Below are 144179 nucleotides of genomic sequence, written 5' to 3'. Positions count from 1 at the left end.
TTGCTCCCACCAATTTCCCTCCTGGGCGCGAGCGGCCGGGCTCCAGGTTGCAAGCGTATTGTCTGAAGTTCATCGAGGCGCTGACACATACTGAATGATATCGGCAACGGTGGCGGGGTTCTGAACCACGAGAGCATTGAATGCCACTGGACCGATGCCTTTGAACAGGTGGCACACACGGTCATTCTCCGCCATTGAGTTATTGACGCGGCGGCAGAGGGCGAGGACGTCTTCTATGTAGGAAGTGTAGGACTCGCCGGTGTGCTGAACATGCTCAGCAAGCTGCTTGTTTGCGATATCTGAGTGGACAGAAGCGTTCGCAAAAATCTCCCGTAGTTGACCTGTAAACGAGGTCCAAGTGGGAAAATCTGTCTCATGGTTAAAGAACCAAGTCTTTGCGACACCCGTGCGATAGAATGCGACGTGGGTAAGTTTTAAAGAATCGTCCCATCAAATTACGGCATTCACACGGTCGTACTGTTCCACCCATTCCTCAACGTCGTCTGCGCGATGTCCAGCGAACACCGGGGGGTCCTTTTGAGGGTAGGTGACCGTCCAAGCAGGGATAGCAGTCGGGGTTGCTACGGGTGCTGCCACGTTGGGCTGCTGATATTGCGACATCCCCAAGTGCTGTTGGTATAGGCGGCGACCCGAACGGAGCTCCAGGGAGGTGTTCTAGGTGAAGTTAGGCAATAACCGGTAGAATGAGAGGACTGAAGGACCGGACAGCACTCTCCACCAGTTCGCAAGTCTTGGCTTTTTTATCCGGAGCCAAAGACGATGGTCTCAAGCCGTGATGATGAGTATGTACAGATGCGAAGATGAAGCGTAAATATGCTCACAATATATATATATATATATATATATATATATATATATATTGGACTGTTTGGACGCGAACCTTCTCTGCCTCTCGATACTCTACTTCCTGTCAGCTCAACCACCACGTACGTTCGCGACGCCATAGCGCGCGCCGACACAGCTCGCCAGATCGCTCGTGAACGGCTCACAGTGTCTCAGACTTCCCAAAAACCCTGTATGATAGTCGCCACAGAGATGTTTCTTACTCCCCAGGCGCCCTCGTGCTACTGTGGTCTCCGTCCCGCCGCATCGGTCTCTCCGAAAAGATATTGTCCCGCTACGATGGTCCTTACAGGGTGCTACGCCAAGTCACCGACGTTACGTATGAGATCGAGCCAGTCACCGCGCCGTCTACGCCCCCGCCCTCTGCTATCGTGCACGTTGCGAGACTTAAGCCGTACGTAACTGGACCCTCTGGTCCGTCGTAGCAAGCACCGGGTCGGCGCTCTCGCCCCCCCCCCCCCCGGGGGGGGGGGGGGTAGTGCAACGAGACAGTGAAGGCGCTGCTACTGTCGGTCGGACGAAGACGACGGCGACGAAGTGGCCAGAGGCGCGCGACAGCCTTGCATCGGTCGCCGCTGCTTGCCCAAACCTTGGATATAGCAATACTCCCTAAATAAACGTTATCCCCGTAACAATATATATATATATATATATATATATATATATATATCAATTGAGGCTATTTTGGATTTCGTGTAATTACATAATTAGTTGTGAACATTGTCGACCAGCTTGAAAAACGTCTAATCCAGCTTGCTGTTGCTCAGCACGTGTTACAAAAGACATTTTTGCGAAGCCGGAATGCAGCCCGCAAAAGCACGAACATTAATATATATTTTGCGGGCTTTCGTTCAAACTTCGAAAAGTGTTGATGTTGCACGTATTGAGCAACAGAAAGCTGGATCAGGAAGGTTTCTGTACGGTCTACAATTTTTTTATTGACACTCTTTCTCAGAATAATTAAAATGAATGAAATTGATTGTTAATAACTAATGGCAAATACAAAAAAGATGGTTCCAAGCAACGGCAAACAACATTACCTTGGTTCTATCCAGCTACGTGGTACTTCCATATATGTTTTTTCTATTTGGCACAAGTTATGGAGGACACATGGTATAGGCACGTGTCAAGGTCACCCTCAAGGCCACATAAGCGGCCCGACAGAAACATAAATCCTAGCCATAAAGTGGCAGAATAGAGAAAGAAAGCTGTCCCTAAAACAAGTGAAGGTTATGACATCCACAATTATGCCGTCATCGTGTGCGCACTTATTTTGTCCTGTCCTCCTGCCTCTTTGTAAACACGCCGAATTCAGGGCCGAATTCACAAAACTTTTCTTTCGTAAGCGCTCTTTTTACACTGGCTGGCCGTTTTCACTAATGAAATACCAAGCATTAGGATTGGCTATAGTTGGCTCTTACGAACATTATTATGCGTAAGAGCTTTTTGTGAATACAAGCCCCTATTCCTAAAACTGTAGACGGGTGCGCGTTTACTCGATGGCCACAGATCGAAACACGAGATGCACGATAAGGCAGGACTTGGCAGCCTGCCAATTTATGCTATATTGCACAACACAATGCGTAAACATGACAGTAATAAATAGAAAAAAATTAAAACGAAAAGACAAGCTCCGGGGAAAGAGAGAGATCTATGTTTGTGTAGAAGTCGCCGTGAGTATTTATTAATATTTCACGCACATGTAGTCACACTCCTGAGCGAAAGGACTTATAAATGTTGCGTCGGGGAAACGATTAGATGATCACTTCGCAAGGGGGGGGGGGGGGATTCCGGTACGCAGAAGGCAATTTATTTACTTCTTTCTAATGTGATCGAGACTTGCCTTAGGGCCTAATGCTTTGTACGTAATATGCTACGTTGCTTGTGGTGATCCTTAGATTGTTTGTGGCGCAATAGCGAGGCCTATCTCCTTTACATCTGTGCACGAGAGTTTCCCATCATATGTGACGCCTCTTAGTCAAACAGAATAAGGCAAACATAAGCGGGCTCCAAAAAACAAAAATATAGAATAAATAAACTGCAAGTAAATGTCGGATGGCGCCCACGCATGCATTGCTCACACAAAGTTCAAGTGAGCACATTGTACATCGCAACAACATAGCAAGAAATCACCGCAAGCTTCAATAAAGGCACTGCATGCCACAACAAGCAATTATAGCACCGTACGTAATGACAGTTTTGGAGGAGGGAAATGAAAGTAAAGTTTGAGCACAGTGAGTGTCAATTAACATTAGGTTCAAGTAAGCGCAATTTCAGCGTGGTAGCGGGCCGTAATAATGGTCCATGAGGAACTTATACTTCAAAGCAAAAAGCGACGTTTTATTAAGAAAGTAACTGAAACGCCAATGCATTTCACCGCAAAGTTCGGGAAATAATATATCGAAACTGGTGTCATCCTGAGAATTCGTTTGCAGTGAATCCATCCTTGCGAACTCCATGGCTAGAATTTGTAAATTGCAATATGGACCATAAAGTAATTAGTTATAAACCTAATTACTGAATTTTTGTAAATTAGGCAGTTATACATTTCAATCTTTTGCAAGTAATGTGCGCCTCTTCGAGTAGACCAGCTCATGAACTAGAATTGCGCTATCTGCCACAGGCTACCTTAAAACACTTTTGAGAATATTCGCTGAAACACCTTGTATGTCCAAAATCAGGATTCTGTCGAATTTTCCCTGATGAATATTTCTAGCGTAAAACATTTTTGCGAATAAGTGGCCCGACACGCACTCGGATTGACACTTGCTGAAGCGGAAGCACAGATTTCGGTACCACTTTTCACTCGCGCCCGCACTAACCTGAAGGAATGAGCTCGCTCCCGCTAGGTGCTTGCACAAAGCGCTTTCGCGTCGGTTGAACTACCACCTTTTAATAACTGCGCAAAATAAAATTAAGAATAAGAAACAAGATTCACGGAAACAAGAAAGTACACACGTACACGCAAAGCGCTAATTAACAAAGGTTTCTTCCCAGAGGGGATTCGTAAGTGGTTAAACAGTTCAGCCAGGAACGTATAGAAGGACTCTGGTTTATCGTTTTAGCTTGAAACCTCAGACGATTTTTCAAGTATACGCGGCTCCGGCATGTTGACGCAACGCAGTGCTCAAGGCACCACTGCTTGGCAGAAGGAACAAAGACCTGGCAGCTACGAGGTGTCTCCCCGCTTTGGCCTGATGGGTGCCACCAGTTATTTAACGTGATAGCGTTACGGGCCCCGTGTCGCACAAAATCCGGCGTCGGCGTCGGTGTCGGCGTAAGCATCGGCGACGGTGACATCCGTGGCAGAGAAATTCATCCCCAACCACCTCGACCACACTGGCCCTCCGCATGGCGCAAGGAGTTAGTGAAAAAAATTGAATTTCTCAAAGTAAAATTCGTCAAAAAAAGTAAAGTACGATTAAGTACAACTATAGAGACATGATAGCATCGGATTGTGATTTGAATATACAAGGAAAGAACCTGATAAGCAGCCAGGGATCTTTGAATGCTATCACGTTGCACTCTTAAAGGCGAAGATTAAGCGTCCTCCAATTCTGATGGTGCGCGACTCAAGAAAGCAACGCTCACTCACCAATGTTGTCGTTCCGCGTGGGTTTTGTTGCAAGCGTCGTGCCTGGATGGTAAGTGCAAGGATGCGGAAATTACTCTGCTATAATTTGTACCACCTGAGGTTCTTTAACGTACGCCCAATGCACGGTACACGGGTGTTTTTGCATTTCAATATCATCCAAATGCGGTCGCCGCAGCCGGGATTCAATCTCACCCCCTCGGACTTAGGTGCACAACGAGAAAGCCACTACGTCACCCCGCTGGGTAATAAGACCACGAAAGCCAGATAAATGTAAATATGCATGAGCTTATTTTATTCCTTCTATGAATACTGCGGATTGCTTCTGTGGTCAGTGATGCCCACATTGTAGACCACCCTCTCCGCATCCTCAATGTCACGGGTTGCCGGTAAGCTGTATCGAGGATTTTCATGACAGAGGAGAATTTCGCAGAGCGAAACTTTCCTTTTATGCAGCCTTCTTGCTCTGCATTGCATCTCCAGAAAGAACATTTAAGACCTGGGAAGCAATGCAAGCGAGAATAATGTGGGTATATATTGTCCTCAAGAGGATCTGTGCGATTCGTTACCCTCTAAAGGATACAAAGACTACCATAACAAAGAAAAAACGATCGTCAAGTCGTCCGGTCAGTGCGCTGCTATTGTAATGAAGAATAAAGAAGATTCTAAAGAGCATATCAACATGAAGACCATGATAGCGACTGATGGTTCCTTCTATGAAGAGATTACAGGTGTGGGAACTATATCACCATATCTGAATTGCTATATCTGAATTGCCATTTTTCCATTCGACGACCTTGCTTCACGCCTATCTTTCAGACTGAATTATTCACAATTGTTCTAGATTTACGTAATTTACCACCATCTCTGCCATCAGCCGTAATATTAACCAGTTCTCTTACTGCCTGTTCTTCGCTAACCGCACCAAATTTGTAAAATGCCTGAGAAACTGTTTATTCTTTCATACCAATACATTTACGACTAGTTCGTTTAGTGTGACTGCAAGACCACAAAAATGTTTATCCTTAAAAGGCTACGCAGATACACTCGCAGTAGCATCCTCGATAGTCCTTTATTTTCAATGTTAACAACGTCGGCTTTCGTCATGGCCGGCGCGATTCACAAAATTTGCTGCTATATATTACTTCGACAAATCGTCGCTGTCCACATCTGATTTCCCGCACCACAATATTCCTTGGAACATTTAAAATGGTGCTTCACTAGATAACTTACCAGAATACTTTGCCTGGTCCCCCCACTGAACATTGAAATCTACAGGTCTGGTTTGGCGCTATCACTTTTGTGACCTTTGTGCAACGAGGCACGGCAGGACCCAGTTGTGCATATTGACACTGCTGTTCCCATCGCTGCTCACGATGTTCACGTTGCTCTTCGGGAGTTCTAACTATGCGTGGCATACTTAGGAATGAAATCATTTGCTAGGCGGGTTCCTTTTTTACATCTTCAAGTGTAGTGACGCCCCTCCATCCTTCGTATGCTACTGTTGCCGCTCCCCGGCAACTGCAGGTTATGCAGCGCAATATTTACCGGGAAACGCTAGCGGCGAACGCTATGGCGAAGGTGAGCTTCCGGATTCTTTTGTTTTGCTTTCCCCCGCACGGCCGGCACCGCCGCGGATGCGTGGAAGCGAGCGCCATCTGGTGGTGTTGCAAGGAAGCCAGTGGCGCACACCGCGCACGTGGCGCGCGCCTTCCCCTGCGATTAGTTTAGTTTTCTATCAACGGAGACGAAGAAATCCCGGGATCCTAGTCATAGACAACTTCGCTGTAGAAATGCTTGAGTGAAAAATGGCCAGGGCGATCGTCACTGGGCCCTCCACCAATTGTAACTGATGACATAGACCACTTTATCTGCAATTGCAACTTCTTTGGTGTCCAAAGAAGCGTCGAAATGACCATATTAACTGCACCTCAGCGCTCACAGCTTGAACGGCAACATCTACCTCGGCCGTGGAATAGTGCCACTTGAACGTTCCGCGCTTCGAAGGCGCTTTTAACTTTTCTGAGACAATGGTATCATAGAGGTACTTTATTATTGTGTCTTTTGTCATGTGTGCGTTGAGTGCTGTATGTCCTGGGTGCACCATTTCGTTCATCATCACACCCATCTGGATTAACACGCTACGCGCGCCGCAGGCCAAATCTTTCTATTTTTCATTCAAGACTCTCTCCTCTTTCTCTCGATGTGTGTCTTGAATGGATATGATGTGGAATTCCTCTAATATCTCCCTTATCATTTTATCTTATGTAGGGGAAATTATTCCTTGGTAGTCAAGCTGTGCAGAACATGCGCACGGCTTGATAGGCACTGTTATAACCTATTCCTGACAGGTGTATATAAATGCTCTCGAAGCTGCGCTAATACACAGCTGCCTGTTTGTCTAACATACTGCGACAGTGGAAGCAGTTGTGAGTCTGCGCTTTTGTGCGCATGTCTGCTCCTTTGTCTGTGTGTGTGTGTTTTGCGTCCTACTTAGGCGCAGCGATTACAATGCCGTACCAACTAGCCTCGTTCTTCACTCAGTTGCACTCCAGACGTTGTCTCGCGAACAACGTGTCTAAGCCCTAATACATGAATTAATAAAGTTCCGCTTTGTGTGCAGTGTTGGACGCGTCTGGGAAGCTTCCCACGGGCGTGTTCCAGGGCTCCCACATGGACGCCGGTGCCTTCGACGAGTGTTTGGAGACGGTGGTCCGCCACGGACATCGGGGTGTGGTCTCGCGGGGTCAGTACTGCAATCTCCTTGTCTACGCCGAGAACGGCACAGCCATGAGAGACGGCGTTGCATCGCTCTCCGAATACTTGCACCCGAAGGTGAGGCTAAGTAGTGAAATACGACAGCTGTTACGCTGTGGCTGTGTGGCTGCTGCGCTGTGCTCCACGAGTACGAAGTGTCTCGTGTGGCATACCAACTATTTCTCTAGTAGGGGTGGGGGGCAAACTGCAAGCCATCTGAGTCTCTCCTATATATATATATATATATATATGACCACATCTTGTCACCGGTGGGAGCCAAACCCACAACCTCCGCATTATGCGTGCGTTAAACTACCAATTGTGCTACGGCGACGGCTATGAATTCGTCCACTAACTTGGATATTTATGTTTAGTAGATCTAGCCGAGGAGTGTTAGCCAGCGCCACTCAGATCCATAGTGTACGGATGTGGAACATTCTTTCTGCCCGATAGCCAGATGTAACACGTGATCTTAAGAGAGCAGGCACGCGGCTAACAAACCATTGTATGCTACCTAACGAAATCAAGGCTGCCAGATTCGAGATACTCGCTATGAATAACAAAAGAAGAAGGGGAACCGAGGGGCTCGATTTTGTTATACATGACCACATATAGAGCGAACAGACAATGAAGCCAAGGAAAGCATCGAGTAAATTAGTTGTGGTTGAAATTGAAATGGAGAAAATAATAGAGAAAAGGGAAATGAAAGTTGACGAAAAGATAACTTGTCAACAGTGGGAGCCGAACCTACAACCTCGGCATTACGCGTACATTGCCCTACCCAATGTGTTACGGCGACGGTAGTGCAACGCACGCGTAATGCGGAGGTTAAGCGAATGTATCTCTGCACAATGATCATTCTCTTGGTGCTCAGTGAACGAAGGCGTACGTGTTGTTTTGTTCTCTAGCTACGAATGTGTGATCAATGGCATCTCCAGACCACCTGATTGGAGTGAGATGACATCACCGGTTTCCATCGTGTAGGGATTTAGAGAACGCTGATGATATTTAGGTCGATATTTCGGGTGCCAGCAGGGGTGATCTGATAACCATGTAGCTGTGTGTTTCGATTTAGTTACGCACACTGCTCAGGTACAGTGTGCTACTATTTAAGCTGCAGTATAATCTGGTAAAGATGTGCGCTTTAGTGTCATCGGTATACAAATGTATATAAACCCTTTTTTTTTGTAACTTCACCATCCGGTCCTCAAGTCCTTACCAGGAAGACACTATCGGTGATATAGAGACGGACAACGGCGTGTGCCCGCTTAGCTAACTTCAATGGCACCTAGTCTTAAGACGTTCCGACGGCGTAAACAAGCGACTCTTTTAAGTGTCACCCGACACAGAACCGCAACTTTCACCTGAGATTCCGAATAGCCGTGAGAAATCAGTGCGCATTCACAACGGGGAGATATTCGCGTATAGCAACAATTTCTAACGAGTTAGGGGATGATCTCTTTTCCACGATAAAGATGCGTTGATGCAGGTGGTTCTATCGCCTTGGAGCTTGTCGCATTTTCTCGCATTTTCGTTCCACCGCCGACTGCGTGCTATCAGTGAGTTTTTCGGTAAGGTCTAGTATCGACCTTCAACGGCGTTTGGGTCTGTGCAGCACACGCGCAAATTGCCAATTGCTATTTATAATTAAAAAAATAGATACCTACTGTGACGATAATGATCTTTCTCACTGATGGTCTTCGTTTCGTTACAGTTGCTGTACTTCAAAGATTACTTTTCGGTGGAGGATGCGCCTTTTGTTCGCCTGGGGATTTGCTTCACCGACCAATGCAACCGCGATGATTTGCAAGCGTTGGTGAACATAGGTACGACCATTGTCTCCGGAGGCTGTTGCACCAAACATTATTATCTTACGCTCAGTTCTCATTGCTTCAGATGCTCTAAGCATAACTTGGGGGTACATATTAGCGCGGCGTAGAAGTGGACTTGGTAGTAGAAAGCAAGAAAAAAAAGAGGGAGCACTATACTTCAACTGTTCATTCGTAGAGCGAAGTCACAGGAATACAACACCTGCGCATGAGTGCAGCAGTCACGTTAAAATGTTATATCATTGTGTGGAATATTTGGAACTCGTTTCCGAAAAAAAGTAAGCACGTTTCTCTAATGCAGTTCGTGCCTATTGTCTTAATATGGAACGCCTCCAACAAATCTCTTGCCAACGTGTCACTACTCTTGCCCTGTATGTTTATCTCACGTAGAAATGGCACACACTTGCGGGTGATGCGCACTTACCTACGCACTGCTTGGGTAAGCGCGCATTGCCTTAGTTCTTTAAGGATACTTCATGATCCATTACTCCCTGCTACTAAGTCTTTAGTTCCTCGTCGCGCAAATATGTACCCATATACTTGAACCTACTAGCCCAGCAACATATTCTACTCTAAGCATAACATTTCCACGCTGTTGAATCTCATTATTGCGCAGAATATCTTAGTGGACTACTATAGTGGAACAGCCGCACCATCAACGTTACATTAAAAAAATAAGAAAACGAGACATTTCTCAATTCCTCAACCGTCATGCGTACCCTATATGATGTTAAAAGCGACAAGTACATTTTGGTATTACGCCACGCATTATCGATAGCTTCAAGCTTCGAAAAAAACCCACGCGTAATGCAGACTTATAAAAATTGTTTATCTGACATTACCCTTCCGTTTTTATTCTTGTCATATATATAGCCGTGCTTGTTTATTTGTGCGTGATACCTGACAAGGAGGAAATGAGGATGGTTCGGAAGGTATGCCAGGTAGAAAATAAATCTAGAATCTAGAAATAGAAATAGCATTTTAGCTGACGAGCGAGGTCAGCGATGCCATGAAACATATTTGTCAGAATAAAGCTCACTGTTCTGGGAATCTGTAAAAATCAAAATGGGACGCGGTAAAGAAGACACGGCAGATACACATTGCTGCAGGGTGTATTCAGACTGCAGTAACTAGATGACACTCGTTAGGCTACACAGCACAAAAGCACAGGCTTCAGGGCAGCTCGATGTATACATGTAAATCCTTGTCAGCTCGAGCGTGAAGCCACACCGACATCGTTCTCGGATTCATCGTTCCTTGCCGCATCTTGACAGCCTTTAGTAGGCTATAATATAATAAACCATGACAACTACATGTACTATTAGCATACTCTGAAACACGAGCAAGATATCATAACTTACGATATTCATAATCACACGACAGTAGAACGCAGAACCGCTGTCTAGGTGGTTTCCAGGCGTGAGCCCCTATAGAAATATGCGAGATTCTGCAGTGTCGTAATTTTATCGCACCAACTAGTGCTCCTGTTATAAAAGCTGAATCAGGTCCGAAGACGGTATAGCGGTTGAAATCAAGCAGTAATAAAAGAGTTGGTTCCCCAAAATAGCCACGATCTTTCTCTTGCTGTATTCTTGACGTTAGCTAGCCTATCGTAAGCTCAACAGTGGCGTTAGCGGGAGGCCAGCCATCTTGTGCAGGGACACCTAACAGTGTGTAAGAGCCTACTTACAACATTTTTCATATCCTTTGTGCCCTCCTTCCTTGCCTTAGGCTCAAATCAGACCCGCGGGTGGTGCTTTTGCAAATGAATGCGAACCTGGGAACGCAACAACGCCTGCTAGTCGTTTTTGACCTGTTCGTGTTTCAATTAGCTTATGGTACCTGACTCATACATAATTAGAAGAGCGAGAACGAAGCAATGAAATGAGGGGCACCTCGGACAAAATCTGTATTTCCTCTACTTCCAGTGAAGCCTCCGCTAGTACGCCTCGAAGTATCAAACTGTGTGACGGCCGAGTCGGAACCTTTGGACAAGACACAAATTGCAATTGTGTAAGTTGTTTGCCATCCCACATCCATAGCAAACCTGTAATTGTTAGTTGTCATTACCGATAGTCGCATTGACGAGAATGACGGTCGTTTTTACTATTGCGGCACAGGTGCTTGTTCTTGCCTGCTCAAGAAACGATATTCTGAATTAAGAGCATAGTGCGACATTACCAATGGAGGAGGAAAAAAAAGAAGGAAAGGCAGGGAGGTTAACCAGAAGCACGTCCGGTTTGCTACCCTACACGGGGGAAGGGGTTTAAAGGGATGAAAAGAAAGGAGAGAGAGGGAAGAAAGTACTCGCAGTATAAACAAGTGCGGTTGTCCAACACTTCACAATCGGTCACTGAGGCCAGTCGACTTCATGAACTGTAACAATGCCCGCGTCGCATTGTAAGCCTGCGACGCGTGGGGCCACGGTCCAAGAATCGTTGTCTCTGAAAACGGTCTGCTGTCTAATCGGTTTAACACACTCCGGAGAAGGTCACGTTCGGTCTCATAAAGATGACAAAAACACAACACGTGTTCCACCGTCTCCTCACAGTTGCACGAGTCACAGATTGGTGTGTCGGACATGCCCAGAAGGAATGAGTACGCTTTCGTAAAAGCCACTCCTAACCAGAGGCGGCAAAGTAAAGTTGCATCACGGCGGGGGAAGTTCGATGGAATTTGTAGCCTCAGTGTAGGATCCAGCCGTTGGAGATGACAGTTCGTAAAAATCGGGCTGCTCCATGACGTTTCTGTCTCGGTTTGAGCGAGTAAACGAAGGCCCCTCGCAGCGTCTGTCCTTGATAAGGGTATAGGAACAGTCAGGGTTTCCTTATGGGCTGACCGGGCGGCATCATCGGCAAGGTCATTACCGACGATGCCACAGTGCCCCGGCAGCCATTGAAGGATGATGTCATGTCCATTCATGAGGGCTTGATGGAGAACCTCTCTGGTCTTAAACACCAGTTGTTCATGTGTCTTGCGTCGTAATGCTGACTGCAGACTCTGAAGGGCTGCCTTGGAGTCATAAAAAATGACCCACTTTCGAGGTGGTGTTTCTACGATGTAATTAACTGCAGCACGTAGAGCGGCAAGTTCTCTTGCCGTAGAAGTCGTTATGTGGGACACTTTGAACTTCCTTGTGACTTGTAAGGTCGGGATGGTAAAAGCGCCTGTGGAGCTGGTGGCTGAGACAGATCCATCGGTGTAAACCTGCGTTCTTAACTCATATGCATCGTTCAGCAACTGTCGTAGAGCTACCGTGGAATGATTGAGCTTTTTCGTAATTCCCGGAATCGCGAGGCGTACTTGTGGCTGCCGTAGACACCACGGGGGTGACAGTGGTCTTGCTGCTGGTGTAAATTCCGATGGAAGGCAGCCTTGATGTGTCGCAACAAGTTTCGAAAACGTGGCCTGAGGTCTTTGTGCCGGCAAAACAGCAATGTGATGACTGGGTACGCGACACAGGTGTCGAATGTGTGCTCTGAGGTTGTCAACCGTGATGTATGTTGGAATCAAGTAGTCTCTAGCAATCACGATTGTTGCATGAGTCGAGGCGCATCGTGGAAGTCCAAGACATGTCCGCAGAGCCTGGCCTTGCAAACTTTGGAGGGTACGAATATTTGTTTTGCATGTGTTCGCCAAAACCGGCAAGCTGTATCGTAAAAAGCCCAGAAACAGTGTTCTGTACTCCTGCAGCATGGACCGCACCGACGTTCCCCAAGTTTTTCCACACATGAACCTCATTATATAGAATGCAAAAAGCGAGTGACAAAGGGGAGAGCTTTTTAAGCAATCACATGCTCCGAAGTAAAGAACGCTGCTAGAGCAGGGACATGAAATGGACTAAAAGTAAGCACTGGAAACAAATGTAAATACAAGAAGACATTGAAAATAAACACCTTGTACTGTGTATTGTGATCAATCGAAGAAGATAATTTGGCAGCGCCATATTCAGCGCTGGTGCGTCCAGACTGGAATCAGAATACATTTGCTAAGTTAAGCGAATAGCGAATGACATTATATCAGTTACTCTGCCTTTACCATTACATTGTTTTCCTCGAGAAACACCGATTGTAATGCTAAAACGCCCTCTGTAGCCAAGTTTTTTTTTCCAGAAATATTCTTGTTACGTTCAGTAACAAGAATAGAAACAAGACATGTGCTACAAGTATTCTTGCAAAAAAATTACCTTGGAGAAATTAATAACTCCCACTTTCACTAACGATGATAGTAACTTCACTGTTTTTTCTTTCTTGTTCCGCAGGATATTTGTTGGAGTGTTACTCGTGATAGTCTTATTTGCCACATGCATGGACGAATTATTGAACGCCAAAGGAAAGCGCAAGGGAAAAAACGGTAAATGGTTTTACTTCATCAAGCTGAAATAATATCAGTCGTTGCTACAAATTTTTATTCTAATATAATTAAAAATTGTTAGTGTTATATGATTTATGTTTGATGTCGTTGTTATATTTCTCTCTTACTACCTCCTTTTTCAGCACTTATGAACTACTCCGAGGAAGTTGCGAATATTTTGTGTCTTTAAATATTAGACTAAAATTCAGAGCGTGCAGCCATAAAAACCTTCTTACGCTAGAATTGTTCGCAAAGGCACGTGCAGGTTACTGTAATGATGGAGATATGATTAGCGAAGGCAGCTGGCCAGTGGCACACAGCGCTTCCGAAGGAAAAGCTTTGTGGATTCAGCCTTGATATAGAATATCATGCAAAGATTTAAAAAAAAAACTTGATTTATTATTGGGGCATGCAAGCAAGAAAAAAAACCCTGAATACTAGACGATTTGGAGCAGCTGGATACCCCGTACGCACTGCGACATAAAAGATAATAAAGGGCAAAGAAGAAACGGCCTAAATCGGTTGCACACTGGTACAGCACAATTTAAATTCAGGCATGCACATAAGTACACATGCAAGCACAGAGCTACTTAATGAGGAAAATTGGATGAGCAAATCGCAATGGTCTACATTGCGAGACAGAGCACTGAAAACGCCTTGGTCAAAAGGAATTCCTCGCAATTGCGTCGGCTTCGCGAATTACAGCTTCGTTAGAGTGCTGTTGCTTGGCAATTGTGTTTAGTACAGTATTCTCGGTATTGAAAATTGAAGCTTACGTCATGCGTATTGGCGCAGTATTTTATTCAATTCTGTCGTTCCGGTTTGCCGGTACTGTGGTGTGCGATGAACTCGTTTAATTCAGGTTATATGATGAAGGCGTCATCATAATTATGTAAATGCGCGAGGTTTAGTGTCACAGTTTGTAAGTGTGTATTGAATACGCCTGAATAAAACTTGATTTCGCAAGAGGTCCGCTGGGCTTGAAACGTATGGCACTTTGCATTCGATATGGATCACACGCTTTATCAACAGCACAAGTCTGTTACGGTCTTGCGGTGCTTCCCCAAGCAAAAAAAAAAAAAAAAAGAAGAGACTATGTAGTAAGCTATTGAAAAGAAAACGGCCTTATAGTGGTGCTGCTTGAAATTTAATATAATGATGACTTGTAATACCAATCACTGTCAGGGTCTGCTAGCAATGTAGCGCATAATCAGAAAAACTGTTACGACCTAACCCAAAAGATATCGAACAATAACATTTTTTAAGGAAAAGAAGGGAGAAGGGTATCCAGACAGGTTGCCCGAGACAAATAATTGCGGGGGAACCAATTTCACGGTGTATGTCAACCATAGTGCACGTAGCATTAAAAAAAATGCAGCTACACGCCGTTGTACTACCTGTGCCACCTGGCGGCCATGAAGTCTGCTTGCGGCACGTGTGCGAATATATATATATATATATATATATATATATATATATGTGTGTGTGTGTGTGTGTGTGTGTGTGTGTGTGTGTGTGTGCGTGTGTGTGTGTGTGTGTGTGTGTGTGTGTGTATACATGCTCTTCCATACACCTCCTGGATGCCAACTTAGGTCACTGGGTGTATGCCGTTCTTCAATGACAAAATAAGAACCTTTAAAATGTATCTGGTGTATCGAGCCCACGTCATATATATATATACATATATATATATATATATATATATATATATATATATATATATATATATATATATATGACGTGGGCTCGATACACCAGATATATATATATATATATATGACGTGGGCTCGATACACCAGATACATTTTAAAGGTTCTTATTTTGTCATTGAAGAACGGCATACACCCAGTGACCTAAGTTGGCATCCAGGAGGTGTACGGAAGAGCGGCCCCCACCCTGTAGGCTCACTCAAGTTCGGCACATACCCCGTTCTACGTTATTGTGAGTTGCCAAGTTGGCATCATAGCATAATAAACATTTTTTTGTCATGAATGACAGACAGGCTGGCAGACAGAAAGGCAAGGCAATGCAAGGCAAGCCAAGAAAGGACAAACAGACCCCGAAAAATGCGTGATACCCTAAGAATGAGACCCTATTGGGAGACCCTATTAAAACGTTTAGCGCCAAGCCGCCCTGACGTTCCTGTTTAATGCGATTAGCATTCTATGGGTACTTCGCGCACTTATACATAAAAGGTGAACTCTCCATCTGCCTATCTACCTATGTCTCTAACTGTTGCTCCGCAAACTTGGGTCTCGGGGTTGTCCATAATCGAATGGGTAGCGCATCGGGCTGCTGTGCTGAAGCAACAGGGTTCAAAACCACCGTCGAACGCCCTTCGGTAAATAGGTATGTACCATTGGGCATGTGCCGCTTTTCAACGACAAAAGTGATCGTTTAAATTGCTGCGATGCTGAGCGGTATCGAACCTTCGCGCCGCACGCACTTGACGGTGGCGCCACTAGATGACGTTGCGTGCGCGGAAGAGAAGATACCGACTGCACACACATTTCGGCGTTCGCAATACTGTGCGTCGCTACATTGTTTCAATGCTAATCGCATTATATAACGCCGACATTCATTTCGTTATCAATGTCGTGCTCATGCATTTCTTTCAGGCACCCTGGTGGAGTTCGTCACAGCTTTCTCGGTCACGTCGAACACGCGCCAATTGCTGAAGGTGGCCGACAAAATTCATCACGACGGTTATGCTCTGCAGTTCTTACATGGCATGCGATTCTTCTGCTGCATCCACATCGTATTGGGCCATTTCTTCACGAATTTCTCGGACGTTTGGTGTAAGTGTTCCACTTGATGTCGTTGGTTGCACCTTTTGTGTGTTCTGCATTGAAGTTGACCTCAACCTGCGAAAATGACGCATACATGCTTGTTGCTGAGCTTGTTTGCAATACTACTGTTGTAAGCTTGCCTACTAACTTCATTACATTCTTCATCACATCCCCATTCTCAGCAAGAGCAAAGCTGAGTTCGCTTGTGAGTTAATGGAGGCCTGCTACATCAAAAGGAAACGAGACATTTCTATCACCGATATGTCTGTCACCTGCGTACATTCGAGCGCCCGTTCTTTGACTTTATGTTGGTGCAGTGTGTTTGCGCAATAACATCCATAGCATTCTGTAATGACCAGCAGCTAAGCAAGGTAGCAGGTGAATTTACGTTGCAGAAGTGGCACAAGTCTGACATTATACACGATATTATATGCATTCACTTGACCTCTATATGCAACTGCGCCTATTATTCAGTCTTTCCCGAAGATAAGAAGCCGTAGTTTGTCACTTCAGCCTGGAAACTGCGTTCACCAATGCATACTCACTCTTGATTAAAATGACCGATGGCGCTTAACGCCACACTTGTGGTGGCGAATAAGCTGCATTGCGCAATCTGTGCTACGGCCCGTCCTTTGGAAATCAAGGACCTTGCCTTCAGCACTGCTTTAAACCAGCTAGATAGAATGCCTGTCTTTGTGGACAAAATATCCAGACCATGGTCTCGCAATCAGAGCTGGAAAAGGTAACAGCGCCGCTGCGATACTTCAAGGCAACCGGAATGACTGACGGTCTGGGACACAGCGCTGAAAATTGTGATTCCGCTGGCGATTGCAGTGAACGCCAACGTTTCATGTTCTCTATTTATAAACAATTTTTTCTGTCACATTTCTTCAGTGCAAAGTAGCGAGAACCGGGCCCAGTATTGGTTAATCACCCTTGCATTCATTAACCTATACATTTATATGTCGCTTCCGCTCTATAAACTTCGTCTGAAAAATGGCCCTGCCAGCTCGCGAAAAACGTAGTTGCAAGTGACGCTCTTTTCTTTTTTTCAGTGAAATATGGTTTTTTCGATTGTTTAGCGCCTATGTGTTAGGCCTTTGTGCTGAGAGGCGAGATATTCAAGAACGCATTTTTGAGTGCAAGTATGTTGTGAATGCGAAAGCGTGATATTGCTCATGTGGCGGAAAATCCGGCTTTGGCATGACCATACGATGCTCCAAAAAAGGCTACAAACCCTTGACCTTTGGTGGAAGTCGAATCCACGACCATTGGTAGGAGTCGAACCTACGACCTTTGGTGTTAATTAAGACGAAGTTACTTCAGGCACAGTTTTTTAATGGCGAATTCCATTGGGAGAACAGGAGCAGGGCGCCGCGCAGTGGGGAGTCGGGTGACAGCGCAGTGAGAGTAGGGACACTCGACCCGCCATTGGAATACGGCGTGCATTCGGAGAGCAGGTGGGAGGGGGACGTGCGAGGAGAAATGTACCATGTGACTAAAGCAGTCGACGTCCCACCATTCTCGGTTGGCGCTGAGCCGTGCTCCCTCAAGGGCTGCAGAAGATAGCGCGAACATTTCCCTTTCCACACGAACCACTTACTACTACCATTCTCGGCAGGAGAGCGGCAGGAGAGCGGCAGAACACGCGTGATCGTCTTGTAATCTGTCGGGCGTAACTCACCGTTTGCGGCTACGTACTACATACTTTTGTGCAGCGCCGACGCATCCCACAACGCTTCCGCCTGCGAAGATCATCTGAAACTACAACTTGAACCTGAAGTTGAACTCCAGCAGCTATCGCTGCTGTCACCGTCGAGCGTCTCAAGCACTTCAGCAAGGCGAAGACGCTTTGTTGCCGCTGTTCCCCGCGCATTCAACGAGAAGCAAGGCGGATTAGAAATGCCAGGATCTGTCGCTAAATCGCTGCGAAGCTCACTCGTATCACCGACGTCAAAAACAGCGGTGCCAAAACACCAACTCCGCTTGGCTTCCGCCATTGCCACCGTGCGTGCCGACTGAAGCAAAATAAAAAGAAACGAGGATATGACGGTTTGAGTCACGTGAATTCCTCCGTACTCCGCTTTTCAGGTGAGAGCAGTCCGGACTGCTCCCGGCTGCTCTCGGCGCAGCGAAACTGCCCTTGTTCTACCACTGGATGACGGCACTCTCACTCCTGTTCGACCACTGAAACACGTCGCCTCTGGAACGAGCACTTTCAGCGTGCTTTTGAGTGCTCCTGTTCTCTCAATGGAATTCGCCATAAGATAGAGTTCATTAAGGCACTCGAACCCATTACCTTTGATGGGAGTCAAATCCTTGACCTTTTGGTGGGAGTCGCAGCCACGACCTTTGGTGCTAATTAAGGCAAAGTTAATTAAGGAAGTCGAATCTAAGACCTTTGGTGGGAGTCGAACGCCTTTGGTGTAAATTAGGGCAAAGTTAATTCAGTTACTGTTAATTAAGATACAGTTAATTAAAAACTAGAAGCCACGGCCTATGGTGGGAGTGAGCCCTCGACCTTTGGTGGTCATTAAGGGGAAGATAATTAAGGCAAAGTTAATTAGGGTAGAGTAAATTAAGACACTGAGACCCACGACCATTGTTGGGAATCGAACCCACGACCTTGCGTTATGCACACGTTGTGACGAACATCGTTGGTCACGTGACGTCGCGGCGCCTCTGCTGACGTTGCCGCAATGCTTTCGCATTCATCCACGTAAGGGTAGCTAAGTGCCCTCTGATTTATTTTTCTGTACATATGCGAATATAACGTAGTTTTACTTGACGAAAGAATTGGTGAAATTGTGGTGCAAGTAGTCGAACGATAATAATTAAAAGCAGAGGAAAGGGCAAGAAATGACCCATGCGAGCATAAGCATCCACCAAGTAACATGTCTTGAGCTATTGAACAAACCTGGACCACACAATAGCGGTCACTGTGTGACCTGTCGTACGAAGGCGCTTTATTTTTCTTGGAGATATTGATATCCAGAAAATAAATGCATTTATTGTGCGAGTAGGGCGCGTTTTGGGTGCGTCATTTTCTACGCCATCGCATTCACTTATGTAGGTGAGTCAAGCAGCAGCAGGCCAGACTCCTTTGATATAGATATACAATGTCAAACTGATGAATACTGGCTACTACGTTTATCTAATGAGGCACTGAAATTGTTTCTCCTTTCTTCAGCACGTGTGCAGAACCTGTTCGTTACTTCTGACCACTGGCCCCACATGATTGCAATGGCGATGTTCAACAGCGTGGACACGTTCTTTTTCATCAGGCAAGTTGCGATATTTGTTTCCGAAGGAGTATAGGGATGTAATAACAACAGTGAAATTTATTCACGCAAACTCGCACAAGAACACAAGAGCCCACAAACAAGCCTTAACTGAATCTCTGCGATTAATGCAAGCACTTTCACTATGTATGGAGTCTCCTACAACATCTATGTGATTGCGTACTAGAAATTAGCCCCCCTCCCCTAATGGTGTCAGAAGTGGGATTCTTGCGCCATCTCTACAACAGTCTGCTCTCGTCTTCCTCAACGGTCGCGCACAAACACGATGACGGACAGCTGCGGCAGCAACAAGCGTGATGGACTTCTCTTTAAAGCCTTCTCAACCAGTAACATTTGATTGGACCTCCGTAAGGCCTGCATCGATCCTCGTGTTCGACGACTATCGTTACGTGTCGAGGCTAATCCAAGCAGATGAAAAGATGCCGGCACGCACTCTTCTCTGCGCGATAGGTAAGACAGATTTTCAGCGCGTTCTTGCCCTCCACGAAAGACGCCAGGAATTCAAGGGAAACTTACTCACACTTCGTTCATGTGACGAACTTCGTCTACGAATCGGCATGCTTCAATTAGCGGGGAAAAAAGCCATCCAATACAACCGACCAGTACGTCACCATCCTACACAACATGGCGGACAAGTGCGACTACGGTGATTAGCGAGATCGCCTCATCCGCGACCGCTTCATGCAAGGACTCTGAGAGAAGAGGCTCTATGAAGCGCTGCAATTCCACAACAGCGTCACTCTAGCCATGGTGCTCGATTAGGCTCTCCAAAAGGAGTCCGTGCAGAAGCAGCAACTGCTTCTGCTGCTCCGTTAGGCTTCTGAGTGACTCTCCTCAGTCAAGCCGGAGAACACGGCGCTCGACGCTCTCTCTCGCAATTGCCCCGGCAAAAGTAACTTGAATGAACCTTCCACGACCGTTGAACAACGCTACACAATTAGTTATGTGGCTACTGCGATGGAGCGCCTCATACTCGCGCTTCATGCTCAGCAATGACAGAGAAGTATGCGCAACACAAAAACACTACGCTTGTGTTTGGTCTTCTCCTTTCGTCTTCTTTCTGGGAATTGAAGAACAATTCCGTCAAGGGACGTCTGTAAACTCGAAAAAGGAACCTCAGAATCGTTTCTCGATGCTGTAAACCATCCAACCGACGCTCAGCGCTACAGATGGCTTGACGAAGTCAATGTATAGGGCTTCCCATTAGTGGCAAAGGTCGAAACCTTTGCCACTGGTGCCACTAATGTCGAAACCTCAAGTCTACGTCATCGTGGCTACATTTGCCGGAATTCCTGAACATCTCCAGCCGGCAAAAGAAACTCTGCCGGCAATGATCGGCAAGGCACTTCAGGTCATCAGAAAATCTAACGAGACAATCACGTGGAAGTAGCAAAAGTTGGACCAAGTCGTTCACGTTGTGCAGGAGCGGAGACATCCTCTCCTCTGATTACTTGCAATCGAAGGCTTGTGACTTGTCAAGTTTTTATGTGCCACAGACCGCGAAGAACAACAATATCCCAAAGAGACAGAGATAAACTTTTTATTAGAAAAACATATTTTTGCCGGTGCATGCTGGCATGCTACTCTGTATAGGGATGGCGAAGGAGATTAAAGGATTTCAAACTTTTCTATGGACTGGGACTGCTTCCGGGCGTGCACAAGATTTGCATATATCCCGCGGCTCTGGTTTATTGCGTTAGAGTGGCAAGGCACATTCCTGTGCCCCTACGTAAAGCGGTCGAGCAGAAGATAATGAGCATGGGAGAGCAAGGAACCAATCGCCCTGTCGAATGCCCTACGGACTGGTGCGCAGGAGTTGTTCCGGTAGTGGAACCGGAACAACTGGATGTGTTTTCATCTGCATGAACTTAACCCACGTGAACTCTTCGGTCCACAGGGAAAAGTTTCCCATCCTTCAGTGGAACAGACGCTTGCTTTTTTAGATGAATAAACCGTTTTCTTTTTGAAGACTAAACGTAAGTTCGGATTTTCACCAAATCCCTCTTTCTCCGGCAACCCAAGAGATGACCATTTTAGTAACGTCAATTGGATGTTTTTGTTTCACGATACTTCCGTTCGGCGTAACGTCAGCACCGGAGTACCACCAAGAACCCATGTCCGAAATCCTGCATCTCGCCTCATCGGGAATGATTCTTAGTCATTCCAAACGCACCTTCAGCTTGATGAAGGTGACTTTCCTGGGCTGTGTCATCAGTGGTCTAGGCGTACCATAACAACGTGGAGTTCGTGAAGTGTCTCCTGCCGCCTACAGAGGCCGCCGGAGTTTGCCGGATCTTAGGGATGGTGAACTACCTCGAAAGGACCCTGCACAATTTGGTTGAGAAAGCAGCCACTGTGCGTGATCTTTCAAAAAAAAAAAAAAGGAGTGGCCATGGGGCACTGCTCATGAAGAAGCCTTCCAAGGCATCAAGGACTTGATTTGTTCGAACCAGTGCCTGGCAAAATGCCATCACGGCTGTCTTACGACATTCTCAGCAAACGCATCATTGCGCGGCTTGGGCGCGTAACTGCTGCAGGTGTAGCCAGATGGGAACCGCCGCCCTATTGCATTTTCCTCAAGATCCCTAACCCCAGCCGAAACGCTCTACGCTCAAATCGTAAAGGACGCATTGGCTATAACCTGGTGAGCCGAACACTTAGAAGAATAGCTGCGTGGTATCAAGGCAGCTTTTCAAGCAGCAGGAACATTAGCTCACTATTTTGAGAAAATAAGTGTTTCTCCATCCGCTGCCACCGCGAATTCAAAGCTTCCGCTCCACCACAGACGTTTCAGCCACGTCATGCCGTACGTCCCGTGGAATAACATCCCTACTGCAGACACTCTTTCGAGGGCACCAACTACAACCAATTCAACAGCAGGAGTTCCTTCTTGTGATGGCGTGAACGCATATGCACAGGGATCACTCATGGTCTTGCATACTTCCACCTTCGATCCGCCAAAAAGGCCCAAAAAGAAGACGAGGGCTGCCAGCGTCTTTGCTACTTTGGGGTCAACGAACGACCAGAAAAGCGTAAGGTCCAACTCCATTCTCTACATTTTGGCAGTACCGAATGAGTTCGTCAGAAAATGAAGGCCACGTGCGGTAAGGAATGCGCTTAGTGATTGATTATTCCCGGAGATGCAAAGTTCTCACTCCTCGACATGAGGCGCATCAGAGCATGGGGCACTGTAAGGCAATAGGCCAAGCAGGTTTTCTGGTGGCCGGGAATATTATACAAACTTCAGCGAACAGTGTTCTTCTGCCAACACGTACGCAAAACGGCGACAACAAAGAGCCGAACCGCTTCTGACAACAGCTACTGCGGAGCTTTCATGGGACATGGTGGATGTGGTCTTTCCAACTTCGGGAAAAGCGTTAGATATTTGTATGGTCTATTCCTCACGGTACCCGGAGACACTACACCTGGCCTCCATCTATTGATTATTATTAGCTATTATTGATTAGCTATTGATTGGATACTGATTGGCAATTGATGTCAGACTAAGCTTAAGTAGTCCCAACCATGCTTAGCTAGACTTAGCCAGGTTCAGCTTCGCTAGTTAACAGAGGTATGTGCCATTCCACTTGGACCCTTTCTGCACGGCCGGCAGGATCGGCCCGGCGCTTCAAGGACTTACGGACGGCTTAAGCAGCTCCGCTGTTAAAAGCGTAAGACCCATATCTGGCTCGCCTAGCTTACAGGGACACGCCTGGGCCGACACGCTTCATCGCGGCCAAATTGCTTATCAGAAACCAGCGCAACCCATGAGTTCCAATATTTGCCGCTCTCCTCACTCCGCTAAACATGGACAATCTCAAAGCAGCAGGAATGGACTGCGAAGCGAAAGAACGCCAGATGTGAAGCTTCGTCTGTCACCTTACGGAAAGGCAGCTTCCAGCTCTATCACCAGAAACCCACGCCCGTGTAAATGATCTCAAATGCAAGCGGCAAATAACGCACCGACCAGACATGCCCGTCTCCTAATGGACCTGAACAGAGCGCGGTAATGTGCGCCGCAACAGGAAGATGCTTGTCCTGCTGTAGGCCTCAGAAAAGAAGCAGCAGCCATTAATTTACCCATCACCACTTTAGCGCGCAAAATACTTTGGCCTGCCAGGATAGGACATACTACTAACTCGTGTGCGTAAATTGCCTTTGCCTGGAAATAGAAAAAAACTTTCTTTCTTAAATTACATTCTGAAACATTGCCTATCGGGACCTTGATACGCTCAAAAGATATTTTGAGCGTATCAAACGAAAAGAAGAAGACGTCCACCAATTGTCGCTTGTGTGGTGTACCTGAAACAACTGAGCATTGTTTTATAGGTTGCAGGGACGCTATTTTATTTTGGGATGGGCTTCAACGAACTATTCACAAAGACTGATATATATTCTCATTCCGTGTGATATCTGGTGCCAACTAGTTCTGACAATGTAACCTTTGTCATACTTCTACTCACTGGAATGCATAGCCTTTGAAAAAAAAAACATGTATGTCGGATCACAATGCCGAGACCATAATTTGATCAGAAACTCATTTTATTAAAGTGATATTACAACTGAAAGATCTATACGACCATATAGAATTTCGTCCAGATTGGTATTCTTTACGGGTAAGCTGCACATCCTTACCACCGTTTTAGTGTTTCTTGTGAAGATTTACTGCAACCTGAGCAGCGCGTTTCAAGAATGACGAGAAACTCTATGCTGCTCCGTGAATGTGCCTTCGTCGCTGTGAAACAAGAAGAGACTTCTGATCTCGTTTGTTTGTTTCCTGTACAAGTCATGCGAGGCTGAAATAAATACCATGAAAGAAAGAAAAAAATGCTGGCCTAATGGTTAGAGCATGGGGTTGCTGCGCTCGAATCCCGCTGCCATATGCTGTTCTTCTTTCTTTTTGAAGAGTGAGGAGGAATATACCCGGCGAGAACCCGACAAGCGAGCGACAGACAGACTTAGCGTCCACCCAAGGCGAAACCATATCGCTAGTAGAGAAAGAAAGCGTCACTATATATATATATATATATATATATATATATATATATATATATATAGTGACCCCCCTCTCACTCTCTCTCTCTCTATATATATATATATATATATATATATATAGAGAGAGAGAGAGAGGGAGGGAGAATTTTTAACGACAGCACGATGGAGAGGTCGGCCTGAGGGAAGTCCCACTAGCCTGGCTACCCCACGCTGGGGAAGGGGTTTGGGGGAACAACAGGGATAGGATGTGAAGAGGAAGGACGGTGGTGTGCAAACACGCAACGAGAATAGTTTTCTCACTGCGGTAAACTGCACATATGGAAGTGTTTACAGCGAGCACAGAAAAAAAAAAATGAACGGGAGAGCTCCTGTCCCATTTGTTAGGTATTGGGGAGTGATTTGTTAGTACATCTAGTGTGGTGTTCTATGGTGCCAATCTAATGTGTCCCGTTTCAAGAGAGCCGTGAAATGGATTGGATTATTTCCTTATTTGCCATCGCTTCCCGAGTCCATTTATTTATTGAGCCGAGAGAATTTAATTTCCTTGTGTACACATTTCAAGGTTACAGTTTGTGCATTTTTGTCATATTTACGTGCCCTCACACTTTGCAGCGGTTTCTTTCTCTGCCAAACCGTCAGTAAACAGAAGACCAACGGGCCTCTTGTTTTCCTCACCAACATCGCTAGACGACTGATCAGGTAGGAAACTTGCATTTTGCTTCGGGCTTTCATTTCAAATGACCACACGTAGAAAAACAAAGTCGCAGGAGCAAGTTCTTAGTGCTCACTACAAGGTTTCACTACAAAACGTGTCCAGCTGTAAAAAACCAACAGAAGGCATATTCGCGAAAAACCACGAAGAACATTGCAGTCACACGTGCATGGATTTCATGATGCAGATTAATAAAGTTATTGGCAGTGGCGCCGGGACACTGTAGATAAGGAAAATTGTCCTCGCTCTAAAGTGTAGCACTGATCTACTAAGGAAACTCAGGACGTTTTTTTCTTAAGTCGTTAAGTTGTCTCGCTGAAGAAAAAGGGCATTTTTTAAAACTTTCTGCTACTTTCGAGTCTATGACAATTCTTCCTATCACCCAATATCTAACAACGCCAATGTCGATAAGTGATAACAGTTTAAGCATTTATAGATTTTAACAGGCTCACAAAGTATCAACGCGCCAATTTATCGTTAGAGAGTTCTAACGTTGCGTGATACGTCATACGTTAGGCGTGTGTGTGCGCCACGTGATAGACACGCTGTCAGATCACCATTTAGCACACCACGATTGCGTACCATGCTAGGGTGGAGAATAAAATTGTGGATGATTTGCCGAATTATGCGTTTAGGACGTTCCGCATCACCAATATATTATTATTATTATTATTATTATTATTATTATTATTATTATTATTATTATTATTATTATTATTATTATTATTGGCATCCCCTTTGACGTGGGGCGGGGACCAATAGTCGCCTAGCCTGCTTGATTTATTCAAGTTGTACTACATCTGTCGCTATCTAGCATTGCGCCTATACCTGATTTCGATCTTTAGGGACACTGAACAACTTTTTATCGATTTCAAGTTAAAAAAAGGCTATTTCAGAGATACTCTGCCGCGAAAAGTACTTCAATGCGTTCAGCAGAAGCGGAGTTATAGGAGATGAACATACCCTTCGCAGTCCTCCTTCCGACGTCACTATTTCCGATTTTGGCGCCTACGACTGCCAAACGTAAGGCAAACGCGGTTGTCCCCAGCGAGCCGCAGTGCGCTCAGCCAGTAGACTCGGTCGCGGCACCCCGCGGCGTCCGCGGTATCTACGCTACGTGGCAGACCGCAGCTACATGCAACCGCATACCGCGTATGCGCAGCCTTTGATTTGTGCACGACAGGGCTTGAGTGCGTGCTCGAGCTCAAACGCCCCACTAGGCAGTGTATATACTATGCAGTGCGGACTACTATGCAGCGCGGAAGCTGGTGAAGGACCAAATCAGTCCGTACTATACGCCGTGCGGACTGATTTGGTCCTTCACCAACTTGACTGACGGGGAGTAGTCACATACAACTAACGCATTTTGAAGCGTAGTGCCAAGACAGGGGTGGCCAGGTGCGAGCGTAAGCTGGCAAGCGTGCGTGTGGTCTGACCTCAAGTTTCGCGGGGTTCGAGGCTATAGTTGAGCGTTCTAAACTAGATGAAATTGCGAGACCCGACGCCAAAGATTAAAGTTTAAAGCAGGAGACCACTGCCGAGCGTGTGCAAACGATAGTCGGCTTCTTCCGGAAGTACGTAATTATTCTCGAAATTCGAAAGCAGATGTGCGCTTACTTCAGCCTGTTTAATAAACTTGGTCAATAAATATGCGGAGTAACAGTAGCAATAAGCACCCTGATTCAGAAACCCTTCTTGGTTGACGTCAGCTGTTGGCCAATAGCAGCCGCGTATACGGAAATCTGCGTTATTACGAATTAAAGTGTCCAGAAAAGTGTTAGGAGAAGGCTTCTGTTGAAAAGGAAGCATTTGAGAGAAAGGCGACTTCGCGCTCCGCTTGCGAGCTCCACGCATCGCGCACGACTGCAAAACTTTGGTCAGATGTTCACAGCAGCGTATGCTATCTGCGGAATGTGTTTTTTTTACCAAGCCCGATGGGGGAGGTTGAGCGCCTCTTTAACATAAAGCGTGAACAACAACGAAATCAGAGGACGTCCTGTTTCAATCCTCGGTTAATTTTCACAAGTTCATTGCATTTCCGGCTATCCCATACGATTTTTACTCGGTTGACCTTATACAGGGTGTCCCAACTATCATGTATCAAGATTTTAAAACGGGCAAATGCCACGTAGCTGTACAGAGCCAAGGTAATGTTGTTTGCTGTCGCTTGGAGATACTCCGATTATTTATTGCATTTCGCCTAATTACTTGACCAGTCTTAATAAATTAATCAAATTCTGCAGTATTATAATTATATGAAAAGTGTCAATGACACAATTGTAAGGCAACATGAAAAACTCCCGATACAGCTTTCTGCTGATCAATAAGTGCCTCATTAAAGTGTTTTTCGGAGCGTGAACGAAGCCCTCACATACGCGCAAAGCGCCACGAGCGGCCAGTTGCACGGAAGTTTTGCGTGTATTCGCGGACTTCTTTCGCGCTCGGAAAAACACTTTTATGTAGCACGTATTGAGCAACAGAAAGCCGTATCGGGGGTTTCACAGCGGAGCTGTTTGAGCCTCGCTATAACTAGCGTTTATTATACATAAGAAAGAGACGCTTCAAATTCTGCAGCCCATCAGGGAGCACGGCGCAGAAAGCGCGCGTCCCTCGTCCCCTTTCACTCGCACATACAGCGTTCGGCGGCGCGCGGCGACGATTTCATCTCCATTGACGTCATACGGAACCTCACGGCGACGGCGACGGCGACGGCAACGGCAACGGCGACGCCGACGGCAGAAATCTGCTTTTGAGTGTCCATATAAATGCTATCGCAATAAAATAGCATCGCGCCCCATAGCGGATGCGAGGTCGAGAGGAGGAGTATCGCAGCTGGTAGTGGGATGCCTAGAGCTGCTGCCGACGCCGACCGCGTTTCCCCGCGTTCGCGCCGAACGCGCCCGGTGTCTGTGACTGCAGCCGATGCCTCTGGCGGTGGCTCGGCAGGTTTCGATCAGATAACTGCACACTCGTCGCTTCCGAAAGACTGAAGCGAGAGATAAAGAAGCTGAAACCAAACGTCGCAAATGAGAACATCCCGAGTTTATATTGAGAGAAGCCGAGAGTACGCGTAGACGAAGAAACCCAGCAAAAGTTAGAAGTGTGTGGTTTGCCGCTGCTTTAGGCATTCCCCAGCTCCGCTGGTCTCTGGTGTTTGCGATAGCAGTACCACGCATGAGTTCTTCATGTTGCTCGACAATTTTCTCATTTACACTTTTCATCTAATTACAGTGCTTGAGAAGATGAATAATTAAATAAGACTAATTATGTTATTAGGCGTAATAGAAGAATTATCTTAGTACCTCTTAGCGATGGCAAACAACATTACCTTGGTTCTGGCCAGCTACATGGCATTTCTATATTTTTAAATCTTGCGGCATGATAGTTGAGACCCAAAAACAACTATGGGATATAATCGCTATTCAAGGTGGTTTTTATTGTCTACTGTTATGTTGTGAACTTGAAAAACAATTTTGAAACTTTAAGCACCACGGTTAGATGCCAAAAACTGTGTCTCCATGTACGTGGACATCTTCATTTCATTGCTTAAACACAGAGATGAAGGTGAAACTACGTGTAGTGCATTGTCCTGTTGCTGGCGTGTCTGGTATTTCCACGCAATCTGAGTGATCTTGAAACGCACCTCAAGTTTGCTTTCACCGTCTGGGACGATGCAGAGGTCTAGATCAATTAAGTGTCAAATTCTTAGAAAGCGGATGACAAGAATATAAATAAACCACTTCTTTGCAGTTACACATTTACCGTACGTCAACCCAGAATGAATATTTTGCGTAATCACTTGCGAGTGAACTTATTTTTAAAAAATGTAGAAGGCAATGTGCAAAGTATTGTACAAGGGGTCTAAGGAGGATATACTATATAAATCAACAGTCCCACGGAATTGTCGTCTATGCCTTTCTGCTTGAGAATATCCCATAGCGATTCCCGGTCTACATTGCCGTAAGCTCCCTTAATATCTAAAAGTGTTATACATAAAGGTATATTATGAGCTATTGAAATTTTTGTGCACTGCGTCAGTACAAAGATAATACCCTCTAAGCATCTGCCTGGTATGAATCCATTTTTTGTAGTTCCTCCAGTACATTGTTTTTTTTTCAGCCAGTTCGACAATTGTAATTTTATGGCTTGCATCACCATTCTATGTATCCCCGACGTCACTCTACGTTGTCTGTACAAGCTCGTCTAAGTATGTGTACTAATGGGCAAGCGCCCAGCTGCTAGGCGTAAGTCAAAACACTTTCCCGGCTCAGTACCATCTCTCTAGTCCTGGCAGTGTCAAAACAAGCAGATGAGCTTACGAATAACGATAAAACATCGCTACTAATTTGCCCTCAGCGTGATAGGGAGTTAAGCGGTGGCCGATTTCGCCATTTATTTGTTGCTGTCATGACGGCAAGCAGGTAGTCAGGGCAAAATGAAGCAGGTGGTCTGGCCTAATCTGGGCGCCGCCATGCCGTTACGCAATTGCGATATGAACTATACGCTTAGCGGCGTGGTAGCTAACAATACCATACGCGCACCTGAAGTCGGCCAAATGCATCTCTTTAAGGTATCACGTATCACGCAAAGCTAACACACACTATTATTATGATTCCGCTCAGCGACAGCCCTTTCCCTGCTACCATTTACTTCCCTTCTCTATAGCGTGGCGTATGGAGTGTGGTTATTGCGGCATGATTCAACGATGGTGAACAACTATTTAAACGTTACAGCGGTAAATACGAGAGTATTGATCTGACAACGCCTTTTCAGCACTGCCGTTTAGCTTAGGAATAGCGGTGCACGTATTGCGCAGTTTAAACAATAAACTTGCCCATTAGTGCACGTTTCTCATTCCCCTGTGCCAAAAGCTACTTCCGTGTAATTTTGAGCCAGTAACAGGCTCGCATTCTGGGAGCACGGACTTGTTGGCCTCCCTATCGAGAATACGCCTAACTTCACTACCCACACCCCGCGAATCGAAGTGGAGCCCGCGGCTGGTGTGGACAGTTATGGTTTTCATTGCGCTTTGGCGAAGATGGAGCTTAGAGTGTAGAGGTGGCAAGATAGCGGCTTTGGGGCGTCGTCCTCGTAGAAACGGAAAGAACGGGCAGACACAACGAATCCCGTTTAGAACTCTTGATTACTGCTGCATGAAATGAAAAAGAGTAACATATGGCCTTGTAAATTAGATACTGTCACACCTTCCACAACCTGCTTGTCAGAACTGAGTGTGGAAAAATGAAAATTAATCATACTTTTGTAACGCTGGCCTAAAATAGGTAAGGACCGTGCGATTTTATCCGCAGATTACTCTTCCCACTGATTTTCGTCGTGATGTGCTTGTACCTGCTCCCGCACGTCGTCGCTGGACCAGACACCAAGGCATTCTTCGTGAAGCTATACAGCGAGATAGACGAGCACTGGTGGAAACTTCTCCTTCAGATTAGGAATTTTTATGCAAGTGCCGTTCTGGTAAGCCTCAAAGATCCACGTATCTTTCTTTTATTACATAAGCCCGCATCCACTACAAGAGCATTCTAGTGCTGTGGAAATATACAGGGTGTTTCAGCGAACACTTTCAAAAATCCTCAAAGGTTGCCTGCGGCAGATAGCACAATTCTAGTTCATGAGCTGGTCTACTCGAAGAGGCTGACATTACTTGCACAAGAAATTGAAATGCATAATCAAATACTTAACAAAAATTCACAAATTGAGTTTTTAACTAATTACCTGATGGCCCATATTGCAATTTACAAATTGTAGCCGTGGAGTTCGCAAGGCGGATCCACTTGGAACGAATTCGCGGGATGACACCACTTTCGAGGTATTAATTCCTGAACTTTGTGGAGAAATGCATTGGCGTTCCAGTTAGTTTCTTAACAAAACGTCGCTTTATGCATGGAAGCACAAAATTAACTGGAACGCCAATGCATTTCTCCGCAAAGTTCGGGAATTAATATCTCGAAACTGGCGTCATCCTGAATATTCGTTCCAAGTGGATCCGCCTTGCAAACTCCACGGCTACAATTTGTAAATTGCAATATGGGACACCTGGTAATTAGTTAAAAACTTAATTGGTGAATTTTTGTCAATTAGTCGATTATTAATTTCAAGTTCTTGTGCAAGTATTGTCCGCCTCTTCGAGCAGACCAGCTCATTACCTAGAATTGGGCTATCTGCCACAGGCAACCTTAAATAAATTTGGAAAGTGTTCGCTGAAACACCCTGTATACATACTTTACACATTTGCAGATGTAAGTAAAAAACAGTGTCACAGAAAGCGAACAAGGCTTTATAAGCAGGTAAATAAAAGCAAAAGATAGCTAGTATCCAGGTATCATAACCGTATAAAACAAAAAGATGTGCAGGATCAGGTAAAACCAGCGGGACGAGACACATTGCCCGCCTCTGTGCAGGCCAATATATGGGCTGATTTCGAATTTTATTCACGTGTGTTCGTTCTCCGCTGTATGTTGTAGTGTGTGCGTTAAATCAGCAACTCTCGCGGACGTACACAGTGCGTTTCGCGTCCCTCTGACGAGTGCGAGTGCTTCTATCCCACAGAAATATTCGCGATACACGCGAAAACTAGCCGGAGCAATGCCTGACGCAGTCAATGCTTCTTATTGCCTTCTTACGTACGTGAATAGTTCGACGTTTCTAGTATGATTCGCGTGCATCATTGATTGCACCGTCATAAATGATCAAACCACGTGGTTACTGTCACGAGCATCATTGGTATCATGATGCTTTCTTGTGTACGGGATCACTTATAAATTTCAAATATCTCTGTTTCTACACATAGTAAGAGGCAGCTGCTGTTGGTATCCTGGTCTTAAGAAATCAATGAAGGCGAAAATGAAAGCGGAGCCCTCGAAGATACGCATCCCAGTTGGCAATTCAAATTAATTAAATGAAGACTGGCATGCCGAAACCACGATCTAAACATGGGGCCCGCCGTGGTCGGGCATTCATTAAATTTTTGCATTCCGCCCCATCGAACGATATCAGATCCGCAACCTGGTGCCCAACAGCGCAACGCCTGAGCCACTCACCTACAGCGGCGAGTCGAGGCTGCTATTTAAAGCAGCAAATGGCTGTCGCGAGCAACTACAATGCTGTGAATCACGCTTGCGATACCGCACGTCGTTCTGCATAAGGAAGCATGCGTACAGCTGGGCGTATATGGCGTCGTTCTGCGTATTCTCTTATCGCGTGGGCTTTCTTAGCTTAATGGCCCGAAACTATATATTCAGCCTTTGTTCGCCCCTTTCTTAAGTATGTGGCTGTATTTTCTAACAATTCGTTTCAATTCAAAATCTTCTTGTCTCATCTGTTCCGCCGAGTGATCCATACAGGCGATAACTACGAGGCGTTAGCGTCCAACCCCACAACGATCGGCGAAATGAATGGTATGTTAAGCGCATTGTTATAAAATGAGCGCCATTGCACTACATAACTTCATAAGAACTAGCAAGCTTACGTTACCAACGGTTTGAAAACTCGCTTTTCTGCCGGGTTCGCAATTTCGTGCAGTTTAAGTTATACACAATGCATGGCTACTGTAACGGTTTCGGGTGCGCAGACTTGGCGCACGGGTGCAGCAATCGCATTACGGCTGCTAAATAATAGAAGCAAGTCAGCGTTCTGCAAGACATAAAATCAACGCTTCACGTTGATAACCGGGCTGTGTCACGCCTGTCTGAGGAAATGAGCGTTGGCCCATCTCAAATCAGAGTAGAATCGGAAACCTGTCTACTCTCGTGGAGTGCGTTTTATTTGTGCACATTGTCACTAGGGAAATAATTTTCTTCTAAGCGCACGGACGGAAAACGTCTGTCGTCGTTGATGCACAGGTGACAAAGCGCTTCGCCTGCTCCCGCCCGCGACTTAGAAATCCACCGCTCGGTGGCTTTCAGTGGCAACCCTGAAGGCTGCACCCATCGCCTATACAGCTTTGCCATTCAAAGACTGTATTTTGCCATTAATAATATTAATGGCAAATCCAACCGGATGAAATTGTTGACCAGTTTTGAGAACCATGAGTAGGCTGGCATGCATTTTTCTGCTGTTATTAAGAAAAATCGAACCCCTCCTGTGATCCTTGCTCACACACATGCATACACATTATATTTCAGTAGTTGTGTAGAACATTTCGCATGAGCCTTGAAATAATATAGTGCATTAAATATTCTATCATTTCCAGGGTGCACACAGGAATGGACGGTCATGCGGAGAAATTGCCGACGTAGATTGCGAGGCTCACCCCGCCCGTAACAGCATGGTCACACCTCCGCCCCCACCATCACCGCTGGTGCACGTGTGGTACCTGTCGGCCGATTTTCAGCTTTTTGTGGTCTCTTTATTGGTGGTGTCCATATTCAAGAGGTAAGCAGGCCTCTTAGAACCCACTGCAAGTTTATAATTAAAGGCGGCACTAGCTGACTTACATCTGCGATTTGCTTGGGGAATTGTGTTGCAATACTACGCTACCGTTAGGTTCAGTGATCTGGTCTTGCTTGGCGATACGAGAACTAAAAAGAAGAAACTCATACGAGGAAAATGCAAAATGTGCCAGGCCATTGCGTTGAGCTGCGATGCAGATGCGACTGACGGAAAGGGGAAAAATGGCAGTTGTTTTTCTGTCTTTTTGCTTGTTAGTGTATTGCACTCCATGTCGTCGGTCCCGCAATACGTAGTCATCACGGTTTGTGGGATGGATGCATTTTGAAAGAATTGCCTCTCTACATAATTTAATAGTACCAGGCGACTGCCAAATGTAGCTAGTGTAAAACAAGCTTATTTCTTTTTTCTTGAACGGCCCAATATGGAGGACATGTTGAAAAAAAGGAAAGGAAAGCAATGAGACAAGACATTAATAAGAAGCTGGTTTCTAAGGTCTAGCTCACATGTAAAAGAAATCATGCAGATCCAAAGCACATGTTAGAAACGGTTAAGGGGAACTTTCGTGAAGCGTCCAATCAAATCCTATGCAACTAACAGTGATACGTACAACTCACCCTAGCGAAACGTGCCATATCATACAATGTTTGTTAAAACACAACAAAGGTCGCTACATTAATGTAAAGCAATTGTTCTGCCTAATTACTACAAGTTACGCTGAAATCCAAACACCAAATCAGACGAATGTGCAGTGTGAGGACACGTAATGACGACGACAGGAACAATGATTACCTAATGACGACGGTTACATGACCACCAGGGCATGACGACGACTAGTAAAAACGACGAAATAAAAATCAAATATTAACAATGGAATGACAATGACAGTATCATGATGACGATTGTATCAGGACGACGAATGACGACAATTAAATGACAACGCTGGAATGACGACGACGCAATGACAATAATGGTTATGACAGCGGTATCATAGTAATAAAATGACGACCATGGCGTGACGACGGAGGCATAATGACAATTAAATGACGAAAGAATAATTAACGACGGTAGAATGACGAAGAAGGAATGACGTCGATGTTTCGACGAAGGCGTATGACGACGACGGCACGACGAAAAATTAAATGGCCTTAATTGTGATGCTGTTAAAACGACAGCGTGAGGTCGACGGTGTGACAACAATGGTAGAGCGACAACTCTGTGACGAGGATGGAGTCGAGACTACGCATGATGAGAGACGGATGTCGAAGTTAGGATGACGAAGATGGAACTACCACGACCACATCGCCAGGATGAATTGAAAACAAATGCACGATGACGACAGCATGACGGCGATAGCATGGCAATGGTATGACGATAACGTGGTGACGACAAATGTATATACGACAATGGCGTAACGTCGATAGTATCGCGAAGCCCGTATGACAACGATGGCGTGACGATGACGACATGGCAAGATTCGGATGACGAAGCTTGAATGACGACGATGGAATTCGCGCGACGACACTGCGATGGTGTTGTGGCAACGATTACACAACCACTGTGTGGCGACGGTGGACTGATGACGACGGCATGACGAGAGTCGGATTACAAAGCTGCACTGACGACGATTAAATGGCCACGACGGCATAACGTCAACTAGCACATACCTCGTGGCACAAGCTATCAAAGAACTTGAGCGACTCGGTCAGTGTAGAAGTGACAATGGTGTCTTGACGAGAGTCTAATTTCGAGGCTGGAATGGCGATGGTGGAACCGCCACAACATCATTACGACCACGAGCAGATAGATGCGCAGTTGACCTGGCTGGTAGATAACTAGTGTCGCTGGGTCGGTATAGGAGGAGATAGATAGATAGATCAAAATGGCTGAAGTAGGCAAAGAATGCTGCTCGCATTAAAGATCCTCCTATTAGGTCCTCTTATAGCAACAGCAGACAAAGAGACACATCTGATGACTGACGCCTCTTCCCAAGGATTGGGTGCTGTGCTACTGTAGAAACAGCCCAACCGCACCTTCTGAGCAGTCACGCTGCCAGGGTGGTCACTGAGACAGACCGGCACTACGCCCAGATCGAAAAAGAAACCCTCGTTCTCGTCTGGGCAGGCGAATAGTTTCACAACTACCAACTAGGGAGATATTTCCAACCAGAGACCAACAACAAACATCTCATCGCGCTCTCTGCATCCAAGCCGATCGGAGTGACTCCACGACTCCAACGAATGCGCATGTGGCTGATGCGCTACAGCTACAACATCGTCTATGTGGCCGGCAAAGACCTCAGTGTAGCCGATGCTCTTTCAAGGTCACCTTTGAAAGATTCTACAGCGTCCTACTTGGTGCGTGGTCTCCGCAATTCCTCCTTCAAGTTATTTGAATACTCGAGCAACTTAAACACGAACAACAGTCCGACGCTATTCGCTGCAAACTATGCAGACTCGCTAGTTCTGGTTGGCCATTCCGACAAACCTCAGTCTGACCCTCAAAGAGTAGTGACCTCACAATGACGGAAGTGCAGGTGCTAGTGGTCTCTCGATGTTTTGTTCGCGCATCATAGTACCAGCGAAATCACAAACCCTAATGCTTTGTCTGTTACCTGAGGCACACTTCGGTATACCCAAGTGCGGAGGAAGAGCCAGAACTGCGATCGGTGGCCAACGACTGCTGCCGACTTTGACAAGCACATCAGAGTTTGCCGTATGCGCCTACAAAGTAGAACAAACAAATCAAAAGCTACCCCTTCTTTCCAAAGTTTGCTGCACGCCCCTGGCAGAGAGTCGCAATTGACTTGTTCTGCCTTGATGCATGCTGGTGGCTCATCATCACGGAATATCATTGAATATGTCTTGAGATCACTCGACTTCGTACTCTCACATGCAGTGGCAGCAGTGGTTGCCCCCTGCAAATCTGTTTTCTCGAGACACCGGACGCCAGAAGTTGCTGTCACCAATCATCATCAGCGGTAACAGCAGCCTAACTTTTTTCATGTCCACTGCAGGTCGAAAGGCTCTCCCTGCGATCTGCAATTATCCGTGTGTTGCGCTAGCTGATTCCAAATTCCGTCAACAAATTTCCTAATTTCATCACCCCACCTAGTTTTCTGCCGTCATCGACTGTGCTTCCCTTCCCTTGGCGCCCATTCTGTAACTCTAATGGACCACCGGTTATCTAAGCTATGCATTGCATGGCATGCCCAGCTGATTTTTTTTATCTTAGTGTTAGCTAGAATATCGTCAATTCCTGTTTGATCTATGATCCACACCGCTCTCTTTTCTCTCTCTTAACGTTACGTCTAACATTTTTTGTTCCATCACTCCACGCTTTGTGTGGTCCATAACTTGCTCTTGAGCTTCTTTGTGAACCTCCAAGTTTCTGCCCCATATTTTAGCACGTGTAGAATGCAGTGATTACACACTTTTCTTTTCAATGACAGTGGTAAGCTTCCAGTCAAGATTTGGTAATGCCTACCGTATGCACTCCAACCCATTTTTATTCTTCTGTAAGTTTCCTACGCAGGATCATGGTCTCCTGTGATTAATTGACCTATATAAGCCTACTCCTGTACAGACTATAGAGGCTGACAGGCGATCCTGAATTCTTGTTCCCTTACCAGGAACATTATATTTGTCTTCTGCATATTAATCTTTGATCCCTCTCTTACTCTTTATAGGTTAAGGCCCTCAATGATTTGTTGTGATTAGTCCCCAGTGTTGCTGAACAGGACAATATCATCTGGAAACCGAAGGTTGCTGAGAAATGCGCTGTTGATCCTCTCTACTAAGCCTTCCTAGTCTAAACAGCTTGAATACTTCTTACAAGCATGCAGTGAATACCATTGGAGAGATGGTGTCTCCTGGCCTCACCCCTTTCTAGATAGGTAACTTTCTTGTGGAGAATCAAGGTAGCTGTGAAATCTGTAGATATTTTCGAAGATATTCACGTATTCCTCCTGTACTCCTTGGTTACGCAATGCCTCTATGACTGCGGGTAGTTCTACTGAATCAAATGCCTTGTCGTAATCCATGAAAGCCATACAGAGAGGTTGATTGTGCTCCGCAGATTTCTCAATTACCTGATTGATGGCATAGCTGTGATCGATTCTAAAATATCCCTTCCTGAATTCAGCCTGCTCTCTGTTGACTTGCCCCGATTATCAGTATTGCCCTGATTATAATCATCATTAGCATCATCATCAGCCTAAATTTATGTCCAATGCAGGACGAAGGCCTCTCGCTGTGATCTCCAATTATATGAGAGATCATATATATGGGAGATCGCCCTGACTATATGACAAATTATCTTTGTGAATATTTTATACACTACTGAAAGCAAGCTAATCAGCAAGCTAATTGTTCAATTCTTTAACGTCTACCTCCTTATGGATTAGTATAATGTTCATGCCTACGTCGAATGAAGGTAGTGTTGCTGCTCTGAGTACTGTACAGGTCAGTGTAGAATTCTTATGCATCTTTTACTATATCATCGAAATTGCTGCTGACATCACCCTGCTTATCTTACAGTGCATACATCCTGCCTTGTCCTAAGCCAAGTTTTCCTCTCACTCAGAATCGTCAACAATCATCATCATTATCAGCCTATAGTTAGGTCCACTGCAGGACGAAGGCTTCTCACTGCGATTTCCAATTACCCCTGTCTGGCGCTAGCTGATTCCAAATTTACATGGTCACAAATAATGAACCACAATTCCCCTGAGCTCCAGACTTCATTTTTGCAAGCTTCGCCCGCAACTACAACTTCAAGCACGTGACATAAAGTCCCAAGTACCCGGATACAAATGGCTTAGCAGAAGCTGCTGTAAGGATACTCAACCAGTCTCTGAAGAAGACCTGACTTTGCTTGCCTACCGTTCGAGTCCCTCAAGAATAGTGTTACGTTTGGCGTACTTGCCGAAGAGTGCAGGCTGGGGTCATTATGGTACTAATGTCAAACAACGTTCCACGGTGTCAACGTGGGCACTGAGATCGCTGACAGAATCAACATTCCTACCAAAAGGTGCGCTCTTAGTAACGGTAAATTGACAGACGTCGGCGTTGGAACAAGACGGTGGAGGGTTTCCCTGAACTTCAGCTAAAGACGCCAGCACTTGGAAAAGCTTTACCTCCTGGCGAGATTGGGCCATTGACCTCTCCCCGGTCGTCAGTGAAACACTGGGTCTGGTATGCTGGCTTCCCCCTTTTCGGGTTCAAATTGGGGGCGGCGGGCGTGCTTTGAGTCAACCTTCTCCTCCTCGGAAGCGGTGTGCTGTGCCGATACGAACCACCGGACTGGTTGATTGGAACTTTGCACATTTCCTAACGAGCGTTCTAGTGAAGATGGAGCGTAGTTAAGAGCCACCCTTATTGTTTGGTGTGTCCTCTCCCAGAACGATGTACTAGTCTAATCTGACATGCAGCTCATGCTCAAAGAACGATGTACTGCGCTTCGTGCTCCGGCCAGTACGAGTATGCCTTATCATGTAAATAAGTTTTCTGTTACCCCATTTGAATAAACTCCCTGTTCTATTCTTCCAACCTGCTGACCTTGTACTCTTCATAAAGGTAGCAAACCTCGTCATGAAAGCTCGGACGACGGCGTGGGCCAGCTTAGCCTCCGTGTGACGCCCCGTAGGGTAGGGTCAGCTACCCTTTTGAGACGCACAGGCGGCGTAGGCTAGAGAGTGACCCTCAGTGTGATGCCAGACTCCGAGACCACGACTCTCAAATTCTACAAGTGCTACTCTCCAGCAGGGCTTCTGATGGGCGGAAAACTGCGCAAATTACTTGCAAGAGCAGCAGAGTCCTTCTTCCCCACTCCCTAAATACGACAAGTTGCGGACGTTTGAAGAAGAATACCGTGAGGAGCAAAAGACGCACTATGCTGCTCGCCACGGGGCGCGCACCATACCAGACTTGAAATACCATACAGAAAGAAGCGTGCATTGTCGACCTGGATTAGCCAGGCGCCGTAAATCGTCGGGCAGCAGAACCCAGGTCATATTGGATTAACAGAGACGGCACATTTGTAAGACGCAACGGGACTCATCTTGTCGCACTGCCCAATACCCCTGAAGACCTTGGAGGAGAGGACAAAGAGGAAACTCCTCCGACTAAGCCAGACGACGAGGATACTTCTACGTCCCAGCCAAGGCCCTGGCCCTTGCGCCAAAAAACCCCATAAATCATCATCATCTACGTCCCAGCCTGATTCGTCGCAACCTGCATCGCCGATGCCGCTGGAAGTTTCTTCGCCACCTGCATGTGCTGATCCGACGCATTACGACATAAGAAAGGGCAGATGCGTCATCCCACCAAAAATACAATAGTATGCCTGCCGACTTTTTTGGAAAAACGGAAATACGTGCGATGTACATCGTCTTCTTTGACGGAAGAGTCGCCATTCTGCAGAATAGATTGGGGTGAATAAAGCTCACGGGTCACGGGCCTTGCTCCTGTAAGGCATTCTGTCCGACATAAAGTACGGGAAATACGATTCCTTTGCCAATGCAAAATCAGCTGTGTTAATCTTAGTACTTTCCATGCCTTGATGCAACGTGTGATGAGTAACTTCTGACATAATACATGTGTTTCTAGTGACCGTTGAAAGAAAATAAAGCCTGGTATCAAAGTATAGCAGTGTCACTTCTTGAAGAGGCCAAAATCGGAGAACACACAAGGACGATGATGATGACAATGATGACTATGATGATGATCCGCATTTAAGCAGATAAGGCCAAGCGTTACTTTTAATCAGGCGAAAAAATAGGACTCTCAAGTCGCCAAGTGACGTTTTCAGACTCTCTTGCATGCACATAGATGTCACAAGTGCTGCCGCGGATTTCATGTCCTGCGTGTTCGTTGTTGCAGTAGCAAGATTATGGCCGTGAGCAGTTTCATCTTGCTGTCTGGAATATGCTGCGGCATCGGAACGTGGGTCGTGGCGACTTCTGATGTACTGCCGTTCATTATCTTTCCTGGTCCTCTTTTAAAGTAAGTATCAGTAAGTGGGGGCTTGCAAGCATTGAAAAGTATTCCAGAAAGAAACCCCGACCACCTGCGTACAAACTCTTCAGTGGCAACACTGCATGAAGGTCACTTAGGTGAACATTCAACTAACACCGAGATCTTCCCTCTTTTCATTCAGCTGCCTCTTCCTTCATTTCTACGAGTATACATAAAGACCAAATTGGGCGCGAAGTGGGGGGGGGGGGGGGGGGAGAGGTGACGTTTACAATTTATTGACATGATGGATTACCAACCACAACGTACAACATGTAAACACGATCTGAAATTGTATAAAATGAGGAGATTGAAGATTACCTGCGCCATAGAAAAGTATTATGAGCTACGTTAATTGCAGCCCACTATGACCACACCCGCTTGCGTTCACTTCTCGTTTCGGTCACCTTACATTGAATACATGGCGGATTTCATTAGCGCAGCGCTGAAGGATCCCACCAGCGAGACTCAGGATTGAGGGTCTCACCAGCTGCCTCGTTGGGATACGTGTTTATATCTATCTCTCTATCTCTTACGTAGCATCCTTCCCGACTCCATTCAAGTTGTTGTTCTTGCTTCCTATATTTTCAACAAGCCTCCATTCCTTTTCTCTGACGGCTGCATTCAATTTGCAGTTTAAAAAATTTCGCCACAGCATTTACTCGAAGGCTGAAAGCCAGTATTAGCGCAATTGTTCCTACGGTATCCCGTCTCCTGCTTCGGCACTTCTTCCCATCTTCATTGCAAACCATTACCAACGAACCCAAGAACAAGGAATATTAGCCCATTATACACACGAAAATAGAGGAGAAAGTTGCGCCTACATTTCTGTTATTCCTGTGTGTGTGTGTGTGTGTGTGTGTGTGTGTGTGTGTGTGTGTGCGTGTGCGTGTGCGTGTGTGCGTGTGCGTGTGTGTGTGTGTGCGTGTGCGTGTGTGTGTGTGCGTGTGTGTGTGTGTGTGTGTGTGTGTGTGTGTGTGTGTGTGGTGTGTGTGTGTGTGTGTGTGTGTGTGTGTGCTTTTGAAGGGCGAAGCTTTGTCAGTAATATCAAGGTTGACAGCGATATCAATATCAAGCACCCTATAGCAGCTGCCAGGCGTCCCAAAACGCTGGCACGACAAAAGTGCCAGCGTTGTGATTGCAGTTACCAATTACTTCTCACGATAGCAATTGAACAATTGAGAAAAAGTGATGGATTACATTACCGTTACCTCACTCTATCCCCCCCCCCCCCCCCACACACACACACACTTTGATTAACATTGCACAAATACAGCAAATATCACGAAATGGCCTGGCTCTGCAGCACTTCACACGTTGTTAACCTTCACTAAAATTGCTTATCAAAATTTTCTTCCGTAATCTACACTCGTTGTGTTGTGAAGAAATCTGGCAGCGACACTGAAAACTCGCTTGATGTGCGCGCTTGACAGAAGGGCTCACTTGTCACGTACGATGCGGCCATCGCTATCGGGCCTAGAAGTGCCGTTTGAATTTGATGGCCAATACCTGGCAGACCTCCACCCGGCGCCCTTCACTTGTTAGCCGTTTAGACTTAAGCGACTTTTTGTAACGGACGTCAGCAAACGTTCACCTTCCCTGAAAAAGTGGACAAAACTTAAATAGAATTTAATATAAAGCTGTATTTTATTCAGCTCTTATAATTATGCTCATGGGTTACCATCGCAAAAATAGGTGTATATGAGTCACGCATATATTAAGCCGTGAGAAACATGCGTTTAACGGCTAGAAACTTTGGTCTATAATAGAGAAGTCACAAATCTCAGTAAGCAAGAAAGAATAAAGAGGAATGTTTAGCTCGGGCCCAACTCCAATGCCGCTTATTCAAACACATTTAAAACGCAGAAATGCTTTTCGGAGATCACTACTGGGCCAAGTTTCCGGCATTTCGTTGCAATTACATTTGTTACATTTTAGAGAGAACCGTAAATTCTAGTGACTGTTAGAAGCAAAATTTTGATTGAAGGCCTGATTTTCTTTACAAGTATTCTTAAAAAGTTATATGTTAAACAAATGGAAGCCCGAAGTTAATAAATTTGTCCCTCTGTACCGAAAGCAGATATTTGCGTTCTGGAAAATGCTCCGTTAGAGCATCTAAAGCGGACAAATTTTATATATAAATATACAACTTACGTGAGTTTTTTGCAATGTTTACAAGGGTATTACAAAAATCGTACTCACAAAGAACAGCATGCTACAGAGCGGTGCATAACACATCAACTTTGTCCGCTTTAGATTTAATATTAGACGCAATTTACAGAATTGTGATAAGATTTATGATTCATCAGTTACAGAGTTATAAATTTGATACTTTCGTTTTCTGAAAATTTGCGGGTTTCGACAATCTTTACAAAAAATTGATGGCCTAAATAAAAAAAAATCTGTTTCCAACAGTCACTAGACTTTAACTTTCTCTTTTAGATAAAACAAACCTCAACTAATGTGGTGCAGTGGTTGTCGAGAAAAACGAGTTCTCCTTTCCCATGTATTCCAATAGGAGCTCCCGAGGTGAAGCTTCCTCTATGCGGCCTATAAAGTCAGCCTAAAAGCCCTTCCAGGGGACGCATTCTGGGGCGATCCCTTTTGGTGATACTATCGCCTTCGTGTGACGTAGTGCTCGACCAGCCAATCAGCTCACCCGGTTTTGTTCAACCAGCAAATCAGCACGCGCCTCATGGCTGAGGATCGCCGAAAGTGATCGTCGCAGAATACGCCCCTTACCCCACTCAGGACCGTTGACGGTGCGTTCACTTCGCTTCGTCGTTTTTGCGGCCGAATGCACTCAGCGTCTCTGGAGACCCGCTAAACAGGCGCGTGCGAGCTGCGCATGCGACGTCGATTGCGTGATTGATGACTCACCTCGAGCGTACGTGTATAATCGCTATCGCAATAATAACAAAGGACAATCGTCACGTTTGAGAAAATATGATATGCATTAAACCAATGGACTCTGGCCTTTGTTGGAGACAGGGTTGCAAAATTGGAAGTCATTTCGGAGGCGTTACGTGGTTTTCCCGACGTTCTGCGATTCCTGCACTCACCCGTGTGTATTCTATTTTGCTTTGTTACAGTGTAGCGACCAACACGGTCGACCAGTACTACGTCCGTCCTTATTACCACGCGGTGTGCTACTTCAGCGGCTGCATAGCATTCCTTGCCATGGAAGGCTTCAAGAACAAAAAAATGACCAAGGTACGTGCGCAAACATATGTGAGTTTTCCTTAATAGTCTTTCCAACGCTTACATACGATTGTAAACGATGGCTTTCCAGCAGCAGCTAGCCCACGCAGCGCAATGGGACAGCTACAAAATAAACAAAAAAAAAGAGGCAGCAGACTTTAGCGATTCCTTCTCTAAAGTAATTTACTGCCCACACCCACACTGAATACGACAATCTTTAATTTTGCTTGCCTGATTTTTGTCTAAATAATTGCACTCGGCCATTACGGGGAAATAGCTAGGGATGAAGCAAGCGGTTTAGGTCAGGGATCAATGCGCGTGGTCGTAGAATAATGTGTAAATTTTAGGCTAGAATCTGAAAAAATGAAATATGTATTTAATAAATTATTTCAATTGTAATTAGAAATTACAATATATTTAAAGAAAGCAGTTGTTAATATGAGCAAGTTGCAAATTGTAGCGTATAGTATTGCGTATTAATTAATTTTTTCATAAACATTCTAGAGTTTTAGTTTGAAAACCGAGCTATGATTATGAGGCAAGCCGTAATGGGAGACTCCGGATTAACTTTGACCCCCTGGCGTTCTTTAATATGCATCAGATGGATGGTACTCTGGCGTTTTTGCATTTCGCCCCCATTTCAATGCGGCCGCCATGGCAAGGATTTGATACCGCGCCCTCGTGCTTAGCAACGCAACGCCAAAACCACTATGCCACCACGGCGGGTAGTAGGGCATTCTGATTAGCTCGAAGTGCATGGGCAAGCTTTTGCACCGTCAGACTCACGATGTCTGGGTGAATTAGATATATCTAAACCAAGTGTATATATAGCTTTATAGAACTTATGTTCGCAGCTGTTTGCCTAAAAGCTTATGGCAATATTTTTGTTCAAGAAGGTCCAACGTCTGACTATTTGAAAATATTTCATTCAGACAATGTTGGTGCATTCTGATTACTTTTTGTGTTATGTGTTATCATGGTGAGGTTACCTATTGGTCAGTGTAATAAGTGTTGCGAAGATGTATTTCTGTTTTCATCGTCCCGTAATACGAAGTCCGAGCGCCCAGTCAGCATCGAGGCAGTTGAGATTCCTTCTAAAAACGAATTTTCCCTATACCATTTTTGAATTCAAATTTTCTGCTATTGTTTAGTCCGTACTTATAGTTTTTGTACCACCGCTGTTTTGAACACAAAACGCAGAACGGGACACAGGCAGGAACGTAGGTAGTGAGGCAGTTGCTGTGTTAAAGGACACTGGCTTTTCAGGATCGATCAGTCGTTTTGAAGGCCCAGGCTGGGAATTAATCCTTTTCGAATCCAAAAGTTCTACATGTCACGATCGAAATAACGCAGTGTAAGCTACGACAACTGAGTGATATATTTATTATTACTTTTTTTTGCTGCACATTAGCAGTACTGCTATAATCTGTAACTTGGCAGTTGCCAATCCTGTGAGCTGCTATGTAACAACCTATGCATACAGCATAGTTTGTTACATAGTAATGTATGCGTACAGCAATGCATAAATATTTCTTGAATATGCGCCCGAAATGCACCAAATGGAAGTGCCGCCCTTGCCGTCGTGATTGTACTTCCGTGTCTTCGTTTCCATTTGTATCCCTTGAGCAGCAGTTGCGTGTCAGAGGAATAGAACTAAAAGGTTGGCGTGTTGGTAACGATTCATTGCTGCAATGCTGTGCACACAAAAATAAAAGCCGCCTCTGTTCCTCCCTGTGAATGTGGATGCACAGCGAAGCTGTTGCCGACGTTAGACAGGCATAACCACCACCACCGCAGGCGACGTAACTCACGCGGGCACGCACGTGTGCGGAAGTGCAGCACACATCCTCATTCTTCTGGGCTCTCCGCCAATCGCAAGTGCCTTATTGAACTTATTGAGTTTCTCAAAGTACGTTGGTTCAGACAATTCGTACAAGTACGACTTACATACAAGCTGCAAATATAATTCTAATTTACGAGAAAAGATATTTATATTACCCATAAATACAAACACAAAGCCCTTTTCTATTTACCTTGTGAGGTCTGTGTGAGTGGCCGCGGTCGCTAGGAGGCGGTGCTGTTTTTGGGTAAGCAGAGAACGAGCCCCGAAAAATCACGAACAACTAGAGGCTAACAGCTTGGCTGTAGAACGATGGACGCGTACAAGCAGAATTAACCAACAAGCGCTCTACTCGCAACTACGTTTATTTCGGGAAAAGAAAGCAACCTATATACTACAGTCGACGGAAGCGAGTATGTGCCGAACGAAATATTGTCGCTCCACGAAAGTTGAAAAGGGCCAAAACATAAAAGCAGGTCACATTGCGTATAGAAAACCTGATTTTTTTTTCGGTGAGTGCGACAGATGGCTCACTACGACTCATATCTGCGTGCTTTATGATATGGAAAACCACAGTTATTTTGCGTGTTAGTTTATATCTATGTGAAAACACAAATGCAGTGCTATAAGAAACAGGTTCACAATTCCAACTTTTGCAATGGTCACGTGTGTGCAAATGAACATTTTAATGCGTAAGCATTCGTAGGCGACTCACCCAGAAAATTTGTCCGTCGGTTTGTATGTCCGTCCCTTACGCTTAACGCGATGCGCTTCGTAAAGAAAAAAAAAACAGAATTACTTCTAGAGGAACAATTTGGCAGAGACACTTAAGACTGCTAACGTCTGGGATTGCGAAAGCATTATAGTCCCTTTGGTGAAACATTTAGTCAGCCATAAGGCTGCGACGGGACGTGTGCAATCACGCACACACTAGGCACACCTATAGTCAGCCAGCACCGTGGTGTCGCCGTGTCGTAAGGGAAGCATACTTGTCTCGCACCCCGGAGGCGATTCCGACCCAGACCGAAATGTACCAAATTTTCTTTTGAAAACCATGAATTTACGTTGTTTACAGCAACCTCCCTGAGAAATTGGACGCCAATCCACGCATTGTTGATGCGTTTTTGTGCCGTCGGCCATTTTTGGTACCATCGCTGAGTCACGCCGCCGGCGCAGACGGATTTTCGCGTAATGGGGCCTATAATGCTTTCGCATTTAAACACGTTGGTGGTGATGAGTTTCGAACTTACGACCCCACGCTCAGTATATCTGAACCATATGAATGTGTTGTACCGGCAGTACAAAACGAATGTCAAAAGAGGAGTTTCTATGAAGGCTTCCTTGAACGATTTGGTGATGGTGAAATAAAATACATCTTTAGGATCCCATCTAGAGCCGACTTAGAGCTTTGTAGGCATCAGAAAAATTACGGTTTTGTCAAAATTTCATGCCAAACACGCCACATCTCCGATCGGTTATGGTGGTCGCGGGATTGGCCTGCCGCAAAGCTGTTGCTTCACCGACCAAAATGCCGCCGATCTCTGAGCACTCATGGGCTTCACGTTGCAAAACATAAACAGATAAGCTGTCACTGAGTTGATAAGACTGATAAGGATCGAGTGATGAGGAATTAGATAGGTCTCATCACGGTTGTTAATGAGTCGACGTGGATGCATATGGCACTAAAGAGCGATAAGGGCTTACATGGTAGGAGCAATTCTGATAAGGTTGATAAAGGCTCAAGTAAGTCAGACAAGGTTGATAAAGACCGATGAGGATTGTAATGGTCGGATCATGTTCTATAAGAATTGATAGGGATCGGATCAATTGCCATAAAATTGATAAAGACCGATTAGGGTTGATAAGGGTTGAATTGAGTATGATATGGTTGATAACAATAGATAAGGGTTGTTAAGTTTAGTCAAGACTGGTCAGATCAAGTTTGATAAAATTGATAATGACACCGGGCTGCATGGACATGAGCCAGCGGCGCGATGGTTACGCATATTTCGACAACTCCAGTGGGGTTTCTGCATAATATTTTGATGAGGTGATTGGAGAAGTTCTTTTAGGCCTGTAGAGCCACACCAACCCATTTGACCCATGTAAACTTTGCTGCGAGTTAATGGCAAGACGTACACCACAAATATTATCTGTGTTACAAACATATTGATACATGCATATTGCGTGTTTCTTGTGGACGATGCACGCCGGCGCCCAGACTAAGGAGACGAATTGCTTCTGGCTCTCGAACTGTCGGCTGAACTGGCCAGCGCTGCAGTTATTCTTTGTAAATATACTTTGTAAATAGTCTTCAGTGCTTAATCCATCGTTCGCGTAACATTTTGGTGGAGGCGCGGGGTTTGTGTTTTGAAACACAAACACATTTTCTTATTCTATTATATTATTATTATTATTATTATTATTATTATTATTATTATTATTATTATTATTATTATTATTATTATTATTATTATTATTATTGCTCACCGCTTAGCACAGTCGTTGCAACTTGTTAAGGGTGCTAAAAACAGCATGAACCCCCGACCATCTAGCCCCGTTCTTAGTGCATGCGAAAAGCGAGGGACGTAGAGCACGACGGTGACAACATTTCGGTCTCTGCCTTCTCTGCTGCTTCCTAACCCTTTTTGCTGCACACCGTCGACCATCTTTACTATTTTTCCAGCCGCCCTACAATTCAATCTTTGCGGAAATCGCAACGATTTTGTTTTTATTTCTTGATTTGAGAACATTTTCTTCATTGGTCACGACATGGGGCGCTATAACGTAAAATGATTCCAAACTGTTTTGATTCCACTTTCTGCAATCAGCCTCCACGATTGGTCAAAACGTTTTCGGGCCACTCCCAACTTCGCCTGTCTGTAACGCGAGGTCACGAAAACCGCGATAGTATCCCCATCTGATATAACGTGTACACACTGATTATGCACGATTAAACCACACAAAAGAAAAATAATCATTCCTGATTCGATGCCTTTTCACCATTAGCCCTCTGCTATTGGTCCAATGTTTTCTGGCTACGCCCACTTCGCCTGTGTGTCACGCGACCTCACAAAACCTCGAAAACTCACCACGTCAAAGTGACGTGTACGCGAAAAAAATGCATTAATATGCCGAACAAAACTGAATTTCTTTCTGAATAGCCACAGACTTCCCCGTTCCGAAAGGAATCTAAGATGGCTGCAAGCCGATCGCTCAGGCCCTCGCTACTCGCACCTGCCAGTGAGAATGTATTTGTTTGCGCATGATAAACCTTTTTGCGTGGCAGTAAAACGCTATCGAGCCCTTTCGCCATGCACACGAGATCGCTATGCCAACTCTTCCTTGCTGAGAATCCGTTTTAGCGGCATTCTTATCCTTCCGTTGCACGCCGCCGCGATTTTCGACCAGCCACCGCAAGCTAAGTAAGGCGAAGCGGACCAATCGGAGAAACCGGCACCACCCTCTTCATGCGGTTATCTATTTTAACTGTGCTGGCTCGGCCCCATCGAAACCCTCTCCACTAGAGCGTGCTCCTCGCCTCTTGTCAGTCAATTAGATAAGAAAAACCGCTGAGTGTAGACAATGTTATTGGTTTTGAAAGCGACAAAGGTGACCTCCTATAAACGAGGAGAGTGTTTGATTGGGTTGTTCAGAGAACGCTGCGGGTCACCGCCCGATGCTTGCGTCGGTGGTTACGTAAATTTGACGTCAGGAGTTTGGAATCAAAACAGGTTGGAATCAATTTACGTTATGGCGCCCCTGGTGAATGATGTTTAGGCGCAATTCACATTCAACAAAAGACTTTAAGCACATTACCAATACTGCAACCTCGTTGAGCCCAGTCAAAAACAGCCAAAATATTTTTTCACGGGCCAGTTAGTACGTTGTTCTTGAAAGTTTAGTTATACAGCGCGAATAGACAGTACATAAGAAGCACAAACGACTTAAACGCTCGCTGACTTCCAACTACTTGCATTTCGGAACCGCCAAACCAACATTCAAACAAGAATACATGTACTCAAACAACATGAAAGAAATAACCAAGACATCGAAGCTGACCACTGAGAAATACTTCTTTATAATTAATATTTATCGCTAGGCGCGTTCTCTAGCCTTACCCCTTATATGGGCATCTTGAACTACCTCTTTAAAAATACATTCTTTGGTTGTTGTTTTTTTTTTTGGATGCCTTGGCAAGGTAGTCTTAGCTAAGTGCGGTGTGCGCCATCGTTTACAGTGATCTGCGATATTTCCCGAAGGTTTTTTTCCTTATTTCAAGGTCATGTTTTCACGCTCTCAGATTGAAGCTGCGCCAAGTTTGGCTAACATACATCCGGCCACAACTACGCGCAATCTTATACATCACATGTGTAGTGCAATCAGTATAACGATGCGCATGCTTTTTTTCTTACACGATTCCCGCTTTTTCTTGGCTAACAAACAACCTATTTGTGCTAACTTATACGGAACAGAAAATACAACTCTAATGTCATACCTGTAAGCAACATTTTTAAGACTGCGTGTAACCCTACGGGTGTAGGCAATCACTTCGAGTCTTCGTTTGTCCTTTTCCGGTTGTTGCGCTAGGTCTCAACTTGTTTTCTTGAATTAGTGCGCGACTGACTCACAGACTGCAGTGACGAGAGCAGAGGAAAAACCTGCGGTGTCTAGGCGTTCAACTTGATTATTCAATTCTTCTGCGCAGTGTGGCAACAACTTACGAGTAATGAAACTATAACTCATGCCACTGCGATATCCCGACTTATAAGCTTTGTATGCGCGCTGTCGTACTGGCAGAAGGTTGTTCTTTGTGCCAGGGTTGTACATCCAGCAAAGATGGTCTTTGTTGAAAATTAACTTGAGGTCTAAGAATTGCATGTACTTATTGCTTTGCCTTTCGCAGGTGAAAGTTAGTCCACGTGATTCTCAAGTAAAAAAAAAAAAAAACATGTTAGGAAATGTCCACATGATATTTTATTGCGATAGCAATTATATGGACACTTCCACCGGATTTCTGCCGTCGGCGTCGCCGTCGCCGTGAGGTTCCGTATAGATAAAATCTTCGCCGCGCGCCGTATGCCCGAGCGGAAGCGTGCGGGGACTGCACGCTGTCACGGAGAGCGAACGCACTCAATCTTCTACGCGCAAGCAAGGAAGCGGGAAGCGAGCGCCGGAGGGAACGGGGGGGGGGGGGGGGGGGGGGGGCATTTCTACTTTGCCAACAACCGCGCTCGTCGCTCGCTCGCACCGTCTCTTATCTCCACACGGCTCTAACCTTTATGCGCCGCTCAGTTTCCGTTGAAGCGATAGACCGCACGTACCTTCGCCCGCTGCTACGTATATGCGCTTGCTGCCAGCGTTTTGATAGTCGTTGTCTGCAGTCATTCAGTGTGATCTATTCATGTTTGTTTGTGCGCGCTCACACCACAGTTAGTAATAGTCGGGCCACATTTTCCAACGCACGCTACACATGCAATGCTGCCCGGATCGGCAGTGCAGCGCTACAGGTGTGTCCCTTCGCACGCGCTGCCCACGGGCAGCGCTTCTCATCAACACCACCGTTTCACACGCGCCTTCTCGTGGTCATCGAGTCTCTCTTCATGTCGGTCTACTTACGCCGCAGCACACCTGCTTACTTAATCAGCTCATGTTTACTACAATTCATATTGCTACCAAAGCCGCTCACCTTACTTCGTATGACATTGCTGTGTTGCTTTCGCATTCATTGCTTCGCCCTTAGGGCGAAACTGTGACATTTTTAGGATCCGCTGCGCAGAATTAGGGTAGTACTACACTAGGCAGTCAGGTAGTCGCCGACTTATCAAAATATAATAATGACTTCGGTATCAGCAAGCATATAGATTTAACACGCGCATCAACTGACGCAGGTGGAAATGCCCCGCCACTGGCCGCTCGAGGCTTTTTGCGTATATTTGAGGGCTCCTTTCACGCTCGGAAAAACAATTTTACGTAGCACGTATTGAGCAACAGAAAGCTGCATATTCGGGAATTTTTTATGTTCCTCTACAATTTTCTCATTGACAATTTTCACCTAAATATAATATTTCAGAAGCTGAATATTTAATTAAGACTAATTATATGATTAGGCGGAATGCAAGAAATAATCTGAGTATCGCCAAGCGACAGCAAACAACATTATTTTGGTTCTGTCCAGCTACATGGCATTTGCACGTTTTTAAATCTTGGTGCGTGATAGTTGGGACACCCTGCATATTCACATACCTGCGGACAATAAGCAAGAAATGTGAACACATGGACATGGAATACTTGGACATCACGTGCGAATATGCATTATGTGGCGCAAAAAAGCAATTGTACTTAATTTCACCGGAGATGAAAGCGACGACAAGCACCCACTAGAGCCGTCGGCTCGAGGATTGTTCTGGTGTTGCCCATAACCGCATAATTGCAAAAAAAAAAAGAAAAAGTGCGGAATGGAGTTACTGGATCACAACTCAAGACGTATCTGCATTTATATCATTCACTTGGTTAGAAATAACTATTCTCTTTTTTTTTTGCTCTTTTCATGCAGGGCATGCAGATTACGGGATGGTGCTTGTCCGTCGGCTGCGGCCTCGCCTCCGTATTCGCTAAGCTTCCCTGGTACAAAAGCATAAACCCGACGGCAGAAAGCGTAGCCCTGGTTGCTTCATTCTTTGACCGAATCTTGTGGTCGGTCTTTCTCGTTTGGATCACTCTGGCGTGTTCTTCAGGACGAGGCGGTAAGGCTCGTACAATTTCTTTGTTTCTTTATGCACCGGGTTTCTGTATCTTGTAGATAAATAGTGGTTCCTATGCCGCAATTCATCATCATGTTCATGGAAACAGAGTGGGCGGCGCAAATGCAGCGTATGCGGGACAAAGGCGGTGATGAACCACAAAAATGGCACATACCTTGAATCTAGGCTGCCCAAAGAATTAGGCGGTCGGGTTAAGGGGACATCAAAAGCAAGGAAGGCAGCACTGCCACAAGTGACATCGCAATAACCATGTCACACACCTTTTTTATAGCATTTTTCACGATGAGTAGCCCTAAAATGCTGTTTATATGAGCACTTAAACGCCACATGAAAAATATTTTGCGCTAACCTCGTAGGTGGACGTGCAGCCTTTGGACTCATGTGCGCTAAGTGAAAGCGTGAAAAGACCACAGATGATCTTCTGTGCCACTGTTCTCACTACCATAAACAGCGCAAGACTATCCAGTGTGCCTTAGACTGGACGATAAGCCATTCACAGAAGCACGGAAGCCAAGGCCTGGCCTCACAGCTAATCAGCGCAAAAAGTCATTCGAGCTCCAGTACCTGAAGGCGACAGACTTGAGTGCTCGACTTTAGATATACTGCACCTGCCGTACTACATGTGAAAGTGCGATTGAGATTCGAGTCTTTTCTCTCTCTCTCTTTCACTCCCCCTCCCCACGTGTAGGGTATCAAACTGGTATCAAAAGTCTGGTTAATTAAGCTCCCTCTTCCTCCCTACTCTCTCTTTGGCTCATGACACCCGTTGTGTATATAAGTTACTGCGTCCAGAAGTGGCTAAAAACCAGCCGGGGACTACAAAACGACTGACTGAAGCTTAAATCTATATCATACTGAGAATTATCATATATAAGAATTATATATCATACAGCGCACTTCTGAATGCTATATAATACATGAACGACCTTGTATTCATTAAAGAATTGTTAACAGCACGATTTCTCCTAAACTATACATTTCGTGGAGTTTCACAAAATTTAGACCGGATGACCAGCTTTACCGAAATAACCAAACACTATAAATTGGGCAGGGCCCGTTTCCCCCCGGCACACTCCTCGCTAAGCAGACGGCAAGCGACAGCATGGCGCTTGTTGCAAACAGAAACATATCCGAACCCGGTGGCCTACCACCGTTACTATCCAGAACTTTACACCGATAGATGCAGATTCTGTCAAGAAAGGGCGGACTTACAACACATGGTTTGGGCTTGTCCTGGGACACCCACACAGAATAAAACGCATAAGACCAGAGAGCAGTGGGAGACCGCGCTCCTCAGCTCTGCACCGGAAGACCAAATTAAGGCAATCCAGCAGGCCGAAGATGCCGCCAGAGTCCAAGGGCTCGAGGCCGTCATCTAGGTAGAGAGGCCTAGGCCTCACAAATCTGCTGTACAAAAATAAAGTTTATACCTCCTCCTGCTCCTCCTTCACAAAATTTGAAATTATCTGTTTAAATATTACGCTAACTATGTACTTTATGGACATTCTTACTTTTACTTAATGCAGTATTCTTCAGCCGCATCCTCCCAACCTAACACCCTTGCGCACACATTTAGTGGGTGCGCGGATTTGTTTGGGGAAAAGGGAGCAAGCATAACGATGGCGGCCTCCATTGTGAAAGGCTGCTGCTGTCGCAGTCCGTGAATTCAGAGATAATGTTCAGAGTGTTCTCTGCTGGATATTAGTTGTTTTCTTTTTCGCCGCAACAGCGTAAGCTGTGTTTTGAATACCACATGTTCATAGAAAGTGGAAGCTTTAGCCTATACATTATTAGCCAACCGTATTACCGTTCTGAAGTCGGCTGTTTTTTGTTTTTTTTTTTGCTTTTTGTGCCGCGTCAGCGTAGGGTGTCTGTTAATTATTACACGTTAATAGACTATGTAACTTTAAAGGTATACACGTAGTAGCCTACCGTTTTAATGGATTAGCCCGATTGACACTCCATCTTATTAGCGTAAGTGAGCTGCGAAGACAACGCTAGCGCTGGCAGCGACATTTTGTGGCGTAATTGGCGGAGCGGCGAACAGTGCGACAGGCCACAGTTATACGCCAAAAAGAGTAACAATATAGGCTGTCCTGCATGGCCCTATGTTCACGCAAATCGTGCAAGTCGACGAATTGGTCGGGCGGCGTTTCTGGTGCTGGGCCGCAAGTTTTCGGAGACGGCCAAAATAGGCAACAAAGCTTACTCTCGAAACAGCTTTCACCACCGCGTGCCATTATGAGTAAACTATTTCGATGCAAGACACACCACCACAGCTAGGCTATTCTTCCAGTATATATAGGCTGGAACTATAGGCTTAGTTTGGCGGCTGTAGGAATCGGGGGTCGTGGCCTCGGAATTTGGCGTCGCAATGAGGACCGCTTTACATAGTCTACGCCGTCGGTGCGTCTCGTAACGGGTAGCTGCGCCTACGCTACCGGGGCGTCACACGGAGTTTTAGCGGGCTAACACCGTTGTCCGAGCAGACTTGACGAGCGTTGTTCCTTTCGTGATGAGTACGAGATCGAGAGGTAGGGGAAACGGGACAGGGGGTTTATTTAAATAGACGAGGCAAGCTTACTTAGAGGACATGGGGATACACGTACTGGCCTTAGTACGGAGCGCAGTACATCGTAGCATGTCAGCGTTGCTACAAATGAGCAGACTACATTATTCTGATAGAACACTTGTCACATGGCAGAGCAGATGGGAGAGCACTCCAGATAAGCCGCAAAAGTCCGCTTGAAACCCTTTTGACCTCCCTAGATCCCTAGGCCAGGGAAATCAACGGTTACACCATCCTCCAGTTCGTAGTCGCCGAAGGTTCCGCCTTGAGGGCGAGGGTGCGCACCATCACTCCGGCACCTTTGTTGACGAAACACGATCTGAGAAGTGCCCTCAGGTGCACCCGGTTCATTGCCCTAGAGAAAGGTGTGGATGCTCGTAGATGGGGGTATCACGCTTGACTCAATTGGCACTTCTCGGTTCCTGGGATAACCCAGCCATTAGATGGTTCGTACGTCGAACAGCCTTGGCGGCCAGCTGCGGCCGTGCGGAAGCGTCGCAGAATGCTCTTTCCCAAGAGTTTCTGGGTCCCAGCGTCGTGGTCGGCGGCCGGGTGACATCCAGCAACTACGTATTCATTGAAATGTGCCTCGCCATGGTGTCGCCGCTGGTCTTTCCCGTGGGACGTATTTTCAGCTTTTTGTCGCAGGAAAGCAGAAGTGGCTCGAAGGTCGATAACTCCGCTGGCCGATCGGAACACGGCAAATACACCATGACCGCTTACGGCTGCAGCCTGAATGGTAACCACTTGGGGAATTTTCCTGGAGGAAATAAATCTTCATCATAATGGCCCTTCTTTCGTCAAAAATATGAGTGCTCTCGATCGGTAGACCGAGGAGGTGAAGAGATCCACCGGCATTAGGAGGGCTGACAATAAATGTGGAGGGCGCGATAGCACCGTATATACTACTATATACGGCAGATAGAACGCTTTCGTGCAACCGAACGCGTAGGGAGTGCTTTCCTGTGGCACCGTGACATAGACCCCTTTCGCGGGTGTTGACACCGTATACTGTGCCGCGTCGAGATTCCGTGCATGTTGGCACCGCACGGGCTGCCGCCCTCAACTACACGGCGTCGGTCAGGCATGTTCCTTGCGGGTCAGCCTTAATAAGTATAGGTCCTTTGATAAGGCCATCAACGGATCATGCGTTAGTGCATGAAAAAGACCATACGTGACCGCAATACATCATTATACGCCAGCCTAGCAACAACTAAAATGCAGTAAGGTGACCACATTAAGAGAAAGCGGGAGTGCCACGTGCTGCTTTTTATGTTCCTCATTTAAACAAGAACGCAGATGCTAACAGTGTGATACAAATCTATAAATATACGGTTACTTTAATTTTCAAGCGTTATAAGGTGCGCTCAAATTGATTACGTTGCAGGGTTTGTGAGCAGGTTCCTATCTTGGAATGCCTTTGTACCCCTGAGCAAGCTGACATTCGGCGTCTACCTCATCCACTTCCCTTTTGTTCACCTCATGCTGCACGCGTCAAGGGAACGCATATTATGGTCTCATTTCAATGTGGTAAGTTGACTCGCACCCATTTTGCACCATGTTTTATAAAATTTCTTTTTTTTTTGCGTTGAACAGCTTGGCTAACGTTAGCTGGGGCACCATATTTATCGAACCGTTCTGTATGAATTTCAATAATTGGTTGATTTTTTTTCGTACGATTCTACGCGAACTTTAAATGGAATCCATGTAAATTCCGTATGAAATATACGTAAAACATTCCGAAACTACATAAAATTATTCAACCGCATACGGAACTTTTCAAGAGGGAAGCTGCCTGAGCGCATGTGTGAGGAGAAGTTTTGTTTATTCTTTACTGAGTTAATTAGCATCCTTTTGCCAAACTGTTTGGTCATCCAGATTCAATTTTAGAAATTGGATGTGGGCTACTTTTTCGATTGCTGAATTCTCAGATACTAACGCATTTGCATGTGTTATTCTCATGTTATTTCGGAGGCAGAAATATATAGCTTTCTACTATGTGAAGAAGTAAACTGTTGCAATACATCCAAATTGAACGTTCACATCCATAGTCTTTACTCTCTCAATAAGCATGTGCTTAGTCACGCACTGTTATAAATTTGCTCACGTATGTATTCACTATTCGGCACAATTTCTTTATTTGCGTTTTTTCATGAATATATATATATATATATATATATATATATATACTTGTCCCGGGTTCGAGTTCCGGACCAGGACAAATGTTTCTTCAACTGCGAGGCTTTTCTTCCGAGGAACCCATATGAGTTTCCTATGTAGCAACTGTTACGATTGGGTGGGTGTCTCATTTCCCATTCAATCACTTCTCTCCACCTAGCGGGTTGTCGCTGAACTATTACGTTAAACACTTGCCTTTGCTTCGAGTTGTTGATAAATTTGACTTCGCTCTGCCATCTGCCAGCCGTCTGGTTAGTTCAGATGGTAGAGCGGCTGCCCCGAAAAGGCGGCGGTCCCGGGTTCGAGTCCCGCACCAGGACGAATTTTTCTTCAACTGTGAGGCTTTCTTTCGAGGAACCCGTGTGGGTTTCCGTTGTAGCAATTGCTACGATTTGGTGGATGTTTGATTTGCCATTCAATTACTTCTCTGCACCTAGCGGGTTTCCGCTGAACGATTACGTCAAATATCTAGTACTGTTTTTCCTTTGGCAGATATGCCTCAGAAAACTCCTTGATACCTAGAAGACGCGTTATGCGTCTCTTAATTCTTTTTGCAGATCACGCTGTGGTTCGCGACACTCGTGTGGAGTTTTCTCCTCGCCTATATTGCATTCTTGGCGTGCGACGCGCCATCTACGACGCTGTGTAGGCTCATCTTCGGCCGGCTGATTGGAAAGCCTCAAACCGAACCTGCTGAAAAGGATGCAACAGGAAAGAAGATACCGGAATGCCGCATTTCTTCTTGCGCCTAACATTGCGACAGAAATCTCCTTCTTGCGTGTGCACACGATGGCCATTTCTAGGAAGAAGTGCATTGATTTTCATTGGAATGCACTAAAACTGCGTGTTTTATAGCGCAGTGCTGCAATATAGGAGCCTTGACTGTGTTCACGTGGTACTTGCACTTGGTGCATGCTAAACTGAAAAAAAGACGCACACATATCATCTGCACTGTTTTTTAACAGTGGTCGAGCAAGGAATGCTGCTGCAGCCAAAGTTTCGACAAGTTGGCTTACCAACGCAACCGCAGAACTTTCTGTCCTCAGGAAGGCAAGTCACCTTGTCAAAAACGCTATCCCAAGCGGCATTCCTTGTTCGGTCGCTTGTAATCACTTCAAACCTCCATCTTCCTATGAAGTGCTTTTTTACGTACGGGTCCTCTGTTGCTGGTCACTCCCTTGGAGAAGTTGTTATAAAATTTCAGTTCTATGTTTATTGAAGTATTATGGTCCTTGATATACTTTTTGTTGACATAAAATTTAATATTATGTGTAATTTTTGTTAGACATTGTTAAAGCTTTTATAGCACGTCATGTTCAACCACAAAACGTGCAAGTCAGCGCATATTTGTTCTGCATGATTAAACAGTAAACCACCACATAATGCCTCCATGTCGCGGCTGGTACTTGTTGCTGTGCCAACCCATTGCGTACGCTGCACTACAGCACTTCAGTGCATATGCCAACTCAAGGTTGTGAAAAGTCTACCTCATGTGAATAAACCAATATTGAAGTGCATAGCCGCCTCATAGGCATTTTTTACACACATAGAAATGCTCTCAGAAGATTGCACGATATAACGATTATTTCAACACGCTAGGTGCTGCATACGAACATCAGCAAAGCGTAGGAAGGGTCTCAAATTAAGCACTTGAGCGCTTGGAACAGAAGTTTGGCCAGCACGGGGATTCGAACTCATGTCGCAGCTAGGAACGCGACATGCTTAAACCCCTCTCTATCGCGCAACATGCACGCGTGGAAATCTGTGCAAAGTGTTGCACTCTAAGACCTACTTTTGAATGGTGGCTTTGTGTATGTGCTTCAAAGGCAACAATAGACAATGCTGTAGCGTAATAGAACGGCGCATTCATTACAATGCCAAAGCCTAAACAACGCTAATTTGATCATAGAACAACCTTTCAATAACAATTAAAAAATTCGAGGTAGCTTGCACTAGTGGCGCAAAGCTAAAGACACAGCGGAGCTGATCCGTTCCTAGCTGGTCGTGGCTATATACGAAGTGATGCGAAGTTATACGAAGTGTATAAGCATTTCCTCGTGGTCCCTGGCATCGGAGAACGCCTCGCGAAGCACTTGCAGTCCGAGCACAGGTAGGGAAAGTGGGGCGAAAGCTATGCACAGTGTACGGGCGGCGCGCAGCAGACGACACGCCGGGATGACGTCATGGCGCATGCGCAGTAACACGCAGCTGGCGGAAGCTCGGCGGAGCCGTGTCTGTGTCGGGCGAAACGAGCGAGCACCTGCGCCGGCGGTTACTAGGCCTCGCGAGGTGACCTCATGGCTACTGCTTCGGCGTATGCGCGGCTAAGCGAGGTTGGGCCAGGCGGTGCGCAGCTGTGGCTTGGTTGTTGCTAGGCAATGACGCGGAGTTTTCTGCGGACTTCCGACGTTTCTCCTCCAGCTTTAACAGCTTCGCTGTTGAAAATGATCTTCGTAGAGGTTACAATAACAATCTACGCTGTAGGTGGAAGGCAGAACCACGGAGTTTAGGCAAATCCATGGGATTCCCGTCATCACCATCTTCCTTGCAGCACCGGTGATGAAGCGAGCATCGAAGTAGTGGCACATTTTCCTCGGCGGTGTTTACTCACAATTGCTCAGAACTGGAGCTTCTGTCGCGCAAATGGACGCGCAACTCTGCGTGACGTTATGATAGTGAAATTTCCTCACGCTTCTTGCTTTTCCAAAGACAATGAACTAACCACACCACCAAGAAAAGTAAGTAAAAGAACGAAGTGTTGCTGCACGAAGGCATGCGTCATAATGCATAGTGTGACGTTGTATAGTGATGCCCAAGAACACAGAAGCGAAAATTGTGAACCACGAAAGTAACTCTTCATTGGGCGAACGTGTGGCCAGAAAAAACAAGCAACAGTCAAGCACAGCGACAGCAGCGTGCATACTTGGCGTAACTGGAACGCCAATGCATTTCTCCGCAAAGTTCGGGAAATAATATCTGAAAACAGGTGTCATTCTGAGCTTTCATTCCAAGTGGATCCACCTTGTGAACTGCGAAACTAGAATTTGTCAATTGCAATATAGGCCATAAGGTAATTAGTTAAAAAACCTAATTATTGAATTTTTGTAAATTTGTCAATTATGCATTTACAATGTTTTGTGCAAGTAATGCCCACCTCCTTGAGTATACCAGCTGATGAACTAGAATTGTGCTATCTGCCACAAGTAACCTTTAAAAAATTTTGAAAGTGTTCGCTGAAGCACCCGGCATAGCGACGAGTGTCGAACCTGCGGTGTCTTGATTCAAAGTCAGGTGGTATCTTGGTCACTGGGCTACCCATTTTTTCCTAATTATCACTGCACTACCTATCCTTTTCTTCACGGTATTTATCACAGTACAATGTAACCCAATAAAACATTCACCGATTGCGCATCGTCGTAGAATGGCGGGCACAATAACAGTCCCACACAGAAGATGCATTATTCGTACATTAGGTGAAAATGCGGGTTCCGCTTTAGAAGGGTGGTAAGGATAACCACCTTACCAGCTATGTATCTTAGTCCCTGCGCGACCCATCCGTTCCCGAAAAGTCGCTCAAAACCACACGTCTATCGTGTTTCACAACCGTAGCAAACGTGCGGAGCTTCAGCGGCAGTGTACGAGTAGGTTACGACAGAAACAACCCAAGGAAGCACCTGGGACGAGCGGAGAACAGCAACAACAGGATGACGACAACCTGGATGACAACAACAGGATGATGATTGCGACCATGAGCACTGTGTTTCTCGGCACTATGCAAAAAAAAAAAAAAAAAGCAGCATACGGCGACGAAAAGCAGGCGATTAGTAGCAAATGCTTACGCATGATTGAAGTAACTCCCAGGGGAGTTTCTGCGTGATTTTTTTAATAACAAGTGAGCTAATCAGCATATGAAAATGAAAATAAAAAAGGGCAGCTCGACTTCAAGCCGCACTAAATACCCGGATACTTGTTAAGGATTTGGTCAGCATATAATACCAATGTTTTAAAGCGCCACAACCGTCATGTAATTAAGAGAAAGTATTGTTACAGTGAAGGGAAAGAAGACGGTGACACGAACTATAGTCAGGTACAACTTTAGAAGGAAGCAGCATTTACCGCTCAAAGACGGATGCACACGAGCCTCCACCAATAGGCGCGCACTCTAGACTGACATCCTGAGCCGGACGGCCGGTGACCCCGCCGACGAAGAACATGGCAGCACGCGCTTCGAACTGGGCCGAGTCGCGTCAGCGGGACTATTTGTTTAGTCGCGGAGGCAATCGGCTGTCGCGCTTCGGTCATCTGGGCGGGGCCTCTCCAGCCTTCTTAAGTTGTACCCGACTATAGCGGAAGACGAATAATCTGGCCGTTGCCTGAACGCCATATACATCAGTTGTAAATATGCATAATTCCACACTCGTGGGCCTGCTTTCTTCCTGAAACATTTTGGTGGAGGTGCGGGGTATAATCACGGAACTTTGCAGCGGACGTCATCTACCTGCCGCCACAATGAAAGATCAACCGACACAACCGACAACGCCTCAACAGTCCCCGGATGAGTGAGGTCATCCTCACTCATCCGCGGGACCCGAGGACATTTTGTGGCATGGACAACGTCGACGTCGAGGACTGGCTTGCGATGTACGAGCGAGTGTGCGACAACAAAGGTGGGATCCAACACTGATGTTAGAAAACCTGATATTTTATCTGAGCATAGCCGCAACATAAGTAATATGACAAAGGACGAAAGCGTGAATGAGCCTAATGGCACATTCCTCGCTCATGCCTCTATTTCTACTGACAATGCGTCGAAACATTCGTAGGACATTCTCCACCTTTCCAGTTATCATTTGTATCATCAAGCCATTGTATCAGTTACCCTCAATGATCAGTCCTAGGACTCTGATCGACTCTACTTCATGGATGTGGTTACCATTCATGTCAAACAGCACGATATGACGCCGCCTATCTTGCTCGCAGCCCCTGGATTTTCGTCCTGGCTCGGAAGGACGGTAAAAGAGCGATTCTGATTTCCTCGACGAGCATTTGAGGCCTGCTGGAGAGAGGCAGAGTTCCGTGGCCCTAATAGCCTCCTGCATTGGAGCCACCAACTCTCCGTCGCTGGCTCCATAGTGTAACATCATCGGCATAAATGATGTTGTTCAACCCCTTCAATGTCTAATGATGTTTTTGCAGGCTCGGCCATGACCAAATTGAACAGGAAGGGAGACAATACCGAGCCCTGTGGAGTACCCCTGTCAGCGAGCTCATAAAATTCTGATCTTAAGTCGCCAATGTGCAAGGAAGTGGTTCTGCCGCTCCGAAAAGATTGAATATAGCAGAAAAAGCGTTCACCAAGATTAAGATGCGAAATGGCCTGAAGAATTGCCGTGTGGCGTACAGTGTCGAAAGCATTCTCTACATCAAGACCGAGAATGACCCTTGTATCGCGAGTGACGCTTTCTATGAGTCTCTTCTTAATTCTAAGCATAGCATCCTGGGTCGAAAGTACTGGTCTAAATCCGATCATGGTGTACGGAAAAAGCTCGTTCTCTTCCGCATGGTTCGAGAGCCGGTTGATCACGACATGTTCCGTGACCTTGCCGAGGCATGACGTCAGAGAGATCGGTCTGAGGCTAGCAAGCCCAAGTGGTCTGCCCGGCTTGGGAATCAGTACCATACGTGCATGTCTTCATTATTTCGGAACACGGTCCTCTTTCCAGATTCTATTCATTTGCCTGGTTAGTTAACTGACAGAATTATCTTCGAGGTTGCGCCGAACTCTGTTGGAGATTCCATCGGGGCCTGCGGCTGATTTTCTGTTAAGTTCCTGAATCGCAAGGCGAATATCACCCTCCGAGAAATCTCCGTCAAGGGCGTGATTGGGAGACCCCGAGTATCGGACCGAAAGAGGGGTGAATGGTTGCGTCCTCTTGAGCGGGAGGTGCTGTCTAGCTAGGTCATCTAACAGCTTGTCATCCCCCATGTCTTTTCTCGCGTTATGCATAATTTTGCATAGTAGCGACGGTTGAGCGGGTTTGGACTTGGAGCTGCTCTCCTCCAAGGGATGCTTCAGGAGGCCCCTTCAGGAGGGATGCTTCAGGGAGTTGCACACCTCGTCCCACTGTTGACTGCATAGAACTCTGCAGTATTCCTCGAATTCTGTGTTCAATATTGCTATTTTCTCCCGAAGTCTCCTGTTCAACCGTTTACCTTTTCATCGTGATAATTTCGATTGCTTGGCCTCGAGGAGTTTAGCGAGCCTGGAATCCATCTTATCGTTTGGACGTCCGAGACAATAACCCTCTCCAACGCCCTGATGTCAGATACGAGTTGCTCTACCAAGCTTTCGAGGGCTGCATCAGCCGTAGCTGCGGGTGAGCCTTGGTGTTTCTCAATTTACGGAATTTGTCCCAATCAATCAGCTTATATTCCCTTAGCTTTGTAGCGGCTATCTCTAGTTTGATTGTTATTATGTAATGGCCACTGCCCAGATCAATGTTGGTATTCTCTCAAATGGAATCCGCGATCCCCCGCATCTAGTTAGATGTTCTGGGTCTGTAATAAGAGTTAGACTAAGGTCCGATGCGTGCGTCCACAGCCTCTCCCTCTTGCCAGAGGAGAATGGGTATCCCCACGCTTGATGAGGTGCGTTGAAGTCCCGCCCAACAAGCAGAGGAGCCTCCCTAGCAAGTTTAGGGACCTTGGTTAAGATGGCTTTGAAGCACTGTCTGGAATCTTTAGGACTGCTGCAAGAATTGAGGAGAGATATGCTGCTACTATTGCCTACGTAACTGTTGGGTACAATCTCAACCGCAATAAATTCAACATTACTGTGTATCGTGCGGAGCTCACGTTGGACATAAGGAATCTTCCTGTTTATCAGAATGGTGACACCCCTGCCTCTATTACCTTGAAAAGATTCCGCCTTGTAGCCCGCGAAGGGAAGATCGATCGTCAGTGTTTCTTGGAGCATAATTGCGTGTCGTTTCTCAGCCTCCGATCTAATTAACTGCAGGAGGGCAGCCTTTTTAGGACTGATTCTCCTGCAGTTCCACTAACAACTTCTGAATTTCCTATTTGGCGAGCGCCATCTTGATTATTTTGGGACACGTATGGTATCCAATTGGGAGTTACTGAGAATAAATAAAAATAGAACATTTATTGAAAATTATATATAGAGACCTGCCCTGCATTGGTAGCGTTTTGGGACAGATGTTCTCCATGACGGGAAATACCGTTTCATTAAGATACGCCTCTATATATCTTCTGCAGCCTTATTCCCGATTCCTCCTTGCTACACTCATACGAGTAAGTCAGTCGTTGATTTGTATGATGCTATCGTTAATGGCAGAGAGAGCCTCCTTAATCTCGGACTTTGTCTTGGTTTGTAACTGTTAGACTCATCGAGGGTCCTCTTTTTGGGAGCCGGACATTCATGGGCCCCACCTTCTGGCGTTACCACCTCCGCAGACTTCGGAATCTCATTAACCGACGGACCGTCAGACGAAGCGGACTTGTGACGAGTGATTTCTCTGCGGAGCTCAACTAGCTCTATAGTGTAAGCTTATCGACCGCCGCCCTGACGCTGCTATTCTCCTTTTCTAACGATATAACTCTATATCTCTCTGGACAGCGAATTTGACTTTCCGACAGCTGGGCCGCGCCCTTCTCTTTGTCTTTGACCTTGTCAGCCTAGGAGCCAGCGCCTCCACCAGACAAGAAGCGCACCTGCGGCCCCCTGGAGCTGGAGCGACACCTGCTTCTGCTTGATCCTCGTTGTCTTGATGACCCACGTTGCCAGGAGAGGGAGCGGCTGCGCGACCAAAGTGACTAGATATTTTTTAAGAACATCTAGGGACTTCAGCGCGAACGAGAGCGCCCCCTGGATGTGGGGCGACCACGCGCCTACTGCGGCTCCTCTTCAGCCATCTGTGCCTTCGTGCGCTCTTCTCTCGCGCACTCCTGACGTCCCACACGTACCACGTATGGAATTAAGTACCGCTGTTTGCACACCTTGTCAGCCGTTTTACGCAAGCCACCGCATAACTTCCATTTCGGCGCACACACATGCGATGCACTTGGGTTACGCAAACCGCAACCCCCCCCCCCCCCCCCCCCCATTTCGTAGTTCCAGGCGCCGGGCAGACGTCCGCTCGACGATCAATCCCGCCACAAGTGTAGCATACATCAACTTGTTTGCGGTATAGAAAACAGCACACCAAGGTAGATCCGTATCTCACAAAGTTCGGCACAAGAAGTCCATCGAAGACGATGATAACTGATTCAGAATTGTTGATTCTCTGGACGCCGAGCGCGAGCGGGTTGCGGTCGTTCCAAATGTTTCTTTCAAGGGCTGCAGGCCCATCGGCAATGTTCACATTTCTAATAACCCCCTTGCACGTATCACTAGGAGCAGTTTCATAGGCGTTGACTTCATAGGCCTTACCAGCCACGGTAATAGATTTGATGCGCACATACCTTTCTGTGTTTTCTTTAAGGGGGGTGCTGGCCACCAAAATGTTTTGAATAACGTTTGGACAAATGACATCATCCATCGTTTCTTCCACACTTAGTCCTGTCGCCTCGGTGATTGCTTTGCCCACTGAAGTGGGACTAGTTTTCTTAAAATTCAAGCCGCCCCTGCCGCGCAGCACAATTTTGATATGCTCCTGGGGCATGGGAGGCATGCGCGAAGCCTTTACTCCCCGATTCATAATGTTAGAAAACAGGCAACGTGCGCTCACCTGCCCCGCGCCAGCGTGGTCTCCTTGCTGAGAGGCCGCGTTAGAAGGGGAGACCCGGCCACCCTTCCTTGCTCTTCTGCTGGAGACTGTCTTCCAGCCCACTTCCTCGTCGAAATCTTCTACTTGCATAGAAGCCGCCGCCATAGCAGCCGTCGAAGGGCACTCCGCGCCACCGGTGAAGTCGTCGCTGCTTCGCCGCGCTAGGCCTGCCAGCCGCTAGGCCGAGCAGCCAAAAACAGGCATATTTCGGCGAAACATCCACCCACCGACAAAAGCTTGGTATCCACAAAAGCGTCACAACTTCCTGCGTCGATTGAGACCAAAATCACAGCGATACGCGAAGATTGTCCAGCCGAAAACATTAAAGAAGCGGGAACCGATCGTTCCACGTCCCAAAACCTCTTCGGCTTCTTCCATTTCCAGCAGCTGATCGCACAGAAACAGGGCAGCAGCGGTAATGGTTTCGTGTTCGTGCGCTTTCGGTGAGGCAACAGGCGGCGCACTGCCGATAGCGCCATCTGGTTTCTCGAGAACAAAGTGTTCTGCGAAAAGGGTCAATAATCCGACGTAACGCGCGCGCGCGCGCGCGCGCGTCGAGCTCCGCGACGTCACGGTGGCGAACAACCGGCTCCGACGACACAACGCAATCCGGCGTGTCTGGCGCCGTCGTGCACGTTCCAACGTTGCTGGCGCGTGAATAACTCCGTTCCTATATTTCGCCCGCCGCGCCGGCCACAGCATCGCATCATTCCTTGCGCGGAGCTACAGTGCAGCGGAGCGGCCAGAATGGCGCAATGGCGGGATCGCACGAAACACGGAGGAAGTAAAAAAAAAAAAAAAAAAAAACTAGGAGGGACCGTCACGTGATTCCGTGAGCCTCGGCAAGCCAACCTCTTCTGAAGCCACCCCTCCCGCTCTCTGGAGACTTGTGCGCGATGCCTTTTGGGCACGAATAGGCCCACAATGTTGCCGGACCATTCGTGATTGTTTGGTACGTGGTAACGATTGGTGGCTTCTGTCATCAAACGCACGGCGGCACATAGGAAGTATAACGCGTGTGTTTCTGCTACCGCGGGCATCGTTCTTCGCTTCAAATGCCTTGCCTTAAAACGTTGAGAAAGACTGGGGAGCCAGACCCATGACGACATAATTTTCAAAGCATCCCTTGCGCTTAGCACCGCAGTTTCTCACCTCGAAGCCCGTCCAGAGTACGCCTGAATGTGGTGTATTGTTTCGTCAAATCAGCTGTTGTGTACCTTAAACTGTGGTGCGTATTTTCTTGCTAAGTTTTGTTCCGATATCTTGGACCTATATAGGGTAGACAATATTTTTCGCAGAATAGTTATTTGTCACGTGTTTGCTTAGTAAAAGGTTCGGCTGTGCGTCTTTCGTTGGGAAATAAATAAATAGCATTAGACTGCACTCAAAACGCCGACGTCGCCTTTCCTTAAGAATAACGTGAACTGTTTTGTAAGATTGTGTGGTGCAACGTCGTTATCCTTAAGAATAACGTGAACTGTTTTGGAAGATTGTGTGGTGCAACGTCGTTATGCTGTTGAGACGCGCCTAAGAAGGCATTGAGCAGAACGACTACGTCGACTGGGACGTCTGCCTTAACAACATGCTGGCACAGCCTTAAATATGGTCGGGGTCGGCTCCCCTGTCCATCGTTGGGCACAAGACGGGACAAATTTTTTGCATACGCGAAAGGAGTCGCTGCGGACCCTGGACGTTCGCTTGATCACGTGCGCATGTTTTCGGGGCGAAGGACATCATTGTTTCCCAGAAGATGTCCCAAACGCGACAAATCGCCGTTGGAAGGACGGCTTGGTCGCCTTCACAGGTTTGCAGGGAAAAAGGTTCCATCGCTCCGAAACGCAACCAGTCGTCCTTGAGGTGGTCCTCCGTGGTTGTTGGGCACAATGCCGGTTACCCAACACCTACGTTCGCTACAGCCTTGGCGTCTGTCGGCTGCTTATGCGGCGAGCCGCGTGGTGGTTCGGTGCGTCACCTGACTGACATAACACAGACTCGACTGCATCACATACTTGAATTCCTTCATTAACCTCGGCGTGCGTTTGCCACGCCTACTATGTGCGTATATTCCGGAACCGAAACGAAAGCGAGTCGACGAAATCTACCACACGCCTATCACGTGAGGGTCTATTTCCTATCATCCAATTCCTCTAAATGTTTTATGACTAGGCTTCAAGATTGTCCCTACTAGTTTTTTCCTTCCTACATGGCGCGAAAGCGCGCCCGCCGCCGCGGGTCTCTGCGCATGCGCGACGTGGTGGCATAGCAACGCGAAACGTCGTAAATAGACCATTTCCAGCACCGGCACACGGGCGCGGCCATGTTTGTTCACGTGATCGCGCCGGCATAAATGGCCTTGGGTTGACTGGCCATGACAGCCACTTGTAGCTGCAGGCATGGGCAACGGTGCGGCAAGCGCCCCTGTTTCGGGTCCACCGATAGCGGCTCGATCCACGACGCAAAGCTCTGGCCCATGGTTCAGCTAACATTTAAGTGAACCATTGTTTGCCATTTTACCGTAGTCTGTGATCACGCTGTAGCCCTCTGGCACTCGACCATCGTGCCTGAGCGTCCCTACTTCGCGCCGAGCGATTCAAGCTCGTGAAGGCTTCTTGTGCGCCGTTCACGCCAATTGGCTCGTCAATTACATTTAATTTCTTTATTTTTGTGCCTAGTGCGGTATATTTAACCAACGATCTGTTTGAAGTTGTCGCCCAGCCTCGCGCGCTTTGCTTGACGACGTTGAATATGTATGCTTGAGCACCGAGTGAAAAATCGCGTCCGCTTGTGTTTTGACATCTCGTTCGCTGGTATTTTAGCTTCCCACATATATGTTAAGGTAAACGTTTGTCTCGGTACTGGTGCAATGATCTCTGCACAGTTCACCAGTGCTTCGGCGACGCAATAGTTTCGCGTAGTTGACTTCAGAGCTGTAGATTGTGTTTGTTGGATGTACTAATTAGATGCCCCCAAACAGGTGTTGTTTCATAGTAAACCCCGGTGACAGGGGCACTTTCGATCGGAATTGCCCTTGTAACAGGGCCACAGCTCTGGCTGTAACTCAAGCGTTAATGAGAGCTCCCGTTTCAACCTTTCAAACTCTTCATAGTATAGCAACACGATCTTATGTAATCCAATGAGTGTTTAATAGTTATTGGCACTCTGAAACTATAATTTAGAAATCCAAACGATCAATGAGTTCAATATCAGACTGTTTCTATCGTGTTATTTAGTTCTTTCAAACAACCACAGGTGCCTGGAGCAGTAAATAAAAATCAGCTTTCGTTAATTGTTTTTTTTGTTTTCGTTACCGCAGTACATACAAATCTTTCTCTCCTGTTGCAATTGTCTACGAAAACCTGGTCAAAGCAATCTACCGAGATGGGAAGCCCGCACAGAAACGGCCTCAGACACAGGCAGCCTTGGTGCATCAGCGGCAGCGTGCATTCTACATGTACACCGGCGTGTACTACAGCTTAATGTCACATGCACAGTCCTTGCCCCTCATCCGACCACAGCATAAATTATTCCTCTAAATCTCCACATTGTGCAGAATAATGTTCCACGTCGCCCGACAGCACACAGCGTTCAGCAAACAGCGCTTGTGAGACGCAGCTGGCATCGTTTTCGCGACGGAGCAATGGTACTTTCATTTTCGCGTCCAAGACCAGGGATGCTCAAAGCAATGCCTTTCAAAGCGTGGGGTTAGGGAGCCTACATTCAAGTGCGTTGCATGTAGGCTCCTTTCGTGGAAAGCGCCTGTGGCGCCACCTGATTTCAGTTGTACAAACCGGTTGCTGCAAAGCGTCTATAACTTTCGCCCAGGTGACTGTTGCCGACGCAAGGTAGCTAGCTTCGGCCGACGTAGTGCGGTGCGCTGAGAATGCGGGACAATATCGGGCGCTTATGAGCGGCGCTCTAAAAACCCACCCCCGCCAACGAACTTCGGCCTTCAGCTTTTGAGGAAGCTTGACTATGTCGCTCTCCGAGAGGAGGCTTGTACAGCTGAGCTGACCGCTCCGCAACGATGTATGAAACGTTTCGTTACTCGGTACGTGGATCGTCTTTCGTCTCTGCCTGGACTCCTCCATGCTGGTCGAGCTCCAGACAGCCACGCCCACGCTACCCCCACGGTCCTGGGTGAACGGTCCTTAACAATGGATACGCAAGTGATTGCATGTTCTCTAATGGCTGCAACGGAAAGACGAATAAAAGGCCTGTGACTGGCAGCACACGCAATTTAGAATGTAATGCTGCTATGTCGTGCAGACTGTCATGGTTCACTAATTGGCTATAAAAAATTACGGGGTTTTACGTGCCAAAACCACGATCTGATTATGAGGCACGCCGTAGTGGCGGACTACGGAATAATTTGGACCACCTGCGGTTCTTTAACGGGCACCTAAATCTGAGTACACGGGTGTTTCCGCATTTCGCCCCCATCTAAATACGGCCGCCGTGGCCGGGATTTGTTTCCGCGACCTCGGGCTTAGCAGCCCAACACCATAGCCACTAAGCAATCACGGCGGGTACTAATTGGTTATGTTGCTGCGTGTATTGGCTGTCTGTGTGAATACATTCTGGACAGACCATGCTGCTCAACTTGCTTGATATCTAAGTCCTACGCAAACACGTTGGCGCTACAGCATTTTAGCGACTTCGTGCAACGTGCAAGAACATATATAATCACTTTATTGTACTAACATCAATCCTGGTGTGCTAAGAGCCTACCACGATCGTAATGACAGGCAAGATAAAAATGTAGCACTAAGTATGGCGCTAGCACGTGGCAAAAACGTCACTCGTCTTAAAAAAAAATACAGCGTACTATATGTCATGTATATTCTGGCAGACACTGCCTCAGGCCCTCCAGGAAAACATGTATAAATACGCGGAACACGCAGAAAGAAAGTTTAGTGGGCGAACTGCACAGTTGCAACTCAATTGACGCAGGCGACACTCCAGCTCCATTGAAGCAGACAATTCTGCAGGATGCTCTCGTTAATTTATTTCTGTGGTATAATTCTGTCATCTTAAATGTGATTGCCTTAAAATAGACACACCTACCAGACTCCAGGTAGGACAAGACGGCTGGAGCGCTTTCAGAAACAGCCATGGCAGGCGATTAACAACTGCAAACACGCTGTGGCCCGTTGTCATCCGCGCCGTATACGCATAGTCCACAGGAAGCACTCACAAGCTCATCGTAATCATAATAAAAAATAACATGGTGGCCGCCTACAGGCGCTCTAAATGCTGGTATATATACGCGTCGTATTATTATTGCACTATAAGGTTTAAATTGCCTGCTGCAGGCCATGTCAATGACCGGAATGTGACAAGGCCGAATATCCCGCGATTTCTTGAGAAAGGTATAAGAGGCCGAACCTACAAAGGTTCTTGCTTGTAACTGTTGCTTGCCATTGACAGTTGTTTTCGTTCATAATATGTCCAGATTACCGCATTTCGATTTGCCAAAAAAAGCAGCTTTGAAAGAAACAAAATAAGCCCTTCCCTGTGCCTTGAGAACTGGCGACACCTTGAGGCGCATATGACCCTTTGAATAAAATGAAGTCAATGAGTTCGACTTACCCAGAAACCATTATGAAATTTCACCAGGGCGCCATGCGGGTTATGTGTGTAGCTATAGCGAGCATGGTGCTATATAGCTATAACTATAATAAAAGAAGTAACTTAGTGAGCAATGAAACATGAAAAGAAAAAGCAGAGGTCCTCATCACATTTACATATACTGAACCAGAAATGTGTGCGCTTGGAGGAAATCGCGTGGGTTGGCGGCGTCTGCAGTTGACTGCGTTGATGAAGCGAGAAGCAGTTACTCCGACGGAAAGTTTACACTGCCGGAAACCATTATTGAAAAGCCGAAAATCACTAATAGAGTCGCTAACACTGCAAGAATGAACTTGGTGGACTTGAAGCTCGCTAAATACAAAGACTTACTCACTAAATGACCAACACTTGTGCGCATCACTGCTTGTAGAAAGTCTGGCTTTGTATACAGGCTGGCTTTGTATGCCGCTATTAAGTATTTTCTCGGTCTAAAGCTCGACACATCGAACCGTCGCTTGAATTTCTTTGGATACCGATTCCGCGCAGATGTGAGTATAATAAATGTGGGCGCATGGTCCAAAGCACAAACATTTTTTGTGAACGTACCTCCGCGACCGCATCACGAAAGCCCACACAGCCGGTGTGAGATGAAACAAGTGTTTCCCACGCTCAAATAATCCGCCACAGCTGACACCAACAAAAAGCGTACATTTCCATCGTCGAGTCCGTTTTGTAATCAATCAAGTGAAACATGTTTCTACGCCAAGGCTGGCGGCGCCAGCTCATTAAAGCCCTGACAGACCTAGACGTGTGAAATAATTAATCTAACGACTCATAGCAGCTTCCAAAACGTGACACGCGCGAAAACGTCTACTGACGACCTATCACACCTTCCAGACCGCCAGCCCTCGGAGCGCGGAAACGCGTGGTATTTTGGTAGAAACCAAGACAAAATAGTGACAAAAGGACTGCTTCGCGTGATAGATGAAGAGGAAAAAGTCATGCGGAAGGCCATCGGTTACCCTTACGCTGAGCTCTCGCTCTTTCTTGGTCACTTAGGGGGTCGCCGAGTACGCCCGACCTTGCGGCTTCATTACGAAATGTGCGGCTTCGTATACTCTCGCGTGGCCACACGCTAGTAGCACTGTCCTGGTGCCAACATGTCGCAACGTAACTCCCTTCCTCATCGCGGGAGAGCATGCGTTGCCGAGCTGGTCAAAACGACTTTTTCTTGGCCCACTTCCCGCTGCCATCAAGGCGTTTTCGTGGGGGAGGACGCACAGCTCTCCATCAGGTGCACCTGCCCAGACATGGGTCTTGTAAATATGTTTGTTTTTCATCATCATTCCCCCTTCCTACGCAGCGTTCTTTGCTCTACCTTTCATGTTTGACATTTATGGTACGTCTTGAGTGGCTCACGGTTGCGTGTTGCGCGCTTCGTTGAAGGTCCTGATTTGTGTGCTCTACCGTCTTCGACCCGCTAAAAATTTGAATGCATGTACAAGTTGTGGCATTCCCGCGATCGGCGCCCTTGTACTTCTGGATTTCTGCGAGGAGCTTCTCTATTGTGCATCATCGTTTTCATCAGGTGGGTGAATCCGGTGCCGTTTCCTGCATGCAAGCAGTTACTTTTGTCTAAAACGGGGGAGTAGCTGCGACCACTGTCGCATCCCTGCAACCTGAAATCCCATTGTGCTCCGCGCACAAGGTCGTCTTGATTAAGTAAATGAAGTCGGCGTATTTATGCAACCATTTAGGATGACACATTTAAACCAATCGACTTTGAATGTTGACAGGGCTGTAAATTTTTGTTTGTTTGTTTGTTGATCGATACTGTTGAACACCGAAAGGTCATTAGAGGAATGGAGATACAATCAATATTTACAATACAATGAACAATCACAACAATAAATACAGTCAATATAACTGATAATGTTCACCAGGAAGGTTTAAAATATTTTATTCAACATCAAAGTGCATAACTGCCCAAGCCAAGTAAACAAATATTTTAAGCAAGCACCGACGCAATTTTAGTATATGAAATTATAATAGAGCTGCAATTGAAGGAAGTGCCATCAGTGACCAAAATTGTCACGCGGATGCTCGATCGGAAGTTGGCAGGAGACATTTTTGCCTTGAATGCTTCTAAAGCAACTCGAGGGGATATTTCAAAGAACGCAATCTTTTTAAACACTGTCTATGGTCACAGTTCAAATGAGCGTTTGAATACTAAAAAGGGATGGCATTTTTTTTTCAGGAATGTAAAGCTTCATCGTGAAGATTTGCGAGTACTTGGACAGGTCCATAACACAGCTGTCGCTGTAAGAGATACAAGCGGAGATATTTAACGGACTAGTGTCACTGGCTTCGTTTCAAAAAGACAGAGCTATAGTTCCCAGTGAACGAGCCGAGTCTTGTCCAAGCACAGCTAGCAAAGGCCAACGGCTATGCTTCCACGGCCTTCGAAAGGGCGAATCGGACGTGATGCATCAGTGGCAGAGTTCGCCCTCAGGACTACACTTGTGCTGTTTCTAATTGGGGCGCCAGGGACACGAGCGCAGAGCGCGTCGACGGACACATCTAGTGGTGGAGATTCGACAACGATGTCACCGATACAGGCGACCTCTCTCCAGCAAGTGGACGAAATTGACTATGCGGAGCTGCTGCGAGAAGTGGTGGACTACGGCTTCTCCAAGTTACCGCCATCGTTGTTGCGAAACTTCATTCAAGCCGGCTTGCAACCACAGTGCAGCATAGCGTTGATTCGAACCCTGAAAGGCATCTTAGACTTCGAGCCATGGGCACTCAGACGTGAGTATCCGAAGAGCAGTTACGCTCATTATAGGGCTACGTTTTTTTGTGTGTGTGTGGTGGGGGGGGGGGGGGGTGAGAAGCTGTGTACGCTATTATCATGTCTGTATATACAGTTGCATACAGACTAGCATGAGGTTTACAAGAGCAGCTAGCCTGTTGCAAGAATTGTGAGCGGCCCCTCGCGCGGCTCGTCACCTCAAACGGCCAAACGTCAATCGCGTTCAGCTGTAACACATATCAACAAATTTGCTTAAGATGATAATTATGATGGTGATATTGATGATTTACCATTGCAGTTGCTGCTGTTGGTTTCCTGAGTGACAATAGCGCACAGTGAATTCATCATATTGACACACATCTACAACGGGGGATTGGCCAAGAAGCGGAAAGTTCGGAAATATAATTATAAAGATAATAAAGCCAGAATAGTGTTTTGCAAGAATAGTTACATTAAAATCTAGCAATGGCAGGAAGCACGTGTTGTTTAGCAGTCACTCTACTAGGTAAAATATAATTTAAAGCTAGAAAAACAAAATATAGGAAAAAGTTACGCAAGTGAGACCCCCTGTAGCAATCGGTGTACGAGAAGTCTTCATGAGCCACAAAGGCAAAATGGCCCCTTGAGACGAGAGGTGGCCGGCATATTTGAGTGACAGGCGTGCCTCTCAGCCACCATGGTGGACCTTGCAGAGAAAGCGGAATTTTTATTCAGCGTTAAAACGTATTGAATCAGAAGACGCGGTGTGACTGAATTTGTAGAAACGCGCCAGTACGTTGCGAGGCACACAACAAATTCCGGCGACGCACGCATCCTGTAACGTCCTCAGCCACAAGATGCGTGCGCTCAATTCTTTACAAATTGTTACCATGCAACGCGCCCAACGCCCCAATCCTTTCAAAGCACTGGCTAGCACGAGGGGAATCAGTAAGGTAAAAGGTAGTCTTAAAGCCTTTTAATGCATGCGTCAGTGACCTAATGGTCGCTGCATCGCGCTTCGGGAGTGGAGGAACCAGGTATGAAACCAGACGTCGAATATGAAATTTCTTTAATAATAGCAAGCCAGATTATTTTTTGGTATTTCGCCTAATTACACAACGTGCTATTATCAATTATTCAATTTCAATAAAGATTAAATTCAGAGCAAAAGCCTGAGAAATTGTCGGCCATCTTGAAAAATTTCTGATCTTTTTGTAGCGGAATACGTGCTAGATGAGAGTATTTACCAAACCTGAAAAATTCCTGCGAAAACCCGCACATTTACGAGTTTCGCGGGCTTTCTTACAGGCTGTGAAAAAAACTTATATGTTGCACGTATAGAGCAACAGAATGCTGGATATTATTATTAACTACTGCCGAAATACAAAAATAGTCGGACTTGCTCCAAGAAACGACAACATTACCTTTGCTATCGAGCTACACGGCACATGCATATTTTTTGAAATTTTTACACAAGTTACGGAGGACTCATGGTATAGGTACGTGTGAAGGTCACCCTCAAGGCCACATAAACGGCCTGACAGAAACATATAGATACAAAACGCAAACTGGCAGAATAGCCAAAGAAAGCTATCGCTAAGACAAGTGGAAGTAATGACATCCCTAATAACTGCTGCTGTTGTGTACGTGCGCACTTATGTCTTGCCCACGTGCCTGTTCTTTGTAAACACCCCGAATCTGATGCCTAAACTTATAAACGGCGTGTGTTTACTCGATGACGACAGAGAAAAACACGAGAGGCAAGACAAGGCATGACTTGGTAGCCTGCCAATTTATTCTATATTGCACAACTGAATGTGTAAACATTACTGCAAGAAATAGAAAACAATACAAGTAAAACAAAAAGCAAGCTCAAGGGAAAGCAAGATATCTATGTTGAAAGTACCCAGGTGCGTTTTTTAATATTTCAGGCACAGTTAGTCACACTCTTGAGCAAAAAAGAACTTATAAATGTTGCGTTGCGGAAACGATTAGATGATCACTTCACAGGGGGAATTCCGGTATACGGAGGAGGTAATCGAATTATTTATTTCTAAAGCGATTACCTTAAGGCCTAATGTTTTGTACGTAATATACTATGTTGCTCGTGGTAATCATTAGATTGTTTTCTGCGCAATATGAAGGCCTATCGTTTTTATATTATATATGTGCGGGAGAGTTTACCATCATGTGTGATGCCTCAGTTAGTCAAAAAGCATACGTCCAACATAAGCCGACTCAAACCGAATAACAAAATAAAGTCTAAGTAACTGTCGGATGGCACCCACACATGCATTGCTCACACAAAGTTCAAGTGAGCACATTGTACATCGCAACAGCTTAGCAAGAAATCACCGCAAGCTCACGCACTGCACGCCACACGAAGCGAATATAGCACACTAGTGAATGAATGCATTGCAGGAGTGAAATGAAAATAGAGTTCAAGCCCAGTGAGCGTCAGTTCAATATTAAGTTCGAGGAAGCACAATTGCACCGTAGTAGTGGGCCCGTAATAATGGTTCATGAGGATCCCACATCACTTTATAGTAATTTTCAGCATTCCTTGTTCCTTCCACGAAAAATTTTTAGGAGCTAACTTAACACTTTTGAAGGTGAAGTACTTACTATGGATCTAATATTTACTCCCATGAGAGCGATTTTCTCTCCAAAGCACGAAATTTATCCCTTATTTTTTTATAAGGTGAGCATAATTAGGGCAGTGCAAAAAAAGCACTCAAAGTCACCGTTTGTCCGAGCAACAGCACGCATCACTCTCGGTTAGGCCTATTAATTACAGAGAACATATTGAGCAAGCAGTTCTAAGATGCAACCGGTTTATTACTGTTTCAATCGATTGGCCCACATTTAATGAAATGTTCAATTGTATTTTCGGAAATGCAGTGGAATGGCGTTCTGAGCACCATTTTTTGAATCATGAATTTCTTGATGGTTGGGCCAACAGTTGACGCAAACTGTAGTGTGCACCGCTTTGTTTAGGAAGGCTCAGACATGTTTATTTGTCAGTGTCTGCTGCATTCGCTAAATTGTCCACGAGAGTGTTGCCCTGAATGCCACAGTGGCTAGGAACTCATTGAAATGAAAATTCGTGGTGAAAGTAAATCACACTTATGCATATTTTCCGCAGTTCATATATTGAAACATGATCAGTTTTCAATATAGAATAATCCTATTTGTGCGCACTTAGGCACTGAATGCTCAGTAGTGACACTTGAAAATAGGTTGGGATAACCAATATAGTGGACGTACTTGTGAGTACGGGATGCTGGAAGCGGACATTCTTGCATGGAGTTAACACCACTCTGGAAAGTACTGGTAGCATCTGAATATGAGACGTGAATTACCTACGTAAAGGCTGAAACTATTTGGCACAACTTCTAAACTATTTGGCACAACTTCTAAAATATACCGGGTGTTCAAAATTAAGTTTTACGGAATTTTTAGAAATCGCCGGTGGCAGGTAGCATAATTCGCACTGTTGAGCTGGGTTATTCGATGACAGGGACATTAGTATAACGAGAAATCGAAACACATATTCAACTAATTAAAAATTTGCTAATTAACTGCTTACTTGATTACTTTACGTCACGTATTGAATTTACGAATTGTAGCAGGTGAGCTTGTCAGGCGCATCCACTTGGAATGAATTTCGCGAATGACACCAGTTTGGAGATGTCCAGGAATACATCGCCAACTGAACATCGGTCATCGAGTGCAAGAGCCAAATCATTCGTGAACTCTATCAACTGCGTCACATATATATACGATAGTCCCTTCGGAAATCAATGCTCAAAAAGGTTCAACAACGAATGGGTAACTACGTTCTGGATAATTGATGAATTTAGTGAAGGAAATGGGCTGGTAATCAGTAACAAACCTTCGAAGACACCATTTATGAATTGGCACAACGAATGCTTCTTCCAGTCCTCAGGTGCAAAGCCTTCATTAGCGGAGCAGCGGAGCCAATAGCGGAGCTCCGAAAGTGAGTTGTTCTAGTAACGTTGGCGGTGGTGGTGTCACGCTAAAAAGTGGGCCGATCCTGTTGGTAGTGCAGAAAGGGTCGAAGCTCAATGGCACATGCCCCTGTTATGTGGGCCTATCCTGGTGATGGTGCCGAAAGGCCCAAGCTCAAGGGGCATACCCCTGTGGGCTCGGGGACCATATTTGTCAGAACGTCAGCCGTACAAAATACTTGTGTGATATTGGGCGGCTACAATTGTCACTGTGTCACTGCACACAATCTGTCTGATGACCATCGAACAATTAATTTGCAATTGAAACTTCCTCGCAGTAAAAGGAAACGTCCTATATAATGACCGCACAAACTGCACCTCAGGGTTGACGTACAGCTTGAGCAGCAACATGTACCTCGGCCATGGACTAGTGGCGCATGAGCCTCCTGCGCTTTATAGGTGCTTTTAACTTTTCTGAGATACACTGGTCTCAAATTGACGCTTTCTCAATGCACCTTATGCCATATGTCTGTTAAGCGTCCTATGTCATGGGTTTATCATTTATTCGTTATCATAGCCGTAAAGATGAGCACGCTAGGCGCGCCCCCGGGCCAACCTGTCCAGTTTTCGTCGAAGCGTCCCCTCATCCCTGTCTCTCTCGGTGTCTTGAGCTGATATGACGTGGAATGCCTCTGTAGTATGTTCTTTATAATTTTGCGTTGTGCAGTAGAAATCATCCCTTTGTCGCCAAACTGTGCAGATTGTGTCCACTACTTGGCAGGCCCTGTTTTAGCCTATTCCTGACGGTTCTAATTATGATCTATAAGCTGCGCAAATGCGAAGCTGCCGGTTTATCTGACATACAGCGACAGACCGATAGTTGTTATTCCGCGCTATCATGTACACATGTGCTCCTATGTTTCCGTGTGTGTGCGTATGTGTTTTGCGTCGTACTTAAGCGCAGCGATTACAATGTCGCACCAACTAGCCTGGTTTTTCCCTCAACTGCACTCCTTCCATCGTCTAACGAACACTGTGTCGAAGCCTTAAAACCCGAGTTAATAAAGTTCCGCTTTGTGTGCAGTGTTCGACGCGTCTGGGAAGTTCCCCACGGGCATGTTCCAGGGCTCCCACATGGACGCCGGTGCTTTCGACGAGTGTTTGGAGACCGTGGTCCACCACGGACATCGGGATGTGGTCTCACGGGGACAGTATTGTAATCTGCTAATCTACGCCCAGAACGGCACAGCCATGAGAGACACCGTTGAATTGCTCTCGAAATACTTGCACCCGAAGGTAAGGCTACGCTGCGAAGTGTGACAAGGCGCCATGGCTCAGTTTCTCATTTCGCCTAATGTGGCGTGGAGATGAGGACGCAACGCGGCAAACTGGCTATGTAAGTTTATTTTTAGTGTTAAGGGAATTCCTTTGTAATAGCATGTGGCATGTCGCAGAATGTTACTGCGTGAGCTCGACTACTCCAAGAGACAGACATTGCTTGCACAAGAAATCACAATGCATAATCAATCAACTAACCAAGATTTCGTCAATATATTTATTTATTGGAATATCTCGACGCGGTGTCACAGAAAGGAATTGGGTCACATTTAAACAAACACAAAATAACCGGAAAATGGCAATAACACACGAGTAAGAAAAAGACATTCTAACATATGCACATTCAACGATTCAGCAAAAACATATTCCAACATATATACAGTATATATATAGTGCCAAATTGGGGAGTCTTACAATGGGTATGCAACTTTGTATTGAAGATCTGCCCAAAAAGTATAAAAATGGTTCTAAACGTAGTTCATCTTTTTCATTTATGGTTCAGATGATATACATCAAAGAAAAAAAAAACATAAGCGCGAGGCTTTTCTATGAAGCGAGAGCAATGAAAACTACAGGATTGCTTCCATGGTTGATAGACGCAGATTGACTCTCAAATAACTTTCTTTATAGCACATATTGCAAGTTACGAGTTTTATCCGGCGAGTTGGAAAGGTATATCCGCCTCGAGCCAATTCTGGGGAGGACAGCCTTTTAGAGATATGCGTTCCGAAAATGATGCTACGAAAAACATTGGTGTTCCAATTTTCTTCAGAAAAGCCGTATTGTTAAAAACAGGCGTGGAACGACACTGGATTTTTACCTTAGGTTGGCGGGGTTTTCTCGAAACTGGTGCTAGTTGGTTTAATTGATTGTACCTAATAGCAACATCCGCCCTCCAGTAATGAGTTAAAAAGCTTAATAATGTCATTTTCCTAATTTGTCAGTTCTACATTGTGCAAGTAATGTCTGTCTATTCGAGTGATACAGCTCAATAAGATGATTTGGGATATGTGCCACAGGTGATCGAAATAAATTCTGGTAACCTTATAATGCCATGAGGAATTTCAGAAAATTGATCAAAAGTGCAGATTTCCTACAAACTGCAAATACATTGCCATTTGTTTTTCTAAGAAAATATGATACTAGGGATGTCTGCAGTACTTTTACTGCTCTAGTTGGAAAAAATTGCAAAAGCCAAGGTGTATATTTATTCATGTGTGGAAATTAGAAGGTATACTACAGCCTTTGTCAAGACTAGCATAAAGAGCGCAAACATGATTTCACGTCAAAGTTATTGTAATGCTTCTATTTATGTTTTCATCCTCCAACCGTCGCAACTGTCTTCTGTGGCGGAAGGGATAGAATAATTTAGTTTTTCCAGTCCAGTCCAGTGGGACAAAGAGCGTGCCGTGTAACTACGGGATGCTGGTGTCCCTGAAATGCTTACGAGTGCAGCATTCCAGCGTGAGGGCCCGTCAGCATTGCGAAGTGGTGAAGAACGATTCTACCCGAACGACACGCTCTCGCCGTCATTGTGGAATTTCTCTGCCGACGCCTGCAAGCTTATCAAGCGTCGATTGACAGCGTTCGTCAGGAGACCATTACGACGAGGTGGAGTCTGGGGTTCGTACGAAAAATTCCTCATAAGGTGTGTTAGGAATGGATCTAAGGTGCCTCGATGGCGGGTGAGGAGGACATCGAGACACGCTAAAGGGATCGTCGAACCACTGCAAGCAACCCAAGGGCATCATCGGGAAGAGCGAGCTAACTGCCAAACCATTAAATGAACCGATACATGGGATCAGGGAGAGGTACAGCTCTTTCTTGTGAATTGACCTCTTCTCTAATATCTGCGGGACAATTATCATTGTGGTGCCGCTTTGTCACTTTTCACTTGGTGCTCAGTGAATGAAGGCGTACGTGTGCTTGGCCCTCTCACCTCGACAACATCTCACCACCAACTGATTGGTGGTCGATGACATCATTGGCTTCCGTCGTGTAGGGATCTAGGAAAGAGAGATCATATTTGAGCAGACACTTTGTGCGCTAGAAGGTGTGTGCTGATAACCATATAGCTGTGTGCTTCTATTTAATTACGCAGAAATTGCTCCGATATAATGTGCGACTATGATAGCTCCAGTATATTCCAGTAAATAGGTGGGCTCTAATGTCTCCTGTAAAAATGCATATAAGCCCCTTTTCTGTAACTTTCACGTCCCTTTCTGAAGTCCCCAACAGCAAGAAGCTCTCGGTGAGAGAGGCGACAACGCGTCTGTTCACTTATGACAGTCAATCCGCCCGTCCGTTCCGCTTGCGTCCGCCTGCATGTGGACCGGTGGGGATGGCCGCAAGGCGGATCGTGTCGCTAAATTTGGTGTACGCCGAGTCCGCACGAGCGGATCGCACGCGCACTCCGACTGGACGAGCTGAAGTTTGCGTAGAGCTGGCAACTATGGGCGAATGCAGACAACACAGGCGTATTTTTGTCGATGGGAGTTGGTTTCCGCGTCACGGTGATAACGTGGTTTTCAGGTTCTGTTCTGCGGCTGCATGTGTTGCATTGTAGCAGTCATCCACGTTCCAAACAATTCACAGCCATCGTACCAACACCCGGCGTGGTTGTTCAGTGGTTACGGTGTTGGGCTGCTGAGCACGGGGTCGCGGGATCAAATCCCGGCCACGCTGGCCGCATTTTCAATGGGGGCGAAATCCAGAAAACACCTGTGTACTTAGATTTAGGCGCACGTTAGAGAACCCCAGGTGGTCCAAATTAATCCGCAGTCCCCCACTACGGCGTGCCTCACAATCAGATGGTGGCTTTGGCACGTAAAACCCCGTATTTATTTTTTTAAATCGTACCTGTGCCACAATAAAAAAATGTATTGCAATCGCAGCATGTTACAACATGGGACGTATTCTCGGACAATCACTTTTTGTGGGCGCTGGATTGGTTGGTTGTGCAGAACCTCTCGAATCATCCAAAGTGTCGCGGACTACGTCAAATGAAAGCATCGCCGAAAGTTAGGCGTCCGAGAATCTCCATATATCACTATCTATAGCCGGTTGTGTAAGCGCGATGGCGCACTCTCTGTAGTTATGCTCGTGACAGCTCGCAAGAACACACAACGCACGCACGCAAGCGCAACTGTCGCGGAATACAGCTGCGTAGGTCGATAAGTCCCCCCTCATAACCACTGAGCACGCGTGTAAAGCTTCGAGTATAGTGGCACAATTTCTTGCATTTGCTTGTTCGTGTTTTTTCTTGCTCTGCCAATTTTAAGTATGCTTAAAATACTGATGCATGAAATGACTTTCTCTTTTTTTTTACATCTATAAAACCACGAAAGACGAAGTCCAGCATAAAACAGGCCTTCTAGAAATTTAACGCTTGCTGCTTCTAAACTTTCCAAGCGAAATAAAACCCCAACTAAAGTTGCAAAATAAAAGATGTGCTCAGCCATCGATAAAGTTCTTACCATGTGTGAAAATGTTGTGCATAAGCGGTTAACTTCATGCAGTAAGGAAACTTAGGTTAAGCTGTGTTGAGTGTACAATTCAGTTTGACTGGCATAAAAGCAATTTGTACGTAAAATGGTCACCTTATGCAGCGATACTTATTAGACGTTTTCAATAATATTTATGTGAAAGCAAATAATAATTTATATTGCTGACAAGACAACTTATTTCGAGTGAACTCACATAACTACAGTCTTTCTTGCCGGCCTGGGTGGCCAATCTTTACTACTTTGACATACCTCACTCGGCACTGAAACAATGCACGACAGATTACGAAACTGCACAAAAATGAAGCAGTCGCATGGCAGGCATGCTCCCTCTTTCAGCCATGGTAAGAAACCAAGATGATCAACTTGAGACCATTCGATGCCGTCAGCATCATCCATGTGTGTTGTTTTTTATTCTTTTCCTATAGCCTCCTAGAACCCCTTGTACAATACATTGCGCATTGCCTTCATTTTTTCGATCGAAAGTGATTCACTCGAAAGTGATTCACTCGAAAGTGATTCACTCGAAAGTGATTACGCCAGATATTCATTCTGGGTGTGAAGTACGGCGCATCCTAAACTGCAAGGAAGTTATTTACTCATATTCTTCTCATCCGCGTTAGGGGAATTTGACACTAATTTTGTTCTAGACCTCTGGGTCGTCCCAGAAGGTGGAAAGCAACCTTGCAGTGTGCTTCGAAGTCACTAAGATTGCGTGACAATACCAGACGCGGCAGCAACATGGCAATGTACTACAAGTTGTTCCATCTTCATCTCTGCATTTAAGCAGTGAATTGAAGTTTTTACCACAGCCAACATCAGGAGATTATGGATATAGTTATTTTTTTCACTTACATGGAGTCGCAGTCCTTGGCGTCTAACCGTGGTATTTAAATTTTAAAACTTGTTTTTCATGTTCATAACATAACAATAGCAAATAAAAATCACCTTGAAGACCAATTATATCTTATAGTTGTGTTGGGGTCTCAGAAGACTATATGAAAAATAAGCTTGCACACGATACGCATGATCTGTCAACTATTGTGAGCTCTACTCAGGTTACTTGAGGGAGTTGCGCATGGGCTGGATGTTTTTTATGTAATAACAACTTAGCTACACAATTCACAGCCAGATTTTATGAAAATAAGAACATGCATAGCATAACATAAACAGATGGCAAGTACCTGTACTTTATCCAAAATGAAACCAAGATTATGAAGTGCCTAAGCTTAGCAATGAGTCCAGTGATTTCAGGTTGTGTGAAAAGGTTCATGTAGTCATTGGTTTTGTGTTTGCTTTTCTTAATTAGTAGCTGCTTTAAAAGGCACATGACCATGAAATGCACTGCAGGCTCATATGGCACAAGACAGTGCTGCAAAATAAGTTGAGAAAAAATTCTTTGCCATTTCTCATTTTCCTAACAAACTAACGAATATTTCCTTGGGTGCAGCTCTGTGACAAATGCGGAATGTGTTATTTTTGTGTTATATTAGCATCAAGTCACTACTATAAACCAAACAAATGGTACCCCCCCCCCCCCGTACACTGTGAAAGAGAGCGCTAAAATGTGCAGTCAAGAGGCCACAGTGGCACAGCCTCTGTGCCAAACGTAAAATTGTTCCACAAAAAAACCTGCATAATGGCATATTGGTTATGCGTCAACATATATGTACTATTCAGATCAACAGATCCCAAATAAGCTTTCATTCCTTCCCGCATTGCTCACCATTGTACAGACTTTATTGCAGCGCTGTGTGTGAGTAGTAAAATACCCTGACAAATCAAAGCCGTGGTAATTCAGCACATGGAAAGCAACTTTGCATGTGGCTTAGATATTATAATAATACTGGGTCAAATGGGTCACCTTAATATCAGCCAGTTTCTTTACTACTTGTTACCTCTGTTACACATGAACTATACCGTGCCGCCAGGCACTTCTGTATTCCTGCAGACAGGCTAGAACAGCACGCCTATGCACAAGTATCCCTTTCGATCACTCTGAAATGAAGGTGATGCAGAATTGTTGTCACAATATAGCGAAAAGCATAACTGTCTAGTCTTCAAAAAAGCCCCTGAAATGTAAGGGTTGATGCTCAGCTTTGCTGGTGGGACACACTACATTTATAGTGGAAGACCACGCAGATGGGCAAGAGGCCCACAACACAAGTATTTGCATTGTGTCCTGCCAGTCACAATGCAGGTATGTTTCTGTATTTTTCAGCTATAAACATGTGAATAAATCTGTAAAGCCCAAACTATACTAAGTAAATGGCGATACCATGGAAAGCAACATGTTACTCTGGCGTTCAATGCTTTGCACACGGATGGCTATTTTTTGTTCAACTTGAGTAGCACGTACTTAATGTACTACTGCATACAACATCTGTCTTGCACCTATTCTTTGTTATGGTATCCTACGACACAAGACAGAAGTCGAGAGTTGAACATTTGTTTATGTCAATATTCAAAAGGCAACCAGGTATTCGGCTTCACGCGCCTCCATTTTCCAGATATGGTGCTAATTGGACGTTGTGCATGTGCATGTATATTGCCGGTGTTATATCCTTAAATGTGGAAATACTTTGTTCTTTTTATTTTTGACTGTGTATTTTTTTAAATTTAACTATGCGTTCTCTATGCTTACATGTACAGATATCTCCTCCAGCAGAGGTATGTGTCCTGCGCCTTCATTAAGAAATAAATGTTATGAAAACTATGAATTCATAAAATAGAAAGCCTATTAATTAAATATAAGAAACCTGCAGACAAGAGCATCATGACAAATTTACCAGCTGAGATCGTGGCCCTACTCGCAAACTTAGGTCCCACTTGTGCTGTGTCTCGGTTGTGACCGACATGCTCATTCACATTTCAAGCGATGAGTGACGGTTGCATACGCGCAACATTTTCCTTTGCGTCTGTCGGCAGCCTAAGTACATGTAGAGGGTTGGGCTTTGTGATTAATGGTGTAGCTGAAGTGATGTATCGTACACAAAAATGTGATTGTCCAACAGCGTGCGGGAATTGGTCTTGGAGCTAGTGGTTCGGTGGTGGCTTTCCACTAAATTGAATGTTGCTGAGGGAGATTTCACTAGCTCTGTTGATCGAAAGGCCCAAGTGAAAATGAGTCCAGAACCTATGATAGCAGATGCAGTCGCTATGTATAACTGAAGAGCAACACGCGGCTGAATGATGAGCCGTGAAATTCACTCCACTAGTATTTACGCTTCAGTATTTCAGTACCTTCAGTGTTTAAATGCTGGCATACTAAACACAAAACTTTAAGTTGTTTATATAAGATAATCAGCAAGACCACTTGACCACTCTAATAACCGATGAGAAAGGCTAAATAAAAAGCTGCTAAACTATCCTTTGATCTAAAACATACATTCTCACGTACAGCGGATGCAGTAGAGAAATCGGTCTACATACAGGTGTGGAATGTAACTACACCACGTGATAAAATATCTGCTGAATACTTTATAGAACATTTTCTATGGAGTCTAGTTTGGGTGACATGTCTTGATAGGATAAGTCGTGCTGTTGTATTTACACATACATACACGTAAACGTAAGGTCTGCATACATTTCGGGCGTACGTGTTCTCGTGTGTCAAATCAACGTCACAATTTACCCAATCAAGACATAAGTACGTATTGTATTTTCTACAGGGCTAATTCCTATTAGTTATGCAACGATTTGTTTTTTTTCTCAGATGCAGCAATCCATTGCGTGCATAAGTTAAGGTAATGTTGTTAGTCTAAACTGGGATCGGACATCATTTCCAGAATAAGATAAAATAAAGTGCCCATGTGTATGGCTTGACACTATGGTTTGACAATATCTTATCTGGCATGGTAGTAAATTTACGAGAACAGAAAAATATGTAGCACACTGACCAAAACAGTGCGGGTAATATAATAGAGGGAGCAGATGTTTTGACGGCAGAGTCACTTCAAAATTCAGCCAGCAGTTTGTCCTCATTGGCTGGCACCAATCACATGAGTAAGGCTGATATTTTTGTGAGAATTTGTGTTCAGAATATTCTCATGACAACCAATAGGCATCTTTATATTGTGGTAGCAGCTGAATTCTCAGGCACAGTGCACAGTCGGTACAACTTATTTCATGTGATTCTACTGGCTGCTAACTGAATATCATATATGACCATACCTTTGTTCAGTTTTTATTGTTTATATTTACGTGCACAATCTTTGTTATCAGAAAACGTATTTTTTTTACAGAATCAGAAGGAAGCCTCCCGTTCTCATCTATAATAATCTACCGTACCATTGTTATCTGCACAAAGAGCCTCTGTGCTTGGTTACCAGCAAAAATCAAGAAGTTAGGGTTCTTGGGTATGCGAGCCGCTTGAATCCCAAAATATAAAGCTGTTTACTTCGCGCAATCTAAAATTTCCCGCTTTTCACACCAATGTGCATATGATAAAAATGAAGGATGCCAAACAGTTGCATTAATGACATTGGTGCTCTCAGCCTGTTACATTTCACGACAGCGCTGTTTGTCTTGATGTAGGTAACTATTAAGATGTTCCCTAATTTCCCCTCACCGATAGAAGCGTCTTCAAAGTGCAGTAACAATTTTGAAACAAACGATACATGTACGAAGAAGAAAAGGCTGGTGTGATATGGCTTCTCTATCGGGATACATAAGAAAACGCGATGACAACACTTGTCTACAGTTCACTTCAGAGCGCGCGCACGTCACACAAAATGAGCATTTTACGCCTAGCACCCCTGCGACACATCGCACATATATATCATGATTTGTATCTTGCGATCACATCTGCGAACACATCTGAATACATCTTGCGAACACGTCTGATGATTTGAATCTTGCGTACAACCGAGACCTCGGACGTCACAATCACCACGGCATTCGCAGCTTACAAAACGGCTCACACGAATCACACACAGTATAGCGCACGAGGAATAACAGTGACAACGAGGCAGTAAAGCTTATCGCCACTGATCCTAAGGCCCTTCCTGAAACTTGTAAAGGACTGGTGTTCACCACTTCCGGGCAACCAACCGGCACATACAGAACACATACAAGTCGCATACGCTGGGTGCACCAGACATTTTTCATTTCGCCATGCCCTGAAAATGTACCGTGCTTAGAATACAGGTGTATGTGATTGAAGTATCGTTTGCAATGCGCAAAAAATAATGAACTGGGACGGCTTCAAATATTTCTTCCGATGCTCGAGTAAACACGACACGCTTCCGGCGCTCCGTTTCTTTCTGTCAGCGATCGCACACACTGATGAGGTCTGGAAGGCTACACCGGCTTGCTGCCTTCGATGGCTATCTCCGTGGGTGCTGGATAACTCTAGAAAAAATCACAAGAACGAGAAATATGAACGGTTTCCGACACGACTGATACTTAGGCCTCACGTCCCCGTTTCGCTTCGAGCAAGCGCCATATTTGTCGTGATGACGTCAGCCTATCCGCCTCGGACCAGCCAATGAGAGACGAACAAGCATGTGGATGGCAAAGTCGTGAACACTCATCAAGACTACTGGACAGCCATCCGCAAGGCGGAGCGGAGCACCACGGCGGAGTGTGAAAGTAAGGGCGCATTTAGCCAATTTGGGCCATTAGCGACCTTCCGTGACACCACCGTTTGGGACACCCGACGCCGAACCACAACTCCAACCTGAGACTCCTAATATCCGCGAGAAATCAGTGCGCACTTTCAAGTGTGAGGGATTCGCATATAGCAACAATCTTTAGCGAGTTAAGGGATGATCTCTTGCCCTGACAAAGCACCATCTCTTCAGGCTGTGTTGTTGTCGCCTTGAAGCTAGTTGCTTTTTGTCGCATTTTTGTTTCACAACTTACTGCGTGCTGCGAATGACTTTGTCGGTTAGGTCTGATATCGTGCTTCGAAGGCATTTGCGGTTATGCTGCGCCCGCCAATTGCCAATTGCAATTTTTATGTCACAGACATAACTTATTGTGATGATAATGGTAATTCTCACTGATGGTCTTCGTTCCAGCTGCAGTACTTCAAGGATTACTATTCGATCGAGGATGTGCCCTTTGTTCGCCTTGGAATTTGCTTCACCGATGAATGCAACCGCAACGATTTGCAAGCGCTGGTGAACATAGGTACGACAATTGTCACAGAAGTCTGTTGCTCAAAACCTTATTATGTTACGCGCGTTTTACGTTGCCTCAAATACTCCAATCATAACATTTGGACACTATGAAATCTCATTGTTGCCCAGAATATCTTTGTTAACCATGATCAACTAATTGAATCAACTTTAAGCAAGAATCACAGAAAACAAGGCGTTTCCCAAATTTTCAGCTCTCATGCGTATCCTACGCACTTACTTTGGATGTCACAACGGCTTCCTGCTGTAAAAAAAGGCAATACGCACTTTTTTAAGCGTGTCGCACTTTGACCATGAAATGCAGATTCTATGCTTCCCGATGGAATCTGCTTGAGATATTCCGGTTATTATCGGTAGTTTCAAGCTTATAAAATCCCAGAAACAGTACAGGCTTTTAAAGATTGCTCATCTGACACTCCTCTCCAGTGTTTATCTTTGTTATAGCCGCGCTTTTCCAATTTTGTATTACCACTGTATATCGCTATACTGTATTACCACTGTCTTATGCCAGCTGAACCCCGTCTTGTGCCTACAGATTTCTCAAACTTATTACACCACCTCGTGATCTGGCCACAAAAGTCGATTCAGGTCTGAACAGAGTTTGTAGCAGGTAAAATATACCAGTAGTACAGGAGCTGGTACCGATCACCTAGCCAGCATCTTTCCTTACTATATTCTCGATGTTTGCAAGCCTATACTAGGCTTAATAGTGCCGTGAGCGGGGTGCCGGCCATCTTGTGTCAGGTCACCTAAGAAGGACGAAAAGCCTACTCAAAGCGTTTTGCATATCCCTTCTGCCCTTCTTTCTTGCACTGGGCACACACCCTGAACCGCCAGTGTTACTTTTGCAAGTGCATGCAGGCGAACCTGGGAACGTAAGAACGCAGTCTGTGACAATGATTCTTCAATGAGTCTTCGAATTGTTCGTGTTTGAAGTAGCTGATGGTACCTCCCTCACACATAACTAGAAGAGCGAGAACTAAGGAATGAAGTGAGGGGTACCTCGTACAAAATGTGCATTTCCTCTAATTCCAGTGAAGCCACCGCTAGTGCGGCTCGAAGTATCCAACTGTGTGACAGCCGAGCCGGAACCGTGGGACAAAATACAAACTGCAATCGTGTAAGTTTTTTTTCCAACCCGCATCGGTCACTGTTAGTTGTCGCAAGAACAACGCGGACGTTCATTTAAGGCCTGTTTAGATGCTCTTACGCTGTGGATTTATTAGCGGTAGTTGAATTGACGTGAATGTTTGTCGTCTTCAGCTCTTGCTGCACAAATGCTTGGTATTGAATTATATTCTGATTAAGAGCAATAGAGTGACATTACGAATACAATGCAAAAAGTGAGCGAGAGTGGAGAGGTCGTAAGTGGAAAGGTGGTTTCTACGAGCGGCCAGATACTCCGAAGTGAAGAAAGCCGCTAAAGCAAGGAAATAAAATGGAATGCAAATAGCGACTAAATAAAAAAGTTCATGAGGACATGAAAAAAAATCATATGATATGTATTCTGATAAATTGAAGATGACTTACCAGCACCATATTGAGCACGGGTGCGTTCGGGCAGGAATCAGAATACATTTGCTAGGCTAAGTTAATCTAATAGCCGATGAAACTTTAGTGGTTAATCGGCTTCTATCACTGTATCGTTGTCCTCGAGGAGCACCGATTGTAATGCCAAAACGCCGTGTGTAGCTACGTTGTTTTCTTTCACAAATATTCTCGCTAAGTTCAGTAGTTGAGGTTACCGTTAAATACATGGGCACGACGTGTATTACAAGTATATTTTAATTGAGTATATCAACTCCCATTTTCAGTAACCATTCTGCTTTTTTACTGATGTTTTGTTATGCAGATTATTTTTGGGGGTGTTACTAGTGATCGTCCTAATCTCTACACTCGTGGACGAATTATGGAACACCAAACCAAAGCAGGAGAAAGAAAATGGTACGTGCTTTTTCTGCGTCCAATTTTGCGTAAATGCTCCTCACTAATAATTCTTATATCTAGTATAAATGAGGATTGTTGGCATTATATGACTTATGTTTAACTTTTTCATTTCTTTTATCTCTCGCACCTTCTTATTCACCATTTATTAACATCTATTGTGTCACGATTAGGCTAAAATATGTGTTCCTGTATTCACAAAAATATTGTTCTTACGCGATAACTATTCCTAAGAGCCAATTCCAGCCAATCGTGAAGCTTGACATAAACATTAGCGATGGCAGCTGACCAATGGGAGACACCACTTACGAACGAAAAGCTTTGTGAAAGTTATGTTTTATGAAAATTATGATTCAGAAAAATATGTAAAGATTGTTTGAATGGATCGCGCTTTATTGATTATTGTGACGGGGAAGCCAGGCCGAAAAAAAACTGAATAGTCAGTATGGGGCAGCTAAATACCACATACACACTGCGAAATGTCAGATATTAAAGGGCAAAGTAGAAACGCCCTAAATCGGTTGCACACGTGTACCGAACAATAATCGTTCCCGTATGCACGTACGTCCGCATGCGTGCCCAGCACTAGCTATAAAGAACCCTGTATGAGCAAATAGAAATGATCAACACGGCAACACAGTGCACTGGAAGCTCTGGTCAAACCGTATTCCTATAATGACATCGCCTCACGAAATTATATCCTCTGTCAGAGTGCAATTGTGTACCAATTGTGTTTTAGTGTTGTAGATAGTAAAAATTAAAGCAATCGTTGTGCGTGGTGACAAGGTATTTCAGTACATTCTACCGCTAGTGTTTGCCGGTATTGTAGTGTGCGATTACTTCATTTAATTCACATTATATGATGAACGCGTCATCATAAGTATATGAATGCATATGTTTTAGCGTCGCAGTTTGTAAGTATGCATTGAATACGCCGGGATAAAACTTGATTTCTCAAGAAATTCGCTGTGCCTGAAACAGATGTCACTTTGCATTGTATACAGATCGCTTGTTTTAGCAAATGCGCAAGTTTATTTCGGTCTTTCGCTAATGATGCTTCCCCGAGAAAAAAACTATGTAGTAATTTATAACATAATATGGGATTATAGTAGAGCTCACTGAATCGTAAATAAAGATGACAAAAGTATTACCAATCATTGTCACAGTTTCCTAGCAATACGGCGCATAATGAGAAAAGCTGTTCCTACATAAAACGTAAGTCGCCAACAATAACATTCACGAAGAAATAACAAGGGTATACGTACGTTTATCTGTATTCAGGCACGTTGCTTGAGATGAAATGTTGCGGCTGAACCCATCGCACGATGGATGTGGACGTTAATGTCCTTAGTATTGAAGCAATGTAGCGACAGACCGTATAGTACCACCACCAAAGTGCGTCATGTTTGACGCATTTGTGCTGCCTGGCTCCTCTCTCGCCCGTCTTCTCTGAAACAAATGGGCCACCTGGCGGCCCCGCCATAAATTTAGCGTTTGTTAATATATTCAGAGACAATTGCCTGAATCTAAGTGAGGCCGTTTTCGCACCGCCAAACAAGGATAAACGCTGGTTTCAATCGCTCCTTTCTCACCTCACCAATTCGTTGCGCTACCAGTTAGACGATGAATTACCTAGTAAACCAAGTTGGCAGGAAAACGGTAAGAGACAGACACACAGACAGCCCTGGAAAGTGTTATAAAAGCTTCAACACGTTACCATTCTTAGTGTGCTTCACTCACTTTTCGGGGACTTTGTATGTTTGTATCTAACAATCTTCCCGCCTGCCTAGGGCATTGGGATGTCCATGGGTGAATGGGTAGCGCATTGCGCTGCTGTGCGGAGGAAACAGGGTTCAAAACCAACCATCGGACCAACTTGGGTCACTGTATGTGACATTGCGTACACTTGTGCCGCTCTTCAAAGAGCCTCCTTCACGCCTGCATCACCCACTGTAGACGCAAGACGGGGTATGTACCTCTCCAATGAAACTCTGAGGCCGACATGAAGCACTGGCTATGTGCCACGCGTTGAAGCTTCAAGGTCACGTGCTGATTTCACAGCGATAGAAAAGAAAAGCGGCATCAGGTCTGGTCTGTGTCCTTCGGCTGTACAATACGTTTGCAAGCGTTTGAAACGCATTGCAAATGCATTGCATTGTAATTGCATTGTAAATTGCAGTGTACGTACTGTTGCTTTCCCTCCTGTCTATGTGGTTTTCGAGCTGTTCTTAAGATGTGACTCTCGGTCTGCTCTGATCTTCAACGAACCTCTTTGATGCCAGATTTGGTCACTGGACATGTGACAGAAGGTGTGTGTGCTGCTCTGCAATGAACATCTTTGCCGCCAACTTGAGTTACTAGGTAGTTGCAAGTCTACGAGGACAAAGTGATACTCTATAAATTTAGCTGATGCTGCGCGGAATCAAGCCCACGTCACAAGGGCTCTTCAAGGACACCAACCCGACGCGTTAGCAGCATGCGCCAGAAATGTACTGTGTATGTGCCGCCTTTCAATAAACATATTTCACGCCAATGCTTTAGCGAGCTGCGCCGCGAATTCACCGGGTACGTGGCGCTCTTCAATGAAGCTCTCGCTAACTTAGGTCATTTATTATCCTCGTTGAGTATTTGCCACTGGGTTTGCGCCAAGAGAGGCAGCATTTCTGAACGTTCGCACGCACCGGCGCGCCACACTTCTAGTTCGGAGGCCTCGGGCAGACTTTTGGCAGCGTCACTATATGGTACAACGTGTCCGGAATGAAGCGCGAGGCCAGGGCCGGCATTTTGTAGCGACTGTGCCTTATGACTTATTCTATACTATAGTCTAATCAGCCACCGCTCACGGCCGGCTGATCCCGTTGATAACGCTAGCGGACCATCGCTCTGACCACTAACAAAGCGCGATAAGCGCGAAATGGCATTAGCACCGGAAAGGCATCGCTACGAAATACCGGCCCAGAGCCCGGTTGCCGCGTGACGCGTTTCTTAGCGTTCACCCGCACAGGCGCGCCATGCATTTCGCAAGCCACGTGGAGGCTTCGCAGCAGCACCGCTAGATGGCCCCCAGTGTTCTTAGAGAAGCGGGAAAGAGGAGTCCTGGTGTAGTACATGCCTCATACATAAGTCGTTTTCCAGTGGCAATACATTTTGTCGCTATATTCAGTTATAATACGCATTACCGTCTACAGTCATCTTGAGCTGTCTTCTGCCGAATGTTCACACCGAACACGCTTGATGTCATTCTTTTTCTTACCAATGTCGTGCTCGTGCATTTCTTTCAGGCACCTTGCTGGAGTTCGTCTCGGCTTTCTCGGTCACGGCGAACACGCGCCACCTGCTCAAGGTGCCTGAAAACATTCACTGTGACGGCTATGATCTGCAGTTTATGCATGGCATGCGATTCTTCTGCTGTATCCACATCGTATTGGGCCTGTTCTTCACGAATCTGTCGGATATTTGGGGTAAGACTTCAACAGAGGTCGTTGCGCTTTTGTGTGTTCTATATTGAGGTAAAGTTGGACCTGGGGAAATGACGCATACCTTCTTTATGCTGAGCTTGTTATAATAATATAGACGTAAAGTTGACTACTGTTGCGACTAGAATTCTTCGAGAATCGATTTATTGTGGTAGGTGACTCATACCTTGGGTAAGTGGGAGTGGTATAGGGCGTAGTGGCCTGCCAGCTCCAACTACGGTATGGATGTCTGCGACGTATATTGTGTTTGGTGTGATGCGGTGCGTGGTTGAACGCCAAGCCACAGCCTTGCGAATCTGTGAAACACCTGTTTCACAAGCCGCGTCGCCGGGCAGAAAGAAAATCGCGTGGACGAGCTTTTCCTCGGGGTTGAGATTTAGAAGATAGAGGAATTCGCACCTTCCTCAAGCACGGCGGAAAGCAGCGGCTATGTGGAGCGCTCATGTCGGCGGTCCCCCTCTAAGTGTATTTCTCCCTTAAGGAATCACCGCCGGGAAAGGATTCTGTCCACCAGCGGCAATGGAGTGGCTTCCTCGCCAGAAGCGGAAGAGCCGAGAACTTGGACCAGTGATTTGATGACCAATCCAGGACAACTGCTAATGCCACGCAAACGGCGGCCAATCAGAGGGAATTAAGGCCACGTCTCTTTTCGTCTATACCCTCATGGGCCTGAGGTCAGCTGACGGCATCCATTGTTGCGTCGGACTCACTTAAACGCCAACTGCAACCAAATCCTGGACCGGGTAAAATGCCGCATTTGAGAGAATTTTGACATACAGTAGCCTCTGTGGAAAATGATGCATAAAACGTGAGTGGGTGCTTCGCAAGACACTCACAAAAAGTGTGTTTTGCATACAGAAACTGAAAAAAAAAGCGCTACCATTACCACTTTCCGGAAGTCACGTATAATTTAGACTGTAGAGAATTTAGACTGTAGAGAAGCCCGGGTCGTCGGCTGCCCTTGCTTGTACAGCGTCCCTATGTGTCAGCGAGCAGGTCCCGCACGTCTGCTAGCTACAGAGTTAGTATACTCCGCTAGCTGCATCGTGCAGTGTGCCCACGCCGTTGCACGCCCGCGATGCTCTTTTACTGCGAAGTATTCTTCATGTCAATCCGGTTATCTGCACCTTCTTTTGGTGCGAAGCATCCTCCAAGTCAGGCCGGTTATCTGTATCTCGTTGTTTACGTTCAACGAGCAGAGCCTCGATGCGTTCTGTCTCCGCTCGGAGGTGACGAGCGCATTGGGTGACCAAGCTAAAATCGCCGATAAAGTCCTGCGCAACACGCATGCGATCCACTCGCGGCGCAGTTACTATACGTCTGCGAAATTTGGACGCTCTACAGTGTAGGGTAACTCGTGCCGGAATAGAACATATCCTATTTCCCACCGAAGCCGCTGGACCAGACTGCATCGCGCGCTAGCTTGGCTGACTATAGCTGCATGATGGCCATTTACAGTTCGGGTTCACTGAAGCGAGTGTGTTGAGTTTTCGCCTTCGACAAACACCAATACGCTCGCTCGCTGCGTACTTGTGCGCTTGCGCTGCGGCAACAACTGACTGCCAGCTGCTGCGTGTCCCGTTTAACGCGTTCAACTATACAGAGGGCAAAATGTCAGCTACCTTAGCGTCTCCGGCATGATGTATCCGACTTCACCGGCCGCTGCCTGACATGCTAGAAACGCCGGAAAAGTATTATAGTTATTCTGCGGCCGGGCTTTATACGAGACGGTCATTTCAGGAATCGACCGACGTTTCTGCGCAGGCGCGAGCAAAAGCGGGTGCGTAAGGGAAAATCTGGGGGCTTTGGCTCCTTGAATTTCCGACTTTGCCTAGGTACTACAGAGGAGAAGTTTCTTAGCTCGGTTTGTATGCGTGTGTCCCTAGGGGTGCCGGCATTGTGGAGTGAGGTAGTGTGTGTGAGTGTGTGCGTGTGTGTGTGTGTGTGCGCGCGCGTGTGTGCGTGCGTGTGTGTGTGTGTGTGTGTGTGTGTGTGTGTGTGTGTGTGTGTGTGTGCGTGTGTGTGTGGGGGGGGGGGGTGCGCGTTGACGCCGTGCGTCGTCCTCAAGTTGTCCTCGTACGTCTCGTTGGATGTTACTGGCGCAGTGCAGTGGCGTGGACGATTGTTGGCAAGGTTGCGCTTCAAGCTTGTTTACGCTCCGACGCTGGCTGCTGGCGTGGTGAACCAGCGATCGAAGATACTGCTCCAGGATGAGCAGGCCCGGTCTTTACTACGGCCCCTACTGCTCCCCAGGGAAAATCAGTGATGTTATTTTAGAAGGTAGAGCGCCGCAGGCACGAGAATGTCTTTCGACCTACCTTTAGCTTCCGGGATTCGCGTACGTCCGACGTACCTTTAGACACAGCGATCACCAAATGCGCCCACTGCTTCGCCTGGTACACCGTGCCGGCAGCCAGCGTCGGAGTGTAAACAAACTCGGGCGAGTGACAATCTTTTCTTTAAGACAACTCACGTTTCTTGGATTACTTCACGCCTATATGTGTGTCGTCTTGGTTTGTGCTGAGAGCTGACATGTACAAAAGCGCATCGCAGATCTCAAGTGTGTTGTTTATTACATGAATATAACAATACTTTGTAGTTGCAAGTGTCCGAAAGAATCGATGAAATTTTGTGCAAGCAGATCGCCAATTAATATTAACAGCATAGGAAAAACAGAAAATCACCAATGCGAGCATAAACATGTAAGCTGCCTTAAGCTACTAGACAAACCTGGGCCATTCAATAGCGCTCACTGTGTGACCTGCTGTGCGAAGGTGCTTTATTTGCTTGGTAGACATTGACAACCACAAAATACAGTAATTACCTTTAGATACATCTGAGTGAACTTACTTCACGTCATACGCCATCGCCTTCGCTTTCTGTAGGTGAATGACGACGCACAAGGCAAAGCTCATTCGATATAACTAAATATACCTTGTCAAAGTGATCAATACTAGCTACTAAATTCATGTAATGACTCACTGAAATTCTTTTTTCTATCTTCAGCCCGTGTGCTCAACCTATTCATCACTTCTGACCACTGGCCCCACATGATTGCAACAGCAATGTTCAACAGCGTGGACACGTTCTTCTTTATCAGGCAAGTGGCTATATTTGTGTCCGAAAACGTATATGGAGGCAGTCACAACTACAGTAACATTTCTTCGCACAAACGCACACAGGAACGTAGGAGCATATAAACAAGCGCATAAACAAGATGTCGGCGCCTCTTATTAAAAGAATAAATCAAAGGATTGGGACTTGTCAAGATTCTGTGCGCCACAGACCACGTACAAGGAAGGTATACCAAAGTTTTCAGCAGACTGGGACTGCTACCGGGCGTGCTCAGCAATCGCCTTTATCCCGTGGCTTCGTATTATTCTGTAACCGTCCGCGACGCGCCCATAACGGAAGGCGTTACCAGAATACCGATGTAGTATGCGTTATTTATTTATAGAAACAAATAATGCGCATACTAAATAAATACGCATACTAAAATAAAGGAGTACGAGCAGGGAGATGCACATATTTACATTGCCGAACAAATACATTCCGCACCACGCCGACCGCCGTATAATACTACTCATGTATTCGACAGACCCTGTTCAGGAAGGTTCCGCTTAATTTGTTTGCGCGATGGCCGGCGGGGCATAACCAATGCGTTAAGGCCATCATAGGCAGTGGATGGGGGACGTCTGCACATGCATGTGTAATTGATGCACGAGTGATGCATCCTGTCTTTTTGAATTCCTTTTAGTCACCTTCCATCCTATCTAGTTGGGTGTTTACTAGGGTGGTCCCATACTGCTTGCTATCCCACTTTTAGTATAGGCTTAGACACTTCTGGTGTACGTTTAACGCCTCCTTTCTTCGTATGGCGTATGAGGAATGGCGAAAATGAACAGGGCTCGTGCAATGTTTTGCGCCCGCGTGGCTTTGTTTCCGCGGACAATGGGTCGTTTGTGAGGCTACTCTAGATGACAACTATCAAACCACGCACACAATTGGCTTAAACTCACGCCCTGTATTGGGAAAGGGGTTTTGTGGCTTCACATTGAATTTTTCGACTAACTAAGCATATAATGCTGCCATCGACATAAAAAATTACGCAGCCAGGTTTCCTTTATGCAATGTGAAGCACAAGTATGCCCTCATTATAGGCAAGCGCTGAATCGATTTGAAAACGTCTACTGTGTGTAAATAAGAAGGCCAGTTCCCAGGGATTACTTGGAGTGCAGCTTTCATTTTGCCCCTGAATGTGGGCTCGAAAATTTGTGAACTTCAAAGCAAAGTATTAAGTTTAGAACTTTGTAAATACGCAACGAGAAAAGGTGTCTCACTGCGGTGAACTTCACATGTAAGAATGTTTACAGGCAGCATGAACGAAAATAGGTGAGAGAGCTCCTGTCCCGTCTGTTGCGCATTGGAGTGTCTTTGGCTATTACAACGTAGTTTCGTCTTGTATAGTGCCGTCACAATGAATCACATTTCTTGGAGGCACGAGGTGTTATTGGATTATTTCCTGATTTTTGCGATTGCTTCATGAGTCCGTTTACTTATTGAATCGAGACAAATGAAATGCCTAGTGTTTACTCTTCTTCAATGTGGCCGTTTGTGCGCATTCGTCATGCTAACGTGCACTTACACTTTGCAGCGGTTTCTTTCTCTGCCTAACCGTGAGTAAGCAGAAGACAAACGGGCCTCTTGTTTTCATCACCAACGTCATAAGACGACTGATCAGGTAAGAAATTATAGATTTACTTCGTGCTTCCCGTCCAAATAACTACACGTATAAAGACGAAGTGACAGGGGCAAGTTCGTACTGTTAACTGCAAGGTTTCACCATAAAACGCGTCCATCAGTTCAAAACCAACAGAAGGCGTATATGCGAGAATCGTAAAAAAAAAAACACTGCAGTCACAAGTGCATGCATTTCGCGATGCAGATTGAAGTTATACATTGGCAGTGTCGTTGGAAGGGCGGCACTAGTGAATCGGAAATATTGTCCTCGCTTGACAGTGGAAAACAAAACTACAAATGCAATCCATACTTTTCTATTTTTTTCTTCCTAAACTACGCAATTTTCTCTGTAAGAAAATTGCAGTTTTTTTTAAAGCTTCATGCTATTATTGAGTGAATGACAGTTCTTTCCTATGACCGAATATGTGATACAGACAAAGTAGTAGTTGTCCATAAGTGAATAAAGCTGAAGAATATATCCTTTATTAATAGACTCGCTTAGCATCAACAAGCCATTCAGACATCAGGGAGTTTTAGTGTTGCGTAATACGTGATATGTTAAACCTGTACATGCGCGGCATCTCCGCGGAACCATCGCAGACCCGCTGAGAGATCACGATTTAACATACCATCATTGCATATCGTGATGGAGTGCAGAATCAAATAATTGATGCAATGAATAATTAGGCTTTTAGAACGCTCCCCATCGCTGATGCATTACGAATACTCCCTGGCATGTGCTAGGTGCAAATGAAAACACTTGGTGCCGTTGCTCTAGGCCTGGCAGCGTTAAAATAAACAGCCCTGAGCTTAGTCATAACAACAAACCATCGCCACTAATTTGTCCGCAGCGTAAGTTGCAGATAGGCGGTGGATGATTTGGCCATTTGTTTATTACTGTCACGACGGAGAGTAAGTAGGCAATTCAAATCGTAACGAAGCTTGCAGTTTGGCGTAATCTGGGCACTGTCATGATGTTAAGCAACTATGGTATCAATCACGGTAAGCTGCGCCATAGTTAATGAAATAAGACGCGCATGCGCCTCGTCGCGCATGCGTCGAAATGCATCTGGCTAACGTATCACGTATCATGCAAAGCTTAAACACTCTATTGTTGTGCTTGCGCTCAGCAACAGCTCCTCTCCTGCGACCATTCATTCCACTTGTCTATATCGTGGCGTTTCTAGTGTGGTTACCGCAGCATGATCAAGTGATGGTGGGCAGCTATTTCAACGTTACAGCGGAAAATGCAAGAGTTTTTACTAATAATACACCTGACAACGCGTTTTCAGCGCCGCCGTTTCGCTCAGGGATAGCGGTGCCCGCATGACACAGTGTACGTAATGAACTTGCTCATTAGTTTATGCTTCTTATTCTTCTGTGCGTACGCTACTTGCGAGAGCAATTATGAGCCAAGGTACAAAGCATGCTCTTATTTTAGGAGTACGGACGTGTCGGCATCCTTGCCGACAATACACCTTTCCTCCAGCTTCCACAGTCCGCGAGTTGGAGTGGAGCCCACGGCCGCTGTGGACAAATTTATTGGTTCATTCGCACTGTGGCAAAGGTGGGACTGAGACTGCGAAGGTTGTCTGAAAACCGCGACACGATAATGACAATGGGCGTCGCCATTGCAGAAACGGAAAGGGCGGGCAGGCACAGCAAGGCCCGTTTAGAGCTCTTGATTGCTGCTGTATTCAATGAAAAAGTAACGTACGGCCCGGTAATTAAGATACTGCCGGGCCTTCCATAACTGACGTACCAAAACCGATTGTGGAAAATTGAAAATGAGTCATAGTATTTTAACACTGCTCTAAATGATGCCCCAAGGACCGCATCATTTCATTTTCAGATTACTCTTTCCACTTACGTTCGTCGTTATGTGCTTGTACCCGCTCCCGCACTTCGTCGCTGGACCCGACGTCAAGGCATTCTTCGTCAAGCTAAACGACGAGATAGACAAGCACTGGTGGAAGCTTCTCCTCCACATTAGGAATTTTTACGGAAGTGCTGTCGTGGTAAGCCTCAAAGATCTGAATATTCCTGGCATGCTTAAACATAAATATATATATATATATATATATATATATATATATATATATATATATATATCTGGTACTTTCTACTAGCGAAGCTTTTAGTTTGTTTGTTAGGCTCACGAAGTGCTTGCGGCACCGGAAGCTGCGTCGGAAGTTGGTGGCTCTGGAAACTTGTGGAGAGATGTTTTATTGCGATAGCAATTATATGTTACAGGGATGTTGGGAGTAAGACTGGATGTATTTACAATATATACACGAGTAGGGTTAGCGTGGTCAAGATGGCTGACCAGCAACAACACGCAGCAGCCAGTGTCTCTCGATCTTCTTCTTCTTCTCTTGCCTCTTATCCTTCCGTAACAGGACTCCCGGGTGCTGAAGCGCCGTCTCGGCGCATGTCAGGCGAAGAACTGCGAGAGAAGTATGGCTTCAACCGCGAAACGTGCACGATGTCAACTGGCGTCGGAATTGAGGACGGAGCAAACTGTAACGGCGAGATCTCGTAATTGACGTCGTTAACTTGACGTAGGACTTCATAAGGCCCTGTGTAGAGAGAGAAGCTTCTGGGAGAGACCGACACGACGACATGGTGACCAGAGGAGCACCCAAGCACCTGGGGCGAACTTAACATCGCGATGGCGCCCATCGTACCGCTCTTTTTGTATATCCTGAGAGGCCAACAGACGAGATCGGGCGACTTGACGCGCCATGTGAGCGCGATCGATGACTTCACGAGCGTACTCAGTTGTAACACGTGGCACAGAAGGTAGGATGGTGTCAAAAGGCAATGTAGGGTCGCGACCATACAAAAGATAAAAGGGTGAATATCCTGCGGTGTCATGTCTGGACGAGTTATACGCGAAAGTGACGTAGGCCAGCGTGGCGTCCCAGTCGCGGTGATCATTGGAGACGTACATCGACATCATCTCTGTGAGTGTTCGGTTGAGACGTTCCGTGAGACCGTTCGTTTGTGGGTGGTAGGCGGTGAACAGCTTATGCTCTGTGGCACAAGAGCGGAGGAGGTCGTCAACAACTCGAGACAAGAACGAGCGGCCGCGGTCGGTAAGTAATTGTCGAGGTGCACCGTGGTGGAGGATGACGTCATGGAGAAAATCTCCGACGTGAGTTGCGCAACTAGTCGGCAACGCCTTGGTTATCGCGTAGCGTGTCGCGTAATCGGTAGCGACGGCGATCTAATTATTCCCTCTAGTCGTCGTCGGAAAAGGGCCAAGCAGGTCAAGGCCTACGCGATAGAAAGGTTCAGAGGGAACTTCAATTGGATGGAGTCGGCCGACAGGTGGCAGGGGAGGTTTTTCCGGCGCTGACACAATTCGCAATTTGCGACATAATGACGCACAGAGCGGTAGAGTCCCAGTCAGAAGAACCGGCGTCGTACGCGGTCGTATGTGCGCAAAACTCCAAGGTGTCCCGCCGTTGGTGCATCGTGAAGTTGTTCGAGAACGACGGGTCGTAGATGACGAGGAAGGACAAGGAGAAACTCAGGGCCCTCAGGGTTGATAGACCCTGAGGGCCCTGACGACGGCATGCGGTAGAGGGCGTGCTGCACGACGGCATCCGGTAGAGGATGCCGTCGTGCAGCACGAACATGCGGCACGGGCCGTCGGTGCTGCCAGATTGCACTCCGGCGATGATGGCCTGCAAGGACTCGTCGCGATGTTGTTCAGCGCGCATGTCGCACATGTCAGTGAAAGCCAACACGCAGGTCTCCCGATCATGTGCAACAGGATCAGGAGGATCCACGGGATGACGAGAGAGGCAGTCAGCGTCCTTGTGCCGACGTCCAGACTTGTAGATGACAATAAAAGAAAATTCCTGGAGCCGCAAAGCCCAGCGACCAAGCCATCCCGTCGGGTCCCGGAGAGAAGACAGCCAGCAGAGGGCATGGTGGTCTGTAATGACCGAAAACGTGCGGCCGTACAAATATGGCCGGAACTTGGCGACAGCGCAGACAGAACGTAAACCAATGCTTTCAAGTTCCTGGCGAATGATGGCTTGAACGAGAGGAACTGAAAGAGGGGTTGCGTCAGGGCGACGTGAACAGAAAGCTGCGGGCGCCATCGCTTCCAGTTCACGTCGAACGATTCGCACCACGTCCTCTGATGGCGACGCATACTGCTTGTGGGCTGATCTTCACACGTCGACGTTGGGGCAGTATTGGCGAGTCTGGCGAATGGTTGCAGGACGCGGCGGCTTTTGGCCTGCTCGAATTGTCGGCACTCTTTCAGGATAGCATCAACTGAAGAACAGCCTTTGCACATGAGCAGATCCGCGTAACAATATGAACACTCCAAGTGGATTTCTGCAGTCGTCGGCGCTGTGAGGTTCCGTATAGAGTCGCCGCGCGCCGTATCGCCCTATGCTGTATATATGTGCGAGTGAAAGCTTGCGACGGTGAGCCGGCAATCGCGGCTCGCGCACGCAAAGGCGGCAAGCGGGAAGGAAGCGCGCAGTGTTCCAGTCGCACACCACGCTCCGGAGGAATGGTGGGCGGGCAGGTGACAGGACCGCGCTTTACTGCGGCCCTGCGCTCCCGCCGGGCCGGAAGGCTCCGAAGGGAGGGTGGGAAGGGGGGGGGGGGCGTTCTGCGCCACGAGCGCCCCCCCCCCCCCTCCCGCGCAGCTGTATCTTGAAAGCATTCTACGGCAGGTACAGAGTCCGCCTTGCTGTGTTTGCGCGGCTAAGATCGCGTTGATGCGAGTGCCGGCACGAAGCTCAACTAGCTCGCTGCTGCTGCTGCGCAGACTCAGTCCAGCATTTTGACAGTGAGTTTCCGCGGTGCTTGTTTATTTGTTAGTGTGCCTATGTTTAAAAGTTTATATGGCCGACAAAAATACCCTCCTTACTTTGTATAGCTGTCCAATAATTTGCTATCGCAATCGACGCTTCGCCTTTCGGGCGGAACTTCGACTTTTTTATGTGCGGTGCACAACGCTTGAACACAGCGGAAGGAGGAGGACAGCCACACTGATGAAACGCTTGTCCTGTCTACGTTTCGACCTACGACAGTTTTGCTGTCGCTGGGTACCATGCTCTGCTGTGTGCCATGCGAAAACTCGTCAAACCAGCATTCGCGACCACCGGGCTATTTCTATGCCATGCGGCAAAACGGGGACAGGACACATCGTCCCGCTCAATGCAGGCTGATATGCGCCGATGCCATATTTTATTCACGTGTTTTCGTTCTGAGCTTTATAGTGGAGTGTGCGTGTTGAATCCGCAGCTCTCGGCGGTGTACTGAATGTGTTTCGCGGTCCATTGACGAGTGCCGTGACCACAAAAATATCCGTGATACAAGCGAAAAACTAGATCCGAAATGACACTGCACCCTCTTCTTGAAGCTCTCGATGGTTCTTGTCGCCTTCTCATGTATGTGAGTAGTTCGATGTTCCTAGTTTCACTACCACGCAGGATTGAATTGCTCTGTCCTAAATAATCAATTAACGCGGCCACTGTCGCGAAATCGTGATGCTCTTTTGTGCACGGAATAACGTAATGTTTAACTAGCTCTGTTGTTTCTGCACATAATAAGGAACATCTGTTGTTAATATTCAGGTCCCTATACAGCAATGAAGGGAGAAATAAAAACCGCATCATGTATGATATGCATCGCCGTCGGCTTATTAAAATTAATTAAATGGGGCTTTACATGCCAAAAGCAAGATCTGATTTTGAGACATGTCGTATAGAGCGGCACTCCTCATCAAATGTTTGCATTCCGCCCCCTCGAACGATACCAGACCCGCGACCTCGTGCCCAGCAGCGCAACGCCTTAGCAACTGATCTACAGCGACGAGTCGAGGCTATTATTTAAAGCAACTAATGGCTGCCGCGAGCAACTACAATGTTGCAAATTGCGCTTGCGATACCGCGCGTCGTTCACTATAGACAAATCCCAGGGTTCTTGCAAGGAAAGAAGTGTGCGTTCTGCTGGGCTCACATCTTCTTTCTGCGTCTTTTCTTATACCGTGGGCTTTCCTAGCTTAATGAGCCGATACTATATGGTCATCTCTTGTTCTTGCCTTTCTAAGTCTGTGGTTGTATTTTTTACCACTTATTTCCTTCCCATATCTTCTTATTCGTCACGTCGAGTGTCTCGTACAAGCAATAACTGCGGGGCGTCAGCGTACAAGACCATAACCAGCGGCGAAATGACTGCCACGTGAATTGTATTGTTATACAATGAGCCTCATTGCACTACCTACCTTCGTAAAAAAACTAGCAAGCTTACGTCACTGGCAGCTTGAAAATTGTCGCTTTTCTGTCGTGTTGGCAATTCCGTGCGCTCTAGGTCGCACACAAATGCATGGCTGCTTTCGCTATTTCGACGGCGTAACTTAGTCGCACGGGTACAGCAAGCTGATTGCGACAGCCAAGTAAAGCAAGTCAGCGCTTGGCAACTGCAAGATGATAAAAAGCAACGCATTGCATTTATAGTCGTGCAGTGTCCGCCTTTCTGGGTAAAGAAGCGTTGGCCCATCTCATATCACAGTAGAATCGGAAACCTGTCTGTATACTCTCGTAGAGTGCGTTCTCTTTGTGGACGCTGCCACCACAGAAATTACTTTCTTCTAAGTGCACGAACGGATAATCACAGCCCCGTATACGTCTGTCGACCTTGTGGGCAGGCGACACAGCCCTGTGCCTTCTCCCTTCCGTGATTCAGAAATATACCGCCAGGTGGCTTTCAGTGGCACGCACTAGCCTTACAGTCTTGTCCTTCAGAAATGGTAGTTTGACAGTAATATTAATAAGGAAATATATAACCAGTTGAAATCATTGAACAGCTTTGAGAACCGTGGTCTGACATGAATTTGAGCGGCTGTTAATAACAAAAATCGAGCCCCTCCTGTGGGATCTTGATCGCGCACACAAACATTTAGGCGGCACGCACTAGCCTGCAGTCTTGTCCTTCAGAGATGGTAGCTTGACAGTAATATTAATAAGAAAATGTTTAACCGGTTGGAATCATTGAACAGCTTTGAGAACCGTGGTCTGACATGAATTTGAGCTGCTGTTACTAACAAAAATCAAACCCCTCCTGTGAGGTCTTGCTCACACACACAAACATTTAAATTGCAGAATTTGTGTATAAATTAAACACTGGGCTTGAAACAATTGAGTGCAATAAAAAAATTCTATCATTTCCAGGGTGCACACGGAAATGAGCGCTCCTGCGGACCAGTCGCCGACCTAGACTGCGTGGCTGACCCAGCACGTAACAGCATCGTCACAGCACCGCCACCACCCTCACCGCTGGTGCACGTGTGGTATCTGTCGGCCGACTTTCAGCTTTTTCTCATCTCTCTATTGGTGGCGTCTATATTCAAGAGGTAAGCAGGTCTATAGAGTCCACTACAAATTTGTAATAAAAGGCGGCGCTAGCTGACGAATATATGAGAAGAGCTTTGAGAATTTTGTTGCAATCGCCTGCTACGGTTAGGTGCGGTGATCCGGTCTTGTTCCGCAAAAAAAGGCAACTCATCTCAGGCAACTGCAAAATATGCCAGGTCATTGCAGAGAGTTGCGATGCCGATGCGACTAAAATAAATAAAAATTGGCGCTTGTTTCGTTTGTTTCTTGCACTCCGTGTCGTCAGTCGCGCAATACGTAGCCTTCACGGTGTGTCGTAGCCATGCGCTTTAACCGACTTGACTGGCGGTATAACGAATTATTAGGATGGCACCGGTTTCGAAATATGCATTGCGAAGAAACGCGTTGGCGTTCTATAGTTACTAGCTTTCTTACCAAAACGCCGTTTTATGCATTGAAGCATAAAGTAACTGGAACGCCAATGCATATTTCTCCGCAAAGTTCGGGAATTAATATCTCTAAACTGGTGTCAACCTGAGAATTCGTTCCAAGTGGATCCGCCTTGCGAACTGCACGGATAGAATTTGCTAACCACAATATGGGCCGTACGGTTTATAGATAAAAACTTTATTAGTGAATTTTTGTTAATTAGACGATAACGCATTTAATTTTTTTATTCGTACAATGTCCGCCTCTTCGAGTAGATCAACTCATGAACTAGAATTGTGCTATCTGCCGCATGCAACGTCTAAAAATGTTTGAAAGTGTTCGCTGAAACACCCTGCATATATGCATGCACACATCAACGGTCTTCGTAGCTCCCATTTATGGACTCTTCATTTGATCGCACTGGATGACCAAATTTAGGCATAAATGTTCTCTGCAGGATTGCAGACACGAAGTGGGGTAGAACAACTGCATCCCTGCTCCACGTTCACTCAGAATTTTTCCGCCAGAGAAATGCTTACTCCGCACCTGTATTGTAAAAATTATCTGCGACGTCCCTGCACGAACTACAGCTGTTACGGTTTCGGAGTGTACGAGTGTGGCTAGGAGCCCCGCAAGCTACATTCAGTCAGCTCACTATTGCAAAAGCACGGAAGCCACATTTCACTGCAATTCGCAGCATGGAAACATAGCGGCATCTCTTCAGAATTTCTATTCCGCATTCTACGCACTCATTTCTTTCATGATAGGGAACTGTCCAGGTGCACAGATACACGCCATGTTGGAATATCATAAATCACGACTTCCACGATGGTTTTTTTTTGGCACTCAGACCTCTGCGACTCAACCATGACTTCCACAGGGGCTGAGAATAGAAGTGTAAAACGAAGACCTTAACAAGAAGAGCGCCGTTTCCATATTAGGAGCGAAACTATTAGCTTTACATCGGCTATTTTACATGTATCTGTACTCTATTCACGTCTATACGGACGGTTCTGTTATCAAAGAAAGTGCAGTGGCAGCTTATGTTATGCCATTCTTGAAGAAGGAGTACGCTTGTCGGCTGGGGCGCACGTCATCACCAATGATAGCGGAATTAGTGGCAATTCTCCAAGCCACATATTGTATCAAAACATATCAGACGCTAAAAAAGTGGGTGATTTTACAGATTCCTTATCTTCTTTAGCATGTTTTAGAAAGATTGATGACAACTAGCCAGATCCACGAATAAAATACGTGGTACTAAACAGTTTAATTCATGCTATGAAAAAAAAAACATCAAGTGGTATAGCAGTCAGCCCAGGGAATTGCTGGTATAACAGGCACCAAATTAGCAGAATAGTTCGCGAAATTGTACCGAAAGGATGCAGAAATTCAACACATGCATTTATAGCATCAATGGACACACTACGCATATTAAAAGTACAAAAGAACAAATTGTGTATGTCCCCCTGACTTAATGAAAATACCAAGGAATCAATTCTTTACGAAGTGGACCCCAGCTCAAATACCAGCTGAATGTAGAACTTTCGAAGAGTACCGAGACACTAATTCATCGACTACGCCTGGGACAGCATGCACAAATCATTTTATATTTCGCATAAAATGGCCTTCATCCCCGGCTCGCTCCTGTGGCAACTACTATGAGGATTCTCGCCATCTACTCCTCGAATGCCCCATGACACGCGACGCAAAAACGGCACTTAGAGCAAGGGCTACACTCCATTGATCCTCACCGAACTTTGCCACTCGCAAAATTGCCGCGGCCTTGGCCGCAGAAAATAACAAAGCGAAATGCATTGAACGCCCTCGTATCCTTAAAAAGTACTAGATGCCGCAGTGAATAGTAGGACAATGTAACTGCAACTTGATTCTATTATTTGTATATATGAGCGATTCTCTATTACGTGTTATATTCTTTACTATTCTATGCTGAAGCTTAGTTCTGACTGTAATATCTCTGGGAGTGAATTATTTTATCAGTGTGTATTCCTGATCTGTTTACCTGCTCATCGCAGGCTGCATCGCGGCCATGTGTGTGTCTTTGGGAGTGTTCACGAACTCAGTGTGGTGTGAATATTTGTCCCTTGGACGTTGTTTCGTTTCTTACTACATACGCACACACACACACACATTATATATATATATATATATATATATATATATATATATATATATATATATATATATATATATATATATATGGTGTTTCAGCGAACACTTGCCTGTGGCAGATAGCCCAATTCTAGTTGGTCTACTCGAAGAGGCGGACATTACTTGCACAAATAAGTGAAATGCATAATCGACTGAATAATAAAATGTACTAATTACAGTTTTTAGCTAATTACCTGATGCCCCATATTGCAATTTACAAATTGTAGCCGTGGAGTTCGCAAGGCGGATCCATTTGGAACGAATCCTCTGGATGACACCAGTTACGAGATAATAATTCCCGAACTTTGCAGAGAAATGCATTGGCATTCCAGTTAGGTTCTTAACAAAACGTCGCTTTTTGCATTGAAGCACAAAACTAACTGGAACGCCAATGCATTTATGCGCAAAGTTCGGAAATTAATATCGCGTAACTGGTGTCATCCAGAGGATTCGTTCCAAATGGATCCGCCTTGCGAACTCCGCGGCTACAATTTGTAAATTGCAATATGGGGCATCAGGTAATTAGTTCACACCGTAATTAGCTCATTTCTGTTAATTATTTGATTATGTATTTCAATTGCTTGTGCAAGTAATGTCCGCCTCTTTGAGTAGACCAGCTCATGAAATAGAATTGTGCTATCTGCCACAGGCAACCTTTAAGAATTTTTGAAAGTGTTCGCTGAAACACCCTGTATATATATCGTAGCACTTGATATGCGAAAAAAAGCTGTACCATGTGACCGGCTTCCCACACTTCACACACTCGTACTTTTTTTCCCTTTTGGCGTTCCTAATGCTCCGGTATTAAACAAATGCTCCACGGGGAGCGTAAGCAGCCGTCAAACGACTAAACCAACTCGACATACTATAATGAACGTAACACCCAATAAGGCTCTCTAGCGTGCACGCGAACACCACAAGAGTTACCGCGAGGTTCTGTGCCCTGTGCGTTCGCTGCTGCAGTTGGAGGCCTCTGGCCGTGCGCACTTTCATCTTGCTGTCCGGAATATGCTGCGCCATTGGAACGTGGGTCGTGGCGAGTTCTGATGTACTGCCGTTCCTCGTCTTTCCCGGTCCTCTTGTCAAGTAAGTGTCACTAAGTGGCGACTAGGAAGCATTGCAAAGTACTGACAGACAGGAAATCCTATACCACCAGCACACGACCTCTTCAGTGGCAACGTTATATGAAGGTACACATTGGATGAACTAGCACCTAGTTTATTTTTGCTCTTTTCATTTAGCTGCCTCTTCATTCATGTATGTATATCAAGACCAAATTAAGCAGGAGGGGGGAGGGAAGGAAGAAGGGAGCAGGTGACGTTTACAATTGAATAATATGAAAGGTTACCACAACGTACGATATGTGAAGATTATGCTCTCAAAGTGTATAAAATTAGCACATCGAATATTATCATTCGACATACCACAGGTTTTAGCAGCTACAATAATTGCAGTTCAGTATGACCCCACCAGCTTGCATTCACTCACAGTTTCGGTGACTTAGCCTAGAATACCTGGAGAATTTAATTGGCGCAGCGCTGAAGACTCACACTAGCGAGACAATGGACAGAGAGTCTCTCCTGCTGCCTCATTATGCTACAAAAAGTGCTTATCTCTCTCTCTCTCTTACATAGGATCCTTCCTAAAGCCGCTCAAGTTGCGGTTCTTGCTTTCTTCATTTTCAACCCATTTCATTTCTTTTATCTGACGCCTGCTTTGAATTTCGCAATTTCCAAAAAAAAAAAAAAGGCGGTGTGAGCGCGCGCTAAAGAGAGGATGGGAGGCAGGTGAGCGAGCCAGGCCGGCCTTTGCGGTGTGTGGCGTGGCTGAGCACGGCCGCCTCCGATGTATTTTGGAGGTTATCTGCGGTGGATAGAAATGCTGCAAGAGCCGAGTTGGCTTAAGTGTGGCTTCGTCTGCGCCGTTTTCTCGTGCGTCAAGTGTTGGAGGTCACATAATCTCAAGTTTAGAAGCCTCGTTGAAGCTGACAGCAGTAAGAAGTGTTCACTCACTGCTGCGGCCGGTATTCATCACGCCAGCGTTTTAACAGCGAGTGTCCACGGCCATTGAGTGAGATCTGTTCATATTTGCCTATGCGCGCTTCACACCTCAGTACCTAATTTGGTCAGTAAGCGAATGATTACTACAGTTTATACATCCAATTAAGCCACAAATCTCTGTTCGTACAGCTGTCCAATGGTTTGCTGTCGCAATGGATCCTTCACCTTTGTGCGAAGCTGCATCTTTTTGATATGCGCGTCTCAGCTATGATCCCTAGACAATCAGTCATAGAGAGACACAAACGATGCGCTACGGTTGAGCTGCAAGACAACCAAGAAGCCAAGTGAGCTCCCTCTCATGTTCCTGCTCAGTAGACTTTTTATAGCGGAGCGAGGGAAGCGTTCTCCGTTCCGCTGCCAGCATGAGCATTCTTCCCACGCGTACTACCATTTCCGCTTAGCGGTTGCGTTCAAAGTTCTGGCATACACCGGTGATAGTAGAGCGGACCGTAAATGCTCCGCTAAAACTATCTAAGAGACAGTTTTCCACCAGTGTCGCTTACACTCCCTCCACTCAGACTTCACGCTTACACTGTACTGAGTTTTCACGCTTACGCTCCACTCAGATTTCACGCTTGCGCTCCGCTCAGATATCACGCGTGTGGTCTGCTCAGATTTCCCGCTTAAGCTCCACTCAGATTTCACGCTTAAGCTCCGCTCCACTCCTGTGAAGCGCGTCTCACAAAGACGCGAGCAACGCTCAGTCAGTTCGGCTACAAAACGTCAACCAAGCAAGTGGATGCACACTCACGCCCCCGCTTCATCGGCTCTGTATAGTGGAGCCAGGGCAGCGTTCTACGTACCGCTGCTGGCATTAGCGCTGTGCCCACGTGCACTGTTCCCGCTGGGCAGCTGTGTGCAAATTCTTAGGACGCACTGGTCCTAGCGCATCAGACCGTAAACGTTCCGCCTAAAACTGTGTAATGTTATTTTAACGCTTACTGTCCATTCCGCTCGTCCCTTAGTTCGCCGAACACGCCGCTCATGCCAGCAACGGAAGGTCGAGCTAGGTAAAGCGCTGTCGTGATTCAACCACCAATCCGATTGAGCGCATCGTTGCCGATGCGTCCACTGCACTTCGTCGTTTTCGCAGCCAAACGCTCTCCGCGTCTCTGGAGACCGTCTAATCCTCCTACGAGGGAGGGGTGCATGCGATGTCTATAGCAGACTGTATTAAGCAGGACAACACGATAGCGGCACCATACCTATAATTGCTATTGCAATATTAATAATTCAGGTCAATTGCCGCATTTGAGAAAATATGTAATAATAAAAATCTACCGACTCTCGCCTTTTAAAGATAGGGTTGTAAGTTGTGACGTTTCTTTCGAGACTTTACATGGTTTGAAGGGCGTCGTGCGATTCCTTTAGTACGCACCTTCTGTTTTTCTTCGTTACAGTGTAGTGATCAACACGTTCGACGAATACTACGTCCGTCCTTATTACCACGCGGTCTGCTACTTCAGCGGTTGCATAACATTCCTTATCATGGAAGGCTTCAAGCAAAAGAACATTACCAAGGTACGTGCGAAAACATTTATGGATTTTAATGCGTGAGCATTCTTAGGGTACTTCGCGCACTTTCCCGGAGCAGTATATGTATCTGTCTATGCTTGAAACTATGTATTTGACCGTTTTCCAGCCTACCGGGGTCACTGGGTTGGAAGTGGGTGAATCTGGGTAACAGGGTTCAAAACCAACCATCAGACCAACTTGTGTCATTGTGTATGTGGCAATGTGCAACGAAGTTCTTTCACCCCGACGTGGGTCACTGTAGACGCGGGACTGGGTAGGTACCACTGTGTGAAGAAACTACTTGACGCCGACTTAGTGTACTGGGTATGTACCACTAGGTCTGTGCTGGTCTTCAATGAACCTCTTCGATGCCGAATTGGGTCACACTGGGTAAGTGCTAGTAGTTGCGCGCCGCTCTTTAATGAACGTCTTTGACGCCAACTAGGTTAACTAGGTATGTGTCATTGTGAATATGGTGCTCTACAATGGCAAAAGTGAGACCTTAAATTTATTCGATGCGAAGCGTAATCGAACCCATGTCACCAGGGTTCCGCATTTGCAGGCTGTGCCACAAATGCACTGGGTCTGGGTCACTTTCCAATTAACGCCTTTCACGCCGACACTTTGGCGAGCTGCGCCACGAATGCATTGGGGTTTGTGCCGCTCTTCATTGAACATCTCCCCAACCTGGGTCACTGAGCGTGTGCCATTAATAATTTCCTGTTGTCATCAATGCTACGCCTTTCGGGTGAAACTATGACTTTTTTGGTTGAGCTCAGGAATGGTTGCGGTAATGGACCGATGTTTATTTTAAGTAATAATCTGAAAAAAATGTAGTTCACAAATTATATAAGTTCTATATAGTTATAAATTGCAAAATTACTTAAAGAAAGTGTAGTTTAGATAAGCCAGTTGCGAATGCGCCTTCTTAGTGGTGAACCCCACTGTGAGGCATAGCAATGGAGTTTGATCAATTCGAAGTGCATGGGCAGGCTTGTGCACTTTCAGACTCATGTATTAGTACGTTAGATTTATTTAGACCACATGTATAGTGCTATAACACCTTACGTTCGCAGCTGCTTGCCTAATGGGTTATGGTAAGTTTTCTGTTCAAAGCGGTCCAACATTTTACTATTTGAAGATATTTGATTCACACGATCTGGCTGCATCATGTTCATTTTTGTTTCTTTTATGTGATATCATGGTCATGTTACCTATAGGTCAGTGAGAAAACTGTTGAGAAGTTGTATAAACAGTAATATTTTTTATATTCATCATTCGGTAGGACAAAGTCAAAATGTCCAGTCAGGAGCTATTTAAGTATACCGATACCATATAAATATGAGGTTTTGTTGCACCATTTTAAAATTCATTGTTTGTGTAAGTTATTGTTCAGCCGTTGGTAGCGACGCAGTGGCTGTGCTAAAGGGCTCTTGCTTTTCACGCTCGATGAGTCGTTTTGAAGGAGCTGGCTGGGTATTATTCAACGTAGAAGCCAAGAACTCTAGAACTAATGTCGCGAGCGAAATGACGCAGTTTCACCTATGAGAACTGAGCGTGTTTTCTTTTTTTATTTTTGCGACACTTTAGAAGTGCCTCTATACTCTTCGACTTGAAAGTTGTGAATCTTGTGAGCTACTATGTAACAAACTATGCGGCATATCGCTGCGACGTCGTTGTTGTTGGTGACGACGTCGATGCTTTCTTCATTGATTTCTGCAAGACACCGGATTTTAAGTGCCTTCTCTATATTTAGTTTGCGCCGTCTAATTGAGGTTCATAGCCATCACAATCAATTACGCCTTTTATGTGCCATAGACGTGGTCTTTAGGAGCAAAAGGACACCTTGTAAAGACATGCTTTTTATTAGATTCACATCTTGTCATTATCGTACAGTATTGCTTGTATCGGTACAGTCTTACTTTTTCTGGCCCCCTCAATACCTGCGCAGACACCACCATTCTCAGAGTCTGTGTGGAACGCACAACCTAACAGTAGTTGCCCAGCGCTGTTGATCCGTGACAGCCTAGTGGTTAGCGTGTCCTAGAGCACTGCACGGGCCGATTTTTTAGGCCCCGACCCGGGCCAGGCCCGTTTTTACATTGGGCTGCCCGCCCGAGCCCCACTAAAAGTTAAATGCGAGACCCGGACCCGGCCCGGGCCCGGAAATAATCTACGTTACCCGCCCGGCCCAGCCCACCACCGCTTTACTTTAGGCCTGAGCCCGGCTCGAAACCAGCCGGAACCCGGCCCGAGACCGAAAAAGACATGTCTTTCAGAGTCGAGGGACGCGCTCGAGGATAACTCGCTGCACGGTACATGCACAACACCAAACGTCCGAGCCCGCCTCGGGCCCACGTCAAAAAACCCTAGCCCGGTCCGGGCCCGGGTCAAAAAGCATATGCCGCGCCCGAGCCCAGCCTGAGCCCGTGAAAAAACTGCCCTACCCGGGCCGGGTCCGGGCTTCAGGGTAAGCCCGATCCCGTGCAGTGCTCTAGCGTGTCCTACTACCAAAAGCACACTGCTGTAGTGACATTGGTTCGAATGCGTCATTCCTCCATTTATATTTCTAAATCCTAATCTAAATAAAAAAAAAAAACTGGCGCACCTCCCAGTGCAAAGCAAGAACTGAAATTGTGAACTGCGGTTTCATGATATAAGGCTTCTTGGCTGGAGGAACAATGAGCCAGCACGCGAACTAATGAAAGCCTATTGCGGAAAAGTTTAGGCACTGCATGTATAAGTGATGCATCCTATTAGATTTATATTTCCGATTATAGATTATTTTGAGTCCTGGTTGTCCCTTTAGCAGCGCAAATGCGTTCTGTGCGTGCAAAAATGTATATATTTGTTCTTGAGTGTGCACCCAAAATACAGCAGTTGAAAGGGCCACCTTTACGATCGCGATTGTTTTCTTTCGTGTCTTTGCTTTCATGTGTGCCTCTTTCAGCAGCAGCTGTGTCCCAGAGGATTAAAAAATGAAAGTCCTGCGAGTTTGTAACAATTTATTGTTGAACTTTAGCGCACACAAATAACGAAGCACACAGGCAGAATGAAGAAACCAGCACTGAACTCACTACTCAGTTTATCTGGTGAAAAGGAAGGCGCACTCATATGCAGCAGCTAACTGAAATGAGCATGCTCACATGGCACTTAGCAAACCGAATTTTTGTTGAGTGAGTGCGGCGGATGGCTCACTAACACACGTATCTATGCGCTTTGTGATGGGGAAAGCCTCAGTTATTTCGCATGTTATTGTTAGTGTGACAACACAACACAAATGCAGTGTCACAAGAAACATATTCACAATGGGAGCATTTACAATTGTCACGCGTGTGCAAATGATTATTTTTATCACGTAATTGGTGAAGCTTTCTTGATAGGCGGGTATAACATCCGCAACCCGATTGGGCTATGGAAACTTTGCTGCGTGGTAATGACAACCACACACGTACACCACACTAGTTTTGCACGTTAGGAATTTTTATTGCAGAACAAAAGCACATTTTCTTATTCTATTATTATTATTATTCTTAGTCACAGCATAGCAAGCTCGTTGCTGCTTGTTAAGGGCACTAAATACAACATCAACGCCAGACCGGCTAGCAGCGTTCTTCAGTGCACGTTCAAAACGATGAACGTAGGGCACGACGGCGACAAGATTTCGCTCTGTGCCTTCTCTGCTGCTTCCTGACCCTTTTTTGTTAAACACCATCGACCATCTTTGCCTCTTTTTCCGCGGCTCTATGAATAACTTGTTCCAGGAATCACAACAATTCTATTCGAGTTACTTGATTTGAAATGCTTTAGTTAATTTTCTTACGACATATAGATTGATTAAAACTGCCAGAGGTAGGAAACCCTAATTCCGCTTTTAACGATCATAGAATGACCAGAGTTGTAGTGAAGAAAAGGCTTTAGCTGATCTAGGCCCATGCATCCAGCAAGTGTGATGCGATCGTAGTCGCTGTGTCAAGTCCAGAAATGGTAATTTACCATGTTGGAGAATCTCGTGAGTGAACTTTAGGCCCAATCCACAATACTTTAGAGGCATTGCCAATTCTGCAACCACGCTGAGCCCTGTCAAAAATAAGTAAAATGTTGGTTCACGGGGTAACTGCTCCATTTTCTTAAAACTCCATTTATAAAACGCAAATAGACAGTACATACGAAACACAAACGACATAAACTGGTGGTGACTTCTAATTATTTAATTTTAACATTGTCAAAGGAACATTTAAGTATACCTGCATGTACAAACAACAAGAACAAAAAAATAGAAAAGAAGCACCAGAGAAGACCGTTCAGGAACTGCATTTCTTTATCGCTAATATTTACGCTAGGCGCACTCATGAAGCAATCACCTGATTTCCCTCTCATACGGGCTGCTTCAATTACCACTTCAAAGACATTTTGTTTCTACATGCCTAAGGAAGGTAGTTTAAGTGCGGTGAGCACCGTCGTTTACAGTGACGTGTGAGGTGTCCTGAGGATTTGTTCGCTAATTCAATAGCGGTATCTTATACACGATGTGTGTAGTACAATCAGCATAACGACGCGCATGCTTTTTCGTACACGATGCCCGCTTTTTCTTTACTAGCAAAGGACCAACTTGCGCATTTTACAAGCAGCCGAAACGACAACCCTAATGGCACACCTGTAAGCTACCTTTTTAAGATTGTGCGAAACGCTACGGATGTAGGCAATACCTTGAGTTCTTCATTAGTCATTTTTCGGTTGCCGTGTTAGGTGTGAACTTGTTTTCTCGAATTTCTCCAAGACCGATTCACAGACGACAGCGACGAGAGCAAGGGGAAGACCTGCAGGGGCTAGACGCTCAACTTGATTATTCAACCTTTCTGCTCAGTGTGGCAAAAAAAAAAAAACAACTGATTAACCAAGCTTTAGCACATGCCACTGCGATACCCCGTTTTACCTGCTAAGTATGCGCGATATCGTATGGCACAAGGTTCTTCTTTGTGCGAGGGCCAGCAAACATGGTCTTAGTTGAAAATTAACTTGATGTCTAAAAATTGCATGCAGTTTTTGCTTGGCCTTTCACCGGCGAAAGTCAGTCCACGTGATTCTGAAGTAAAGGATCTTAGTAACCGTCCCGATGATATTTTCAAAATAGGTCGTACACAAGGAGGGTAGTACTACTAGGTAGTAGTTAATGGTTGCGTTCGTGTTCCGGCTGCTGTATAGTTAAAAGTAACAATGGAAGCCACGCCTTCTACAGCGGAAAGTAATGCTGACGCGATACTGCTGAAAGAATCACATTGGTCTCCCTGACTTTGCCCGCGCCTCTGCCCATCCATCTGGCTTCTACGCCAGAAGGCAGACGACGTAACTCTTACTGTCAGGCGGTATCGTCTTTTCGCACCTTCCACTCTAAATATTATAAATAAACTTAATCTTTTTTACACAAGATGCGATCTTAACAATTTTGACATGTTTAATTGTTGATAAGAGGATATCCGCAGTTCATAAACAGTAAATTATACTTCAGAGGTTTCAAATGCCTAATAATTCTTTTCTTTCCTTTTCCGAAGTGTGGTTCAATGGCAGTTCGGTGGTCTTCTATCTAGTGGTTTTACTAGTTGCAGTTAGGTGTCTTCTAGCTTGGTGTTTTGTATCGTATTTTTTTAATATGCATATTGGCGATGCGGGGATTTTGTATTTTTTAATGCATTTATATAGTATTGAAGCTCAGATTTCCCCAAAAATATTTGTTTCATTTTTAATTACACAGATTGTAATGCATTTACTCAAAAATCCTTTGTAATTTCGTATCACCTGTGTGTTTTTTAAAATTTTCCACTGTGTATATACATTATTCTACTACATTGTGTGTCAGTGGTTGTTTCTCTTTTTTTAACTAAGTGCTGCCACCACTTTAAGGTCACTACGGGTACGTGAACCAGTCAAACTGTTTAAAAACAGCTTACTTTTTCTCACTCCTTCTTTCTGTACCCTACCAGAACGAAAAAAAAATCTTTGATAATTTGAAGCTTCATGTTTTTAAGAAAACAAGAAGCAGGCTGGCAAAACAAGCAGACCACTACGTTGGTAGTACATCCTCGCTGTACGCTGCACCGAATGCTCATCATTGCCGATTAACCACTGAAGGCGTAGTCGCGCCTATTATTCTTGCAGTGTGCGAAAATGTATACCTTCACAGCCCATAGTTGGGTTACTTGTCTTTTCATTATGGTAAACGTATTCGTACAAAAAAGAAAAATTAGACAGGAAGGCAACATTCACAGCCGCCCATGTATGTTGCCTTTTTTATATTTATGCTGAATGTTGGGCCCATGTTTTCTGTACTATTCCTCCGGCATACAGGTGGAATAGTTACGTAACACTATATTGCCCCACCCCCGCGGACAACATTGAACGCACGTGAGGCATGGATAGGTAACACTTGGACAACGCATAAAAATATACGTTTCTTGTCGATGTATTCAGACATGTATCATATATGTAGGCACATACCTGCGGACAACAAGCAAGACATGTGAATATACATTGTCAGAGAATACCTGCACAGCACGTGCGAATGTAGATTACGCGGCGCAAGCAAGCAATTTTAAGGTGTCTGGAGATAAAAGCGACACCGAGAATGTCGTAGCACCGTCGGCTTGAGGATTCTTCGGGTGTTGCCCGTGACAGCATAATTAAAGCAAAAACGAAATGGATCGAATAACTGGGTTGCATTGAAAGACGGCTCTGTATTTATATCATTTGTTCGGGTTGAACAATATTTTTGTCCACTTTTTTTTGTCCAGGGCATGCAGATTGCGGGATGGTGCTTGTCCGTCAGCTGTGGCCTCGCCTCTGTGTTCGCAAAGCTTCCGTGGTACAGAAGCGCAAACCCGACCACGCAAGGCGTAACCCTGATTGCTGCGTTCTTTGACCGCATCTTCTGGTCGGTCTTCCTCATCTGGATCACTCTCGCGTGTTCTTCGGGACGAGGCGGTAAGGACTGCCCAATATTTTTTTTGTTTCTTGAAGCGCATGGTGTATGTATCTTGTGTGGAAATTGTGGTTCATCTGTCGCTAGCCTTTACCATCATGTTCATGAAAACAGAGTGGAAGGTTCAATTGAGGCATATACATAAATATGGTGATGATGAGCCTCAAAAATTGCACATACCCTGGATGAAGTATTCCAAAAGAAACCGGTGGTCAGGTTAACGGAACGATGAAAGCAACCGAGGCACCACTGTAACAAATGACATCGCAATAATTAGGTCATAAAGCTTTATCATAGCATCTCGCACGACACGGAGCATCCAAAATGCTTTTTCTATCAGCATTGCAAATGCGCCGTAACAAAATTATTTCGCTGAAACCTGCAGCCTTTGGCTCATGTCACAAGTTAAGGAAGTTCGGGCCTCCAAAGGGACTATAAACCAGCCCGGGCCTAAAACGACTGACTGAAACTGAAAACAATATCATACAGAATAAGGTCATATATAAGAATATCAATTATAGAGTTTACTACTCCCTACTTTGTAATACAGAAACGACGTTGCGCGCATTAAGAACTATTAACGGCTCATAAATTCTTCTAAACAATGCATTTCTTTCGGTTGTTTTACAAAATTGTATATTATGTTTGAATGTTACGTCAAATAGTTATTTTATAGACATTCTTACATTCATTGAATGTACTATTCTTCAGTCACACCCTTCCCCCTCCCACCCTTGCACAAGCCTTTAGAGGGCATGCAGAAATGTTTAGGGAAAAGTGTGCAATTAAACAAGATGGCTGCCTCCCCTGTGAAAGGATGCCGCTGTCGCAGGGCGTGATTTCAGACACGAAGGAAGAGTTGGCAGTCTGCTGGTATTCTTTGTTTGTCTTTTTGTTTGCTGCAACTACAGGCTGTCACTTGATTAACATATGTATAGACAGCGTATGCTTCAGTGTATGTTTCACCGCTTCAGCTTCACCGTTTCACCATTATGAAGTCTGCTGGTGTTCCTCTTTCTTTTTTTCCGCAAGAGCATGGGCTGTCAGTGAATCAATACGCGTTAATAGACTATCAGACTTTAGCCTAGTAGCCCACCGTTCTGACGTACTAGCTGGAGGGACTTAATAGCGCAAGTGAGCTGCGAAGAGCCACGTTAGCACTGGTAGTGACACCTTGTGGCATATTAGATGGAGCGGTGAACTTTGCAAAAGACCACAACTGCAGGGCCTAAACAGTAACAATAAAGGTATACCTGCATGGACCAATTTTCACGCAAATCGCGCAAGCCGGCGTCGGTCGGGCGCATTTCTAATTTCAAGCTGGCCAATGCGCTTTCGGTGACGGCCAGAACGTTAATGAAACTAACCCCCGCATTTGGAAATGGGGCTTGACTTGAGGACGGCTGCGTGAACGCGCCGAACACGATCCCTGCGTTTTCTTCGGCGCATTCACGCCAGCCGTCATATAGATCAAGTCAAGCAAGGGCTTTAAGTTAAGTTGCATTTCTGAATACGGGGGTTACTCTAAAACCCTCTTTCAGCACCGCACGCGGTGATTTTAAATAAGCTAGTTCGATACAACACATACCGCCGCGGCGTGGCAACTCTTTCATAATATAGGCTTAGTTTGGCGGCAAACAAACAATGAACACTTACGGAAGCAACGGTAATGATAACCACTTGGTGCATTTTCCTGCGGGAAATGAATTTTTATCACAATGGTTCATCCTGTTAGTCAAAATTATGAGCGCTACATATATAATGTCCTCAGGGCTATATGACATTAAAGAGGATAGTGGTTACAAAACATATACGGCTGAATGATCGCGTTAGCGCAATCGAGCGCATAAGGAGTGCTTCCTGGTGTGCCGTCCTTCCAATTGCATTTGTCGTGAGTGGTCGGAATGGCATAGACCCATTTCGCGGGCATCGCCACTGTATACTGCGCTGAGTCGATATTCGCTGCACACTGGCACAGCATTGGCCGCCGGTCTCGACTCAAACACGTCCCATGCGAGTCACCCTTAATAAGTACAGATGACGTTATGAGATGATAAATGGATCATGCGTTAGTGCATGAAAAATAACATACGTCACCGCGATTGGTCAGTATATGTCACCCTAGGAACAGCTAGAATACAGAAATCTCGCCATATTAAGGGACAGTGCGAGTGTTGTGTGCCGCTTATTCTATTCCTTATTAAAAAAAGCAAAACATACGCCAATGTTAACAGTGCCACGAAATGTATAGATCAACGGTTCATTTTGTTTTCAAGTGTTATAGCGTGCGCTGAAATCAATCCCGTTGCAGGGCTTGTTGGCAGGTTCCTATCTTGGAATGGCTTTGTACCCCTGAGCAAGTTGACATTCGGCGTCTACCTCATCCACTTGCCGTTTGTCCAACTCATGCTGCACGCGTCAAGGGAACGCATATTTTGGTCTCATTTCAATGTGGTAAGTTGACTCGCATTTCCAACCCATTTTTAATTCTTGTTGATCTAAGATTAGAAAAAGGCGGCACAAATTCGCAGCTATCGGAAGTTCTGTAGTTACTATGAACACTTACAGGATCGACTGAGGCTGACGGTTCCCCTAATATTTGTTTAAGAAGCTGATGTTACCATATTTACATTGTGCCATTGGTAGTAGGGTCGATAAGTATATTGTTACCCTCGCTGTGCTATTATGCGGCAGGTTTTGCGGCACTTTTATGCTCTATATGCGTACGCATCGCTAGGCTTCGTGGTACGTTGTAAACGTCGCAGACCGTGTCACTGCGCTCGTGTTGCTGAAAACTGCGCCCAGTGGTATGGCTTGGGGAAACGTGCGCTGCGACATTCCTGTATATGTATGGTTATTCGTGCTTGAGAAATGACATTGTATACCACGAGACGCTGCTTGTGTTGGGTTAGTGCGCGCGGTACCTGAACAGGAATTCCATTCGTGTAGTTTTTTGCTGCTGAGAATTGTTCGGATTCGTACCTTCGTAATGGATAAGTGAGGGACCTTTATCAATGTTCTAAACGCAACAGCAGCAAGCGAAGCTATCAGCGATATCTACTACAGAGAATGTTTTGCATTTCAATCAATCAGCCAAGTTTATGGCACTCAGCCCAAATAGGCATCTGATGGTGGGACGCCGAAACCAACAAAAAAAACGTACTTCTAAGAGGTCTTTTCTACACGCACGCACAAACACACAGACGCACTCGCGCGCGCGCTAACGCACAAGGACACAAAGACACACAGAGGCACACAATCGCATATGCATACGCGCATGCACACACATACCTAGGAATTTTTATTTTGGACATTCCCCTGCAGCCAGCTGTCGAACTCCACCGCAGTGCCACAGCGTAAGTCAATGCATAGCATTTTTTTAAATGTTAATTAAGAAGACCACGCGAATTTCAACAACTTCCAGTTAGCAACGTCGTCTAACCCATCGTCTGAAAAAGATACGTTTGCTAAGAATTGCCTTGGAACGTCGAAGGAGATCAGTGACGAAGCTGTAAATTGTTGTGTCGACGTAAGCAAAAAACTCCAGGCTGAAAATTGAATACAAACAGCATAACGTTAATGAAGTCAGGCACAGAGCATACAGCTCAGCACTCGTTTTCAAAAGAAACACTACAATACAAGCATCAAAACTACGTGATGGTGATAAGGCGCGTGTGAACAATGGGAACACCCTCCGACGCGTTCCGGTAAAGGTTTGGTTTGCAGCTGCTTCGAAAGGGGTTGACATCATTCAAAACCCTCGTGAAACCAGTGTCTCTGGTTTCACTCCTTGTAGAGCCACGTGTGTGAATTCAAGTGACGTCACAATGGGTAATCGTTGTGGGTGTCGTTTACAGCGTTCCTTCTCCCGCGTGTGTTTCCCGGTAAAGATTACGGTTGCGTAAGTAACTCCGAGTGGAAAAGTACCCAACACCATGAAATCACGCAGTGACGTCACCACGGTCTAGCAACTCATTCAGTTCATTCCAAGCTACCATGGGTAGACCACGGAAAGTAAAGACGCCAGAAGAACAGCGTCAATATAATGTCGTTGTGAAGTAGTAAAGAGTGTGGTTAACTACATTTCACTTGTCCGTGATTTCACTCTTTGTAGAGCCACGTGTGTGAATTCAAGTAACGTCACAATGGATAATCGTTGTGGGTGTCGTTTACAGCTTCGCTGCCCAACCACCTTCACAGCGTGGATTGGCGCCACATTTTTTTTCGATAGGTGGCGTTGCCATACACTTACTCGTGTTGATGGGCAGAGTGCAGGGACGTTCTAAAATATAGAGGCGACTGTTGTTCCCGCCGGAAAAATGGAATAGAGCGTGGGGTCTTGTGGAGCTTCAATGGGGAAAAGCATGGCCGGTTGTCTTCATCAATTTGTTGACAACAAAATGAGGTTGCCTGAAGGTTTGATGGACCATTAGACGTGTCCTATAGTTGCGAAAGCCCTGTATATAAAAAAGTTCCGTAGGCATTCCAATAATTTCTCATGATTCCGTATGATTCTTGCGAAGATAGAGTACACTTTATACGGAATCCACATATGGATTATACGTGAAGCAGGCAGCAACTACAAGGAATTATTGAGCTGTATACGTTAAGTACGGAAGCTGCGTGAGTGCACGTATGAGGGGAATTTCTGTTTATTCTTTACTGTTTTAATGAACCACCTGTTGCTGAACTGTTTGGTCATAAAGGTAGGCTCGAATAAATTGGATGTCTGCTACTTTTCGATTACCAAATTCTCAAATACTCGTGGTGAAGGGCAGAGTGCGTTATTCTCACGTTTATTCCGGAGGAAGAATTATGTAGTTTCCTACTATGTAAGCAGAAAACATTTCAATACAACCGCAATGATCGTTTACATAAATGGTCATTATTCTCCCAATAAAGATATAATTAGTCTGGCACTGTTAAAGATATGCTCATGTGGACATCATCGATCGGCGCAATTTCTTTTTTGCTGGTCTCGCTGGCATGCGATTGCATGTTTTTTTCGTGAATATATTGAGCAATCTTTCGTTTTTGGGGGACGTGCGTCACAAAATCCCTGCCTATTTAGAACACGCGTTATCCGTCTCTTATTTCTTTTTTGCAGATCACGCTGTGGTTCGCGACGCTCGTGTGGTGTTTTCTGCTCGCCTATGTTGTGTTCTTGGCCTGCGAGGCGCCATCTACGACGCTGTGTAGGCTCATCTTCGGCTGGCCGATTGGAGAGCCTCAAACAAAAAAGGATGCAATAGAAGAGAAGATACGGGAATCCCGCATTACGTCTTGCCTATAACAATGCGACGGAAATCTTCCTTGTACACACGAAGACTATTTCTAGGAAGCAGTGTTTTAACTTTCATTGGACTGCACTGATGCTGCGTGTTTCATAGCGCAGTGTTGTAAAATAGGAGCTTGCAAGTGTTCACGCCATACTTGCATTCGGTGGATGTTAAACTGGAAAAGCACTCATATCACCGGCACTGTTCCTTAGCAGTGGTCGAACAAGGAAGTTGCTCGAGACAAAGTTTAGAGAACTAGACGTATCTTAGGCAACACAGCTGCAAAAGCACATGACGCCCTGAAGAAGAGAAGTGCCATTGTCAAAACGCTGGCCCCAGCGACATTCCTTGTTCGCTCACTGGTAATCACTTCAAGATTCCATCTTGCTCTGAAGTGCTTTCTAATTTACATGTCCTCTGTAGCAACTCAGTCCCTTTGGTCGTTTTTCTATTGAGGTTTAGTTGTCTGTGATATACTTAGGGGAGCGGGAATATTATGTATAATTTTTGTTACGGGTTCTGCAGTTCTGCGTTCTGCAGCTGAGAACAAGGTGTTGACTTTGATTCCTGCTAGCGGCTGCCACTTTGTAATGGCGCCAAAGTGTAACATATCTCATGGACTCTAGCTAAGGTAACATCGAAGCACTGCCGGTGTTTCAAATTAAGTCAAGGCGCCTCAACAAAGTATCTCTCGAGCGTAAGTGTCAAGTACCCATAACTAATTAAAATAACAATAAATAATGTTATAATCCAATTGAGCATTCTGTAACCGCAGAGCCATCAGGTGAATAGCTTTCGGTTTCGAGAGCGACTATAAATAAACGCGATGACGTCCGTGATTGCACGGAAAAGGGGTGGCGCACCCTGCTAAGAATTAGTGAGTTCAGCGCAGGCGGAAGAAGAGAAAGCACACTTGGGCATCTTAACACTATGTCAATCGATGCAGAATTGATTGTATCTGCTTTTGAAGGAGCCACTTCGTATATAAGCTTGAGGAAATGGAATTATGAACAACTCGTAGAATGATAGCAGCCGACGACGTCGTTTCTGCCGTCATGATCTTTATGAACATTATACAACAAGATTCGCATAGTGCTACTGCTGCTGCCATGACTCATGGCCCAGCGCATGCGTATGGGCAGCTGCTGCGGATGAACAGATGCTACCAAAGATGGAACCATGCCAGTCCACTTCCAAACAGCTGACCGTGCGGCAGGCTTTGGCAAATCGCTTCTTCTGAATCGCACCAATAAGTTCAGTGTTGATCAATGCCCGCTGTTTCATGGAGCAATGTTGAATAGTTTTTTCGGCTAGTGACACTGCCGAGGGACAATGCAAATAAAGTACTCCAGTATGCAGTGCCTCAGAAAGGTTCATACGAGGTAAATAGGTCAATGTAACGCAACCTTGATGGTTCATCTAAAGATTTACTTCCCTGCCCCAGATAGTCTTCTGGCTAATTCCTCAATGCTGCCCGCGCTACAGGACTAAGAAGAGGAATACTACCCACCAACACTAGTCCGTTAAAAGCGCTGCAGACAATGCACGCACCAGCAAACTGCGTTTATAGCACGTTAATTTGAGCCACAAAGCGTGCCAGTGGGGGAATCTTTGTTTTGCGTAATGTAAACAATAAACCACGACATAATACCTCTATGTGGCGGCTGGTCCGTGTTGCTGCACCAACCTATTGCCGGTGCTGCACATTAACCATTCAGTGCTTACGCAACCCATAAATATGAAAAGTGTACCTCTTGTGAATAAACCAATATTAAATTGCATAGCCGCCTCATAGCCTTTTTTTACAAACATAGAAATGCTGTCAGGAGAGTGCAAGATATCATGATATTTCAACACATTAGGTGTTACATACAAACATCAGCAAAACGCACTAAGGGCCTCAAATTAAGCACTTGAGTGCTTGGGACAGACGTTTGGCCAGCACGGTGATACGAACTCATCTCGCAGTTCGGAGCGCGACACGCTAAACCCCTCCCTATAGCCCAAAATTCACGCTTCCTAACATGTGCGAGGTGCTGCACTCCACACCTACTTTTTGAATGGTGGCTTTGCGCATCTACTTCAGAAGCCACAATAGGCAATACTGTAGCAGAATAGGACGAGGTCACATCCATCACAAAGTCAAAGGCTAAACGAGGATAATTTGACCACACCACAACGTTGCAACAATATTACTAAAAAAGTACCTCGTAAAGGTTACAGTAAGAATCTACGATGTAGGTCGAAAACAGAATCCTGGAGTTTATGCAAATCCATGTGATTCCCGTCATTTCCATCTTCGTTGAAGCGCTGGTGAAGAAACCCGCATACAAAGCAGTGTCACATTTTCCTCCAGGGTATTTACTCACAAACTCTGGGAATTGGAGCTTCTATGACGCAATTGGACAGCGCAACTCTGCGCGACCTTATGATAGCGAAATTTACACACGCTTCGTGCTGTGCTAAAGACAATGACCTAACCACACCACCAAGAAAAATAAATAAAATAAGGAAGGGTCGCAGAGCGAAGGCATGCATGGCGATGCATATGCAATGCTAATAACTGGTACGATCACGTCCACATTTGACCAAGTGTATTACCATGCGCTCAACAGTTTATCACCTCAAACGCCTCTGTGCTAGACACTTCTGGGTGCGTGAGTGTGTGTGTATGTTTGTGCACTTGTGCACAACTATTCTTTTCTTTGTTATTTTGTCATTGTCATTTTTTATTGCGATAGCAATTATATGGACACTTCCACCGGATTTCTGCCAGTCGGCGTCGCCGTCGTCCTCGCCGTCGCCGTGAGGTTCCGTATAGATAAAATCTTCGCCGCGCGCCGTATGCCCGAGCGGAAGCGTGCGGGGACGCACGCTGTCACGGAGAGCGAACGCACTCAATCTTCCACGCGCAAGCAAGGAAGCGGGAAGCGAGCGCTGGAGGGAGCGGGGGGGGGGGGGGCGCATTTCTACTCTACCAACAACCGCGCTCGTCGCTCGCTCGCACCGTCTCTAATCTCCACACGGCTCTGACCTTTATGCGCTGTGCATTCGCCGCTCAGTTTCCGTTGAAGCGATAGACCGCTGCGGCGTATATGCGCTTGCTGCCAGCGTTTTGACAGTCGTTGTCTGCAGTCATTCAGTGTGATCTATTCATGTTTGTTCGTGCGCGCTCACACCACCGTTAGTAATAGTCGGTCCACATTTTTCCAACGCACGCTACACATGCAATGCTGCCCGGATCGGCAGTGCAGCGCTATAGGTGTGTCCCTTCGCACGCGCTGCCCACGGGCAGCGCTTCTCATCAACACCACCGTTTCACACGCGCCTTCTCGTGGTCATCGAGTCTCTCTTCATGTCGGTCTACTTACGCCGCAGCACACCTGCTTACTTAATCAGCTCATGTTTACTACAATTCATATTGCTACCAAAGCCGCTCACCTTACTTCGTATGACATTGCTGTGTTGCTATCGCATTCATTGCTTCGCCCTTAGGGCGAAACTGTGACATTTTTTTTTCAATTCGGTTGACAATAAAATGCTCTAGACACGCCGGTGACGAACGCATTCAGAATTTTTCATGTAAAATTTGCCAATCGGCGCATGAAAATGAAAAAAAAAGCAGCCGGTTTCAAGCAGCACTAAATACACGGATACTGGATCAGGCTTTGTTCAGCGCGTAATAATAATATTCTCAAAGCACCACCAATGATATACAATTAAGAAATCGAAAGTGCGCCCTTTCCCATGAGCTCAAGAGTCAGAACAGCTTTATTGGGATACATCTTAAAGTAAAGCACTAATAGTTTCACTGATAGCCTGGCTCATTGCCCAAGAGAAAACACGACAGCTCACAACGACCAGAGCAATAACGCATCATTATAACTAAGGGTGGATCTTTGGTTATACCAGGAGCGGGTGGCCAAAACATTTTTTTTACTTTTTTGTTGTAAACCATCACCACAGCAGATGTGTTATTTCATTCACGGAATAAGCGACATGCCTTTTACAGCAAAGTTGTTAAGCGGAGTTTCTCAACCGTTTTCGTACGGCGGTGAAGGCCTGTATCTGGCAGCGTGCTTGATACAAACTTTCTATAAAGGAAGAGGCCAACAATGCAGCCTCCGCCGCAGTCCGAATTTTTCGTTTTCAAGCGGATTTGTCAATAATTACAAAACAAGACTTGCTTTGCGTATACCTCACTCGAATAGACAAGAACATCATCCGGCGTTTCTGACTGTGATCCCAAATTCTCGTTTGTCACATCGTGTTTTCACCCGCCGTGGTGACTTCGCGGCTATGGTATAGCGCTGTAAGCAAGAAGTTCCGGGATCAAATCCCGGCCGCGGCTGGCCGCATTTTGATGGGGGTGAAATGCAGAAACGCCCATGTGCCATGTACTGGATCCACTTTAAATGTCCCCAGGTGGTCAAAATTAATCCGAAGTCCCCCGCTATGGCGTGACTCACAATTACAGCGTGGTTTTTGCACGTAAAACCCCAACATGCAAATCAGTTGCATTCACATCACGTTTCACCGGCTCCACATTGGAAGTCAACCATGAAGGGGGCTTCCTGTGATTGTGGCATTACTGTGTTGCCCTGCAACGCAAATTGCTCAAGAGCCCCGAAGCAGCCGTACGCTTAAGGCACCAGCGATAACTTATCAAGAAGAGCCAACAAACAGTTGAAAGTTTAGGAACTACACAGCCGCTCCAGCCGCAATAACGCTGAGCACTTGCCGTTCATCGACAGTGCAGCCAGCTTGAGTTCTCCCATAGCCTGGTGACATTGTTCTTCTAATGTAACTGCCGGGCTAATTAAGTACATTCGATTAGTGGACGTTCGGAAGTTTAACAGTACAATGACTCACCAGAACGTATTGAATAAATTTATGGTGAGTTTTAGAACGCAGCAAGTGAATAACAGCACATACATTTATTTTTGATCTATCAATTACCACAAGCTTGATTCCCAATGACTGGAATTCATGTTATATACTCCCACGTAGCTTCCAATCTGGATAACCTCTCGCTCTTTTTTTTTTTTTTCATAACCAGCTTGGTTTCCGGCGAGGTCATTCATGTAAAACAGAGCTTTTCGAATTCACCACAGACATTCACCTCAATCTGGATTCCGGCTTCCAAACAGACGTTATCTACCTCGACTTTTCGAAAGCATTTGATCGTGTATCCCATCATCGACTTTTGACCAAGCTTCCTTGCCCAAGTCGTGACCCTTTAAGTTAGAAAGACAATGGATCATGGATCCACTTACTAATAGGTCCCAGTACGCAGTCATTGACAACCGTAGCTCGGCTAGGAAGACCGTGAAATCCGGCGTTCCTCAAGGTTCGATCTTTGTTCCCCTTTGTTTATAATTTTCATTAACGACCTCCCTAAAGACATATCATCCTCAGTGCGTTTGTTTGCAGATGACGGCGTCCTGTACCGGCGCATAACATCGGAAACTGATCATTTGCCTCTGCAAAGTGACCTCAACAAACTAACCAAGTGGTGCTCACGCTGGCTTATGGTACTTAACACTTCAAAATGTAACTTCATCGTGTATCTCTCGGCAGCGAAACAGCATTTACCCCTATTCCAGCCATTCATCGGCCCCCTCATCCAGCGATACATACCGCTACCTAGGCGTCACAATATCGAGCAAACTCACCAGGTCTGACCACATCTCACAACTAGGGGCTGATTATTCAAGATCGCTCGGCTTAATCAAACCATCCCTATTAATGTCACGCGCCTATATTCGCAAACTTGCCTATGAAACGTTCATCTGCACTAAACTCGAATATGCATCGCCAATTTAGAGCCCTCATCAGACTTACTTGATTAACGCATTAGAATCTGTACAGAATCAGGCTGCGCGATCTATAGCTTCAAGGTACGATTGGCACACAAGTATCAGTAGAATTAAATTATCTCTTAACCACCAGTCCATGTCAACTCGCCGCACAATTGCCCAACTGTGTTTTTTTTTCACAAACTCTACTACTATTTTCCCCAGCTACGTATTAAACTGCTCCCTCCTCACCGCACTTCCCGCCGACTTTTCATAAGCTTAAGTGTACAATGTCTTCATGGAACTACCACCGCATTTCATAAATATTCCCTGCCAATCACAATAGAGCGCGGGAACGAACTGCCACAATCAATAGTTATTGAGCGCGATGGCTCAAAATTAAAGCAGTTACTGACAGCCCATTATCAAACAGAATCACCTTGTGTACACCTGTGCCCTGTGCCACATCTCACTACTACTGCTTTATTTATTTTTTAACGTCCATACAACTTTTCATATCAAGACTCCTCTGTATTTGTCCCCCCCCCCCCTCTTATGTATTACTCCCAAAGGGGCCTTTAAGAGTTATTAAATGATGATGATGATGAAATGAACAGTACCTAGGCGCCCCGATGGGAGCGTACATGTCTGGGCTTGTTCACATGGATCTTAACGTACCTCCTCTGTTTATCGGGATTCTCGTACGAATATACCGCGGGGAGCTTTCGGAAGGATAACGGGTCCGCAAGGTAGTATTTTACCTGCATAATGGTTATGTAATTATCATCACCGAGTAAAATAAACGGCTAAGATCGTGTCGCTATACTTATTTCTCCTTTCCCGAGCACCAAAAACTACAAACTTTGCGGTGATAACGTGGACCAAGTGCGTCTTTGTGCTAAAAAAATCAAACTACTTGTGTTGTTCTGAATCGGGTTGGATTTGTAACTTCAAATTCTAAAGGTGAGCACTGGATACTAGCTCTCATCATGAATTGTCTTAAATGTAACCGTACGGTAAAAGGCCTCGATAAGCTTCCGGGAAATTCACTGCTTATTTTCTCCCTGCACGGGCACTACACGAAAGGGATGCGTTTCACTGTGTGTTTTACGCCATGTTAGCCACTATTATTGTTACAAAAACAGCTGCATTATTTGTAATCACTCGGCAGTTTAGCGACATTAGAGCAACATTTAGCGATAATTTAGCGACTTCTTTCTCCGAATTTACCAGGGCTCACTACGGCTACGGAGGCTACTGTCATGGCTATGGAGGATACGGCGGATACGGAGCGACACGCTAAAAAAAATAAAGTTGGCAGCACTGGTTTCAATACGTTCTCGTCATACGTGTTTTATATGTGAAAGGCGTCTTGAAGTTCACGAGCTTTTTTATCTTTGTGCTTGAGGATGATCGTAATTCGATCGAACAAAGGCCTACAACCACACGCTTTACAATGTGCTGAAAGTGGTATGTAGGAGTGCTCTTTAGGAAATTATTGCGCTGACGCAGGCGCTCGTTTGCGCAGTTGCAAATCTGTCCAATGTAGGCTTTTCCACAAGGCAGTGGGATGTTGCAAACTATGCCAACAGGCGCAAGAAACAGAAGGAACAAGATCATCGTCAAGCACAAAGAGAGCTCGCGAACTTGCAGAAACCTTTGACATACAATAAAAGCATGATGATTGCATATCGGTGCCGTCTATCTGTTTGTTAGAATGGTAGACGCGTAAACTATTAGATCTATTCTATGTGACTTAATGGCATGCGCTCGCTGATGACGTCTTCCTTTAGTGCGTTTTCCTTAATAAACTCCGGTTGTTAGGCAGCACTCGGTCCCGTGTCCTTTCTTTTTTAGTGTTGCCGTCGTCTTGCACGCTGATTCAAAGAATGCATAAAATCGACTGGCTCAGCTTCCACCTTACCAAGTAGCTACGCACATCTACACTCAAACTTCATATCACAATCATAGTTCTCTGGATAAGAGCAATCATTTTCAGTTAAGGCGAGTGACGGTACACAGATGCATATGGGCTTCTTAGTCTGGAATGCTTCAAGAACTTCTCAGTCAATTCTGCGCCGGCCAAGCTTCTTACCGAGTTAGCTACTGATACACAACCCCATCAACTCGGTTATCATAGCGATAATGTTCAACGTTTAGTCGAGCATTCGTTCGTGTACTCATTGTTACTTATGTATGCGTTTCTTTCGATGGTTTTCGTTTTGCTTAATGCTTAGCCGGCTTGCTCAGCGCTTAGCCTTGTTGCTACAAATCAAAGCGGCGTCTGCTCAGTCTGAAGTGGCATAGAAGTGCTAGCCTATATACCGTATTACGCACTATAAAAGCAAAGGGTGTCATAACGTTCTAAAAGCTACTCTATTGGTGGAGTCACATGTCACATGTACTGAACTTTTTCTAGAATACATGGACTCTATCCTGGGTAACACAAATGAACTCTACCGCTTCTTGAATTAATTTTATTCAGAGAGTATCCAGCTTCTACTGCGCAGATAAAGAGTTGGTGCAGTGGTGCTGATGTTGCTCTATTACAGCTACCTATACTAACTAAAGATATTGCAGTGGTTAGAGTAACTGCAGCGGTGCTGATTTTTCTTGATTGCAGCTGGTTGAGGCAGTTTAGCCCCTGCTTGTAAAAAGAATAATAGCTAGTTTCAGAAATTACATGGGCCAGGATGTCCAATTTTAAAAGGGTATAGTAATACCTACGTCCGTAGCAGTGCTCATTCCGGGCTCCACGTACGTCAAAAGCCTAAAAGGCCACCATCAGCTGCTTAAAACTTTCACCTCTATGAGGCTGCAGTTAAGGTTTTTGACATACATAGTCCGGACATACACACACTGTGAGCCTGGACTGAGCCACACTTGTAGGCATAAGTACAATTATTTAATATTGGTAATGCCTGCACTCGCACTTCCTGAAATTATTTTAGGGACTATTTAAGCTCAGAAATCCAGCGAAAAGCATTCCAAGTGCATAAAAGAAAGGCCAAGCGCATAATAATTAGCCAATTCAGTTAAAATGAAGCCTAAATGAAAACAAGTACACCTAGTACAAGACCTGTACATTTTATGGAAGTCGGGCCAAGCTTTAGTAACGCAGGTATACTGAAAACGAATACCGGTAACAAGCTCACAACAAATTAAGCAACGAGCAATTCACGACGCTTGCCGGCAATAAGAAAATTATCTTGAATTTGCTGGTGCTGTGACAGGAAACTAGCGGTTCGACAGCAGCCGTACTGCGTGGCAACCTCCAAAAGACTATAAAAATTGCAAAGTTTGCGTGGAAAAAATGTTTATTTTGTCGTCCCATAATTTGGAACAAAAATCTGAACATGAAACCAAATCAAGATTACATTTTATGAGAAAGGAAACCGGGAGACATATACGAAAGTAAAAATCCGCCTAATGCGTTAATAGAAACAATTGCGTTTTGTGCAATAACAGGTGGTGAAAAAAGTGAATATATAAAATATAGCTCTGAGATTGTATGTAGACATTGCCCCAGAAAATGTAAACGGATTGGAAATAGCGTATGCCATGATTATGCTTTATCTTTTGTGTATGCAAAAAATCGGGTGTACTGTATCATAGACGCAGCCACGGGGGTTCGTTAAACGTCTTGTTGGTGCTGCCGATGTTGTATGTACTCTAGGCTAGAAATGACGTAACCAATTACACGAGGTCGCGGGATCGAAACCCGGCCACGGCGGCCGCATTTTGATGTAGGCGAAATGCAAAAAACGCCCGTGCGCTTGCATTGTAGTGCACACTAAACAACCCGAGGTGGTCAAAATTAATCCGGAACCCTCCACTGCGGCGTGCCTCATAATCAGAGCGGGTTTTGGCTCGTAAAGCCCCAGAATGAAGTGGAACATTCATTCTTGTATTAGAAATCATACATGCGGAACTCATGTTACAACTGCTTGAGGTTTAGGGCCTAATTTTTCAATCGTGCTCACTCCCCATTCGTCGTGGAACCGTTTGTTCTGTAGAGGGTGTTTGGGAAATAGGAGTAAACAAGTGACCCCCTACTGGTCCGTGGCGCCAGAGACTGGCTTGCGCCGCTCGAGCCAGCCGCAGTGTTAGATGGTTCAGGCTTCTCATCTGAGCACAAACTCATCCGTTAGCGCTCCCTTTGTATACTGACACGTCGTTCCGCCATGTCGAAGGAGTTGGAGATCTGTTTGTCTTGATGCCCGAGTCTTTTTGCACGATTTCTGCACCCTACGTGTAGAACACATGGGGTGCATGCATGAAGTTTCCCCAACGCATTGCGCACTTATGGGCCTTCACCCGGCGCGCTACCTTCATTTCATCGGCGGGTGGACATGTGATATGATGGGCTTGAGAAGAAAAAAGTAAACTCAACCACGTGCCCCTAGGTAAGCTGGGCGGACAGTCCGAACCGTGACGAATGCGGTATTCCTGAGACAACCGAACGCCTCTTGTGCACTGAGAACGCCTGATTGATGGACTGAGAAAATCGCTGATAGACAGCTTGTCGAAATTTGTCGTTGCACCATTGACTGAAAAGGTACTATTATGACCTTCGCCGGATCTTCGTCATCAGACTGATAGTGCGAAGGCTCTCAAGAATAAATTTTTGCATGAGAGCAGACGGGGCAAGATACTTTGAAGAGACTCGGACCGTGAAAGTTTTTCAACAAACATCTTCATGCTCAAAATCAACGTCTTCTGTACTCTTCCTTTCCACACCCATTCCCCTTCCCCCCAACTGCCAAGTAGCAGGTCAGAACATTGATTCAGACCGACATCTCAGCCTTTCTCTCACAATAAATAGCTCTCTATAGCTCCCGAAGAACATAAGCTTGAGTTTGATGAATCATACCTACTACGGCATAGTGAGCTCTCTCAAACGAGACCATTCCTGCTCGGATAGAGAAACGTATTGCCAAGCTAAGCCTTTCATAACGCCGCCTAGACATAAGCCACATAATGCGGGATACAGGCTCCCACCTTTTAAGGGAAAAAAAGACAAAAAAGACATTCCAGGTAATGCTCGCATTCATAATGATCAAGAAAGACCGGTGTTCAAAGCCTCGTCGAATGCCTTGTATAATCTGTCAACGGATGTCTGATTCAACACACAGAACAGAATTGGCCGTGTTTATAACCTAGTGCTAAAGCGCACGTAAGCCAAGTGCTCGAGAATTTTTTGCAGCATTTTGAATAGCTGCTTTGCGCTTGTGTTTCTGAGTGTCAAAGCAAGGGCACACCATTCTGTACTATACTTCCATCTAATTTTCTCTGTCGTGGAACAGAAAGATGCCCCCAACCTTCCCCTCATATTTTTAGAAATTATTTCTCGAATAGATTTCCTCTGCAAATAGCATTGACTAGATATTTTCTTTCATTTCTCCAAGAAAAGCCTGCACAGAAGTTTTTCCTTTTTATGCTGAAGTTCGATGCAAGGCTTTATGCTCCAATATTCCGAGGTGGTAGGCTGTCGGCAGCCCAACTCGAACTGACGAAATTGTAGAGCAAAAATGTTTGACCTTTTTCGTACGACAAATGAATGTCCGACATGTCAGGTAGACAACTGTAACTCCTAAATGTGCACGACAAGACGTTATACAGTATTAGTTCATTACACTTCGCAACTGGCGAGAAGTGCCATTTTACTGAGATGTAAAACGAGCTATCGAAAAAAAAACGCAGCAACAAAAGATGGGTTCCACCTAAATTTACCTTCAAGGGCTGGGCAATATGCAATGAATTTTGACAGCGTGTTCATGGAGTAATGTCATGCCTGCCAACTTCTGATACAATAAAATTCGTAATGACCCCGTAGACGGAGGGTGGGGGACAGTGCTGTAGCACGCCTTCTTGACAATTTGCCCGGACCAAACACACCTTCTGTGGCATACTTACGGACTTTTATAATGCCTCTTTGCTTTGGACGCTACGCATAAAGACAGCAGCACTAATTGAGGCACTAGATGCTGGAAATCAACATATGAATTTCATATCAGTTACGTTTTAGCGACATTGCTATCACCTATCTCGCCTGCTTTAGGTGTATATCATTTTTCGCAAAGTAAACAGCCCTCTGACTTATAACACCTTGCACCGCCGCAAGAAGTGGTCGCGAGTGCCATGAGTTTCATTTTGCGTGCATTTTCCGAAGTCCTTGCGTAGCTCCACATTTCAACACCTTTAATACATTTTCGCGAACAGAATTTATTTCTCGTAAAAGATGACACAATATTCGTAAAATTATATAAAGAGCCCAATTTTGTAAAATTCTCTAAATATTCAGGAGACCTGGTAGTTAGGCTATAGTTAACTATATTTCAATAAATAACCGTGACTGCCTACATTTCATTTTGAATAAAGCTGCTAAACTTAATATGTTTTGAAATATTATCTGGCTTCACAACGGCCGAAATACGAGAGCAAGATCTGAAATTTGAGACTTCACACATTCCTTTCTGAAGTTGCGACAAAACATCAGAAATGGAAAGCTCGGCCTTCCTTTCTTCAGTTATTAGTTACAAACGATTTCTCACACAATGACTAAGAATGGAATAATACTTTACCATTGCTAATTCACTTCAAACGGATTGCAGAAGAAAGTTAACTCATACGTACTCCTTTCCCACCATTCCGAACGTGTGAAGGTGTCCACGTGTTCGAGATAGACAGCCGCGACATGTAATTGACCACATGGCATCCACAATCCGAAAAACTAAATTCCATAAGTGCGCATTCATTGCACCCGCTTTACCTCCCTAATATAGTGAAAGAGCGCAGCTTTTACGATCGGTACATGAGAATTCCGAAAGCCACCAAGAATCTCCGAGGAGGTTAGAATGTTGTTATTCGTTATAGTATGTAAACATGTTGCCATAACTCTTAAAAACTTGACTCTACATCACCCTTAGTCTGCTCTTTTAAGAAAGGTTAGAACATTTTTCCATATTTCCCAAATTTCCGGGAAGTAGGCTGTTTTTTTTTTCATGGTTTATTTTGCGCCTTCCAAATTTCCAGAAATTTTACATTTCTACTACATTGATGGAGCTTATCATCGCTGAGCGCCTTTGCCAGATATGGAAACTTTTCACATGGAGAGTATTTTCAGTTTGCTTTGGTTGTGAAATGAACCAAGCACGCAAGTAACGGGAACCTTTCTGTGCGTTTGCGAGATAAATGTGCTGCCGAAAGAAGCCGGTTCACAAGAGTGACGATGACTGTGCGTTGCTCGAACGATGTCTCACTCTTGCACTGCCCTTAACTTTTTTTTACGATGGCCGTATGTGCGAATGATTTTCAGTGGTGTGCATGCTTTTGGTCAACCATATACTACTGCGAAGTGGTGTGCAAAACCTGACATTTGGGTGCTCCTTTTGTGCCACAGAAGTGGTTGTAACCGAGTGCGCAGGGTTTTTATTATGCCAGCAATCTTCGTAACCTTCCTGATGGCGGGTTTTTTTTTCTTTTGGCCCCCAACTACATGCATTAAATAAAAAAATTTGCCTTGCTCAACAGGACAATGACAGTAACGAATGAATTTTTCAAGTCGTTTCTCTGCCGAGCTAATTTACTCTGCCTTAGGATCGTCGAGTTAAGATGTGGGTGCAGCTATGAAATGTGTGTGCATGTGGGTATGTGTATCTGTGTGCCTACAAGCGTATGCGCCCAGTGTTCCGATTCGCCATTCTGCAAGCATAGAATAAGTGTGCTGCGTGACTCAATTAAACCTTGCGTATTTCGGTTTGTAACTGGCTTGCCAGATCCAACTGCGATTTCTACAATGTGTATTTTCATTGTGTGTTATCGGACTCGGTGCATGGCTGTACCCTTGCGTGTAAGGCGTATTCAGTGTCGGGTCACCGGGACGAAAGAACTCTCTGTTCAGAAGTTTATCTTTGGGAATGACATTTACGAGATGGCGATGGAAAAAGTCTATTTCGGCCAAGAAAGGATGTACAAGAGTTTGCACTAAGTCTAAGACGGAGGAAGTAACACGCCCCTCCATCAAGTCCAGTGGACTGCAGCGGCTGCGTGTAGCGCTGCTGACGTCAGCTTCTCTTTATGCGGAGAAGCGCTACAGTGACGTGGTGCCTACTTGTGGCAAGGGAATGACCTCCTTGCAGGAAAATAAAGGGCCTTGTCCCCTTCTCGCAGGAAGAAGAATCACCTTGTCACTTGTCACCTCGGTGGCGGATCACAAGAAGGACAGCGCTTCTTTTCGAAAATGTGACCCGCCTAAAATCCGGTGATTGATTCTATTGTATTATCGGGGCTATTGAACTAGCCCCGCCAAGCATCATTTACGCCCTTCGAATCTCTACCTTCGCAATTATGTTATAAACACATCATTCAAGTTTTAAAGCACAACGCCGTCATCCTTGCCACATCACCTGGTCTCCGGATGGCCACGGCACGTCTACCTCGGACAGATGCAATGTTGTAACGCCAGACGGCAAGCTACAAGGAACGAATATCCGGCGTCCTGACACCAGTTGTAAAGCAGATTAGTTCGCCCACACTTTTTCTTTGCCCAAGAGAGCTTCATATGGCAATAGTTAGCAGCCTTATCGGTAGCTTCTGTATCATGCAAAATCAAATTACTCCTCGAGGCGTTCGCCAGATTCTTGCTGTCGAAGAGAACGTATTCGCGTGTTTGATATAGTATTTGTTGCAAAAACTCATTTTCCCTTACTCTACCGCCAGAAAAATAGTTTTAAAAGAAGAAGTGCAATTTGGCTATAGTAAATGCTTCATTATTCCACCACGACTCCTTCATTTTTTAGACTGCAGTGTGAAATTATTGTACAATTTCAGAGTATATAGCTCTGGCTTTTTTCGATGATCATAAAATATGTTCATGAAATTGACCAAGTGACTTCGTTCTTGACGCTCCTTTGGGTCATGACGCCTGTCCTAATTTGGTTAAAGGCAGAACGAAATTGGGGGCCGCAAAAGTATAATTACCGTCGACAGCGAGATGGAAGTAATGCCGTCGAAGCGCTGTCTACTTCAAGTACGACCAAGTTCTTGAGCTATAGACACTCTGTGGTGCAGCCCTCGAGCGCGTGATGACGCCGCTTAGACGGGGTAATGATTAGCGCCGCTTCGAATTGCTTTTTTTTTGTAAGTTCGCTGCACGTGACGCTCGTCCCTTCTGAAAGTCATAGTGGCACACTAATTGTGTAGGTAGTCACCGCAGGTTGTTGAACAGCAGGTATTACGCGGAGTATAGGAGATGTGCATCTCGCACCACCTTTGGATTGAGGCCGTGTATCAAGTCGAACAAGGAAAGCCGTTAAGAGCTTGGTGCGAGGCATTGCTCTATGCCAAGCCCCGTCTGCTGCCCACTCCGCCCCTCCACCCAAGGTCAATTCTCTCCACCGTCCAACTATTGTTACTTTTGACTCAAATCCCATGCCCTCAATCAAGTGACCTTGACTGATGAGAGTGGCACACGCGGCGCGCTGGTTACGGAATCTGCGAAGTAAAGGACACTTGACGTGGTCCTTTATATATAGACATCGTATAACTATATGTACTCGCGGACAGTTACCTGTGGTAATGAAGAGATTGCTATGGAAACCAAGCGCGCTCCTGAAAGAAAGGTCCCACATTCTCATCCGGGTTGGTTTAGCCTGGGGAGACAATATGGCAACATCTTATTTACAACAACAAAATAAGACGAAATAGACCACTGAGTAGTAAGTTTAACTTATGTTTACGATTGTCTCTTCCTCGTTTGGCCAAATGCGAAACCGTCACGCGTGAAAGTTACGTTGATTCGCTATATGCTCTAAGAAACCGAAAGCGCCTGTCGAACGCTGCCAGAATACTTGGCACAGTAAGGCACGGGTAAAAGCTCCAGCCCCATAGCTTTCGTTTCTTTGCCACAGAGCGTTGTACGCGATTACAGCATGAATGCCGACGTATTACGCACCATAGGTCGCTGGTGATTTCGTGCCGATCACCTAACAGCCACGTCAACGCTAGCTCACCCTTAAATCGATGAACATAATAATGTTGAGAAAGAACGTTTGCGAAGGAGATCTCCATATAAATCAGGAACGCATTGTTGGGCCGTTGGATCTATGAAAAAAACCGACGCTTGTTAAGGTTTCATCCCTTGCTAATATCATCTATAACTTCCACTTTGCATATACTTTAAGTTTTACTGCCTTGACTCCGGTATGAATCTAGGTATGAAGGCTATCGCGATTACTCTGCGCTCTTGGTCGAGCTCTACCTTTCAACTACACGTTAACATTAACGCTTACCACGTTGGAAAACAGCGCAACTTATTCTCATGAAATCCGTTAACTTAACACATCTACGTGCCAAGTAGCATGAACCTTGTGTTACAGCGCAAGATTCATCCTTCACTGATGCACTTATTTGACGGTGTAATTATGCATTTTCTTCTTTTAGAACCATTCAGATCTTGCTGTGCATCTTCTCCTCTGTAATTTCTGAAAATGCATTTACTCAACTCTAATTTCCGTGCTTATACGACGCTCAAGGTTACTGGTACGCATACGCGTATCTATTTTTTTATCTTGTTCGTATTCCTCAGCGATGAAGCAATATTATTCGTTGTTTATGGCTGTGTCTTTCTGCGTATACGCATTCTTTTAGTTGACTCATAAATAAGCGAAACACACCCAGTCTCAAAGCCGTCACATAATTTCACCATAGAAAGCTCACAAGAAATGTCACATAAAAAACACCGGGAAGGTAAATACAATAACATACGAGGGGTGTTCAATAAAGATTTCCCCTAACACACTTCCTCTTGGCTGAGAAGTACGAAAGTTGGCACATTTTTTATCATTTTCTACGTAGCTGCCCCCAAGTGCCACACACTTCTGCGGTTGTTTTGCGCAGCTGCAGATATATATTTTGAAGTTCACACGTTGGCCTTGGAGCCATTGCTTGACTTAGGTGACGGGCGCTTATTCGTCAGGAAACTACCTGATGTTCAAAAATAACACCATAGATGGAAAGAGGTCACGGCACGAAGTTCGGGGAGTACGGGGTACGGTGTTCGGGGAGTACGGGGTACGGTGAAGAAATTCATATGCACTGAAGCTTGCATCCATTTGTGCAACATTGAAAGTTGTTAAATGGAGAACTGTCTTGCAAGAGCAGGACACCTTTTGACAGCGCGCCAGGGCTGCTGGTGATGATAGCTTTCATCCATTTCGTCAGCAAGTTAGCATGATAGGTCCCCATTACACTGGCAATTTGTTGCAGGAAATCGATGACCACCACTTCATGTTGATCCCCAAAACCGTGAGCATCACCTTGTTGGCTGAGGTTTCCACGCTTGTGCTTTAGGTGGCGTGGGGGTGGTGAGTCATAGCGCTCTCGTTGTACAGACGCGGATTTTGTTTCTGAGTCATAATATTGAACTCATGTTTCGTCCTGCGCAATCAATATTGAAAAAAGAAAATATCTTAGTTTTAAGGCACGTGATCAAATGCTGACGGCTACAGTAACTTGGCTCTCCGTGTGAAAACAGAAGACAAGCGAGGAAACCAATGCGCTGACACTTTTCGCATGGGCAGATGTTTCCGAACAATTTTGTATCGAGACCCTACACTGATCTTCATTATCTCAGATAGTTCTTGTATTGTTATGCGGCAATATTCTGATATTTCAGCCTCCATTTTTGTTGCAGTGTTACCTGAATGTGGTCGAACGGGAATCGTGGCTGTGTCAACCGAGTTCCCTAGAAATTTAAACTGCTGATGCCAATGCTTAATGACGTCCTACAATGTAGAATTTGTCCTATACATGGTCGTCATTGCATAAAGCTTTTGTTGCGGTGTAATGCATTTGAAAAGCAGCAGCTTGATAACTGCATTGTTGTCCTTTGGCTCCATGCTTCCAAGCTCCTGAATCTTTATACCTGTAAAACTTACGATTTCTAATTGAAAAGAGCTGAATGTGTTTTTTTTTTTACCTAGAGCACGTATAGCGCTATGTGAAATTTCTTCTACGCACGCGAATGCAACGTTGGTCAGGAAAATCTTTACTGAACGACATTCATAAGTACAGTGACGTCGGGCCACAAAAGAATACACGAAATAACTCTGCATGAAGGCACATAAAGTCATGTACAAAGTGGTTGTTACTAGCAAAAATGGAGCCCCTCTGTACTCGTGGTTCTTCAAGTTGCACTTGTTTAGTTAGTATTTTTTTAATTAACACAAATAGATATTTAACTTGGTACTGTTTACAGCAAGCGTAATTTAATGTATCTGAGGAGTAATCACGGACTTACTTATGCTTAACATGTACGTTCTTGCATCTATGTGAAGCAAAAAAGAAAAGCAGAAGAAATTAACTGTTAATGGTAAGATAGAAAGAACTTTTGAATTTCGCATAGTGCGCAGAACAAGTTAAGAGCTCGCCCAATCGATTGCTGGTACTTTATTTTTGTTGTTCTTGCTTGCTTCGAATTCAAATAAAGGAATATTGGAAGGCTCCCTGGGGATCCGTGTTAAATTAATATGCAACATCAGTGATAGAAATGTAGGCTGCGAAGGCAATGTTGGCTGCTCTCCATTAACCTATAAAGCACGACTTATTTGAGATATTACGAATTTGTTTCATTATAGCATTCAGCCTTTACGATCACCTGCTTCGTTTGTTCCTCTTTTCGTACCATCTTCTCCTTCCCTTTTTGTGAAGCAGAAACTAAGAAACATGTGCATCAGGTAGACATGTTCATTTTTCCTGCATATAAAGAATATCCATCTCTTACTGTCAGAAGTCAGATAGAACGATCAGGTGCTGGTTTGGTAGATGAAAATTTTTAAAAATCCGATTAACACGGAGAAAATGCAAAAAAATGAAATGGTGACTGACACGTGTCACCTAAAGGGTAATGAAATTTATTATAAATAATCATGAGTCATTGCACTCTGTGAAGGTGGATGACAAGTGAAGCTGTTTAGGACACCACACAGACATGACACAGAATTTTGAACAAAGGTACGAAGATATTTATTGTCCTGATCACTGGTCATCGGAGGAAAGGTGCGCACACACATTTATTGTCTTGATGGGTGGTCATTATTTTTCTTGATTGGGGGACAAAAGATCGCCGATGGTACTTTCGCATCTGTTCTCGCCCCTC

The 144179-nt window shown here is 45.5% G+C and overlaps 2 protein-coding genes across 2 annotated transcripts; both read left to right on the top strand.

Annotated features, from left to right (window-relative positions):
- The first annotated feature begins 73013 nt into the window (after positions 1 to 73013).
- Positions 73014 to 108107, top strand: LOC119444884 (nose resistant to fluoxetine protein 6). Its single transcript, XM_049664788.1, has 11 exons — positions 73014 to 73106; positions 73776 to 74329; positions 79365 to 79594; positions 89145 to 89256; positions 90261 to 90384; positions 91117 to 91208; positions 94490 to 94669; positions 97691 to 97784; positions 101277 to 101442; positions 106630 to 106811; positions 108071 to 108107. Exons 2-11 carry the CDS (start codon positions 73966 to 73968, stop codon positions 108105 to 108107), a joined length of 1581 nt encoding a protein of 526 aa, XP_049520745.1. The 5' UTR covers positions 73014 to 73106; positions 73776 to 73965.
- Positions 108108 to 116964: 8857 nt separating this feature from the next.
- LOC119444051 (nose resistant to fluoxetine protein 6-like) lies at positions 116965 to 126214 on the top strand. The gene is made up of 4 exons (XM_049664787.1): positions 116965 to 116979; positions 119756 to 119945; positions 122255 to 122397; positions 125051 to 126214. The coding sequence occupies exons 1-4, from the start codon at positions 116965 to 116967 to the stop codon at positions 125234 to 125236; spliced, it is 534 nt and encodes a 177-aa protein (XP_049520744.1). The 3' UTR covers positions 125237 to 126214.
- Positions 126215 to 144179: the final 17965 nt, after the last annotated feature.

Source organism: Dermacentor silvarum, chromosome 3 (genome assembly GCF_013339745.2).
Source record: "Dermacentor silvarum isolate Dsil-2018 chromosome 3, BIME_Dsil_1.4, whole genome shotgun sequence".
Classification (NCBI taxonomy): Eukaryota; Metazoa; Arthropoda; class Arachnida; order Ixodida; family Ixodidae; genus Dermacentor; species Dermacentor silvarum.
This window is presented reverse-complemented; position numbering and strand designations above follow the sequence as displayed.

What these genes read in the sequence shown, in the direction of transcription:
- LOC119444884 (XM_049664788.1), top strand. Translation starts at nt 73,966, where the DNA reads ATGCTTCCACGGCCTTCGAAAGGGCGAATCGGACGTGATGCATCAGTG. An exon ending in GCAAGCGCTGGTGAACATAG is followed by an intron (nt 89,257 to 90,260) that starts GTACGACAATTG and finishes GAATGAAGTGAG; the next exon opens with GGGTACCTCGTACAAAATGT. An exon ending in TTTACGGAAGTGCTGTCGTG is followed by an intron (nt 101,443 to 106,629) that starts GTAAGCCTCAAA and finishes TATCATTTCCAG; the next exon opens with GGTGCACACGGAAATGAGCG.
- LOC119444051 (XM_049664787.1), top strand. An exon ending in GTGTTCTTCGGGACGAGGCG is followed by an intron (nt 119,946 to 122,254) that starts GTAAGGACTGCC and finishes ATCCCGTTGCAG; the next exon opens with GGCTTGTTGGCAGGTTCCTA. An exon ending in TTTGGTCTCATTTCAATGTG is followed by an intron (nt 122,398 to 125,050) that starts GTAAGTTGACTC and finishes TCTTTTTTGCAG; the next exon opens with ATCACGCTGTGGTTCGCGAC.